Consider the following 144,179-nt stretch of genomic DNA (forward strand, 5'->3'; position numbering starts at 1 on the left):
GACCTACCACGCAAGACCTGGACTACTCTCAACAGAATCCGTACCGGCCATGGCCGATGCAGGGATGCTCTCTTTAAGTGGAAGAAGCTGCCTGATCCAGGCTGTGCCTGCGGGGCTCCATACCATACTGTTCACCACACTGCCGGTGAATGCAGGATTCGAGCCTATCACAGCGCCAAAGAGGACTTCCTGCTAGCAACTCCAGATGCAGTGCGCTGGATTGAAGGACTGGATATTTAGTTGTAAAGACAAACTTAAGTTTCTTGTGTGTCAATATGTACATATGTATATGTAATTTAATTTCATGATATGTCTGTATTAGCCATACGCTAAATAAATAAGTGAAGCAGCAACACAAGTTGCGGAATAAACCTCGTAAACTGTGAGCTGCTCTCAGCAAAGGCAGCACTAACGGCAAAAGTGACACTTCCTCAAGACTGAGCAATGTATGCCGGCTGGCGACCGATATGACTTCATGATCATGTATATGCACGCAGTCTCCCCATCTTCTCTATGTCCCTCTCCGTCCCAAAAAACCAACGATTTAGAGGAGAGAATTCGCAACTTTAGGCACAGTGATGAGCAAGAATTTCCCTAAATACACCAAAAGGCAGGAGAACCCTACTAAAATTTCTTCACCATCGATTACTATATGTCAATCAACTAACTACAAGATGGTACATTGTATTTGGTTCAGTCATTGGCATCACAGCACCTATGCTGCTGATCAATATGATTTGCTGGTAAGATCCAGAATGTAAAACCCAGAAATTTTCCCCACATTGGAGACGGCAAAATGGTAGTTTAGCTTGTTTGCAACAGCCTACAGGATGGACAGATTCGTCACGCCAGTAATATTCTGGGGACTTGCGGTAGCTTGGCTCTAATTTCAAAGGCCCATTCCAATACTTGGGCAATGGAACCAAGCCAGCTTTCCACTGTGCAGTTCTACAAATCTACAGCTCAACAGGGGGCTGTAAATATCCCATATTCAAGATTGCGCAGGCTTCTCACAACATATCCACCCTGGCCTGCCTCAGGAAAGAGTAATTTATGAATCTTACTCCAGAAGCCACTAGCTATGTATCTTTTCAAGCATAGTTGATAAAACACAGTTGCTAAATGATACGTGACTTCACTATCACAATGTTTTCTATAAGAAAGCAGGTCTTCATACAGTGGCGCTTCATGTCCCTCTGTCTTCTGTTGCTCTCTTTATTTCCACATATCTTACAGACACTTTAATCTTATCCATCACCTTTCATCTTCTCTTTTATTTCATTCTTAAGCAACTGCCTTGCCGCGGTGGATACACCGGTTCCCGTCTGATCACCGAAGTTAAGTGCTGTCGGGCGTCGCCAGCACTTGGATGGGTGACCATCCAGCCCGCCATGTGCTGTTACCATCTTTCAGGATGCTCTCAGCCTCGTGATGCCAACGGAGGAGCTACTTGACCGAATAGTAGCGGCTCTGGTCAAAGAAAACCATCATAACGACCGGGAGAGCGGTGTGCTGACCACACGCCCTTCCTATCCACATCCTCAGTGAGGATGATACGGCGGTCGGATGGCCCCGATGGGCCACTTGTGGCCTGAAGAAAGAGTGCTGTTTTTTCTTTCATTCTTGTCCCACTCGCTAATCCTTGCAGTGCATTCAACGTCAAACATTCCTATTGCCTTGTGTAACACAACCAATTTCTCTTTCTTTTTCTTATACCTTGGAATAGTCTTCTATTCTCCTCCATTCTTTTCAGCATATCTTAATTAGTCACTCTCTGTACCCAACTAAGGCTTTCCATCCTCCTCCACACCCACATGTCTAATGTTCCCAACCTGCTTTCGTCCTCTCTTTTTAAGATCTGTGCTTCATCATAGAGTGCCACACTCTTGGCAAAACACCTGGCTACGCTTATCCTGAGCTGTTTATCTAGCTTTCCACATAGTAAGTCCTGCTTCTATTGAAAGCTTCCTTAGCTACTATAATCTGTCGTATCCTTGTGGTGTGTTAGACATTCTGTCATCATGTTTCCTAGGTACTTGAAGCTAGCGCTTGGCTAATTTTAATTTGTCTTACCTTAATATTAGTTATTTTGCCTCCTTCGGTGCTCATCATGCACATTCTTTTTCTCTTACTGCTCTTCATTCCATAATCTTCATGAATCTCACTCTGATCTTTTAACATTTTGTTTGCATTGCTTCCAATTCCTGCTAATAACCCATGATCTGCAATGTATCTCCACTTTCAAGTTATACGAGACATGTTTTTAAGTGAAAACCATTCTGAAATTAAAAAAAAAACAAGCAGACTTTTCTTGGCAATTTTATTTCTACATGAAAGCTCGTACACTAATCTATGTCTCCAAATAATTCCCACCAATGTTAAGGCTCTTTTCATATCACACAACCAGCTTTGTATACAACCCTCACAGAAAACTGCCACCTGAGCATAACTTGCGATAATTTAGACGTTCTGTAACATTTGCATGAAGCACACTTCTTGACATTTGCCGAAACTCATCATATGATGTTAAAAGTCGTAACGCATCAGTTCTCTCTCACTTTCTCATCAACTTTCTGCACCAGATCGTCGGTAATGACTGAAAGTCGCCTCCTCATTAACCTCTGCGTAACCATCTTTAAAAGCTTTCACCTACTGCCATACCGCCCCGTCGCTCATAATGTTTTCCCCAAATACTTCATTGAGCTGAAAATCAATTTCAGACGCTTTCACGCTTTTAGTACTAAGAAAACGAATCAAAGCGTGTATTTCACGGTCGACAGGATTCTCAGTCGAAGGAGGCAGTTGAAATACTCACAGTCAAACGTAAACACGCCGAATGACTCTGTAATGGCGTCTGTGGCCTGAAAACAGAGAGCGGTATACAGCACACATGCGCCAAATGCCGACCGCGGTGCTGCAGCGGTGGAATTTCAAAACGGTACATACTTTAAAAACACGCCTCGTAGATGCGACGACTGTCTGAGGAAGAATTGGCGGAGGTTGGCGCCTTTCAATCTGCCTACTACGTTGCCATCAAACCAGTAGTTAGAAGGATCTCCCTGTTTTTGCAAATTTCACACGAGCTTGAAGCTTGGTTACGAATGCATATTAACTGTTCTTTAACTTCCTCCCAACCATTTCGTACAGACATTAAGGATAATTCTTTTTGCGGCTTTCAGAAGAAATAAGAAGGAGATGTCAACCAGTTGTTTACCTGCAGTTTCTTGGAAGTACTGCAAAACAAAACATCTTAAAACTGAACGTGCTCCTTCTAACAAATGCTCTTGTTTTATGGAGTCATGAAGGTTCTCAAATGTTCAAAGCCATTTTTTGTTCTTTTATAGGACTGTAACATGTGTATGTGTGATTTGGTGTTCTGTCTGTGGTTCCATGAAGACGCTAATCTCCAGGTGTGTGCTTCCAGTTTCTGTTGAGTTCTCTTTCCTTTATTCTGTTTTGTCTATAGTTGGTATGTCAAGATTTCTTAGCTGCATTTAACATATGTGGAAACTGCAAAAAATTTAAAACCATTTTCCAAACTATTTATATTGTGATTTCTCTGTAAATATGACTTTCTATTTGTACCTAGGTGGTATGGTACAAGATGTCTAGGGCGCTCTCCGTAATGTATCCTTTGTCTAGCAGTAAAGAGTAAAGTCAAATGGTAGAGGTAATTAAATTTACTCAGCAGTATGCAGTGCGTAAGTAAAGGTTTGCCGTCAAAAGGACACACTTCAAAAGGACTGGTTGAGCTTAAATCCTATCATTTAATTAATAAATGACCTGTTTGGAGCTGAATTCACTTCTGAAGGATAAAATTGATATCGCCTAGGTTTATTCGACGATTGTATCAGCAGTGGGTGTTGCAGAACATGCCATTGTTCGATAAGAAGGTTATCCATAAAAAGTGTCAACTTATTTTCCACTCAATTAGTAGTACTAAGACAAATTCGGACTTCGTGATAAGACGTGTGGGTTCTAATTGAAATGAAATGCTTAAACAGCAAGACACAATACGCAATCAGTATGTTAGCTTTCGAAAATGTACTACATTATCCTTCCTGAGACGTCTTTCCTAGAACAGAAATACCCAATGTAAGAAAAGCATATGCGGTAAATCTATAAGATACTGTAGTAACTGTAGATGTGTTTCTAATATAGTAGTTGATTATTCAGTGAAAATGAAATTACAAAAGAGCCACATGTATACCTCCTATATAACAAGCAAGAGTGAATAAAATGTGAAGGAGCTTCTTCTCCAAAAAATTTCTATCCTATTTTTTGCAATTGATTGTGGCTTGTTGGATATCGATACAGTCATCAAGGATCACTTAATTACATAAATTATAACTCATTTACACGAATACATTTTGTCATGGTAGTAGGGCTACAATTTAGAAAATAAGGAACCATTACATCATTTTACTTTATTTGCTTTATCTCCTTCTCTAGCAAAGGCAGGAAAATGGAATAATTATCTGCTGGGATCCAGGGTGCATAGGGATCTTGGTGAATGAACTCAGATGCCAGAGAGTCTTGCGCCCTTCTACATACCACTCGCTGTTCACGCCCCCTAAAGTTTGCTACCATACAACTGGCTCGGAAGACCAAGTGTTGGTAGGAGGCTTGGTGGCTCCCAATGCAGAGAAAAAGCAGCAGTCAGTGAAATCGTCATGCTGGCCCGTGTGGCCAAGCGGTTCAAGGCACTTCAGTCTGGAACCACGCGATCGCTACGGTCACAGGCTCGAATCCTGCCTCGGGCATGGATGTGTGTGATGTCCTTAGGTTAGTTAGGTTTAAGTAGTTCTAAGTTCTAGGGGACTGATGACCTCAGATGGTAAGTCCCATAGTGCTCAGAGCCATTTGAAATCGTCATTGTGACCGTAGCTAACCTCCTTCTAACCACGAAGAGCTGGAGAACCAACACTTACAAAGCTGATAGTGGAACATTGCCCACTGATGCATGGTTGTCTCTTGTGTTGCGAGGAACCACCAGAGGGTCAAAGACTGAAACACAGCTGCCAATTGAACATTTTATAATTTACTGTGTTTTATATATTGATCTGAGTGCACACCTCAGTCTCCTGCAGCATCTGAGTAGTAGGGCAACAGGGCTACCAGCGCGATTTGTTAGTGCGGGTTGCCTACATCAGCGGCACATATGCATTCAGGGGCAAACATATTGTTCTCCTTTGATTGACAGATCATTAACCTATTGTTCTCCTTCAATCGACAGGTCCTTAACCTATTTTTCTGCTAAAAGAATCCTTCCTTTTGATGGACAAATCCTTAACTTAATGTTCTCCACCCCCTGCCACTGCCCTCACCCCTCAGGAAACCTCCAACTCGCCCCATCCCCCTCACTGCTACAGGTCCACTTTCAGGTCTGAGTTATTGGATAGCCCCTCTCGCTCTTATCAATTTGATTGACTACTTACTTAAATTGATCAATTAATTAACCACTCCCCCTCCAGTAAACCCACTCCTCTTCCACCCTCCTGCCTAGAAGTCGGTGGGAGAAGACTCAGTTGATCGGTCATTTGGAGGGGGTCGATTGTAGTGTGTGGAATATTGTTTAAACAATTTAGACAATGTATAGAATATTGTTTAGTTATTTATGACAGTGTATGGAATATAGTTTATTTATTTAGTTAAAGAATTTGTCTGGAAATCGATTGCTGTGTATGGAATATTGTTTAAACAATTCAGGCAATGTTTGGAATAATGTTGATTTAAACAATTTAGGGGATTTAAACAATGTATCGAATATAGTTAATTTATTAATTTAAAGAATTTTTCAGGAAATTGATCACCACCTGCACCACCACATCCCCACCCCTCCCCTCCTCTGCCTGGAAACTGGCAGCAATGCAGTGGAGAGGGAGGATCACACGAAGGGAAATTCGGTATATTGTTTTTTTTATAAGAATATTGGTTTGCGGGACATGGATTTCTCTTGCTCATCATTTTCTGCTGTTTGGAAAGATGCCAGTCACATGAGAAGTAATTACATTGATCGCATTACTTTTTTTATTTAGAGTGCGCAAGGAATACCGCCATGAAAAACACATCACACCTGATTACAGAGTTAAAAATCCTTCGATCATGAAGCACACACCGCCCACCGTCCCCTGTCCACTGGACCATGCAGGACACTATCACAAACGCTCCCAGGAGTCAGAATGCACCAGCAGACCCCTTGAAGTGATGATACGGCCATCAGCTACCGAACCACGTGCAGGTGTCAGTTCAGGTCCCACAATTATGAGGCAGCAGCATCCCTTTCATACATGACACCTGAGAAATACCTGTTGAAATATGTGCTCACCTATGCACCATTGCTGGCATGATGACGCAGAGCTGCGGGTCCACACTGAGAGAGATGTTTGCATAGTGTATCACCCTCAGTGAGATGTTTGCATAGCGGCTCACCCTCGCAGGTGATATACTGATGTCACATCTCTATGTAAATAAGAGCCAAGTCTGCCTCTCAGAAATAGTAAAGTGCTGCAGGAATAGTTAACAGTTGCTTTTGTAGGAGCTTTCGTGGTGCCTCAACTTGTCTGCATGGAAATTCTGGTCCTAATAGGACCTGTCCACGAAAATAGCCCAGAATAACACCGATTGCATTCTTCCTCGCGATCCTAACGGGAGAGCCCATCCATCACTTATCAGCCCCTTCCTGGAATTCGTAAAGTGCTGCAGAAATAGTAAACTGTCGCTTTTGTAGGTGCTTTTGTGATGTCTCAGCTTGCCTGCTTGGAAATTCTTGTTCTAACAGGACCTGTTTACGAAAATATCCAGAATAACACCAAATGCATTCTTCCTGATGATCCTAATGGGACAGCCCACCTCTTACTGAATTTACCCCTCAAACTGCTGCTCCTGCCATTGTGGGAGTACTGTCGGCCTTTTTTTCCTTTAGATAAGACTTTCAGCGGCAAAAAATTATTTTGTACAGATCATCATATTGCACTGACAATTAAACCCTGAAAAAGTGGTCTACAGAACGTCAAATACATCCCATGCGTGATTTCCCTAAATCGCTCCAGGCAAATGCCGGGATGGTTCCTTTCAAAGGGCACGGCCGACTTCCTTCCCCGCCCTTCCCTAATCTGATGAGACCGATGACCTCGCTGTCTGGTCTCCTTCCCCAAACCAACCAACCAACCAACCAACATCCCATGTACTCGCTGTGCCGCAGTGCAGTGCCGACAGAGGAAACTGCCACCATAAACATGGCCCATAACCACAGCTGCAGAAGCATGTGTCAGCCAGAGAGAGGCCAACTGGCGTGGATGAGCGCCCACCCCAGGAGGACCTGAGTGCTAGAAGTTCAAACACTATCAATGCTTTCAGTGCAAACAATCATCATATTGCATCTTCTCAAATTTCCGCAGAGTATAAATGAGGCACTCACAGTACCGAAGGCAACTCAATGCAAAACTGGATATTAGTTCACTATTCACCCACCCAGAGGGAGCTGCCAACCAAATTATCATAAATGGGAAGCTTTCTCAGACTCTCTGAACTGGTGTACAAAGGTTGGGCAAGTTCCAGCGCTGAACAAAGGCGTCCACTGAGATGCTGTTTCCGGGCCCAACCTCCTTGCTTGCTGCTGCACTTTCTACTGCCATTTCCAGACTCACAAGAATATTGGGAACCAGGCACATATTTATCAGTGTAACTACAATTAAATATTAGGATTGCTGCCACAGTCTGACGCTGAGCAATGTACAGGATATGTATCCTCTTTACAGTCTTGGTTCTGGAACCAATTTCAGTATCTATAGCACACATAATTTTCCAACTACTAAAAAAAAAAATCTTTCATTCCCTTACACCTACCGATGTCCTTAATCTATAACTCCCTCACGATAGGACATGCAGTAGCGACCACCAGACACTCGATCACATACAGCAAAGACTGTTGTACAAAGGCTGGGTCGGTTACCCTCAGCACAAAGGTGTTACTATTTTGTGGCCCCGAGCTGCATGCTTGCTTGCTTTCTACACGCATCTCCAGACTCTGGGATTACAAAAACGTATGTAATTTCACATGGTTTGCCAGAATATGATACCATTTACATGATACTTTTTGATATCAAGCACATAGCAATATCCCTTTCATAGCAGTATTGCTTGTGTAACATAAATCAGAAGATATAGACTAAAAATTATTTCTCGAGAAACTCAAAACTTTAGCGAGATGGAGCGTGCTGTAAACCACCGAGTAACTATAAACTTATCCTGTATGTGAAGACCTTTACTTGAAAACTCGAAAAAAATAGAGGAAAACGATATTTCCACTCTCGAATACCGATGTCAGTGATGTAACAGATTCCAAATCAGCGAAGGTGTTTCTCATCTCTAGAGAACCAGCAAATGTATCTTTCACCCATCTTCACTTGCTACATGTGCACACCACAATCGATGTTCTCTCAATTAAATAAAGGCGCGAAATATGCAGAAGCAGTCAATAGGACAATTTACATTGGAGGGAATAATGGTCAAGTGCAAACATACATCAATATTGAATCTTCTCAAATTTCCAAGCAATCACGACAGATGACCGATCAACCAAGTCTTTTTCCACCAATTTCTGGGAGGGAGGGTGGGAGAGCAGGTGGTTTACCAGAGGTTAATTATTTGATTGATTTAATTAAGTAGTCAATCAAATTGATAATAGTGAGAGGGACTATCCAATAACTCAGACCTGAAAGTGTACCTGTAGCAGTGACAGGGAGGGGGTGGGGGATATGGGTTGGAGGTTTCCTGAGGGGGGAGTAGTGGGAGGGGAGGAACAATAGGTTAAGGACCTGTCAATCAACAAGGAGGATCTTGTTATCAATACAATAGGTTAAGAACCTGTCACTCAAAGAAAAACAAAAGGTAAATGTCATGTCAGTCAAAGGAGAACAATAGGTTTGTCCCTGAGTGTATACGTGCCCCTGATAAAGGCAACCCGCACTAAGAATATGCGCTGGAGACCCTGTTGCCCTACTACTCATCTGCCTTCTATTTTATCTGATAGTAAGGCAAGTGTGGTTTGGGTCTTAGTTTTTTGTGTGATGTCAGGGCTCCTTCAAAAAGTATTAAGTGACGAAATTAGTGTATCGCAGAGTGGCTTGGTCAACGGTCATCCATTATTTCTAAGTAGTCAGCCAGGAACAGTTATCTTGTCGCCTTTTGAAAGCGTCTGTACTGGAATTTTTTACTTGACTTTATTTAATTTTCTGCTGTGTTCTATCTCAAAAATGGTTCAAATGGCTCTGAGCGCTATGCGACTTAACTTCTGAGGTCATCAGTCGCCTAGAACTTAGAACTAATTAAACCTAACTAACCTAAGGACATCACACACATCCATGCCCGAGGCAGGATTCGAACCTGCGACCGTAGCGGTCGCTCGGTTCTATCTCAATTTTATGAATGGTCTTGCATAAATCTCCTGATTTCAGTTTGTTTTCTCATCTACATCTACGTGACTACTTTGCAATTCACACTTAAATGCCCGGCACATGGTTCTTCGAACTACCTTCATACCACTTCTCTATCACTTCTGAACAGTGCGAGGGAATAACGAACATTTAAATATTTCTGTGCAGTCTCCGATCTCCCTTATTTTATTACACGATCTTTTCTCCCTGTGTAGCTGGACGTCAACAAAATATTTGTGCATTCGAAGAGGAAATTCGGTGACTGAAATTTCGTGAAAAACCTCTTCGCAACGATGAACGCCTTTGTTTTAATGATTGGGACCCCAGCTCGTGTATCCTATCCGCCATACTCTCTCCGCTATTTAGCGATAGTACAAAACTAGCTGCCCCTCTTTGAACGTGTTCGATGTCCTCCATCAATAAAATCTGGTAAGGAAGCCACACCTCGTGGTAGTATAGGGAATCTCTTTAGTAGTTCTTGCTGCTTGTATTCTGCCAATAAAACGCTGTCGTTGGTTCGCCTTCCCCATAACAAAAAGTGGTTCAAATGGCTCTGAGCACTATGGGACTTAACTTCTAAGGTCATCAGTCCCCTAAACTTAGAACTATTTAAACCTAACTAACCTAAGGACATCACACACATCCATGCCCGAGGCAGGATTCGAACCTACGACCGTAGCGGTCGTGCGGTTCCAGACTGTAGCACCTAGAACCGCTCGGCCACTCCGGCCGGCTCTTCCCCACAACATTTTATGCATGATCTTTCCAGTTTAAGGTTCGTAATTGTAGCCCCCAGGTATTTAGATGAATAGTTTATAACTTTTAGATTTGTGTGATTTGTCATTTAACCGAAATCTAACGGATTCCCTATAGTATTCATGTGGATGATTTGACTGTTTTCATTATGTAGAGTCAATTGCCATTTTTCGTGACATGCTTATAACTTGTCTAAATTGTCTTACAAATGGTTTTGACCTTCTGATGACTTTTCTAGACGTTAAATGACAGCATCATCTACAAACAATCTGAGACGACTGCTCAGATTGTGCGCTGAATCGTTTATATAGATTACGAATATTTCTTCGGCAATGATAAATATCACTTGTGTTGTAGTCGATAACTTTCTATCGTTCTGTGACCTCTCTGACACCGAGCGAGGTGATGCAGTGGTCAGCACACTGGACTCGCATTCGGGAGGACGATGGGGGGGGGGGGGGGGGGCGGAAGTCCGGCCATCCTGATTTACGTTTTCCGTGATTTCCCTAAATCGCTGAAGACCAATGACGGGATGGTTCTTTGGGAAGGGTACGGGCGACTTCCTTCCCCATCCTTCCCTAATATGATGAGACCGATCACCTTGCTGCTTGGTTCCCTCCCCCAAATAAACCAACCAGTCAACCTCCCTGACAGGAAGTAACGAATCTAGTACCACAACTGAAACGATGCTCCATATGGACGCAGTCTGATTAAAAGCCACTTGTGAAGAACGGTGTCATAATCATTCTGGAAATGTAGAAATATGGAATCAGTTTGAGGCCCCTGTCGAAGCACTCATTCCATCGCGTGAATAAAGAGTTAATTGTGCTTCACAAGAACGAAATTTTTGAATCCGTATTGACTACGTGTGTTAAATCTTTGCTTGGTGGCACAGCTTCGTTTTAAAGTTTACTGTTACTATTGTCACCACCCTCGTCTGTATTAGTTTCATGTAGGGGCGATAATTACCTTAAACTACCTATCACATCATATCACACCAATCTGCAGGCAGTATGTTTCAATAAACCCAAGCCAAATCAAAAAATTTTTAAAATTCCTGAATGATACTTGTAATACAAGGATAACTGCAGAATGTGGTGCCACACAACGTGGCACTGCACAAAACTGGCGCTAATAGCGTAGGCACATAGGGAAATCAAACGACACAGGTCTCTAAGTCCACGGTATTGGTGGTAAGTTGAGAAAACTGTCCCGAAACACACGTGCTGCGGAATGCCACTGTTTTCTGCACATGCACCCTGACATCAATATGAGATATGATCACCAAGCACGTGTACACATGCCGCACAATGGGTTGGCATAATCTGGACCAAGTGGTCGAGCAGCTGCTGGGGTATTGACTCCCATTCTTCCACCAGTGCCTGTCGGAGCTCCTGAAGTGTTGTAGGGGTTTGAAGACGTGCAGTGATATGTCGACCGAGAGCATCCCAGACATGCTTGATGGGGTTTAGGTCTGGAGAACAGGCAGGCCACTCCATTCGCCTGATATCTTCTCCTTCAGGGTACTCCTCCATGATGGCAGCTCAGTGGGACCGTGTGTTATTATCCATCAGTAGGGAGGTGGGGCCCACTGTACCCTTGAAAAGGCTGACATAATGGTGCAAAATGATGTCCTGATACACCTGACCTGTTATAGTTCCTCTGTCAAAGACATGCAGGGGTATACGTGCACCAATCATAGTCCCACCTCACACCATCAAACCAAGACTTCCATACAGGTCCCTTTCAAGGACTTTAAGGGGTTGATATCTTGTTACTGGTTCACGCCAGATGAAAATCCGACGAGAATCGCTGTTCAGACTATACCTGGATTCGTCCGTGAACATATCCCGGAACCAATGTTCCAAAGACCATGTAATGTGTTCTTGACACCAGGCTTTACGGGCTCTCCTGTGACCAGGGGTCAGTGGAATGCACCTTGCAGGTCATCGGGCGAATAACCCATGTCTGTTCAGTCATCTGTAGACAGTGTGTCTGGAGACAACTGTTCCAGTGGCTGCGGTAAGATCCAGAACAAGGCTACCTGCAGTACTCCGTGGCCGTCTGCGGGCACTGATGGTGAGACATCAGTCTTCTTGTGGTGTTGTACACTGTGGACATCCTGTACTGTAGCGCCTGGACACGTTTCCTGTCTGCTAGAATCGTTGCCATAATCTTGAGATCACACTTTGTAGCACATGGATGGCCTGTGCTACGACCATCTGTGTTTGACAAGCCTCCAGTCGCCCTAGTATTCTACCCCTCATAGCATCATCAACATGTGTTCTTTGAGCCATTTTCAACACACAGTCACCATTAGCACATCTGGGAACGTCTGCACACTTAGTAGCTGTACCGTACTCTGACATGCACCAACACACCTCTACGTATGTGGACTGCTGCCAGCGCCACCATGCAACGACTGCAGGTCAAATGCACCGCATGGTCATTCCCCGTCGTGATTTAAACCCACAAACCGCCCACCACAGCGTTGTTTCACCATGTATAAGCATTATCCTTAATTTATGAGCATGAGTGTATATAATTTGTAAAAGTGGTTCTGTCTTGAGCAGAAACATTTTTTCTTGTTTTAGTACTCAAACCTGTTTTGGACAAGTTTCTCCATCTTCAGTGGTCTCACTTATTCTCTGTTAAATAAAATTTAAAGAATTTTTGCATCATAACACATGACAGGTTTTGAGATTATGGTATAAATTAATAACTGTATTAACAGAAATATTAGCAGGAAAAATATATACCTTTTTTATTATGTACTGGTGTTCACTTGGATGTCTGACATTCTCAGTACCGCTATAATTCCTACCTTCCAGTATGACATCAGCAATTAATAAGGGTTTTTCCAAGTTTATGTTACGTAATTTGCAAATTTTTAGGTCTAACATGAAATTATCGCTTTACTGTCAGTATTTCACTCTCTGTTGGCAACAGACAGACGTTGTTATTAATTTTGATAATTTTTTTGAGGTTACAACACTAGTTTTCGAAAATGTGTTGGAAAATATGCTGATAGTTGAAAGATGGTAAGAACTATGCCCCTCACATGAAGTCATTAAAGATCACCTAACTCACATTGAGCGAAAAAGTAGGGCTGAACAAAAATGACTGACAAGGCACAATGCATCTTGTAGAGGGTATAGTATAGACGTATTGGAATAATTAATGTCGGGTGATGGTTTTAAAGTGATTCACACGACATGAAAACTTTGTGGAAACGCGTCGATTTACTGGAGGCTAGTTTACCCCAGGGAAATATTTGAGTTGACCATGGCGTGCGGCTGGGCAGTGGTGAAGGGAAGTGACAATAGGCAGCTTAGGGCGGCTCAAACTCTTGAGAAAGCGGTAACAGGGCGCGGCCTCCAGCTGCCTTAAGATGATGGACAGTGAGGGGGGGTGGTTGACCCCGTGCTGGTGTACCACAAAGCAGACGGAGAACTTGTATGCCTGTTTATAAATGTCCATCGTCCCGTTTTCAGTGAAACATGCGAGAAAGCTGCGCAAAGCTACAGTGGAGCGGTCAACAGAGGTCAATATATGCATGTTCGTGACTATAGCAACTTCACGCTGAATTCACGGTCCGCAGAGTCTGAAGTAAATCAGGTGAAGAGCGACAGAATGAAATACGCCGGACTCCGATGGGAACATAGGACCAAGGAATTTGAAGTACTCTCCTGGGAGTCAGAATTACGGAAAAATTGGTGTTTGTGCAGACCCTAACGTTGATGGGTGGCCTGGGAGGAGCTAAATAGCAGAAGTTGAGAGGAAAGGAAATTTTGTGGGAATTTGTTCACTTCCCAGGGCAGGCATTGGTCAGCACTGGGAAACGATGCATAATTAACGCGACTTGTGCTGCAATTGGCATAAGTGATTTTGCTTGAGGGGAAACCGAAGCGAAGAGTGGACTGTGAGAAGTCTCAGTAGTGGTCTTCCGTTCCCAGCTTGCCTAGAGTGCGGATGTGGCGTTCTTTACTCAGCTTGCCTGAGAAAGAGTGAGCATCTCTGGAGTTTAGGACTTAGCAAACGGAACAATTGAGCTTGGAGATAGAAAGTTTTCCTTCAGCTATGTACTGAGCAAGATAGCTAGAAGTGAATGGATGAGCGCAGCCTTGCAGCACCACGAGGTCGGCCGATGTCAGCCTAACGACGTCGCCCCGCCACACTGAATTCGGTGATATTGCGCCCGCTCCGGCCACTGATTAATTTGTTGGATCACGTCGGCAAAGTTTCCACGGGGTTTCATGGGCCGTGTATTGTAGAATTCTTCTCACACTTCACATTACGCCTGGGTCAGTCGATAGGAATTACTTTCGATTTATCGAGCTTTACTCCACACAAACGCAATTTATTACCACTGCGTGGTAGGAGAGTCATGTAATGTGATGATTGAAGGTCGTGAGTTAAAATAAATCTGTGCTAATCGACTGCATCTGTTTTCAATCAAGTAGTTGAAATCCCAAGTCACTTTCTTAATTAATTTTATGTTTTTACATTTGCATCAGGTGTTCAATAGCTGAATATAACATCAATGTGCACCCATTTTTAGTTAAAAGGGATCAATTCTGAATCAATTAATGTCAACACTGCCACCGCAGTTCAATCAGGAGTCACAGGGCCTTATTACTTCCTTTGCGTTATCCGACATTGCGGCAGTTTTTCACTCTCTGTTGATCTGTTAGTCAATTACCTGGGGTGAACACACACCAAAACCAGATAAGTGACGGGTGGGGTATTACATAGTCTTTGTGAAATGTTAGGTTTGGAGGGAAGAGTGGGGAATGTATGAAAATTGTCTGTACTTACTTTTTGTAGATTTTACGTTCTCATGCTTCTGCAGGGATGTTAAGTTGTGCTTCCAAACGCACACTGTTTCACTGTTTACGTCATGTTCACTTGATCCGCATCTTCTTCTGTATGTCCTGTGCGGCAATTTCGAATTTTTCAGTGACACTGGGTTTTGGGGTTGTATGACTGTTTTTGTGCTGAGAAGGGGGTACTGCTGTGTATTCATTCATTACTTCTTTTCCTTCCACTGTGGTTATTTGTATATAGAAAGTTTTTCTGTTATGAGGGTCTGAGGAAGGCTGTTGCTGCATTTAAGTATTTTTTGAGTCTGTGTTTAAGGGTGTTGATCTGCGTTTCATGTCCGTGAGATGATCAGCAGATGTTGAATTTCTGCTGTTACTCTTAAGTGCCCTTCTGTGTTTAGTGTATCTGATGTTCAAATTTCTACTTATCTGTTCAATGTAAACTGAGCTGAAGACTTGACTTGTGATTTGGTAGCTTCCAGGTGTGTTCTGTTTGCCTATGTTAATGTTGGTTGTGCGCAGTTTCTTTGGTATAGAGTTCTCCATTCTGTGGGCTATTTTCAGCCCTTTGCTTTTTGAATATGTTGCGAATCCTGTGAGCTGCTGTGTTGTTGTAGGTGAGTGTGTGCCATTTGTTTCTTGTTGTGGATGTTCCTTTTTCAGATGTGTGTGTGTGTGTGTGTGTGTGTGTGTGTGTGTGTGTGTGTGTGTGTGTGTGTGTTCGCGTTTCGTGGTTTTATGCACAGGGTACCTGTGGTTGGTCGTTGGTGTTGATCTGTTGGCAACTGTGTTGGTTTGTCCTTAACTTTAATTTTGTGGTTTAGTCTGTCTATCATATTTGTTTTGTTTTGTAGCCATTTTCAATGATCAAATGAAAACGATATGGTTCCAGAGACATTTTCAAGTCTCAGACACCTACGATGTATGTAGGCAGACTGAAGTGACGAATGAGAATATGTATCAAGGCCAGGGTTGGAACGCAGGCCTTCTGCTCACTAGGTAGACGCGCCAACCACTACACTCGCCTGGCACAATGCCTTTATACAACTGTATGGACTACCCTGGCATGCCGCCTTCTTCAATCCAGATTCCCACTCATGCGCCACACAAATTTTCATTAGTCGCTTCAGCCTGCATACGTATATACTACACCACTACACCACGAAGATGTCGTGCTACAGACGCGAAATTTAACCGACAGGAAGAAGATTCTCTGATGTGCAAATGATTAGCTTTTTAGAACATTCACACAAGGTTGGCGCCGGTGGCGACACCTACAACGTGCTGACACGAGGAAAGTTTCCAACCGATTTCTCATACACAAACAGCAGTTGACGGTTTTCCCTGGTGAAACGTTGTTGTGATGCCTTGTGTAAGGAGGAGAAATGCGTACCATCACGTTTCCGACTTTGATAAAGGTCGGATTGTAGCCTATCGCGATTGCGGAAATCGTATCGCGACATTGCTGCTCGCGTTGGTCGAGATCCAATGACTGTTAGCATAATATGGAATAGGAGGGTTCAGGAGGGTAATACGAAACGCCATGCTGGATCCCAACGGCCTCGTATCTCTAGCAATCGAGATGACAGGCATCTTATCCGCATCGCTCTAACGGATCGTGCAGCCACGTCTCGATCCCTGAGGCAGCAGATGGGGACGTTTACAAGACAACAACCATGTGCACGAACAGCTGGACGACGTTTGAGAAAGCGTGGACTTTCAGCTCGGAGACCATGGCTGCGGTTACCCTTGACGCTGCATCACAGACAGGATCGCCTACGATGATGTACTCAGCCGCGAACCTGTGTGCACGAATGGCAAAACGTCATTTTTTCGGATGAATCATGGTTCTGTTTACAGCATCATGATGGTTGCATCCGAGTTTGGCGACATCGCGATGAACGCACATTGGAAGCGTGTATGCGTCATCGCCATACTGGCGTATCACCCGGTGTGATGGTATGGGGTGCCACTGGTTACACGTCTCGGTCACCTCTTGCTCGCATTGACGGCACTTTGAACAGTCGACGTTACATTTCAGATGTGTTACGACCCGTGGCTCTACCCTTCATTCGATCCCTGCGAAACCCTACATTTCAGCAGGATAATGCACGACCGCATGTTGCATGTTCTGTACGGGCCTTTCTGGATACAGAAAATGTTCGACTGCTGCCCTGGCCAGCATATTCTCCAAATCTCTCACCAATTGAAGACGCCTGGTCAATGGTGGCCGAGCAACTGGCTCGTCACAATACGCCAGTCACTACTCTTGATGAACTGTGGTATCGTGTTGAAGGTGCATGGGTAGCTGTACCTTTACACGCCATCCAAGCTGTGTTTGACTCAATGCCCAGGCGTATCAAGGCCGTCATTACGGCCAGAGGTGGTTGTTCTGGGTACTGATGTCTCTGGGTCTATGCACCCAAATTGCGTGAAAATGTAATCACATGTCAGTTCTAGTATAATATATTTGTCCAATGAATACCCGTTTATCATCTGCATTTCTTCTTGGTGTAGCAATATTAATGGCCAGTAGTGTATTAGGTTGTAGTGTATGGGTTTCACTGTAGCTGTGTTTTCCAATATTTTGTTCTCAGTGTGTAGCTGTCAATAACCAAATAGGTTGTGCTTTATTATAGACGAAAAGTCAATGAAAGAAGTAGTGATGCCGCTGTAACTTTAGAGCCTTTGTTACCTGTACGTTAGTGTTCTGGTAGTGTGAGGTGTGAGGTGATCCACATGAGTCTCAAAAGAAATCCGTTGGAATTCGATTACTCGATAAATATTACAATTCTCAAGGCTGTCAATCAACTAAGTACCTGGGTGTTAAAATTACGCACAACTTCAGTTGGAAAGACCACATAGATAATATTGTGGGGAAGGCGAGCCAAAGGTTACCTTTCATTGGCAGGACACTTAGAAGATGCAATAAGTCCACTAAAGAGACAGCTTACACTACACTCGTTCGTCCTCTGTTAGAATATTGCTGCGCGGTGTGGGATCCTTACCAGGTGGGATTGACGGAGGACATCGAAAGGGTGCAGAAAAGGACAGCTCGTTTTGTATTATCACGTAATAGGGGAGAGAGTGTGGCAGATATGATACGCGAGTTGGGATGGAAGTCATTAAAGCAAAGACGTTTTTCGTCGCGGCGAGATCTATTTACGAAATTTCAGTCACCAACTTTCTCTTCCGAATGCGAAAATATTTTGTTGAGCCCAACTTACATAGGTAGGAATGCTCATCAAAATAAAATAAGAGAACAGAGTTCGAACAGAAAGGTTTAGGTGTTCGATTTTCCCGCGCGCTGGTAGAGAGATAGTATGATTGTGCCTCGATGAACCCTTTGCCAAGCACTTAAATGTGAATTGCAGAGTAATCATGTAGATGTAGATGTAGATGTAGTGAACATTTGGAGTGGATGGCCGAGTAAAGAGACTTTTTTGAGCGTAACCCATAGCAAGTTTATTTACAAAGAGGCTTACAAGAATAAATAGGAGTGCGTTGGCGGCGCGGCGCGTCGGCGGCTGGGCTGGCGGCTAGTGGTGAGTGGTGGAGGGTGGTGTGTCGGGGGCGGCTACCCGCGGCCCACGAGCGGCGAGGCGACGGCGGGCGCCTGGAAGGCGTGCAGCTTGAGGCCCGGTCCCTGCGGCTGCGCCACGGCGGCTCGCCCGCCCTCTACGGCGCCCTCGCGGTGCACCACGGCGTTGAAGCCGTTCACGGGGTCCGCCGTGTACTCGACAGTGCGGCGAGAGCCGTCGGCCTCCACCAGGCTGTAGCTGCCCTGGACGTTGTCGCCGTCCCGGCTTTCCTGCGGGAACACGCTCCAGCTTTACCCGTCTGCTCCTAGCTATTCAAAAATGGCTCTGAGCACTATGGGACTCAACTTCTGAGGTCATCAGTCCCCTAGAACTTAGAACTACTTAAACCTAACTAACCTACGGACATCACACACATCCATGCCCGAGGCAGGATTCGAACCTGCGACCTTAGTGGTCGCGCGGTTCCAGGCTGTAGCGCCTAGAACCGCTCGGCCACCCCGGCCGGCTGCTCCTAGCTCCCGCTACACTCTGAAACTGAAGGTCTGCCGAAGCCTGTACCGTACCGCCGCTGTTCACACTTCACGCCTAAATCCTCTAATCGCGACAGTTATTCTGAGCTGTGCTGCGAATTCAGTACTCTCATTTCGTGAATACCGAAGGAGCGATCTGTTTTATTTCTCAAAAACATTCAACAGCCTATATCGCATAAATATATCTGTATTTAAGACAACTGTTTTCGACGAAGTTTGCTGTCATCTTCAGTTCTTCAAAATCTCATTGTTGTAAAACGAGTTCACTTTGCGAAGGACCTCACGCCAGCTCATTGTTCCTTTTGAAGTCGATTTTCATTGTTTTGAATATATCCAGCTTATGTAAACCGATGTCCTGCGTTTTTGTACTATAACAAGCATCTGTCAACGATATGCATGTATGGACATGGCCGTTTAGACAAGCTACTTTACTTTCTTAAATATTTTAGTTATGACAGACCGTTTATAATGTTCTGATTTTCATCCACGTGACAACTTGGCGTGAAGTTCGACGTAAAAAGAACACTTTCCACAGCAAAAAAGTGCTTAAGACCTGAAGATGACAGTAAAGTCTGTCAAAGCCGGTTGTCTTAAATAAATATTTATGTGATCTAGGCTGTTGAATATTTATAGCTCTTCTGCGAAGCTTTAAGTTCCTAACAAATAACGACCCAATTCAGCAAACTAAGTACAGATTACAAGAAGCATACGAGAGAACGTATTGAAGAAGTACGATGAAAAGTTATATGAAGGTTGGATCGTAGATTGGAATGTCATGAAATGGTCCTCGTTCTGAAGACATTGATATGCAGAGGAAGCTGTTCAGGTTCCCAGACAGAGGAAACTAATAAGCTTTGGTAAGGTATCAGCTAAATCATAAAGCCTTTGAAATGTGGAGCAATATATAGACCTGACCGATGATATCAGTACAGTATATAAAGAGAGGTATTGGACCGAACATTTAGTCGAATTTTTTTTAATTCCTTATTCTTTTAGTCTACACCAAGATCTTTGATAGTCTTCAGGAGAATATTCCAATCACTTACGTCAAATACATCTTCGCTGTTAATTTCTAACAGTCTTTCTGCTGTCATCTTAAAGCATTCAGCAGCATATCGTTTTACCTTCATACTACAGAATATCCTTTGTTTTCCTTAATTTTGCTTTCACATGTCCCGGCTAGAAGTCTATAATGTATTTTTGTAATCTGGCACATAAAAGTAATTGCCCTATAATCTTCACATTATTCGGCTGCCAAAATAATTAGACAGTCAAAAAGAAAGAGGGGAAATGCTTCGATAGTTCCAAAATGCTGCCAAGGAGCAAATGGTTAAAATGAAAAGAAACGAAAGATGCAAGCGGAAACGGAGTGGTGGGTGTAAAACAAATGTTGTCGTCTTCAGTCCGAAGACTGGTTTCATGCAAATGTCCACGTTATCCTGTGCTAGCTTCTTCATCTCCGAATAACTACTGCAACCTGCACTTATTTGAACCTACTTGGCCTCCCTCTACCAAATTGAGAATTCCTTGACGCCTCAGTATTTGACCTATCAATTTATCCCGTATTTCAGTCAAGTTGTGCCATATTTTTTTTCTCCCAGTTCGGTTTACTACCTCCTTATTAGTTAATTGATCTACCCATGCAAGTTTCTGCATTGTTCTGTTTCAAAACCTTCCATTCCCTTCTTGTCTGAGCTACTCCTCTTCCACATTTCGATTCTGTACAAGGCTACAATCCAGGCTAATACCCCAAAAAAGACTTCCTAACACTTTGTTTCGTGTTTGACTAGTATCCCGTTCCTGCTTGGCGGGTGACATGCTTATAGTACATAGTGATAAACAAAAGTCGTCTAGTCAAAATTGTTTCAAAATGAGTACAGTAGTTCCTGAGATTAGTATTCACATAGATAGAAAAACACGGGGGGAGATTTCACCTCGTAACGTGTACAGGTGTTAACAAGAAGTAAAATGAAGTATTACTAAAAACAGGATAGAAAAGAAAACTGGTAGGAGCTATAAGAATTAGGGTTGGGTTGTTTGGGGGAAGAGACCAGACAGCAAGGTCATCGGTCTCATCGGATTAGGGAAGGACGGGGAAGGAAGTCGGCCCTGCCCTTTCAAAGGAACCATCCCGGCATTTGCTTGGAGCGATTTAGGTAAATCACGCAAAACCTAAATCAGGATGGCCAGCCGCGGGATTGAACCGTCGTCCTCCCGAATGCGAGTAAGAATTAGGAAAACATGTGTTAGTAGAAGATGAGTGGCTGTGGTACCTGTTGTGCCTTGTTGTCACCGGTGAGTGTGTCCTGCACGTCGTAGGCGTAGCTGTACTGGGGGTGCGGGTCGAAGTCGACGTCCTGCCCGGGCACGGCGCCGGGGACGACGTACTGGGGGCCGCCGCCTCCCTGCCGCCCTTGGCCCTGCCCCTGCCCCTGTCCCTGCTGGCCCCCGCTGCCCCCCTGCTGCCCCCCGCTGCCCCCCTGTTGGCCACCGGCACCCTGCCCCCCGGCGGAGGGCGCGCTGGCGTACAGCGTCTTGCCGCTGCCCAGCGTGAAGGCGGGCGCCACCTTGAAGGCGGGGTGCGGGTGGGGGATGAAGGCGAGCGGCGGCCCCGGCGAGGCGACCGCGGGGGCCAGGAAGCCGGCCGCCGCCTCCGCCGCCCCCACCGCCACCAGCAGCGCCGCCAGAGCCGCCGCCGCCGCTGCCCTCGCCGTCCTACCCGTTGCCGTCATGTCTGCTGCTGCTGCTGCTGCTGCTGAGACCGGGGTGAGTGGTGCGATGCCTCCGGGGTGGCTGCCGCCGGCTTTTATACCGCCGCTCACGGGGTCACGCCCTGCACCACGCCCCGCTCTGGCCCAGTTGTCGCCTCGTTAAAACTAACAGCCGCCGCTTGCGAGACGGCACCCGGCCGTTTTCGGCGTCTCTCCCGCCAGGCGCATCGCCAACTCTGGTGAGGCTGCCCTCAGCTCGGAGGAGCCGAGTCTGCTACTCGGAGGAACTAACACCGCTACGTTCCTAGACGTCACATCTATATCTGTAGCTATAGCTATACTGTTACTTCGGACTGTAAAATATTGCATCTATTTTTGAAATTAGCATTTATTTCTGAACAGATTAGCATCTGTTTGAAATGACTAGGCGCACCTACAGAGTGGTTCAAAATTCATATACCATAGGACAAAGTCTGCATTCGATATTGCAGTGCCTGTGTGTTTCATAAATACGATCCAATGTTCCTTTGGACGGCTAAATACGATACTACGTTGTTCAGAGATACGAATTATGTCCGAATGAAAATTGCGTCGAATTTCTGGCACTGCAGTATCACATTTATCCGCCGATAGCGGGCAAACCACTATCAATTAAAATGTCTCTCCTCTACGGGAATATACATAATGGATCCACAGTGAGATTTTTCACTCTGCAGCGGAGTGTGTGCTGATATGAAACTTCCTGGCAGATTAAAACTGTGTGCCGGACCGAGACTCGAACTCGCAACCTTTGCCTTTCGCGGGCAACTGCTCTATTACTGCGGGCAATGGTAGAGCAGTTGCCCGCGAAAGGCAAAGGTCCCGAGTTCGAGTATCGGTCCGGCACACAGTTTTAATCTGCCACATAATGGATGTGCGAGTGCAGGTGTTGTACACACATGGTTGACCACATGTGGAAGTTTGGGTCTGCCCGTGAGTTGTGCTCGAATAGCCGGCTCGGTAGCTCAGCATGTTCGGTCAGAGGGCTGACTAGCCTGTGTTGAAAAAAAAAAAAATCTGAGTGAAGGAATCAACGATGAACTTGAACGGGTGTCACGTAACGTCCACCTAGACCAATTGAAACGACCAATAACGAACGAAATTAACAGAGTGAGAGAGAAAAATGTTATGGCGACTGGTCACAATAAGCGGGATATACGGGTTCGAGTCCCGGTGCGGCACAAATTTTCATTGTCATCACTCCATTATACACCTGACGGTTGTCCATATTCGCAACTGCGATTACATTTCATGTAAACTCTACGTTGGTGATAGACATATGCTACACTTAGACTACACAGAAACAGGCATACAAATATACATAGCAAGACGAAGAAAAATGAGCACAACCAAATGCATTAACAAAAAGTATTTCAGAAACAGCAGACACGACAGAACAGACATGTCTATATGCAACGTAACAACAATCTCCAGAGGGTGGACAGCGGCGCCCACAGTGACAGCGAAAATAGTGACACTGGAGAGGAATAGGAGGTGGAAGACGTCGAGACGTAACAGCAAATAAGACACCTAGTATTATGAATCGACATGACATATTAAAGTACATTGACAAATTGTACAGATCAGTCGGATAAGGATAGCGAATACTAGAGTAAGTGTAGTGTAAGGTGCTGGCGATCTATCCAAGAAAACAACCAATGTTGTACACGGATGAGTACCTAATGTTAAAGCATAGGATTAGGAAAACCATTTCTCTACTACTAACTAAACATTTTTGTTCAGACTGGAGGTCAACAGCTCAAAGAAACCATTCCGAGGTATTCACCGCCAACCACAATCGGTGATGGCACTAACGAATCTCTCTTCTATCCTATCAAATTTTTACATTCTTCTTAAAACAACAAAATTTTATGTATATTTCCACTTCAAACTGCTGTTTTCTTTAAAAAAAAAAGATATTATTCTTTGTCAAAAGTTGCAGATAAAAACAAAACAAAGGAAAAAAGCTAGAAAAAATGTGACAAAAGAAAACTGCAAGGTGTACGACCTGTTTTAAAACATAAAGACTGGAGAATCACCATTTATTTCTTGCAATTTTAAAGACCTCTTTAAAATTTCAAGAAATAAATGGTGATTCTCTAGGACAAATTCGAAACTAGTGGAGATATAGAAAATACAAAGAGACGAACGATGCTATTCATGTATTAACGAGAGGTTGCAGGCAAACAAAAAAAATTTTTTTAATATTTTCCAAAACAAATCTTAGAATATTTGTCACTCTCTCATGCACAGAATGGTTTATTACTTATCTTTTATGTGACGTTTAGATGTATCAAGTTTTTAATTTCATTATATTATTTGCATATCTCTGAAACTAAGGTACCTAAATTCGGACATGCATCTCTTCATATGCGATTCTAAAGCCTAGGATAGTGTATCTGAAGCAGATCCATATGAAAATTTGAGAATAAAGAAACTGTAATGCTGAATAACTTCTCATGGTCGGGTTTTGCAGTCACGTAGACTTTCTTAGAGGACAGCATATTCGCCATCGATTGTAGAAATTATTTATTTCACAATTGAAATTTCGGACTTTCGGCCGTTTTCAAGTGGTACGCAGTAGCTAAAATAGTACAATAACGGAACACAGAGTGTGTGTACAGAATTACACAAACATGCCATGTAGACAGTAGTACATTACAAAAATGGTGGTGAAAATAACGCATCATTTAAATTTTGCTTCAGAACGTATTAGACTTTAAAACCCTCCGACATATATATATATATATATATATATATATATATATATATATATATATATATATATATATATATATATTCCGTTGGACCTTACAACTATATCATCACTTACAAAGCTGTATGTAGTCAACAGATGAAAAAAGATATTTATGATATGACACAACTGTTATCGCTGTAATGCACTGTTTCTGATTAGAGCACAGACAGTTTGACTTGTCAATGTATTTTCGCGCCAACGGCCTTAGTTCACACGTAAACATGTGTTAGAAGATTTATCTGCAGCGATTTATGTGAAAGATGTTAACACTGGTAATATTTCACGTAATTTACGCCATCTCACGATGTGCAGAGCTTCGCACTCGTCTGATGTTACTCTGTTCCTACAGTGAAAAGGCTTATTTTGGCAATCATATGTATTCATGTTGGAAGATTTTAAAATCTGACATGTGCTGAAGCAAAATACAAATGATGTATAATTTTCATCATTTTTGTAATTTATTACTGTCAACATGTCATGTTTGTGCAATTCTTAAGATACACTCGGTTCTTCATTTTCGTATTCTTTTAGCTTTTGCAGTACTGCTTGAGAATGACCCAAAGACCGAAATTGCATCTACAGCCAGCAGCAAATGTCCTTTAAAAAGCTGTAATGCGGTGGACTTGTGCAAGCAGGGTGGGCACACTCCTCAGAAAATTAAAACTAACTCTTCGCACCAACACAATGTCAGGTGGCAATTCACTGAGGAGGTCAACCGAACGATAAAACAGTAAATCGTCTTCAGTAGCATTTTGGAATGGCCATCAGGCATATCGGAAATGATTTAGAACGTGTGAAGAAAGCATTCTCCGACTCATACTTTCACAAACTCTCAACTGACAGGAAACAGATACATTCACTTTGCTTATATGAACGTGAATCGTGGTATGAATTTCGGATGGCTTTAGTTTCAGGGGTGTGCTGTTATGGAATCTATCAAGCGAATTTGTAGGAACGTGACTCACCCAGACCTGCTCCGAAAGTATCTACATGAGCGGACTTCGAATCCCAAAGAGTCTTTCAATAATGTTATCTGGACAAGAGTGCCCAAAAATGTTTGTAGATTTAACTAAACTGAAACGGGGAATTAATGATGCTGAATTAACATTTAATGATGGAAACATGGGGATCTTAATATGACATCAGGCATTTCGCTCTAGAGAGGTTGAAATTATTAGACAACTCGAGACTTGCCAAGGCACAGCGTACAGCCGGATTTACTACCAAAGAAGCAACATCAACTAGAAGGAAGAAGTTTTTAGAGACGTAGCGTGGCAAAGAAGATGAAAATGGGTACTTTTGAGCCTTAATTTAAAAATATGAGTGAATTTTTATCATTTAAACTTTAAATACGGTTTACTCAAAATGGCTTTTTTATACTTTATGTGCCTATATATCAAAAACTGGTTGTGACTGCTACATGAAACTTTGATACCTGGCCCGTTATAACATACTGCACCCAGTCAAACACAATCGTGATAGTTATTTGAATAGGTGTGAATCTAGGAGCTTACATGTGCAAATATTCGTGATAAAACTGCCATATTTAAAAAAAATTGTATCTCTGCTTCTTTTGTATCTTATATCTTAATTATGCTTCAGCAGACACAAATAACACGGATAAGTTATCTGTAAAAATTTTAGATTGTTATTTTGAGCGGTTCCAGAGATAAAGGTACATAAACTTGGCATGTTTAACATTTAGGTTGAACATGGACTCCCCTTCATCATTGGGCAATGACGGCCTGAAATTTAACAGTACAGTGCAATTTCTATCCCCGATCGGTTGCACAAAGTGGGTTCGATAGGAATGGAAATGTTTAGAGAACATTATCCAGAGTATAGAGGCTTGGCCGATGCCGTATTCCTGTGCTGCCTTCCTCGTTGGCCGAGCTGGACTCACTGCCTGATTGCGTATCACCTGTTGCTGTGCGTGATCGTCTGGAACGTCTTTTGTCGCGAACACTGTCTATAGACCTGAACAGTTCCATTGAGGGGTAGACGAGGGTACTAACATTTAGCCTAGTTTTTATTAGCTTAAAATGTTCTTTATTGGCTTAAAATGTTCTTTAGGGAGTCTACTTTTATGATTCATTCATATAAAGTGTGCCATAAATGTTGCAATATGTTAAAAGCCCGATTTACTGCATGGGGGTGTGCGGCATCCGAGCGCTCGATTTCAGCCGGTGTACTAATACGACAGTTACCCAAGGAATAGCGGTCCTGTTAGCTACGGATAGTATCAGAGAGGGCATTAGTATTGTGGCAACGCTTTGACATTCTTTGCCACGTGAGTTTAGCGCGATCGTATCGCTGACGTATCAGAGCATAAACTTTGCCGCTGTTGGCATAGTGACATAGAGTTGTTTATGTTATTGTTGTGTTTTCGAGTGTGAAAGTAATAAAAGTTATTCTGAACAACTGCGTATTATTCTATGGTTCGGGCATACTAGGAAGTCGGCACAGTATCAACTAAAACTAAAACTAAAAAGAGATTTCTCTTCGTACAGTCTGAAAGCATGTGCTTGTCTCGCGTCTGCTTAATTTGTCATTTTTTTCTGGAAGTAAAACATGAGTACTTGAAAGTGACAAATAAACGTATTTTTAAGGATAGAAAAGGTTCGAAAAGTAATCCAAATCGTGCAAGAAAGGCTTTGGCTGATAAGCGGGAGCTAGTTAACCGACATAATTTCGTCAAAATGGTAGTGCTTCGACATTGGTGAAAAAACAAGGCTAGCTGTACGGTACTGGCATTGCCGATTAAAGGTTTGTTCAATTTCAGTATTAAAAGAACACGTAAGTTGAAACTTTAAATGCTTGTTTCTTCAAAACAACATTTTTTCAGTTTGGCGGGCGTATAACTCAAGAAACATATATGCAGTTACATATACCTTTTTGTAACTTGTGAGTCGGCTGTTCTTCATTTAGTATGTAATATTTTTGCGAAAAATTGACTTTTTTTCAGAGTCCCGCCAGTCCGTTAAAAACCATTATCTTAAATATCCCTAGGTACTACGTTAGACAATATCATTATTTTCAAAACAGTTTCTGAAATTTTGTTCTAGGTTGAAAATTGTGACTTTCGGGCCTCACACCAACCGGCCTCGCAATTCGCGAAAGTCTTTCGTCGATATCACGTGGTATTATCTTGGTGCAAGTATTTTGCTTTAAAAAATAGATAATACAATCTTAAGGGTGTACAATAATGGTCTAAAATCAGTTTTGTATTTTGTTTGTTATTTTATTGAAAAAATGAGATCATGAATATCCGTTCCAACAGAGAGTGTCACCGTGGTCCACTCCCTTAAGCGGCCAATCACTCTGTGATTAGGCTTACGTTGGTCGGATGTCGCCTGTGGTATTTTTCTGCTGCTTCCCATTGACTCATGCCTGCCGCGTGGATGAGAATCACTTCCACCACCTACTGGTTTGTCTATATTGCTGTGCGAGTCATTACAGTGCAGAACAGTACCCTTTAATACCCTTCCGTCGCACTTCGTTGATCAGTTACCTCACAAACGGCCGTCAATTTTCTACTACGTACTGCATACGATTAACAATTTTGGTGGGCTGGTGGTGATGGGTCGTTCCTCTCATTGTAGTTTTCTCCACTAATACCGACTTTGCCCCATCTGACATGACTTTTGAATCATCCTGTACTTATAATAATCCATCCTGTTACTGTTTAGTTGAGTTGTAACCGTTCCATACATACTGATGACCTAAATATACTTGCGAATGTAAAAGATTTCAATTACTACGTTATGTGGCAGAAGATGAATCAACAATGTTTTGAAATTGATCGGCAATACTAAAAAAATTAAATTTTGAAAAAGGCATATCTGTGCCATCAGCTGCACTATAATATGTTTATTCTCAACAGATTTCGATTATTAGAGCCATCTTCCCAGAAGAAAAGCTGAGTACATCAATGGATCAAAAATACATCTTCTTCAAATACGATACAACCAAGTGTAGAACATACGTATGTGTAACAGCAGACCGCCTGAAAACATTCCATATAAATCTGCTGTATGTTGGCACAGTTACTGTAATTGTGCCAAGATAAAGCACGTTTACACGGACGGTGTTCAGACAGACTTTATGACATATATGTATGTTCTACATCTGGCTGGGTCGTCTTCGACGAATTGTACCTTTGATCACTGCTTTTCTTCTGGGAACATGAGGGTATTAGGCTTTCAACGGGGGCTTATCGCACGAGTCCAGTTGCTAGTCTGTGTGTCGAGGCGGGAGAGCCTCCGCTGTCCATTCGGCGTCTTCTCCTCGTGGTACGGCACGCGTACAGGGCCAAGTCCACTCCTCTTTCATTGGCGTCCAACACTTTTTCCCAGCCGGCACTGGCACGTCTCTTCCGCCACCGTCCGGCGGCAACAAAGCCGTTTGGCATCCGTGCAAAGGAGAGTCTCGAGTCAGTACACCTGGAGGGCATTAAGGTACTCCACCAGGGATGGAGTAGGGGATCACCCTGGCGACTACAAAGGCCAAGATTACTTCTTGATCTGGCTGCTTACAGGAAGTATTGTACCCCGGACCACCTTTTTAAAATTAAACTTACTGAGATTTTAGAACGTCATTCCGATTTTATTACTGTTTACACGGATGGGTCTAAACAGGGGGATTTTATGGGCTGCTCTGCTGTGTTTCCCGATACTGTCCATCGGATAGGGCTCCCAGAGCAGTTCTCAGTTTACTATGCAGAACTGTTTGCCATTCTACAAGCATTAGAGCATATGCGCCGACATCGTGGCACGAAATTCATCATCTGCTCCGATTCCCAAAGTGCTCTACACGCTCTTGAACAGATGTACCCAGCAGATCGGATGGTGCAAGAGGTGCAGGACGCACTCCTGCTCTTGCAACAGCAGGGTAAGGATGTAATTTTCTGCTGGGTTCCAGGGCACATAGGGATTCCTGGAAATGAACTTGCAGATGCGGCTGCCAAGGAGGCTTGCTCCATCCCACCTCCTGCTCGCTGTTCCGTCCCCCTGCAAGCCATTACGTCTTTCGTGACTCGGAAGGTCATGCGTTGATGGGAGGCTCAGTGGCTGGACGTGAGGGATAATAAGTTGCGAGCGGTGAAGGATTCTGTCCGACCGTGGCTCACCTCCTTCCGACAACGACGCGCTGAGGCTGTAGCCCTTACACGGCTTAGAATAGGACATTGTCCTTTGACACATGGTTTTCTGTTACGTCGTGAGGAACCACCAACATGTCAGACATGTGGGACACAGCTGTCGATACGACATATTTTAACTGAGTGTGTTTCATATGCGGGTTTGAGGGAAGATTTCAGTTTCCCACCAGACCTACCCTCTCTTTTAACTAATAATGAGGCGAGTGTCGCTAGAGTTTTACGTTTTTGTGTGATGTCTGGCCTTCTTCCCAAAATATTGGGTTTGAAGTCTTAATGTGCTGTCCAGTGGTTTGGTCACCCATTATTTGTAAGTGGTCACTCAGCCACCGTTAATTATTTTTACCTGTTTGTACTGCTGCCGGCCGCGGTGGTCTCGCGGTTCTAGGCGCGCAGTCCGGAACCGTGCGACTGCTACGGTCGCAGGTTCGAATCCTGCCTGGGGCATGGATGTGTGTGATGTCCTTAGGTTAGTTAGGTTTAAGTAGTTCTAAGTTCTAGGGGACTTATGACCACAGCAGTTGAGTCCCATAGTGCTCAGAGCCATTTTTTGTTTGTACTGCTATTTTATTTTTAGTTTTATCTCCCTGTTTTGATGTGCTGTGTCCAATCTTGCAATTTGAACAATACCCATTCACTCACAATTCGGCTCTGAATTGAACTTTTGGGAACGGGCGCTGATAACCTCGCTGTTGTGCGCCCTAAAACACTAATAATCATCATCATCTTCTGGGAACATGGTTGTAATAACCGAAACACACAAATATGCTTTTTCGAAATATTTAACGACCGTAGATACCAACGAAAAGTCTTAATTTTCAAAAAATTACATGTGCTTATAGACAATTAATAATAGAGAATAAATACTTTTTATTTTCTATAATAAAAGCTTTCCGGCTGAAATGTTTGATTTTGTAAGAACTTCAACAGGTATTTTTTCAAAACAGTCTTTGCTTGTTTTCTTCAACAAATAACTCGTCAGAGAACAGAGCGCTTCTCTGACCTAACGTGCTTCTTGAGATTAACCAATTTCCCCACCAATTTCATAGTTACAAAATCTGTTGAACACTGGTTTTGAAGCATTATCATGTAATCCCCTATCAGAAAGTTGCAGCGCTCTAGCGTATGCATTCATAGCCGTGAGACCCGTATTTGGCGACACTACAGACAAACAGACAAAAAAATATGGGAGTTGAAATAGAACCGAAATTAACCATATACATGCGCTCCAGGAACAGACCCCGCGTTGTGGCTGATAGGAGTAGCTAAATCGAGAGAAACCAACGAGTCCCCGGTATTGATTGCTTTTAAGTCGCTGAAAACGTTAGCTAGCAGATCGCAATATGTTTCAGGCGACAAAGCCTAAACGATTGCTGAAACGTTGCGCGTGATTAAGTTTACAATCGTGTTATTTTTTTTCAAATATTGGACGCCGTGCGCCGTCTGCTACCTTAAGTTGTTATTGACCGGAAAGCAAAACCAGTGAACGCATTTCGATTTCTATCGATTCAGCTTCTCCCGTCAACGACCTCGGCGAAGGTCGCGTGCAAGTGTTCATTCTAAGACGCCAGGTCTCGCGGCTGGTTTCTACGTTGCCACAAGCGGCGTGTATCTTGTAAGGACATTACACCAGCGCGGCAATAGGATAGGCACCAGAATATGCTTACGAAGGGACTAATAAGCAAATTCGTTCACATGTGTGCTCTTTACCTTTTAAACGCGTAAGACGGACATTCTCTTTCCAAGATGGGCTTCTGCGTTGTTTTTATGATACCAGTAATCGAAAATTTGTTTGACGACGTCTATTTACGGAAAATTTCAAATATTTCAAGCTACCTATGATAAATAGTTCATCAGACAAAATTCGCTAAGAAATAGCATTTATTACATGATTTTGCGTTTTCGTTTCTTGAGACAGAAGTGACGTCTGTATTAGCAGTTAACGTAAAAGCGAATCTTTCAGGTATCTGATAATTATTATTCAATTCACACTTAATTTAAAAGATAGTTTCATTTTACACCTTTGTTTGCATTATGATCACAGATTGTGGAAATAAATGACTGATCATAAACAGACAAGATGGCGAATGGTTATATCTTTTACTAAATTTCTGGCTATGAGAAAACTTATCCACATTTAAGTGATTTACAGAATGTTCGTAGAACCATTTTAGACTATTTATCTACCGTTCCAATCTCGAACTCCATGTGGGAAATATAAATACTCGTTATACACTGTTCAGTGCCTCCTCACACACCTAAGTGGAATGCTACATCACAGCTATTCAAGCTCCATTTGGTTCACGGCTTTAAAAGTGAAGTCCTGGGAAACCCACGTGTTTTTTTCTGTTGTGTGATTTGATGACTGTTTGTACTCTTAACACAACAACGCCCGTTTAGATGGATTATACTATTCAAACATTCGAAAATGGCATCACAATTGAAAATGCAAACGGTATAAACGGGTATTTTGATCAATCCAATGACAGCTTTGTATCCTTCAGATACTTATCAGATACCTTGAAAACAACCATCGGAACTGTCAGTGCGGACCTGTGCGTGTCTAATTTATTTATAATGGCAACGTAAAGGCCTTTTACTACATTCAACAAGGAATTTTAATATTCTGTCAAGAAATCTGTTATGAGACTAGTGTTACAGAAGTTCTTACATTTATTATGATATGTAAGACAGAAATATTTATGACGGAAACAGTAAAAACTAAAATAATAGACCGACACAGAAACAGACAGTGTTGCAAGACTCACGTTTCATTTAATTGATCGCTAGTTTCGTGTTAACTGAACCCATTTTCAAATCATCCTGCGAGACGGAAAGTTAAAATTACAATTTATCCGACAAACTGCTACAGAAATTATTGAGTGCATATAACAAGGTACAGAACTATCGTACCAGGATATGTGTAGCAGACATACAAAACGATAGTTTGTGAAATAGCATACAAACCATGTCAGGATTATTCATACACGTATAACGAAGCCAAATTTAACGATGAACAGCGACAGAAGAAACACATAACTGATATTTTACTTTCTCCGCTGCCACAAGGAAATAGACAGGGGGCACCCTATCAGGACGTAGGGTATATCTTCCTTACTACTTCCAATCATCAGGGATAATAAATTAATACAATAAAGATACAAGTCAACTACCACAATTAAGTCATTTTAATTTTTTTGTTCTTTTCAAAAACAGCAGGGCATTTAAAATCAGCGAACAGCAAAGAGCAGCAGCGCCACATAAGTCGCATACAAGGAAAAGTCGTATGCTACACCGACACGTAACATCATTCATTGTAAACCATAAAGTAATGTGGAGAGAGACCGAAAAAGTATAACGCTGAAAAATCATCATCACCTTTCGAAATGTGTCATACTCGTAAAATACTTAATCAGAAGCGAACGGAACAGAACACACTACTATAGAAACCCTTTTAAATGACAGTTCATGGGGCGTCCCATACCTGATTTTTTTGTGGCAGCGGAGGTAGAACACTATCAGTTATATGTTTGTTCTGTCACTGTTCATGGTTAAACTTGACTTCGTTACACGTGTTTGTTTAATCTTGATATGGTTTATATGCTATTTCGGAGAATACTGTTTTGCCAGTCTGGAACGTATATCCTGGTACGATACGTTCTGTATCCTCTCACATGCCTCAATAATATTTGTAACAGTTTATCGGATAAATTATATTTTAACTTTCCGTCTCGTAGGATAATTTGGAAATGCCAGTCATCAATTAAATAAAAAGTTAATCTTGCAACTTTGGCTATATCGAACTGGTTAACACAAGTTGCTGTCATGCAATTGATATAGCATGCTGGAAATCCATGAATTAATAGGAAAGTACATAATACATAATGTTTTGTGAGGAGCAGAATAAGATAGGTAGAATTAGACTGTAAACCTTGATAGCATTGAATGTGAGAGGAAAGATAGATGGAGAGGAAGACTGGGGCAAGTAACAAAAAATATGTAATGAAGAGAAGAGGGAAAAACAGTACAATGATACCGACTGAAAAATTGATAGAGAAACAAGCCTAATTGGACGAGGCAGTGAGCATTTCCTTCACTGTTTGACAGAGAAAAATGCCGACGTATGTTAGTTCAAATGGCTCTGAGCACTATGGGACGTAACATCTGAGGTCATCAGTCCCCTAGAACTCAGAATTACTTAAACCTAACCAACCAAACGGTATCATACACATCCTTGCCCGAGGCAGGATTCGAACCTGCGACTGTAGTGGTCGTGCGGTTCCAGACTGAAGAGCCTAGAACCGCTCGGCCACACTGTCCGGCTGACGTATGTTAGTTTTTGAGAAAAAATTTAAGAAGATGAGAAAAGGCAGTGCTTCAGCTCTTTCTTGAATGGAACATGATGACATGGTACTGAGTTGTTCGCGGAGTCCAGGGAAGTTTGCAGAGATGGGCAGTGGTAGTTGAGCGGTTTGAGAATGTTCACAGTGCGGATAGAAGTAAACCCAGTCGCTGTTTGTCGATCAATAAAGTCTCAAATGGTTCAAATGGCTCTGAGCACTATGGGACTTAACTTCTGATAAGGTCATCAGTCCCCTAGAACTTAGAACTACTTAAACCTAACTAACCTAAGGACATCACCCACATCCATGCCCAGGGCAGGATTCGAAACTGCGACCGTTGCGGTCGCGCGGTTACAGACTGTAGCGCCTAGAACCGCTCGGTCACTCCAATAAAGTCTTATCTCCAGCCCTCCGCCCCTTCTACTCCTCTCCCTAATTAGTGTTAAAAAGGCCAGATATGAATTTCTCTTCTTCAGCAAAGAGTCTTAGGGTAAAATTAGAGGGAACTCTAAGCTGGGATGAACATACAGTTAAAGCGTGCAAACTATAAATACGTAACAGACTTTTGGCTTCAGGCTACAGTAAGGATCTCAAACCCCCAGCCCCCGCCCCCCCCCCCAAAAAAAATAAATAAAAATAAAAAAAGCTCGTATCAGTTGGAGTAGATAATGAACGCCTGTTAGGTATATACACTCCTGGAAATGGAAAAAAGAATACATTGACACCGGTGTGTCAGACCCACCATACTTGCTCTGGACACTGCGAGAGGGCTGTACAAGCAATGATCACACGCACGGCACAGCGGACACACCAGGAACCGCGGTGTTGGCCGTCGAATGGCGCTAGCTGCGCAGCATTTGTGCACCGCCGCCGTCAGTGTCAGCCAGTTTGCCGTGGCATACGGAGCTCCATCGCAGTCTTTAACACTGGTAGCATGCCGCGACAGCGTGGACGTGAACCGTATGTGCAGTTGACGGACTTTGAGCGAGGGCGTATAGTGGGCATGCGGGAGGCCGGGTGGACGTACCGCCGAATTGCTCAACACGTGGGGCGTGAGGTCTCCACAGTACATCGATGTTGTCGCCAGTGGTCGGCGGAAGGTGCACGTGCCCGTCGACCTGGGACCGGACCGCAGCGACGCACGGATGCACGCCAAGACCGTAGGATCCTACGCAGTGCCGTAGGGGACCGCACCGCCACTTCCCAGCAAATTAGGGACACTGTTGCTCCTGGGGTATCGGCGAGGACCATTCGCAACCGTCTCCATGAAGCTGGGCTACGGTCCCGCACACCGTTAGGCCGTCTTCCGCTCACGCCCCAACATCGTGCAGCCCGCCTCCAGTGGTGTCGCGACATGCGTGAATGGAGGGACGAATGGAGACGTGTCGTCTTCAGCGATGAGAGTCACTTCTGCCTTGGTGCCAATGATGGTCGTATGCGTGTTTGGCGCCGTGCAGGTGAGCGCCACAATCAGGACTGCATACGACCGAGGCACACAGGGCCAACACCCGGCATCATGGTGTGGGGAGTGATCTCCTACACTGGCCGTACACCACTGGTGATCGTCGAGGGGACACTGAATAGTGCACGGTACATCCAAACCGTCATCGAACCCATCGTTCTACCATTCCTAGACCGCCAAGGGAACTTGCTGTTCCAACAGGACAATGCACGTCCGCATGTATCCCGTGCCACCCAACGTGCTCTAGAAGGTGTAAGTCAACTACCCTGGCCAGCAAGATCTCCGGATCTGTCCCCCATTGAGCATGTTTGGGACTGGATGAAGCGTCGTCTCACGCGGTCTGCACGTCCAGCACGAACGCTGGTCCAATTGAGGCGCCAGGTGGAAATGGCATGGCAAGCCTTTCCACAGGACTACATCCAGCATCTCTACGATCGTCTCCATGGGAGAATAGCAGCCTGCATTGCTGCGAAAGGTGGATATACACTGTACTAGTGCCGACATTGTGCATGCTCTGTTGCCTGTGTCTATGTGCCTGTGGTTCTGTCAGTGTGATCATGTGATGTATCTGACCCCAGGAATGTGTCAATAAAGTTTCCCCTTCCTGGGACAATGAATTCACGGTGTTCTTATTTCAATTTCCAGGAGTGTATATGGAACGTTCGTCAATATTATGCCAATTCACTGTCCTATGCATAGATACGTGCAGACAAGCGCACACATTTCCATGCAGTCTATCTAATTTACCACCCAATCAATTCATACTATTTTGCCTCAATCTCAACAACATTGTCTGAATAGCATGGCAGGAACATTCACCAACAACAGAGCAAAGCCTATTCCATTATATTCCACCACAATGCCTGCTTTCTAAATCTTAACCTGTGGCAGCGATTAGACTCTGGAAGGATCTCTCTAACAACATGCTGGCTCATATCGCCAACTGTGAAAGACAGCTAATGCCCTATCTACTAAAATAACAACAATATTTTGTCGTTATACCTTCCTATCTGGCAAAGACTCTAGGTGAACAGTCTGTCTGCACTGCTGTTTCGTAAAACTCATTATTCTTTATCCACCTGTGTACGTTAGCTTTTTCAGTAGCTACTCATCATTGTTATTGCATCTGATATCATTTTTATTTATTCGTTTGTTCTCTGTCCGTCATCAATCGTACGAAACCCATCTTACTCTTTTCTCACGTGATATACCTCAAACTATGGGTGAAGGTCAACAGGCCGATTCCATATTTCTAGATTTCTGAAAAGCATTCGACACGGTACCCAAAATGGTTCAAATGGCTCTGAGCACTATGGGACTTAACATCTGTGGTCATCAGTCCCCTAGAACGTAGAACTACTTAAACCTAACTAACCTAAGGACATCACACACATCCATGCCCGAGGCAGGATTCGAACCTGCGACCGACACGGTACCCCACTGCAGACTGTTAACGAAGGTATGTGAATACGGAATAGGCTCCCAGGTATGTGACTGGCTCAAAGACCTCTTAACCAATAGTACCCAGTATGTTGTCCTCGACGGCGAGTGTTCATCGGAGGCAGGGATAACATAAGGAATGCCCCAGGGAAATGTGACAGGACCGTTGCTATTTTCTATGTGCGTCAATGATCTGGCAGACAGGGTGGGCAGCAATCTGCGGTTTTTTGCTGATGATGCTGTGGTGTACAGGAAGGTGTCGAAGATAAGTGACTGTAGGTTGATACAAGATGACCTAGACAAAATTTCTAGTTGATGAGATGAATGGCAGCTGGCTCTTAATGTAGAAAAATGTAAGTTAACACGGATGAGTAGGAAAAACAAACCCGTAATGTTCGGCTACAGCATTAGTAGTGTCCTGCTTGACCCAGTCACCTCGTATAAATATCTTGGTGCAACGTTTCGAAGCGATATGAAATGGAACGAGCATGTGACCGTTGTGGTAGCTAAGGCTAACGGTCGACTTCGATTTATTGGGAGAATTTTAGGAAAGAGCGGTTCACCCGTAAAGGAGGTCGCATATAGGACGCTGGTGCAACCTATTCTGCTCGACTGTTTGGGATCCGTACCACGTCGGACAGAAAGAAGACATCGCAGCAATTCAGGAGCGAGCTGCTAGGTTTGTTACCGGAAGGTCCGATCAGCATGCAAGTGTTACGGATATGCTTTGGGGATTCAAGTGGGGATCCCTGAGGGAAGAAAACATTCATTTTGAAGAACACTACTGAGAAAGTTTAGAGAACTGGCATCTGAAGCCGACTGCAGAACGATCCTACTGACGCCAACATACATTTAGAGTAGGGGCCACGAAGATAAGATGCGAGAAATTAGGGCTCATACGGAGGCATTAGACAGTTGCAAGTGGAACAGGAAAGGAATCGAATAGTTGTGGTACAGGGTACCATCCGCCACGCACCGTACAGTGGTCTGGGGATTTGTTTCCACCGTGTACAACGTCTAGGGACTGATCAATCAGAGTATACGGAACATAGAATGTCTAATGAACTTACATCGGGAAATGCACAGTTTCCATACTAGAGACCCTTTATTTAATCATACATTCTTACTTATACTGCGGTCTAATACGCGGTGCACCATGTAGCCACAGACACAGTATGTATTGAGAATGGTTTCCGCGTGCCTCAACGCATGCGTGTACACGCCTTAGCAAGTTCTGCCTCGCGCGTTCACATCGGCCAGGCTGCACCCGAACAGTCTCAAAGGCAGCATGAATACGCTGCTCCAGTATCACCACATCTGGAACGGGCTCTGCATACACGGCACTTTTGAGATGACCCCATAACAAGAAACCGCAAGGGTTGAGATCCGGTGGACGAGCTGGCCATGCAACTGGGCCCCCTCTTCCGATCCATCGACCAGGGAAGACATGATTGAGATACGTCCGGACGTTGACGGCGAAGTGGTCTGGAGCACCATCATGTATCAGCCACATAACCCTGCAAATTATCAGTGGGACGTCTTCAAGCAGGGGAGGCAAAGTCACTCGCAAGAAACGCCGATAGTTCCGGCCTGTTAGGTAATGTGGAAGGAAGATTCGTCCCAAAATACGGTCGGCAATTATCCCAGTCCACACATTCTGCTGCACCGATGCTGATGATTCGCTGTCACCATACGACGGAGAGTCTACATGCTATCCCACAGATGACTGTTGTCAAAGATAAAATACCACTCCGCGTAATGGTGGCCTCATCAGTGAATAGGATGGATAACAGAAATCCCGGAATCGTGGTTGTCCTGTGAAGAAACCAATGACATAAATGCTTCCGATGTGGGAAGTCTGTCGCTAGTAAGCCCTGCACACGCTGTAAGTGATAAGGGTAGTACCAAATGTCATGGAGAATGTTCCATACGTTCGTCTGGCTTAACTTGTATCGGCGGGACAACTGCCTTGTACTGACACGGTGGTCGCCTTTCAAACTGTTAATCATATTTTCCTCCAATTCTGGTGTCCGAACATTTAGAGTACGTCCACCATGATTTCCTGCTTCCTGAAACGACCCTATCTCAGATAAATGGCGAAACACCGTTGCAAACATTGAATACTGCGGTTGTTGTTGGTGAGGATAGATCGCCTGATACAACCATGTTACCTTCCGCCCGTTGCGATTTGTCTTTCCGTAAGTAAACATCATGTCGGAAAGCTCTTCATTCGAATACGGAACCATTTTGTACAACGCTGTATCACATCCACTACCAGCTGAGTTAGCAAGAGGAGTGAATCAGACGCATTTCCAATTACTATGCAAGAGAGAGCGCTAGGGCATGTATGAGGAACAGTACCATACTCTGGGAGGAAACCATGCATATCGTAACTGTGGCTGCATGGTACAGCGCATATTGCACCGCAGTCTCTGTAACGAAGTATGATTGAATAAATGGTCTCTAGCATGAAAACCATGCATTTCCGGACGTAAATTCATTAGACCTATTTTGTTCCGTACCCTCTCATCGATCGATCCCTACAATTAGTACACGATGGAAAAAATCAACTAGTAGATGTAGATGTCATTCTCAGATCAAAAAGCTCCCTGCAAAAAAACAGTTCGTTCCAGTGCTCAAGTGACAATACTGACGTGAATATACACTTGCGTCCAAAATTAAAGCGACAAACGGAAATTTTGCAAAGTTGCGTTTATTTTGCACACAAATCTATATAAACAGATTATAGTAAAGTAGAAACAATCTAAAAAATACAGAATGTAAACAACTGCTGCATGCTAAACGATAGACAAAAATGTGATTAGTTTTTTCCAACTTAACGGATTTGCACACACTTTCCGACAGTTGGTTACTGTACCCAGTATGGTAGCGTCACAGGCCTGACAACAACGAGGCGTGCTGTACATAATGTCATCAGTCTCATGTTGAGGCAATTACGCCCATTCTCCCTGCCGAGCTCCTCGCAGCCTTGGAGGGCGGCTGGTGGATGCTGACGTGATGCAAGCCGTCTCCCTAGTGCATCCCAGACTTGTTCTGAGGGATTCAAATCGAGCAGATCATGCCGTGCGTGCAGTATCTTCCATTTCCAAGGAAACATCAATCACTCGTGCTCTATGAAGTTGGGCACTGTCGTCCATCAGCACGAAGTCTGGGCCCACAGCACATCGCAACAACCGCAAATGAGGTCTCAAGATCTCGTCACGATACCTGATAGCAGTTAAACCTTGCCTAATCACCTGCACAATTCCATGAAGAGGAGTTCAAGTGGTAAACAATCCCTGCCAACAATATTAGGGCTCTTCACGACATTGATCTCTTTCCGCCATGTTTTGGTCCTGAAATCGTGTTCCACGTTTCCTCGAGATTCGAATTCATCGAGAACCACTCTCCAGACTAAATCGGGAGTCACCTAAATCAAATGGCTCTAAGCACTATGGGACTTAACATCTGAGGTCATCGGTCCCCTAGACTTAGAACTACTGAAACCTAACTAGCCTAGTGGCTTTACACACATCCAGGCCGGAGGCAGGATTCGAACCTGCGACCGTAGCAGCAGCGCGGTTCTGGACTGAAGCAACTAGAACCGCTCGGCCACATCGACCGGCGGGAGTCATCTGTGAAAACAACATTGGCCCACTATTCGACCATCCAGGTGATATGTTGATGACTCCATTTTAACCAGACGTTCTCCTCTGTGAAGACACGTCAGAGGTAATCATACTGCAGGTCTCCGACAATAAAGGCCATTCTGCCGAAGACTTCTGATACACAGGAACGCTGCGCCGCCAGCGACGGCGGTAACCACGTCGCAGAGGCATTGCTGTGGCACGTTAACAAATATGAACGTAGCAAGCCAACGCCCAGCGACACCCAGAGCTATGCGTCCGCGCTCCTCGACGTTCGCAGAGCGAATGACGCTCCGTGCTGCGGCGCAGCTGCAGCCGGCGCCCCTTACCGTGACGTGTCCAGTGGATGCTGCGTACTCACAAGCCAGTTTCCGTGCAGTACCAAAGCATACTATCCAGCCCTTATAGGCAAATAACGGTCCTCTCTCCTGAAGTCACATGTGGACGGCCCTGCCTTTGTATTCAGGACACGGTTTCGGACTCTATAAAGTGTCACCACATCCGAGAAACAACAGAATTATTCACATTAAGCCGTCGGACCACATCAGTTTGCAACTCTCCCACTTCCTTCCTTTCTATGGCCCTGTGCCGCAAAGAGTTTAGTAGGCATCTTCTCTGTGCCATACGTCTGTGACTGTGTACACAGCGATTGTGGATGCGGAGCTACCCGGCAAACACTTCCTCGCTCCATAGGTGCCCTGACGCCATCGTTGGCATGGTTGTCTGTTGACCAGAAAGCCATCTTCTGTGCAGAACACGATCGTATGGATATTTGGTTGATAGTCTATATGTTAACATCATGAATTAGACACAGGACGGGGGAAACAGCAACTTGTTGCTTTAATTTTGTTCACCAGTGTAGCTCACTCTGAGATTCGAAACTGATAATAATCGATAAAGCTGTTCAGTGATCAAGAAAGACTATTCCGTTATAATAAAATGCTGTAATTTTTTCTGTCTTCGACGTATCACCAACTGGCCTGTGGTCAGAGGAAGAGAACCGATTATGCGACTAACCCTATTCCATGGGGTCTCCCAGTCAATAGCGCCATAAGACTATTCCTTTCTTTCCATAGTTCAGTGGTAATTTCGTCCATTTTGAATGTCATCCAATATTTCGCGACGTCTTTCTCTCCTTCTCTTCTCCGAGATACGTAAGTCCCCGTCAAGATCTTTTTCCTCATTTTTATCATTGCCAATAGTTTTCACTACTCTGCTCTTCTTCATTGCCCATTCTGTCAGTCCTTTTTGCTTCACAGTCACTTTTCAAACCTAGCGAGTATTTTTCTTCCTTCGACTGACAATGGTTCGCTACTAAGTAAGTTGTGACGCCAGACCAAACACTTGGCGGACCTCTTTCTTCGACCAATTGGAATAATTTCTACTGACAACAAACTTTCCACCTTTTTAAAAAGTCCTTTATCCACAGATATTTTCCTCTGGTTAATTATCTAACACATTTTCCGTAACTCGAAGTGTCTCATTCCAATGATACTTTGACAGAATCTTTGCGTTTCCTGAATTTCACCACTTTGGTCCTTCCTACTTTCATCCTCTAAAATGGCTCTGAGCACTATGGGACTTAACTTCTGAGGTATCAGTCCCCTAGAACTTAGAACTAATTAAACCTAACTAACCTAAGGACAGCACACACATCTATGCCCGAGACAGGATTCGAACTTGCGACCGTATCAGGCGCGCGGTTCCGGACTGAAGCGCCTAGAACCGCTCGGCTACAGCGGCCGGCGGCGCTTAATACATTTCGAAAAAGTTATTCTGTAATTTTGTTGCGCAGTGTAGATAGATGATACAGATACGAATGGGGAATCATTCTAGTGACAATACGGACCGCAAATGGGGAAATCCCTTGACGCAAACGACTTTGACAAAGAGTAAATTGTTATGGGCCGGTGCCTGGAAACGTATATCTCCATGCTGGTCGGCTGTTCACGTGCGACGCTGTGAACATCTATGGTTGAAGGCTGACGAATCTACGAGGAGGCGACAAGTTGTTGGTCGGCTACACGTCGTCTCAGAACGTGGTGGTCGGAGGCTGTTCCAAGCATGATAGGCTCCGATCTATGGGGGATCTAGGTAGAGAGTACAATGCTGGTTCAATAACAACAATTTAGGAGCACCCGTTCAAAACGGATGGTCTACCACCAGCCACAATGGTAGCAACTAGGCGTGCCCTGCCTACAGGCTCCTAGGACTCTCGTCACGGATTCTATCAGCACAGGTACATCTTGAAGGAGCTCAACAAATGATGGCAGGTGGCAGCGAGGGTGCTGCGAAGCTGAATGGTCCTAGAGGGAGCCTTTGCCGTTTTATTCACGCATGTGTCAGTGTCCCGCCTGCACAGAAAGGCACGAAAAAGGAACACTGAAAAAGAAAGTCGTCCGGTCGCTTATCACACTGTGAACTGTCGTTTTCGACCGCGAAATGTATGAGAATCAACATCCAAAGAGTGTTGACGTCCTTTACGATACACACTAAGGTCTTTTCGTGTCGATTCTGGTACAAATGGCTCTAAGCACTATGAGACTTAACAGCTGAGGACATCAGTCCCCTTAGACTTAGAAATACTTAAACCTAACTAACCTAGGGACATCACACGCATCCACGCCCGAGGCAGGATTCGAACCTACGACCGCAGCAGCCGCGTGGTTCCAGACTATAGCGCCTAGAACCACTCGGCCAGAGCGGCCGGCCGTGTCGATTCTGAAATGAAATGGAAATGAGCGTTTGGCGTCGTTGGCCGGGAGGCCCCTTGCAGGGCAGGTCCGACCGCCTTGGTGCAGGTCTTATTACGTTCGACGCCACATTGGGCGATGGGGATGAAATGATGATGGAGACAGCACAACACCCAGTCCCTGAGCGGAGAAAATGCCCAACATAGCCGGGAATCGAACCCGGGCCCGTAGGATGGTAATCCGTCACGCTGACCACTCAGCTATCGGGGCGGACAGTGTCGATTCTGAGCGACGGTTTGTCTGAAATGTTTTCTTCGGCCGCTCGTAAGAAAACCGTGATAGGGCGGCAGGGGCTGATATTCCAACAGTTACTTCCATGTTCCTGTAACGTTGCGAGTGATACGCACTATTTGCACACACACGGACTATATGATAGTTTGCACTGTCAGCGACCTTGCATTTTAAACACGAGTGTGACAATATGAGCACTGGAGACATACAGGATGTTTCCGTAAGTGCGTGCAAAAATGGAACAGGACATTGAGAATGCCGCCGGTCTCTGTGACCGAGCGGTTCTAGGCGCTTCAGTCAGGAACCGCGCTGCTGCAACGGTCGCAGGTTCGAATCCTGCCTCGGGCACAGATATGTGTGATGCCCTTACGTTAGCTAGGTTTAAGTAGTTCTACGTTCTAGGAGACTGATGACCTCAGATGCTAAGTCCCATAGTGCTCAGAGCCATTTGAACCATTGAGAATGCCCCACTGAAGGATCTGAGGTGGGGAACCTGGTGTCGGAGAAGTCAGCTTACGGAGATATGGAAGTAAACTTGTCTACCGCTTTGTCTAGCATTACTGTTTTGCTTATTTACAACTAAGTGCGTACAAGTTTACACATACTGTGGTGTTGATTTATACACTCCTGGAAATTGAAATAAGAACACCGTGAATTCATTGTCCCAGGAAGGGGAAACTTTATTGACACATTCCTGGGGTCAGATACATCACATGATCACACTGACAGAACCACAGGCACATAGACACAGGCAACAGAGCATGCACAATGTCGGCACTAGTACAGTGTATATCCACCTTTCGCACCAATGCAGGCTGCTATTCTCCCATGGAGACGATCGTAGAGATGCTGGATGTAGTCCTGTGGAACGGCTTGCCATGCCATTTCCACCTGGCGCCTCAGTTGGACCAGCGTTCGTGCTGGACGTGCAGACCGCGTGAGACGACGCTTCATCCAGTCCCAAACATGCTCAATGGGGGACAGATCCGGAGATCTTGCTGGCCAGGGTAGTTGACTTACACCTTCTAGAGCACGTTGGGTGGCACGGGAGACATGCGGACGTGCATTGTCCTGTTGGAACAGCAAGTTCCCTTGCCGGTCTAGGAATGGTAGAACGATGGGTTCGATGACGGTTTGGATGTACCGTGCACTATTCAGTGTCCCCTCGACGATCACCAGTGGTGTACGGCCAGTGTAGGAGATCGCTCCCCACACCATGATGCCGGGTGTTGGCCCTGTGTGCCTCGGTCGTATGCAGTCCTGATTGTGGCGCTCACCTGCACGGCGCCAAACACGCATACGACCATCATTGGCACCAAGGCAGAAGCGTCTCCATTCGTCCCTCCATTCACGCGTGTCGCGACACCACTGGAGGCGGGCTGCACGATGTTGGGGCGTGAGCGGAAGACGGCCTAACGGTGTGCGGGACCGTAGCCCAGCTTCATGGAGACGGTTGCGAATGGTCCTCGCCGATACCCCAGGAGCAACAGTGTCCCTAATTTGCTGGGAAGTGGCGGTGCGGTCCCCTACGGCACTGCGTAGGATTCTACGGTCTTGGCGTGCATCCGTGCGTCGCTGCGGTCCGGTCCCAGGTCGACGGGCACGTGCACCTTCCGCCGACCGCTGGCGACAACATCGATGTACTGTGGAGACCTCACGCCCCACGTGTTGAGCAATTCGGCGGTACGTCCACCCGGCCTCCCGCATGCCCACTATACGCCCTCGCTCAAAGTCCGTCAACTGCACATACGGTTCACGTCCACGCTGTCGCGTCATGCTACCAGTGTTAAAGACTGCGATGGAGCTCCGTATGCCACGGCAAACTGGCTGACACTGACGGCGGCGGTGCACAAATGCTGCGCAGCTAGCGCCATTCGACGGCCAACACCGCGGTTCCTGGTGTGTCCGCTGTGCCGTGCGTGTGATCATTGCTTGTACAGCCCTCTCGCAGTGTCCGGAGCAAGTATGGTGGGTCTGACACACCGGTGTCAATGTGTTCTTTTTTCCATTTCCAGGAGTGTATGTACATTCTTTACAAGAAGGACGAGCCTGATTACTAGGAAGTTATGACGCAGGTTTTGTTTACTTTACTTGTCGATATGATAGCTCTGTGGTATTGTATTTGCATTGTCTTATGACAGAACATGCTATGAATCAGTGACAGACCCATTCATTACTCACTGCTATTCAGAAACGTACAGCACAATACGATGGAGCAGTACCGGTACAGTTTCGCAGAGCTCACTGACATGCGCCTTGTGTATGGGGAAGTACGTTGCAATGCTCTCGCTGCTGAAAAGCTGTACAGGGAACTGTTTCGTAACAGACATCATCCGTCACGACGAATATTTACTTCTCTCGATCGACGAATGCGGGAAACTAGGTCACTGGAAAGAAGGAACGAGGGATCTGGCAACATGAGGAGACTCGTACACTCGATTTTGAAGAGGTAATGGACGTGTTGTGTTGCAGCGGACCCCACCACAACTCGTATTGCACGTGAAAGGGGCCTACAGATACTAGCGTGTAGCGAGTACTCTAGGAACAGTAATTACACCCATATCACCCACAACGTCCGCCCCTGGTAACTGAGTGGTCAACGCGACGGAATCTTATACCTAACGGGCCGGGTTCGATTTTCGATTGGGTCGGAGATTTTCTCCGCTCAGGGACTAGGTGTTGTGTTGCCCTTATCATCATCCTTTCATCCTCATAGCAAGTCGCCGAAGTGGCGTCAACTCGAAGGACTTGCACCAGGCGAACGATCTATCCGAAGGAAGGCCCTAGCCACAAGGCATTTCCACTACCCACAACGATTCCATGAAATGATTGTGACTGACTTTGCACCAACAGTCGCATTGTGTCACTGCTTACTCCAACAATGGAATGATCCACCAGGTTTCCTTCAAATCGTGCTGTTTATTCACAAGGCGTTATTTGATCGTAATGGTATTTCGAATAGCAGTAATAGCCATGTGTGGGATGAGGAAAGCCCTCATGCTGTAGTAGAGTCACATCATCAAGTAAGTTTTGCTGTGAACATCTGGGCCGGCATTGTAGACGGCAATCTCAAGGGCCATATCTTCTACCTGGCTGTCTGAATGAACACCTGTAGTAGGGGTTCGTGCAAAGAGTTCTGCATGAGCTGCTGGAAAACATACCTTTGGATAATCGTGAGAGGATATGGATACAACATGACGGAGCATCGCCTCACTTCAGCGTGATTGTCTGCAACCATCTGAGTGCTGTATTTCCTGGTTGCTGGATTGGACGGGGAGGTCCTATTCCATGGTCTGCGAGGTCACCTGACCGGAATCCCCTTGATTATTTCCTGTAGGGATATCTAAAGTCATTTGTATATTAGACACCAATGGATACAGAGATGGACTTACAAGGGGAGGCCGCCAATTGTAAAATTCAGATTCGATTCATATTGCGCATAATAAAAGCTTATAATCAGAGGTGTAATGTGGCAAAGCACCAAGATGCACTTCTCAGCCGTTGTCGAGAAAATCGACAGTTAAAAGAAACCGTTGAGGTGAAATACTCTCTCCGATTTGTAACTTCCCACAGCGTCGTGGCGCAGCGGTAAGCGCTCGGCTTCGTAATACGAAGGTCGCCGGATCGAATCTCCCACCATGCAACTTTTTTTTTTAGTATTTGTTATATATATATATATATATATATATATATATATATATATATATATATAATTCCCGGCAATCAGTTGCAACAATTATGCATATAATAAGTTGTTGAAAGTCGTTTGTCGTGGAAAACTGGCGATTTCGAACATGATTATGTTTTCTGCAAACAAAGTTGTATTTCACAAATGTTATTAATTGTCTTCATAATGTTTACACGTGTAGTTAACGGAAGATATATATATATATATATATATATATATATATATATATATATATATATATTTGAATTACAAAAAACAAATACTAAAAAAAGAATTGCATGGCGCGAAATTCGATCCGGCGACCTTTGACTTACAAACCCAAGCACTTACCGCTGCGCCACGACGCTATAGGAAGTTACACATCGTAGAGAGTATTTCACCGCAACGGTTTCTATTAACTGTCGATTTTCTCGACAACGGCTGAGAAGTGCATCTTGGTGCTTTGCCACATTACACCTATGGCCATGAGCTTTTATTATGCGCAGTATGAATCGAATCTGAATTTCAGAATTGGCGGCCTCCCCTTGTTAGTTGCCAGAATTGTAGCTGCCTATGATGTGATTCGAACACACACCAGAGATATTCGTCATGGTGTCAGAATCTTGTTCGCCGATGTCATACTTGCATTGAGGTTGATGGCCGTCAGTTTCAGCACATTTTGTAAGATGCGGTACAAATGGTACATTCATTGTGTCAGTTGCGGTATTTGCATTTAAGTGAAGCTAAAGTAAACAAAAAAGTACACAGTAACGTAATTTTATCCCTATTTTCTCTTTGAGCTGGCATCTCCGACCCCAGGTTCCCTACCTCAAAGCATCACTGGCAACATGACCACAGTATCTCAGAGATAAGTAGGATGTCTTTCATTTTATAGCAGTTACAGAATAGCTGTTCGCTTTTATTTCACCGAGGGGATTAGATTAGGAAATGAGACACTTAAAGTAGTAAAGGAGTTTTGCTATTTAGGGAGTAAAATAACTGATGATGGTCGAAGTAGAGAGGATATAAAATGTAGACTGGCAATGGCAAGGAAATCGTTTCTGAAGAAGAGAAATTTGTTAACATCGAGTATAGATTTAAGTGTCAGGAAGTCGTTTCTGAAAGTATTTGTATGGAGTGTAGCCATGTATGGAAGTGAAACATGGACGATAACCAGTTTGGACAAGAAGAGAATAGAAGCTTTCGAAATGTGGTGCTACAGAAGAATGCTGAAGATAAGGTGGATAGATCACGTAACTAATGAGGAGGTATTGAATAGGATTGGGGAGAAGAGAAGTTTGTGGCACAACTTGACTAGAAGAAGGGATCGGTTGGTAGGACATGTTTTGAGGCATCAAGGGATCACAAATTTAGCATTGGAGGGCAGCGTGGAGGGTAAAAATCGTAGAGGGAGACCAAGAGATGAATACACTAAGCAGATTCAGAAGGATGTAGGTTGCAGTAGGTACTGGGAGATGAAGAAGCTTGCACAGGATAGAGTAGCATGGAGAGCTGCATCAAACCAGTCTCAGGACTGAAGACCACAACAACAACAACAGTTCAGTCATAGTTTGAACGTTCAGTGGTGCCACATTCCGCTGAAAATAAGGAGCAGCTTCTGAGATTGTTGTTTGATTTTTGACCTTTTAGTTGCTTACATGTCGTTTGGGAAAGTATTTCTTAACGTCTCTGTGCAAATAAAGTTTTTTAATATTTTTCATAGTGAAATATGTTAACAAGTATTTGGAGTTAAATTGCTTCCACCCATTTTGGGGGACCCCTTTTTTCTTAAATGTGTCATAGCTTGTATAATATGTCCTGCATCGTGAATATGTCATAACTGGAAGGACGGTAACTGTTTCCATTACTGTTAGAGTCTATTCTTTTCTTTTCTTTCTTTTGCGTGTGCCTTTTTCCCGCAATGACGCAGGGTCGGCATGGTTAATCGGATTTGGCAAGGTTAATTTAAGGGGTGACCGGATGCCCGTCCTGCGGCCACCCCGTACCCCCTGGGATGGAAATAGTGTACCCAACTGTCTGCGTCTAGTGGAATCCATGGAATAGTGCGAATGTGTTCAGATGTCTGCGAGCCGTGTAACTGAGGCGGGACGTGGGGACCAGCCCGGTATTCACCTAGGGGGATGTGGGAAAACCGCCTAAAAACCACATCCAGGCTGGTCGGCACACCGGCCTCCGTCGTTAAGCCGCCGAGCGGATTCGACCTGGGGCCGGCGCGCCTACCCGAGTCCAGGAAGCAGCGCATTAGCGCTCTCGGCTAACCTGGCAGGTATTAGCGTTACAGTCAATCTCGTGTTATTAATACAAGGCGGGCCGCGGCCTGTGTGTCGAGTGTAACATAGCGGGCGCCTCATTGCTTGCGTCACCAGATTGACGTCTTCGTCTTGTAACGTAGCGTGCCAGCAAAAATTTACACACAGCTGCGAGGAATACCTCTCACCGCAGCTATTATTGTAGTTTTTGTCATTGACATCACTGCTGCTTGTCATGAGGATGGTCTTTCGACGCTGTTTGTTTATGAAGAGACTTTGGTCTAATAAAATAGAAAGATTGAGCTCTGCCCCCAATCTCCTACTTATATGGTTTTGTGGGAACTGATTACTACAGTGCATTTCATCAGCATAAATATTTTCATTGGCTACTGGACTATGAAAAAACACTCTGATCTCCCTCTGATGTGCCATTCACAACCTGTTTCTTTACCGCGTTTCATTCTTTCTCTACGTTTGCTATCTGATCATTAAGATGAGTCTGAATATAGGCAAATCATGTGTCGAATTTTTTTTTATAAGTTCTAATTCATCTTTAACCTCCTGTGGAGAAGTGATCTGTTGGAGCTCACTTTGGTAATAGTTCGTTGTACGGCTTTCTGTATTTCTGTTTTTAATCTTTCTGTAATTTGTTTGTCCTTTTCCTTTAAAATTCATCTTTCATGATTAGTGGAGAGATGCTCTACATGCATTACTACCTGTTGGAGGATGGATTTCTTGCTCTAGTTGCAAAATACTAAGGTTTCCAGCAAGTTACTCAACAGATTCAGCAGAACCTCTAATGGAGGTTCTCATTACGGTTTCTAGATCAGCGCACAGCTCGTTGGTTGTGTGAGTAGCAACCTCGGCTTTTAACTACTTAGTCTAATTTTAGACCTCGTCAGTAATATTCGTAACCTGATACTGCAGTGACTGTGTTACTGAAAGAAGTGTGCAAAGTTCCTTCGGATATACATGCATGTCCAAAGGAACTGGCACTTCCGCAACTACAGCCGTTATGAAATACATGAAATGTATACGCAATTGTGAATACGAACAACCATCAGCTAAATAGGGGAATGACGACAGTGAAAATTTTTGACGGATCAGGAGTCGAAGCCGGTTTTCCCGCATTATGCGAGTAGTCGCCTTAACTTCTTTGGCTATCCATGCATGAGTCAGGGTCCGACCCAGAATTCCATATGTCGTCGTTCCTGCGTCACAACCTCTACTTGCACACACATTATGTAATTCCCGTACAGGAAAGAACAATTTTAACTGAAAGTCGCTGTCTTGTATCGGCTGATAAATACGATATTGCACTGCGTGTGTTGTGAAGAAAAACGATGCAATGTTCCTTCGAATATGCATGCAAGCCATAAGACAGATTACGTATCGCGTCTTGCTGTTTAAGCATTTCGTTTCAAGGAGAACCTGCATCTTTTCAGTACAAAGTATGAATTAGTATTGGAAACTAAATTCACACTTTTCACTGTTATTTCGCTAATCAAACAATGGTACGTGCAGATAAACCCACGGCCTGATACACTCATAAATCAGACATGTAATGGCTATTTTAGTTTCACGTAACAAGCAAGCAATTAACAACGTAATTAATAATTTGATGTGTGGATTTAAATTCAAGACATCATGCCATCGTTTCTGTGATGAATCCTTTAGACGGCAAACTACTTATGAACTGTATGCTGTTGAGCGGATTCAATTATCTTTATCATTTTCATTTCCTCTCTACTGCCTGATTAAGGATACATTATAAAATAAAAGCAAAATTAGCTATGTCGACGACGCCTAGCTGATTTTGTTTACATCTCTTGACGGTGCCACTTTGGCTTTTTTATTTTATGACATATCCTAAACTTTCGCCTCAGACAAGACTTATTAATGTGAAAAATCTCAAGCTGTACTGCGTTTCGGTGCCGACGTTTAACTGTTAAGTCCATCCATAACGGTCCGGGTGAGTTAGATCGTGCGGGAAGGTCGGAGAAATCCAACGCCATATCACCTTCAATAGGACCGTTCCTAGTAAAGCACTGTGACATTCAAACCAACCAATTTCGAGGTGGTGACAGCTTCATCTTTTATATATTTAAACAAGTCTGAAGGTGGTCTGACGACTACGTTTGTGATCATAGACTGGAATTCAAGAAATAAATTCAGTACAGAAATTGGTGCGAATTACGCTCCTCTACAAACTTCATAGCACTTTCAAGATTGGATATGTAAATGTAGACTGTTTCTAGTTCCCGTAAATTTAGAAGAAATTAAAAAAAAAAAGACAGCAAATCCTTCGTTTTAGCACCCTGCTCTCTATCAGGTTTCTTATCCGCGTGTCTCATCTCCGCTAAAAGAGAGCTCGCACCGGAGTGGGAAAGGGGACCAACGCTAACATGGTACAGGAGCGGGCGGTTCTGCCTGCCCCTCCCGCTTTTCCCCGCGCATACTAACTAACTCGAAAGCTTATAGCGCGCGATGGAAATTTCTTTCGACGTCAGGAGCGTGACAGACATACGCGATGGGAGAATTTAATTATGTATGCTCCCCACGAAAGAGAGAGATGTCATGTTTCCCATCTTCCAAAGTGGATGAGAGCACAACGGCTATAGCTGGAAAAAGTGCAGTAAGCGGTGACAAATAATTTAGTGTGTAGGCAAGGAGAAGTCCCGCAGACATTAATCAAACACAATACCTTCTTAAAAGCCTTTCATTTGTTTCCCCTATACATCACAATCCATAATTTTCTCTTAAGAGAAAAACGAATAACGTGAAAGCTGTGACAGCTAGCAAAGTAATTTTAAGTGTAAAGAAGCACAGTTTCTTCACGAATATTCCTGCTCAGGAGACAGGAGCGAATTCATCCCGTGATTGCGAGGGAGAGATGCCTGACTGGTTATGATTTAAGTTGTTTGCAGAATACAAATTATCATCGGAGTCATTGTTTGGGGCAGAGGTGGGGATGGGGGGTTGCGATGAAAGAGGCGAAGATCACTCCTGCGCCAACCCCTGACCCCTTCTAGTCGTTATCATATTTTAATCGTATAAGATTTTTATCATAATAATATGCTGCCTGACAGGAACAGTAAAGCACTCACATGACAAGGCTAGATGTCAATGTAACTTCGTATACGTATACAGCATCAGCGATTATCTAAATTGATTAGAGTTCCAGTTCCCTGCGGTAGATAAAATGGCCACTAGAGTGTATTAGTGTTGTTCGTGTTTAGTGTTGTTGCCAAGCCTAATAGTGTATATGAAGCGCGTGATGAGCGCTATATGTTGAGCAACCACTGTGAACGACACGGCGATGACGCGTACTTCTCAGAAATAAGTGCTTGCATAAGGACCACAGGTGGACCAATGCGTTGTTAACTTTTGCAATTTGTGAAGCTCTTTCTCTTGAATAAATCATCAAATTTTTCTGAAATTGTAGTAATTTGTTTCCTGTACATGTACATCACATCTACCGATTTCCGACCCGTTCGAATAATTTTTTCGTAGTTCTTTTTTCTCATATTGTCTTAGAGTGTAATTGCATCTTGATATATTATTAGTACTACAGTTTCCCTTTTCTATTATCGTCAGTCTTCTGACAGGATTAACATGGCACGTTACGATTCCTCTCCTCTGCCAACCTCTTCTTCTCAGAGCACCAATTGCTGCAAACGTCCTTGATTATTTGTTGTTTGTTTTCGAGTCTCTGTCTTCCCCTGTAGTTTTTACCACCTATGGCTCCTATCATTCTGTCTTTTATTCTTATCAATATTTTCCACATTTTTCTCGTTACTTCTATTACTAAACTGTCTGACAAAAGAGTGAAGCATCTAGAAAGGAAACGAAATTAAACTTCACAGGTTGAGAGAGTATGTAATATTATTTCAATGATTACAAAACCGAGTCCCATTCTTGTCGTTCCTCTCGTGGATCAGGCCAACATAGATCTGTCATCATGTAAATCTGTAGGTAGGCCTGATCCATCGCGTGAGGTGGCGCAGTGGTTTGCCCACTGGACTCGCATCCGGGACGATGACAGTTCAAACACATGTCCGGTCGTCTAGATTTAGGTTTTCCGTGACTTCCCTAAATCGCTTCAAGCAAATAATGGGATGGTTCCTTTGAAAGGGCACGGCTGACTTCCTTCCCTAATCCAATGGGACCGATGACCTCGCTATTTGGTCCCTCTGCAAATCAACCACCCAATCTTATCCTATTTTGTATTAACTGGAGAACGCTGCATGCCTCAAGAAGAATACCGCGCAATATTTTCGACTATTTGACTATGGAAATTATTTGCTGGGGACAGGTGAAAATGTGTGCCCCGACCGGGACTCGAGCTCGGGAGCTCCTGCTTACATGGCAGACGCTCTATCCATCTGAGCCACCGAGGGCAGAGAGGATAGTGCGACTGCAGGGGCTATCTCGCGCACGCCTCCGCGAGACTCACATTCTCACCGTTGATATATATCAACACCCGTCAACAGCTGAAGGTGTTAATATAATCCTAATTTCCTTCTATTTGGCTGCAGGTGATCAATGGTGTCTATTCTTTTGGACATGACCGAAAAACAGGCACCATATGCATATAAGTATATAGTAAGAATGTCTTCCAAGAGTAATGAGTGTGTTGGGTATGGACACTGCGAATGTAGTGTGTGGACGTATAAGCTAAGAATGTGGGTCTCGCGGGAGGCGTGAACGAGTTAGTCCCTGCAGTCGCAATATCCTCTGTGCCCTCGGTGGCTCAGATGTATGCCGGCACGGTAGCTCAGCGTGTTCGATCAGAGAGCTGGTTGGCCTCTGTAATAAAAAAACTGAGTGAAAGGATCAACATACGAACTTGATTGGATGTCATGTGACGTTCACAACGACCAAACACAATGATCAAAAACGAACAAAATGCAAAAAAAAAAAAAAGGATAGAGCGTCTGCCACGTAAGCAGGAGATCCCAGGTTCGAGTCCCGGTTGGGGCACACATTTTCACCTGTCCCCAATGATATACAGGGTGTTACAAAAAGATACGGCCAAACTTTCAGGAAACATTCCTCACACACAAAGAAAGAAAATATGTTATGTGGACATGTGTCCGGAAACGTTTACTTTCCATGTTAGAGCTCATTTTATTACTTCTCTTCAAATCACATTAATCATGGAATGGAAACACACAGCAACAAAACTTACCAGCGTGACTTCAAACACTTTGTTACAGGAAATGTTCAAAATGTCCTCCGTTAGCGAGGATACATGCATCCACCCTCCGTCGCATGGAATCGCTGATGCGCTGATGCAGCCCTGGAGAATGGCGTATTGTATCACAGCCGTCCACAATACGAGCCTCTACCAATCCATCGGGCACCGAATCTGTTGTTGAGAAGCGTACGAACACTTCGACTGAAATGTGCAGGAGCTCCATCGTGCATGAACCACATGTTGTGTCGTACTTGTAAAGGCACATGTTCTAGCAGCACAGGTAGAGTATCCCGTATGAAATCATGATAACGTGCTCCATTGAGCGTAGATGGAAGAACATGGGGCCCAATCAAGACATCACCAACAATGCCTGCCCAAACGTTCACAGAAAATTTGTGTTGATGACGTGATTGCACAATTGCGTGCGGATTCTCGTCAGCCCACACATGTTGATTGTGAAAATTTACAATTTGATCACGTTGGAATGAAGCCTCGTCCGTAAAGAGAACATTTGCACTGAAATGAGGATTGACAGGTTGTTGGATGAACCATTCGCAGAAGTGTACCCGTGGAGGCCAATCAGCTGCCGATAGTGCCTGCACACGCTGTACATGGTACGGAAACAACTGGTTCTCCCGCAGCACTCTCCATACAGTGACGTGGTCAACGTTACCTTTTACAGCAGCAACTTCTCTGACGCTGACATTAGGGTTATCGTCAACTGCACGAAGAATTGCCTCGTACATTGCAGGTTTCCTCGTCGTTCTAGGTCTTCCCCAGTCGCGAGTCATAGGCTGGAATGTTCTGTGCTCCCTAAGACGCCCATCAATTGTTCGAACGTTTTCCTGTCGGGACACCTTCGTTCTGGAAATCTGTCTCGATACAAACGTACCGCGCCACAGCTATTGCCCCGTGCTAATCCATACATCAAATGGGCATCTGCCAACTCCTCATTTGTAAACATTGCACTGACTGCAAAACCACGTTCGTGATGAACACTAACCTGTTGATGCTACGTACTGATGTGCTTGATGCTAATACTGTAGAGCAATGAGTCGCATGTCAACACAAGCGCCGAAGTCAACATTACCTTCCTTCAATTGTGCCAACTGGCGGTGAATCGAGGAAGTACAGTACATACTGACGAAACTAAAATGAGCTCTAACATGGGAATTAAGCGTTGCCGGACACATGTCCACATAACATCTTTTCTTTATTTGTGTGTGAGGAATGTTTCCTGAAAGTTTGGCAGTACCTTTTTGTAACACCCTGTATATCAACACCTGTCATCAGCTGAAGGTATTAATATAATTCTAATTTCGCTGTTAATCAGGCTGTCAAAATTTTGGTGCTCAAAATATTTTGGCTCATTAACATACGTTACACTACTTGCACAGATATGAAGATACTTGCATAGGGTAGACCAGCTTGGAGAGTGGCATCAAACCAGACTGAAGGCTGCAACAAACTTAGCAAAAAAGTAGTACCATCCATGGGGGTACTTGTCGAACATTTGCAATGTTTTGTTTTTCCCTCAAACCTATTATGCATAACTGTAGGATAATAGGGTACGTGATTTCGTTGGCGCGGGAGTTCTGTCAGGCGAGAACGTTAGCGGACGGGCCACGACAGCAAGTCCTCAGAGCTCCCTACGCAGCCCCACCTGACGGCCTGTGTCAACATCGATCTCACGTTGCCCACATCGCAGCGGTACCCTGTCCGTGCCTTGACAACCAGCACTCTTCCCACTGTCTCCCAAGTCTTTCGACGGCCAGAGGCTCAGCCGCTGCGGTGGAAGAGTGCTCCCCTGTGTTTGCATTGGATAGGTTTCAACGTACACACACCGCAGACAAAAAAGGTAGGTAGATCCCTGCCCGTGGTTGACTTCGCTGGCTTCCTACAGATGCCAACATACTCTGACATAGAGGTACCTTCAGCTGTTTTTCATTGATTTATTTTATATGACGTCTAGATGGCCGGATCTTTGGCCACCTCCATTGTTATTTATTATATTCTCAAACTACGTAGTTATTGGATACGTTTAGAGTTAGTCTCCCTGTTAACAGCTTCAAGGTGGTTCGATGAAGCTTCTGCCAGGCAGTTAATTGCAAATTGCAGAGTAACCATGTAGATGTAGATGCAGAAGTAGATGGAGATGTAATTCAAATGTTCAAATGTTCATATGGCTCTAAGCGCTGTAGGACTTAACATCTGAGGTCATCAGTCCCCTAGACTTAGAACTATGTAAACCTAACTAACCTAAGGACATCACACATATCATTGCCCGAGGCAGGATTCGAACCTGCGACTGTAGCAGCCGCGTGGTCCCGGACTGAAGCGCCTAGAACCGCTCGGCCACCGCGGCCGGCTGTAATTAAATGTTGCCATTCCGAATGAGAAAAAAACATATAAATTTAGGTATTTCCTTTGTCAGAAGCGAAAATAAGTCTTCGGTTGAGAATGTTCATAACTGATAATCGTGTGTCACTCACAGTAGGGAGTACTGTTGTACTTTGCTTTTTGAATTGTATTTTAAATGATAGCATTCTCTTTGTATGCGCTGCAGTCTTTTTCAGAAATTACAAAAATTACTCCGGAAAATGAAGGTTTCTTTCCAAGTGTGAAAACTAGTCCAAGGTATAACTTGGTCATATACCCAGGAACAAATACTTGATTGAAATTTAAAAGCGGTACAATCGAATAAAATCTTCTCAATATTGTATTTTAGTATATATGTTACAAAATCAAATGGCTCTGATCACTATGGGACTTGACATCTGAGGTCATCAGTCCCCTAGAGTTGGGTTGGGTTGTTTGCGGGAAGAGACCAAACAGCGAAGTCATCGGTCTCATCTGAGTACGGAAGAATAGGAAAGGAAGTCGGCCGTGCCCTTTCAAAGGAACCATCCCGGCATTTGCCTGGAGGGATTTAGGAAAATCACGGAAAACCTAAATCAGGATGGCCGGACGTGGGATTGAACCGTCGTCCTCCCGAATGCGAGTCCAGTGTGCTAACCACTGCGCCACCTCGCTCGGTAGTCCCCTAGAACTTAGAACTACTTAAACCTAACCAACTTAAGGACATCACACACATCCATGCCCGAGGCGGGATTCGAACCTGCGACCGTAGCAGCAGCGCGGTTCCGAACTGAAGCGCCTAGAACCGCTCGGCCACAACGGCCGGCTATATGTTACATTACTACTCTACTACACACCAGTAATCACTAAGTGAAATCAATTAAAACCGAGTGTACTCAAAAACCAGCGGCAACTTAAATATATTTTGAAACACAAGCTATTGGAAACCAACACAAATTTACACTTTGTAGGTAAAATTGATAAGACATTAAATAAATTTAGTTAGTTTGCAAATATCAGCTGTTTCTATGGTAAAAGACCTTCTGTTTCAGGGTAGTAGATGATGCACGATCGCCGAACAGTCCACATGTTATAAGAGTCTTCAAAAAATATATAGTATTTTACTCACCATAGAATTCTGTACCTGAAGATTTAACAACATATTTCTAATAGCTTTAATATACTGCACTGCACTTAAATGTATTTACAAATGCTGCGCAAGACACAAACCTCATGTCCAACAACAGCTAGAAAACGGCGGGTGCTGCTAAAGGGGCGGTCTCTGGTGCGCATTCCTTCGTGTAATTCTAAAATCAGTGACTAAACTGAAGTAAAAACCTAAACTAAGCTTTGTCCGAACAAGGCCATGAAGGCCCAACCGTACCAACCGGCCGCCGTGTCATCCTCAGCCCTCAGGCGTCACTGGATGCGGATATGGAGGGGAATGTGGCCAGCATACCGCCCTCCCGGCCGTATGTCAGTTTACACTTAACTGAAGCACCGGTCAAAAAACATCGTTGTTCCTAGGTACACTATCCACTAGGTACAGTATTTTCTCCTAGTTTTCGAGGGATTGGTCATTAGCGATAAACAACCACTATCAACCAAGTTTTAACTCTTTGAATAATAGAATAAATCTTTTACTTTGCAGCTGAGTGCACGCTGTTATGAAATTTCATGGCTCATTAAAACCATGTCTCAGAATCAGAACACAAACCTGGAACCACGCCTTCCGCAGGCAATGTAAAATCGACTGACATATCCTGGCGTGAATCACGACCCGCCCACAGAGCTTCAATTTTTTTAGTACTTTGTTCTTACGTACCTTGCGATACTGGAGGCCTTGGAAGATACTTGTATTTATAAATTGGAGATATGTGTTAGCGGATGTAGTGCTGCGAAAGGAGGGGGGAGAATTCGTGAATCGTGCCTCGAAAGTTGAATAGCATTGCTCGCGAAAAATAAAGTTCCGGATTCGGGTCCCAGTCCAGTACACAGTAGTTTAATCTGCCGGGAAATTCACCGTGTATGCAGATAATCAGCTAGCAAGTAAATTACTATAGACTGTTTTTCTTCGCTGTTCCCTTTTAAAGACGCTACCACCTGTTATAATTTAATCTCACTGCATAGCAGGTTACGACTCCGATGCTAATGCTCTGAAATCATTCCCCTTTGTAGAGAGTGTGAGCCACGAACGAACAACAACGCAATCTGACTGCAGTTAATGGAATGTGAGGTAGTAAGCAAACTTTCATAATACAACAGAACGTCCCTTCTTTTGGCAGGAGGTCTTGTTCCTCTTTGTCACCCGTGCATTTCGGAGGATTGGATTCAATTTTTATCCTGCCTAGTGAACACACACTATTTATTGTGCCACAAATTTCGTTTTTCAGTTTTCTTTCCTACATCAACTTTTTCAAAAGGTCAGAGACTGCAACCAAATAAAGTAAACTGACTGACCTTTTTAACGGATTTATTACTAATAACCAACTTGCAGCAGATTTGAGACAGACTTCAAAATGCCTTGGACTCTGTTTTATGTAACGAAATTTCAAAAATGGATTGTTCCATTACTTCAAAAGCAGCCCACTACAGTATACCTTCCGAATTTAAAACTGCCACCTGATCGTTGGGAAACGAGACCGCAGAGACAAAATTGTCGCTATTTATGTCATGGTCAGAATCTATTTATAGTAATGCCTTTTCCGTTCTCGAACGACGTCGTTAATGCATAAATTAAATATAATCGGCAGCAAAGAGCAGCTTTGTCGTACTCCCGTGATAGTATATGAATGAATTCGTCTGGCTTTTTCTTTACTACTCGTCGAGGTTTTCCCGCACTTCCATAAGATGCTTAGGTATTCTCCCTACGTCTGAAGATGTTCCATAGCCCATTTCTTAATGAGGAACTATACTTAAAAATCCTTTTAAATTACAACGTTTTCTCTCCTGCAAGGTGGATTAAGCATTAGATTTTGCATTGATATTACAGAGCCATGACGTAATATCAACTAAATCTGTTCAGAAATGCTTAACTTGGAATGGGGTGAATTTCTCATGGCAAATGAAAATGTTTGCTAGTTCAGAATTGAAACAAACCAGCTATTCTATGATTGTCCCACACTTTCAATTTCTCTTATGTTTTCCTCGAATTTTTCTGAGCAACCAGTGCTACAATACTTTTATTTAAACCTCCCTGGAGCTAAACTGATAACAAATTAAGATATTAAAATTAATTTGTGGAAATTTTCCAGATTTCCTTCCACAATTTACTGTGCCAGGGATATTGGCACCTATACGATTTAAATTTTTGTTTGTTTGCAGCCGCCATCGCTTTACACGCTTAAGGCCAAACCAAACAGCACAGCCCAATGATAAAGTGACGGAGGTCAGCATCAGGCAATATGCCCAGTGTAGAATGGCACCTATTTTAAGTTTAAATAGGGAAAAAATTTAATAGCCCTGGATAAATAACATATAGTTAACGTTCAAACAAATAGAAGTGATGTGTTTTCAAATTTTTAAAATAAAGCAAGAAATAATGAGTTAGTTTTTAAAAAGTATAGGGACGTGTACCGCAGAAAACTGCAGTCTGTGAAAAGGTCTAAAGCAGGCCTTTATCTATCAATGAATTTCAGATGGATCATGATAACCATAACGACGACGATGATGATGACCATGCTGATGGACTCAAAAAAGCGTCTGACTATGTTGTTTGTCATTGTAGTCTTCAGTAGTTCGAACACGCGTTTTAAGCAGTTCTTCACACGAATCTAGAATGTACAAGGCCCTTCATCTCTACAGAACTACTGCAACCTTCGTCCTGTTGAATCTGATCCATCAATTTGTTCAAAAGCAGTTGTTGCTGCGAGCTCCCTGTTGTGGTAGACTTTTTGGTAGATGATGCGGAACACTGAACCATTTACATAATCCTACGCAAAAAATCATAAGGGGCAGGGCGGGGAGAACATGGAGGTTATGACACGAACTGATGACCATCAACCGCACCATGACCGATCCATCGGTTTCTCAATGTCACGTTTAACAAATCATGAACATCATGATGAAAGAGTGGTGGATACAATCCTGTTAATAGATGACGCCCATACTGTCCGTCTACAGTTGTGGCATGAGCCAATATTCCAGCATGTCAGATACATGTGTCCCGTAACGGTCTTATCGCAGAAGAAAAACACCTGTAAACTTTAATCAGAGAGAATGAGATTTCCACTCTGCAGCGGAGTGTGCGCTGATATGAAACTTTCCCGGCAGATTAAAACTGTGAGACGGACCGGGACCTTTGCCTTTCGCGGGCAAGTGCTCTACCATCTGAGCTACCCAAGCACGACTCACGCCCCGTCCTCACAGCTTGGAAGGTAGGAGACGAGGTACTGGCGGAAGTAAAGCTGTGAGAATGGGGCGTGAGTCGTGCTTGGGTAGCTCAGATGGTCACGGTAGCTCAGCGTGTACGGTCAGAGAGCTCGTCGGGCTCTGTAATAAAAAATACTGAGTGGAAGGATTAACAAAACGAACTTTACCAGATGTCACGTGACGTCCGCAACGACCGAACCCAACGATCAACAAAAAAAAAAAAAAAAAAAAAAAAAAGAGAGAGATGGTAGAGCACCTGCCCGCGAAAGGCAAAGGTCCCGAGTTCGAGTCTCGGTCCAGCACACAGTTTTAATCTGCCAGAAAAGTTTAATCAGGGAGACTGGACACAACACATCAACTTTTTATATATATGAAGATGCTATCTGTTCTTTCGGACATGTCCGAAAGAATATTTACCATCGGTGACCATGCAGCTCATTAGAGTGAAATTATTATTAAGTGAATACCCTTACTGCATACAGGCGTTGATATAAGTCAACGGGGACAGTAGAAAAATGTGTGTCCAGACCAGGACTCGAGCCCGGAATCTCCTGCTTACATCGCAGACGCTCTATCCATCTGAGCCAACGAGGACATACAGGATAGTGCGACTGCAGGGATTGTAAGATGACAAGAATTATGCCCCTTACATGAAGTCATTAAAGATCACCTAACACACGTTGAGCGAACAGTAGGGCTGGACAAAAAATGACTGACAAGGCACAATGCATCTTGTAGAGGGTACATCTACATCTACGTTTATACTCCGCAAGCCACCCAACGGTGTGTGGCGGAGGGCACATTACGTGCCACTGTCATTACCTCCCTTTCCTGTTCCAGTCGCGTATGGTTCGCGGGAAGAACGACTGTCTGAAAGCCTCCGTGCGCGCTCTAATCTCTCTAATTTTACATTCGTGATCTCCTCGGGAGGTATAATTAGGGGGAAGCAATATATTCGATACCTCATCCAGAAACGCACCCTCTCGAAACCTGGACAGCAAGCTACACCGCGATGCAGAGCGCCCCTCTTGCAGAGTCTGCCACTTGAGTTTATTAAACATCTCCGTAACGCTATCACGGTTACCAAATAACCCTGTGACGAAACGCGCCGCTCTCCTTTTGATCTTCTCTATCTCCTCCGTCAACCCGATCTGGTACGGATCCCACACTGATGAGCAATACTCAAGTATAGGTCGAACGAGTGTTTTGTAAGCCACCTCCTTTGTTGATGGACTACATTTTCTAAGCACTCTCCCAATGAATCTCAACCTGGTACCCGCCTTACCAACGATTAATTTTATATGATCATTCCACTTCAAATCGTTCCGCACGCATACTCCCAGATATTTTACAGAAGTAACTGCTACCAATGTTTGTTCCGCTATCATATAATCATACAATAACGGATCCTTCTTTCTATGTATTCGCAATACATTACATTTGTCTATGTTAAGGGACAGTTGCCACTCCCTGCACCAAGTGCCTATCCGCTGCAGATCTTCCTGCATTTCGCTACAATTTTCTAACGCTGCAACTTCTCTGTATACTACAGCATCATCCGCGAAAAGCCGCATGGAACTTCCGACACTATCTACTAGGTCAAATAAATATATTGTGAAAAGCAATGGTCCCATAACACTCCCCTGTGGCACGCCAGAGGTTACTTTAACGTCTGTATACGTCTCTCCATTGATAACAACATGCTGTGTTCTGTTTGCTAAAAACTCTTCAATCCAGCCACACAGCTGGTCTGATATTCCGTAGGCTCTTACTTTGTTTATCAGGCGACAGTGCGGAACTGCATCGAACGCCTTCCAGAAGTCTAGAAAAATAGCATTTACCTGGGAGCCTGTATCTAATATTTTCTGGGTCTCATGTTGGATGTACTGGAATAATTAATGTCGGGTGATGGTTTTAAAGTAATTCACACAACATGAAAACTTTGTGGAAACGAGTCGATTTACTGGACGCTAGTTTACCCCAGGGAAACATTTAGAGTTGACTCTTGCCGGCTGCAGAACGGCGAAGGGAAGCGACAATAGGCAGCTTAGGGCGGCTCAAGCTCTGAGAAAGTGGTAACGCGGCACGGCCTCCAGCCGCCTTAAAATGAGTGACAGTGAGTGGGTGGTTGACCCCGACTCCATGCTGGTGTACCGGGAAACAGACAGAGAACTTGTACGCCTGTTGATAAATGTCTGTCATCCCGTTTTCTGTGAAACATGCGACAAAGCCGCGCAAAGCTACGGTGGAGCGGTCAACAGAGATCAAAATATGAGTGTTCGTGACTATAGCAACTTCACGCTGAATTCATGGTCCGCAGAGCCTGAAGTAAATCAGGTGAAGAGCGACAGAATGAAATATGCCGACCACCGATGGGAACGTCGGACCAAGGAATTTGAAGTACTCTCCTGGGAGTAAGAATTCTGGAAAACTTGGCGTTTGTGCAGACACTAACCTTGATGGGTGGCCTGGGGGGAGCTAAAGAGAAGAAGTTGAGAGGAAGGGAAATTTTATGGGAATTTGTTCACTTCCCAGAGCAGGCATTGGTCAGCACTGGGAAGCGACGCATAATTAACGCGACTTGCGCTGCAATTGGCGTAAGTGCTTTTGCTGGAGGGGAAACCGAGGTGAAGAGCGGGCTTTCAGAAGTCTCAGTAGAGGTCTTCCGTTCCCAGCTTGCCTCGAGTGCGGACGTGGCGTTCTCTACTCAGCTTGCCTGAGAAAGAGTGAGCATCTCTGCAGTTTAGGACTTAGAAAATGGAACGATTGAGCTTGGAGATAGAAAGTTTTGGTTCAGCTATGTACTGAGCAAGATAGCTTGGAGTGAATAGACGAGCACAGCCTTGCAGCACCACAAGGTCGGCCGACGTCCACACAACGACGACGCTCCGCCACACTGTATTCGGTGATATTGCGCCCGCTCTGGCCACTGATTAATTTGTTGGATCACATGGGCAAAGTTTCCACTAGGGTTTCATGGGCCGTGTACTGTAGAATTCTTCTCACACTTCGCATTATGCCTGGGTCAGTCGATAGGAATTACTTTTGAGTTATCGAGCTTTACTCCACGCAAACGCAATTTATTACCACTGCCTGGTAGGAGAGTCATGTAATATGATGATTGAAGGTCGTGAGTTCAAATAAATTTGTGATAATCGACTGCATCTGTTTTCAATCAAGTAGTTGAAATCCCAAGTCACTTTCTTAATTAATTTTATGTTTAACATCTGCATCTGGTGTTCAATAGCTGCATATAACATCAATGTGCACTCCTTTTTAATTAAAAGTGATCAATTGTGAATCAATTAATGTCAACACTGCCACCGCAGTTCAATCAGGAGTCACAGGGCCTTATTACTTTCTTTGCGTTATCCGATATTGCGGTAGTTTTGCACTCTCTGTTGATCTGTTAGTCAATTAGCTGGGGTGAACACACGCCAAACCCAGATAAGTGACAGGTGGGGTGGTACATATGGCTGACCCATGCCAGGATACGATACTTCGGGATTTGCTAGGAAGTAGTCTTAAAAAAGGGAATTTTTCCACATGATCCATTGCTTAGCCATTTTTAATTGAAAAACGGGTAGCATTAGTTACAATAAGTTACATTGCCTTCTTCATGTGCTGTCCTTTCAAATTGACATTTATAGGTGCCTCTGCATTGTATTTGTGAGTTGTTGGAGTACTTATGGTGTGCAGTGCCGTAATCAGCCGATGCTGAGCACACAGAACACAATCATTGGCACTAGCTACTAGCCTTTTTGCCTTTTTGGGGGAATGCTTCATGATCTGTTTGTCGGGTCACTGCTCACACCCAGTGTATCAATTTGTGTCCTGATATATGTTTTGCGTTATCTAATTATTGAGCGTAAGGGGTACCTGGGTTTTGAGTTTTCGTGTAACATAAAAGTGCAAATGATAACGAGGGGAAAAGCCAAGACAACGGCAGAATTTAATCAGACTGTTACTCGGGAGAACATGGGTGATAGTAGGGAAAGCTCTACCGACGAGCGTGACGGACGCGAGTTGCAACTTGCTGAAACTGCGTCTCATGACTGGTTCAGTCCGCTGAATAGCAAGGACGTTGATTCAGGCAGTGATACTGAGGGCTCGGGGGACGCAGGGAGTACAGGATTAATCCATAAGTATGGAAGATCCAGCCTAAGAAGCCAGAGTGTGTTGGAACAAAACGGTGTCCGACGATTATCAAACGATTCACTCACAAGTGATCCGACGGGGGCGCGGAGACGGTACTTGTCTAGATATCGAAGGGTTCCTCAGAACAGAGGAGAAGAGTCGCATTTTCAACCACAAAAGGACGAGGATCAAAATGCGGCTACTCTCAAAAACATTACGGACCTGTTGCAACAGATGCAAACGGTGAACTTAGAGTAGAGCGCCAACCTTAATGCCGAAATTCAAAAGGCGAATTCGGAGCTGAAAGACAACCTTAACGCCGAAATTAAAAAGGCAAATTCGGAGCTGAAAGAGAACCTTAATGCCGAAATTAAAAAGGCGAATTCGGAGCTGAAAGAGCAGAGCGCCAACCTTAATTCAGAAATTAAAAAGGCGAATTCGGAGTTGAAAGAGCAAGTAAAAGAGGAGGTAAAGAATCTCGGCGTCAAAATAGAGAAAGAGATTTCCATCATCAAACGAACGGCAATTGAAGCCAAATTAATTGCGAAAGGTGCAAGGAAAATAGCGAGAGAAACTCGGGACTCCAAGCAAAGCACGGCAAAAGTAGGAAAGGTCATGTTATCAAGGCTACAAAGCCGGATAAAACGTGTTGAAGAAAAGCAACAAGAGCAACCGGACATAGGGCCTAACGAGATGTTGAAAGAGGAGGTGGCGATATTAAAAAGAAATACTGATCTTAGTGGTAGAATGTCTCGTTTATATGTGCCTATATTTTGTGTTTTATTATTAATAATGATATCTCGCCCCTCAATGCTGTGACATTAGGAAAGGAGAAGGGTGTAATTACTGCGTCGACTGAACCGTCACTTGGCGGAACACAGATAACCGCTTCACGGTGTGATAAAGTTGACACTACAAGCAATGGGAGACACGCCTTCATTCACAGCTCTGAGGCAACGACCGAGGTAAACACGAACAGCGCGCAGCAGTCCAGTGAGCACAATTGCTGTCAGCTGATTAGATGTACCGAACAACTGTCGAACATACAGAGGGGGAGAGATGACGATAGCGTGTCGGAACGAATTAGTCCACGTCCCGAAGTTCAGACGAATCGTAAGAACGGTCGAAATGATAACTGAAATAATGACAGGTTTGACTACAAGCATTTTGTATCAGTCCGAAAGTTCCATCACTACAAGGACGAAGGTAATAGCTTACATCCAAAAACTTTTATGGGACAATTCGAGTTATCTTTGCCACCAAACTGGCCATTGATGTACCAGCTGGATTTTGTGTGCTCCCATATGGAGAGCGCGATCGCTGAGTACATCAGAAATGTAGCGAAGACGAGCGTCTCGTTCGAAGAATTCAAAAATGCCTTCTTGGGCAAGTATTGGTCTAACGAAACCCAAGAAAGGATCAAACAAGAAATTATGATGTCCAGAGATATGGAAGGGGCAGGGTACCGGAGTCCGGTCAAATTTTTTGAAAATATGACAAAAAGGAACCAGTACGTAGACAACTTATGTAGCGGTGCGGAAATCATCAGATTATGCTACATGAAACTTCCCATCTCGTATCAACAATCACTTGCCGGTCGTTGTGGTAGTGATACTGAGGTATTTAAGGGCATTTTGCGCGAACTGGAATTCGCATTTCAAGAGGAACAGGCGCGGGAGAAACGCCGACAGCATGAACAAAATACCGACCGTCGCAATAATGGACCTCAGTGGGATAGTACGCCAGTGCCGAACTACAACGGCCACAATCAAAATAAGAGTAATGGCAACTCGAAAAGAAGGTACACGGAAGAAGAGCGACACACTCCGGTGCAACATAATAAATTACAAAGGACTTGGGGCGGTAATCAGCAATCGGGAAGGAATAGGAGTAATGGTTACCAAAATAACAACCAGGAAGAGGTCGAAGTCCGCCCTCCGAAGCCTGGTCCATCCCACCTTAACGGGCAGGATTACGAATGACTAGACCAGAGCGCGGACGTAGTAAATGTAGGCTTAGAATAAGGATTTTGTTAAAGTGTCTTGTTTGTTTGTGTATATACTGATCTTAGTGGTAAAATGTCTCGTTTATATGTGCCTATATTTTGTGTTTTATTATTAATAATGATATCTCGCCTCTCGATGCTGTGAAAGTGAAGCACTAGATTATTTTGTAAAAACACATGATTAAAGAATGGAATACAAGCATTTCTGGGCGTACTCCCAGAAAAGGATTGATTAGGAACTCTGTAAATTACAGAGAAGTTCCCCGTAATTGTATCTCCGTCATTGGAGAACAGTCCCGTAGGTCGTTACGAGGACGCACCGACGCATCTCGTATGCCCCTGAATACGTAAGAGGTGGACAGCTTTGCGCAGTTGCGTCCGTCATTGGAGAACAGTCCCGTAGGTCGTTACGAGGACGCACCGACGCATCTCGTATGCCCCTGAATACGTAAGAGGTGGACAGCTTTGCGCAGTTGCGTGAATTAGCGCACCTACTGTATGTTAAAATGAACCGGATGTAATCATCTAGAGCAAACAGCAGCATTGATACGCCAGAAATACTTGTTGATACCAAGATAGTGTAACAACTGCGAGTGTGAGCAGTGAGCTATATTTGTGTTGTGCGATTATGACATTGCTAATCCGAAACATGTTCACAGGCATTATAAAACCATTCGTGACAAAAGGAAAACGGGAAGAAAATAGAGGAGAGAAGTGTCGCAATAGAACACGATAAAGGATGCTATCCAAATTTCCAACAAAAAATCTTGGTAAGACTGACACATGTCTAAGTTTGTTGTGTTTTATACATGTTCGCAGGCACAATAAGAGGGACGTCTGCCACATAAGGAATTCAGAAGAAAAAACAAGATTAGAGATACAAAGTAGTAAATAGTAGATATGTAGTCGGGTTGGCCAATACCGTGTTAGTCGTAGGAATTGATAGTTAGAAATGGTGATGGGATCCTGTCCAGATAATCTTGATTCCCTATCCCTTGATTGTATGTGTGTAAATGACTGTGAAGCAAGTTGTCTTGTACATTTTTTATGTTTTATGTTTAAATAAAAATGTATGGTACTGATGGTTAAACATCAGCCCTTTCCATGTACTAAAATTAGTTATCTTAGTTTGTTAGGGTGGCGTCACTGAGCCAGAGGGAGTTGATGCTAGGCCACCTGGCACACCACACACAAGCTAACAAGGAACGAGGACGACAGCAATGAGGGGAGCACACAGCTGACGATGGTGATGGCACGCAGACCACGCCCTGAATCGACGGGGACGGTGGTCAACTCAGCAGCCAAGGAGAGGTGACATCCAGCACCTTTGTGTACGACAAAGAGGTCAGTCCTGGTCTCTGTACACAGTGCGGATCGGGGGCAGCAATGAAGAGGTACAAGAAGGTTTCTCTATTTGTTGCTCGCCACGTCAGGTGGAGCGACAGCCCAGCTGACCTTTTGTGCCTAATGACACCAACTTTGAGGACCTGAGCAAAAAATAGTCTCTCGTCTGATCACGGTCCCTCCCTTGCCCTAAAGCGTCTATAGAAGGAGCAATGACTTGTGGCTGAGCTGCGAGGGGTCACCGATCATAGATGCACCGATGGGATCGTGGACCTGTCGGGCAAGATGTCAACAACGAGCGCTTAGGTGAGAGCCATCCTGCCTCAAGAAGATGCGGGTGCCTGTGGCGCCATCTCCGTAATCGACTTTGCTCTCTTCTCAGCCGTTAGCCATCCCTCAACTTGCAGTCAGAACTATTGTCACTTCCGTTCCTGCAAGAAACTTGTGCCGTGTGTGAGAGTGTGTCAGTGTGGATTCAAACGAATAACGTGCTCTTCAACGAACGTACTCATTTGTTCTGTTTATGACTTATGTCATAAGAAGGTTATGATTTCATAAATGTGCCATTTGTTAAAACGTCATATATTTGTCATGCCACGTCTGTTTGTGTTAGAATAAGATTTCATACTTATACCTTGTTACAAATACACAACAGTGTATTGTGCAACCACTGTTGTGTATTTGTAACAAGGTATAAGTATAAGTTCATGTGTGTAAACAATCCAGACACTGGACTGGGCCAAACCTTGTTGAATTGTGTACAGATGACACACCATGCACAATGTAAACGTCCAGAGACAGACAAAAAAAACCTTTATTTATAAAATGTCAAAGGGTGATTCACATATAATGTCATGAGAGCAACTACTATCAACTTCACAAAATGTTACACGAATATTGTTCATGTATGTTTTTAGTAATTTAAGTCGAGTAGGGACGGATAACTGAGAGTGAATGGACCTTAAGTTATAATTGTGGGTCTTGCCATTCAAATGACAAGCACAGAGGTGCTTAAAAATGTGCATTTGCTCTTTGCGACGTATGTCCTTGTAATATAATTGTAGTTTCTTTTGAGTACTCTGACCAATAATTGTCTCAGGAATCGGCAGAGTTTAAAGTAAAATTAGACTAAATAATGACCACGTCTTTAACAATAAATCCATTCACTGAAGGCAGGTACCCTACGAATGAGTGTGAGTTTGCATCAGAGAGGAGGCAGTGGTAATCAATCGCCCGTAACTAACCATGCGAACGGATTACAATAACAGTTATGGAGATATTAACTTTGTACCACAGGTGGTAACACCATAGGAGTCATCACCTGTACTACAAAATTGATTTGAAGAGAGAGGCTATGTAAGATGGCAAGAACTATGCCCCTTACATGAAGTCATTAAAGATCACCTAACTCACGTTGAGCGAACGGTAGGGCTGAACAAAGAATGACTGACAAGGCACAATGCATCTTGTAGAGGGTATAGTATGGACGTACTGGAATAATTAATGTCGGGTGATGGTTTTAAAGTAATTCACATGACATGAAAACTTTGTGGAAACGAGTCGATTTACTGGATGCTAGTTTACCCCGGGGAAACATTTAGAGTTGACCGTGGCCGGCTGGGGAACACCGAAGAGAAGTGACAATAGGCAGCTTAGGGCGGCTCAAGCTCTGAGAAAGCGGTAACACAGCATGGCCTCCAGCCGCCTTAAGATGAGTGACAGATTTGTGACAGTGAGTGGGTGGTTGACCCCGACTCCATGCTGGTGTACCAGGAAACAGACGGAGAACTTGTACGCCCATTGATAAATGTCCGTTGTCCCGTTTTCTGTGAAACATGCGACAAAGCCGTGCAAAGCTACGGTGGAGCGGTCAACAGAGGTCAAAATATGAGTGTTCGTGACTATAGCAACTTCACGCTGAATTCACGGTCCGCAGAGCCTGAAGTACATCAGGTGAAGAGCGACAAAATGAAATACGCTGGCCTCTGATGGGAACATAGGACCAAGGAATTTGAAGTACTCTTCTGGGAGTCAGAATTATGGAAAACTTGGTGTTTGTGCAGACGCTAACCTTGATGGGTGGCCTGGAGGGAGCTAAATAGAAGAAGTTGAGAGGAAGGGAAATTTTGTGGGAATTTGTTCACTTCCAAGAGCAGGCATTGGTCGGCACTGGGAAGCGACGCATAGTTAACGCGACTTGCGCTGCAATTGGCGTAAGTGCTTTTGATGGAGGGGAAACCGAGGTGAAGAGCAGACTGGTAGAAGTCCCCGTAGTGGTCTTCCATTCCCAGCTTGCCTAGAGTGCGGATGTGGCGTTCTTTACTCAGCTTGCCTGAGAGAGAGTGAGCATCTCTGCAGTTTAGGACTTAGCAAACGGAACGATTGAGCTTGGAGGTAGAAAGATTTCGTTCAGCTATGTACTGAGCAAGATAGCTAGGAGTGAATAGACGAGTGCAGCCTTGCAGCACCACGAGGCCGGCCGACATCCGCACAATGACGACGCCCTGCCATGCTGAATTCGGTGATATTGCGCCCACTCTGGCTTTAGTTAGGCCACTGATTAATATGTTGGATCACGTCGGCAAAGTTTCCACGTTGGTTTCATGGGCCGTGTATTGTATAATTCTTCTCGCACTTCACATTACGCCTGGGTCAATCAATAGGAATTAATTTTGATTTATCACGCTTTACTCCGTGTAAACTGCCTGTTAGGAGGATCATGTAATGTGATGATTGAAGGTCATGAGTTAAAATAAATTTGTGCTAACCGACTGCATCTGTTTTCAAGCAAGTAGTTGAAATCCCAAGTCACTTTCTTAATTAATTTTATGTTCAACATTTGCATCTGGTGTTCAATAGCTGCATATAACATCAATGTGCACCCCTTTTTAATTAAAAGTCATCAATTCTGAATCAACACTGCCACCGCAGTTCAATCAGGAGTCACAGGGCCTTATTACTCTCTTTACATTACCCGATATTGTGGCAGTTTTGCACTCTCTGTTGATTTATTAGTCAATTAGCTGGGATGAACACATGTCAAAACCAGATAAGTGACGGGTGGGGTGTTACAATATATATATATATATATATATATATATATATATATATATATATATATATATATATATATATATGTATACACTCCTGGAAATGGAAAAAGAACACATTGACACCGGTGTGTCAGACCCACCATACTTGCTCCGGACACTGCGAGAGGGCTGTACAAGCAATGATCACACGCACGGCACAGCGGACACACCAGGACCCGCGGTGTTGGCCGTCGAATGGCGCTAGCTGCGCAGCATTTGTGCACCGCCGCCATCAGTGTCAGCCAGTTTGCCGTGGCATACGGAGCTCCATCGCAGTCTTTAACACTGGTAGCATGCTGCGACAGCGTGGACGTGAACCGTATGTGCAGTTGACGGACTTTGAGCGAGGGCGTATAGTGGGCATGCGGGAGGCCGGGTGGACGTACCGCCGAATTGCTCAACACGTGGGGCGTGAGGTCTCCACAGTACATCGATGTTGTCGCCAGTGGTCGGCGGAAGGTGCACGTGCCCGTCGACCTGGGACCGGACCGCAGCGACGCACAGATGCACGCCAAGACCGTAGGATCCTACGCAGTGCCGTAGGGGACCGCACCGCCACTTCCCAGCAAATTTGGGACACTGTTGCTCCTGGGGTATCAGCGAGGACCATTCGCAACCGTCTCCATGAAGCTGGGCTACAGTCCCGCACACCGTTAGGCCGTCTTCCGCTCACGCCCCAACATCGTGCAGCCCGCCTCCAGTGGTGTTGCGACAGGCGTGAATGGAGGGACGAATGGAGACGTGTCGTCTTCAGCGATGAGAGTCGCTTCTGCCTTGGTGCCAATGATGGTCGTATGCGTGTTTGGCGCCGTGCAGGTGAGCGCCACAATCAGGACTGCATACGACCGAGGCACACAGGGCCAACACCCGGCATCATGGTGTGGGGAGCGATCTCCTACACTGACCGTACACCACTGGTGATCGTCGAGGGGACACTGAATAGTGCACGGTACATCCAAACCGTCATCGAACCCATCGTTCTACCATTCCTAGACCGGCAAGGGAACTTGCTGTTCCAACAGGACAATGCACGTCCGCATGTATCCCATGCCACCCAACGTGCTCTAGAAGGTGTAAGTCAACTACCCTGGCCAGCAAGATCTCCTGATCTGTCCCCCATTGAGCATGTTTGGGATTGGATGAAGCGTCGTCTCACGCGGTCTGCACGTCCAGCACGAACGCTGGTCCAACTGAGGCGCCAGGTGGAAATGGCATGGCAAGCCGTTCCACAGGACTACATCCAGCATCTCTACGATCGTCTCCATGGGAGAATAGCAGCCTGCATTGCTGCGAAAGGTGGATATACACTGTACTAGTGCCGACATTGTGCATGCTCTGTTGCCTGTGTCTATGTGCCTGTGGTTCTGTCAGTGTGATCATGTGATGTATCTGACCCCAGGAATGTGTCAATAAAGTTTCCCCTTCCTGGGACAATGAATTCACGGTGTTCTTATTTCAATTTCCAGGAGTATATATATATATATATATATATATATATATATATATATATATATATATATATATATAGTTAAGGCTCAACGGCCATTTGACCATCTTCTTCTGTGCAGGGGGCTGCTCGCCCTCTGTAATAAAAAAACTGAGTAAAGGAATCAACGATCAACTTGAACGGATGTTTTGTGACGTCCGCCCAGACCAAACGCAACGAACAATACCGAACAAAATGGGAAAAAAAGATGGATAGAGTGTCTGTCATGAAAGCAGGAGATCCTGGGTTCGAGTCCCGGTCGGGGCACAAATTTTGAACTGTCCCCGTTGACTTATATCAACGCCTGTATGCAGCTAAAGGTATTCATTTCATTGTAATTATATCAACTTTTGGTGAATCTCGAACGTGCTGCATGACAGCGTTGGGATTCTCTTTCCCCCAGACTTACACTGCGTGACTATTCACTTTGCCATTCACAAAAAATGTTGTCTCAACACTAAAGATGGGTGTCTCACAAAGTAGTGCCGAAAATTCAAAGCGTCTAACTTCCTCATCGGGAGCCAAGCATTGTAGCAATTGCAAGCGGTAAGGCTTCAGCTCCAGTCATTTCCTTAAGATCTTCCAAATGGTCGGTTATGGTATGCTCAGCTCTCTAGTGCTTTGTTCGTCGACTTGTGTGGGCTACATGCGAGACTCGCCCGTTTCTTCACGTAACGCGGCGGACCTGTTCGTTCCGAAGTGTCGTTGCACTGTTTGACAGACTGATGTGAATGCATTTCAAGCACAGCATACGCCTTCTCGACACCTGTCGCTATCTTGCCTAACCGCCCACTGCTGCGCTCTCGTGGTAGAAATCTGAAGTGCGGCTGCAACAATAAAAAACTTCTCCGTTTTTCTATACAAGTGTTGAGTTTTGTGGCAATATACTGAGGTGACAGTCATGGGATGACGATGTGCACGCGTACAGATGACGGTAGTATCGCACACACAAGGTGTAAGGCAAATACATTGTCAGAGCTGTCGTTTTTACCCAGGTGATTCCTGTGAAAAGGTTTCCGACATGTTTATGGCCGCACGATGAGCATTCACAGACTTTGAACGCGAAATGGTCTTTGGAGCTACGCGTGTGGGACATTCCATTTCGGAAATCGTTAAAGAATTTAGTATTACGAGATCCACAGTGTCAAGAGCAAAGTCCTTGTAAAAAATAACTAGACTCACTGATGGCGCTGCAGTCGCAGGATAATTTGAACCTTCGGCTGGACGCCATTATAGTGGTGGTAGTCTGATGTGTTGTGTAGTACTGTTGTTTATGAAGACCCTGATTCAACATTGCATATTTGTTGGGGTGTACATACAGTATTTGTTAGTCGTAATTCTACTGTCTGTACGTTCCAATCAAAAGAAGTACAATGGTGAAGAGTTGTGCAGCGATTAATTGTACAAATAAATTCGAGAAAGGAACGAATATTACATTTCACAGGTATGTGGATATTTTAAGTTGTTTTGTATGTCAGTGCACTTGCTTAGTAAATGTTTTTGTAACACGGTATTAGCATAATGTCTGTGCATATATTTGCAGGTTTCCTTTCTCAAAACCACAGCTGTTACAAAAATGGTTACACGCTGTCAGGAGGCAAGATTTCCGACCGACAGAATACCATTTTATATGTTCCGATAATTTTGAAGAAAGTTGTTTCCTTGAAAATTACGTAAACTGCAGAAAGCTGAAAGATGATGCTGTTCCATCCATCTTTCGTTTTCCAGACCCTATACAGCAGAAGATAAATTTTTCTTTGTGAACCACATTTTATTTTAACTATAAAAGTTGAGTTGCAAGCAACACGAAATTTGAGTTAGCAGGCTTTTTATCGTTATAAAATGCAACTGAGTGTGTGTAACTGTAATCTGATTTTACAACTTCTCTCGATGGAACAGTTGTTGGGTTTTATTTATTATATGAAAAAACCACACATATAAACTGAAGTGTACATCTTCGAAAGTAAATATTGTGACTAATGCGATACTGGATGCCTGCCTGACGTCTTGTTTGTTGTAGCTGGCTGATAAGTAGTGTTTTCATGGTCTAGGTTAGGTTGAAACTTGATAATTTGGTCGTGAGTTGCCAAAGCACTACGCCATATATAACGCACTTTTCGTTATAAAATCTAAAGCAAGGTAGAGTCAGAAAATATCTATTAACATAGTGGGCAAATCTTCGAGTATTTTGATACATTTTGCATACATCTATCGTAAATGAACTACGAAAAATGCTAAGGGGTCCAGTGCATAACTTTTAGCTACGGCAGATTCCATGTACTACGTAACATAAATTCATAAACAGTGACTAATTGCTGTTTGTTCATAAATTAAAAACTATATTGTAGTAACGTATTTAAATGAGGCATTATGTTTGTGACCTAACTCTAGGGAAGGCATTTTATAACCAAAAGCGATGTATAAACATTAGAAATCCGCGCGTCAGTTTACCACTCTAATGGCCGCCGGCCAGCTATTCAATTTGTCCGCTCTTCACAGTCGACCACTCGTGCGGTTGTGGGGGCCTGGTCAAGAGTGAGACGACAATACCAAATTTCAGGCATTACCTCCTAACACAGCGACCCATGACCTTCACTTAACGACCGACAGCAGTGACGTGTGCGTAGAGTTGTCAGTGCTAACAGACAAGCAACGCTGCGTGAAACAAGCGCAGAAATCATTGTGGGACGTACAACGAACGTATCCGTTAGGACAGTTCGGCGAAATTTAGCGTTAATGTGCTATGGCAGCAGACGCCCGACGCGAGTGCCTTTGCTGACAGCACGACATCATCTGCAGCGCCTCTCCTGGGCTCCTGACCATATCGGATGGTCCCTAGGCGACTGGAAAACCGTGACCTAGTCAGATGCGTTCCGATTTAGTTGGTAAGAACTAACGGTAGGTTTCGCGCGTGACACAAACCCCACAAAGGCACGGACCCAAGTTGCCAACAAGCTGCTGGTGGCTCCGTTATGGTATGGATTGTATTAACATGGAATGGGCTGGGTCCTCTGAACAACCGTTGACTGGAAATGATAATAGATGACAGTGTGCCATCTCACAGAGCCACAGCTGTTCACGATTAGTTTGAAGAACATTCTGGACAGTTCGAGGGAACGATTTGACCACCAGATTCCCTGACATGAGCCCCATCGAACATTTATGGGACATAATCGAGATATCAGTTCGTGCACAAAGTCCTGGAGGGCAACACCTCCGGAATTATGGCAGTTATAGAGGCAGTATGACTCAATATTTCTGGAGAGGATGAAAGTTAACACGTTTTGGGCTATATAAAAAATAATGATAGAGAATGTACACAAAATCTAGTTTACTGACAACATTTATTTTCTCACAAACAAAGAGAGACATAAATTTATGCTAAACACGTTATGATAGAATATCGTAAACAACTAACAGGTGAAACTTCCTGGCAGATTAAAACTGTGTGCCGGACCGAGACTCGAACTCGGGACCTTTGCCTTTCGCGGACAAGTGCTCTACCAACTGAGCTACCCAAGCACGACTCACGCCCTGTCCTCACAGCTTTACTTCTGCCAGTACCTCGTCTCCTACCTTCCAAACTTTACAGAAGCTCTTCTGCGAACCTTGTAGAACTAGCACTCCTGAAAGAAAGGATGTTGCGGAGACATGGCTTAGCCACAGCCTAGGGGATGTTTCCAGAATGAGATTTTCACTCTGCAGCGGAGTGTGCGGTGATATGAAACTTCCTGGCAGATTAAAACTGTGTTCCGGGCCGAGACTCGAACTCGGGACCTTTGCCTTCCGCGGGCAAGTGCTCTACCAACTGAGCTACCCAAGCATGACTCACGCCCCCTCCTCACAGCTTTACTTCTGCCAGTACCTCATCTCCTACCTTCTAAACTTTACAGAAGCTCTTCTGCGATCCTTGCAGAACTAGCACTCCTGAAAGAAAGGATATTGCGGAGACATGGCTTAGCCACAGCCTAGGGGATGTTTCCAGAATGAGGAAGGTCCCGAGTTCGAGTCGCGGTCCGGCACACAGTTTTGATCTGCCAGGAAGTTTCTTATCAGCGCACACTCCGCTGCAGAGTGGAAATCTCATTCTGGGAACTAACAGGTGGTTTAAGACCTCAATGGACAAGGATCCTGGGTGGCTGAAGTGGGTCAAGTATTCTGGCCATAAAAAATGTGGATAACGCAATATGAATTGATCTGACGTTGAGCAGACTTCGATCGTTCATCTACAGAAGGCTATATAGGTGCAGCTGAGAGCAAGTGGCGATTGAGGTTTGTACGCCCTGACAAGGCTGGAGCAGCAGTACGTTACCCTGTTTGCTTCGTGCAGCGATGTAACTTGCAGCTGGCGAGATGTGTGCGGCGGAGGCGTAAGGCGGCCTGTTCGGCAAAATGTATTGAGGGAGGGGCTCGCAGCCACTTGCTTTCAGCTTCCAACATGCCGTTTCCATGAACTAAGAACCATAAAAATAGCTCATGCTTTTAGCACCCTATCAGGCTCCTTCAACGCCTGCTCAGAACGTTAACTTTCTAGAGTCTCGCTCAAGCTGCGTAACGTTGTAACAAAATCTTTATGAAAAATAGGTGAGAGAGTAACTTGTCCTCTCTCAAGGACTTCCAACGACTTAGTCCATGCACCATCGAGCTGCTGCACTACGCGGGCCAAAAGGAGATATGACAGGATATTAGGACTTATTCCATGACTTTCGTCACCTCAGTTGTATGCCGATTAATGTAGCTACAGTGAATTTATGAAACCGCTACAATCAGTTGTAAGAAACTCTTTTCAGCTGTTTGTGGGAAGCCTTCCCACGTGGACAGGCTTGTAGCGTAAAGGAACAGTTCAGACAGGAAAACACGCGAATTCACAGGCTGATCGTAGCTGCTACCAACCACATGGTTGTTGAGTCCACAGGTAGATCCGGCAAACCATAGGAAGTTGGGAAGGCAATACGGAAAGGGAAAAACCATCTACTTCCTCTTTTCTTATTTGTATCAGAAGTACTGAACAAAACAGATCTTTGTATGTAAAGAATATGAAACGTATATGGACAAATTCAGAAATTGACAGTTATAAGCAATGGAATTCAGACAGAAGGATTTAAACTACAACACAGAACATAAAAGCACATAATGAAACATTTACACTATATACGATATTTATACAAGTTGTGACCAGTGTTTGGCTTTATTGATGACATTGCTTTTAGCAGTGCCATTTTCAGCCCTGTGCACGAAAACTGACATTTGCGGCGTTTTTTGCGAAGACTAAAATTTGTTCCTCGCCACATTCGTGCAGTGAGATTCCATCTCGCATAGCGCCTCATTTCTTGAAGTTGTCCTCGGATGTTGCAACGCTGTGCACAATCTTTTTAAGGACTTACACATACACCATCGTTCCTGTTAACAAGGCAGCAGTTATACTGCAGTTTTCAAATGGCGCTAAGGACCATGGGTCTTAACATCTGAAGTCATAAGCCCCTAGACTTAGAACCACTTAAAACTAACTAACCTAAGGACATCGCACACATCCATGCCCGAAACAGGACTCGAACCTGCGATCACATCAGCAGCGCGGTTCCGGGCTGAAGCGCCTAGAACCGCTCGGTCACAGCAGCCGGCCTTCTGCAGTTCTGATACGTTCCGGATGATCGGGATAGCTCTGTTAACATAGGTCAAACCCAGCTTTCCTTGGCTCTGGCTGAAGTGGAGTAGAAGACTTCAGACGAGCTGATGATGGCTGCTGTTCATGAAGGGGATGGACTGAAATGTTACAAACGTTTTGCCTCTCTACACTGGCAGCCACTTCAGGACTGATTTCGTCCGGGGCTAGGCCTGAAAGTGAATACAATTGTTGCATAGATGTTAATTTCAAACAGAATAAGTAGGTTCTCAAATCTAGGCGGAAACGAATGTAAGGGACACCGTTCCCTTATTTACAGGCTCACAGGCTACAGTCTGCAAAAAATCGTTCAAATGGCTCTAAGCACTATGAGACTTAACATCTGAGGTCATCAGTCCCCTAGACTTAGAACTACTTAAACCTAACTAACGTAAGGACATCACACACATCCATGCCCGAGGCAGGATTCGAACCTGCGACCGTAGCGGTCGCGCGGTTCCAGACTGTAGCGCCTAGAACCGCTCGGTCACAGCGGCCGGTTACTGTCTGCCGACCTGTGTGTTAAATAGAATACTGATTATTGCAAGTGCACATTTCAAGTTCATATACTGTAAATTACTACGTAGTCAATGTTATGAGTGTTTGTTGCTGTTACACTTCTTAAATCAGCTGCAAGACACCCATACGTCTCAAATTTTCAGACGAATGCTTTTCAAATGCTTTATATCTCTGAAATGGAAGTTTCAGAAGTTAAATGATAATTAAATGGACACCCTAGCTGCAAACAGGCGTTGATGTACTTCATTAGGGAGATGTTGAAAATGTGTGCCCCGACTGGGACTCGAATCCGGGATCTCCTGCTTACATGGCAGACGCTCTATCCATCTGAGCCACCGTGGGCACAGAGGATAGTGCGTCTGCAGGGACTTATCCTTTGCACGTTCCCCGTGAGATCCATATTCCCACATTAGGCGCACTACGAATGTAGTGGTGTGGACATGTTGGGAATGTGGATCTCACGGGGAACGTGGAAGGGATAAGTCCCTGCAGACGCACTATCCTCTGTGCCCGCGGTGGCTCAGATGGATAGAGCGTCTGCCATGTAAGCAGGAGATCCCGGGTTCGAGTCCCGGTCGGGGCACACATTTTCAACATGTCCGCAATGAAGTACATCAACGCCTGTTTGCAGCTAGGGTGTCCATTTAATTATCATTTCATTTCTGGCAAAGCTGCATGGTCATCCACGGTAACTGTTCTTTCGGGAACAGATACTACCGTGATATATAGTTTCAGAAGTTACCTTCAAGTGAAGTGGTAAGGACTAATGTACACCTATTATTAATATCATAATCGTGAGGTATATGATATAGCTAAATAATTTATTATCACTGTATTAAAATATTTTATGTATTTTGTTGCTATTATTACTAAAATAGTAGGCATCTGTGGAGTATTAAAAGTGGCGGAAAGCAAGTTATACAGGGTGGTTATACTTAAACTTCCTCTACTTGAGAGAGTCTCCCCAGAAAAACGAGTGACAGTTGAACAATGAAACTTGGTGGAAATATTTGCCTGGGCATGTGGAAGAGAAATAACGAATAAACCATTGAAAGGAACATATTTTAATTTCTACATGAGAGGATAACATTTGTCATTTGCGTACCATGTTTACAATCGCGGTTACAAACGTTGGTCAGTGTGACGGCCAGCAGCTTCCTCGACAACCTTGAACCGCACACCGAAGTGCTCTGATGCTGCCCGAAACCCCCAGTTGAGATGCTGGCTACTTCCCTCGCTATGCTCATCTTCAGCCTCCAACGTGTCTTACTGTCCCGTTGATAATCCCTGCCCTTCAGGTAACTCCACTGCAAAAAATCACATGGGTTCATATCTGGTGATCTTAGTGGCTACACAGTTTTGAACGATCGGTCAGTGACTCGTTTTCTCCAAATCTGTTACTGAGTAGCCGAGTGATTTAATGAGCAGTTTGAGCTGGAGCTCCGTCGTACTTCAAAACAGTTGAGTGCAAAGCACCTCTCTATCGTAAAGCAGGAATCACATGTTAGCGAAGCAGATTACAGTAACGCGTAGTCCCTGGCGTCCTAGTTCTGCATCACTAGCGGCGCCTAACGGCAAGTCGTGACACCAATACTACTAACAACGCAAATGCTGCAGCTCATCACTCCTATGAAGTCGGGTCCCCCAACGGTAAACACTTTTCCGTTTTCGCCGACTCCAGTAGCGGAAGTCTGTACTTCGTGGGGATGGGAGGAGAGAGAAAAACTGTGAGGCTGTTCCCAGAACCGCACCCTGATCCCAGAATCTTATCGTCTGCATTTCACTTCCACAGAAAAAAAGTGGTTCAAACTGCTCTAAGCACTATGGACTTAAAATCTGAGGTCATCAGTCCCCTAGACTTAGAACTACGTAAACCTAACTAACCTAAGCACATCACACACATCATGCCCTTGACAGGATTCGAACCTGCGACCGTAGCAGCCGCACCTTCGTAGAAGGCAATGCTCCAGACAATTACCTTCAGAAAAGACTTCATAACACTTAAATTTATGTTCTATAACAACCAATTTCTGTTTCCAGAACAAATTTTCAATCGGCAGTGGAATGTGCTCCGATATGAGACTTCCTGGCAGATTAAAACAGTTTGCTCGTTTTCGTTGGCAAATACTCCAGGGATATTTTACGTGTTCTCTCTTTCAGAATTTTTCTTCATCATTTTTAAATAGCTAGTTCAAATGGCTCTGAGCACTATGGGACTCAACATCTTAGGTCATAAGTCCCCTAGAACTTAGAACTACTTAAACCTAACTAACCTAACGACATCACACACACCCATGCCCGAGGCAGGATTCGAACCTGCGACCGTAGCAGTCCCGCGGTTCCGGACTGCAGCGCCAGAACCGCTAGACCACCGCGGCCGGCCATCATTTTTAGTCAGTGGTTCTGTGCCGATGTCACATGATATCTTTCACATACCATCGATGAAAACTTTGAAAGACATATACACAGGGTAAAATTTTGTAAGAAAATTTTATATTCAACCAAAGATGGTCAAATGTAGTATCGATTGTGTAGTAGCGCTGTTCCTCAACATCCATCGCTGGTTCAAGGTGTTATTGGTAACGTGTTAGAGTAACTTCAGACAGAGCGATGTATGGCGGACTCTCAAGTCTAAAGACGTGTTGTATCTGATGTGTGCTGGATATATACTTACTTGCTACTGGCACTAATGATTTTTTGATTTGCACGATACCATACTGGAAATAATTAATGTAAACAAAGTTGTTTTGTTATCAATGCAATGCGCGTATTCGTAAGTGATGATTGAAACAATGTATAGCGCTCACATCCAATAATTTTGTAACGCTAATTGTTAATGCATAATCAGCCTATTGTGTGTTCATTGTGAGTATTATTAATTTTCAAAGAGTCAAACCACAAGTTTTAACTTTACTGCCATATTGTTACTTACCACAAGTCAATACCAGTTCCCAGATCCATGTCATTTTCGATTAACTATTTTGTTCAAGATGTTATTGTCTCAGTCATATTAGATTTAATTAAAGTGTATGCTAAGCAAAAGCCTTCCACAATAGCTGTATTCTAACTGTACAAATTAAGGTAAGCTACTAACTGAAACCAGTGCGAAGAATGTTACCATTGTGCGGAAAGGTAAGAAATTTTATTATTTCAGGGATAGCATTCATCAAGCAAAGGGACCGTTATTTTCAAACTGATCAAGTTTTGTTTTATTATCAGGGGCCAATTTCAAATCAATAGTGTTGCATCAGATTCAGTTTTTGTGTTACATAAATTCATGCAGTTTTGATTTGGTTTAAACCTATTGCCAGTTTACATTCTTGCATTCAGAAAAGTTCAGTACAGAGCAAAGCGCATAAGCGACGAGACAAAATACTCATTCACATGCCATTCACATTCTATCATACACTACTGGCCATTAAAATTGCTACACCAAAAAGATGACGTGTTACAGACGCGAAATTTAACCGACAGAAAGATGCTGTGATATGCAAATGGTTAGCTTTTCAGAGAATTCACACAAGGTTGGCGCCGGTGGCGACACCTACAACGTGCTGACATGAGGAAAGTTTCCAACCGATTTATCATACACAAACAGTAGTTGACCGGCGTTGCCTGGTGAAACGTTGTTGTGATGCCTCGTGTAAGGAGGAGAAATACGTACCATCACCTTTCCGACTTTGACAAAGGTCGGATTGTAGCCTATCGCAAATGCGGTTTATCGTATCGTGACACTTCTGCTCGCGTTGGTCTAGATCCATTAACTGTTAGAAGAATATAGAATCGGTGGGTTCAGGAGGGTAATATGGAACGCCGTGCTGGATCCCATCAGCCTCGTATCACTAGCAGTCGAGATGACAGGCATCTTAACCGCATGGCTGAAACGGATCGTGCAGCCACGTCTCGATCCCTGAGTCAACAGATGGGGCGTTTGCAAGACAAGAACTACCTGCACGAACAGTTCAACGACGTTTGCAGCAGCATGGACTATCAGCTCGGAGACCACGGCTGCGGTTACCCTTGACGCTCCATCACAGACAGGAGTGCCTGCGATGGTGTACTAAACGACGAACCTGGGTGCACGAATGCAAAATGTCATTTTTTCGGATGAATCCAGCTTCTGTTTACAGCACCATGATGGTCACATCCGTGTTTGGCGACATCGCGGTGAACGCACATTGGAAGCGTGTATTCGTCATCGCCATACTGGCGTATCACCCGGCGTGATGGTATCGGGTGCCATTGGTTATACGTCTCGGTCACCTCTTGTTCGCATTGACGGCACTTTGAACAGTCGACGTTACATTTCAGATGTGTTACGACCCATGGCTCTACCCTTCATTCGATCCCTGCCAAACCCTACATTTCAGCAGGATAATGCACGACCGCATGTTGCAGGTCCTGTACGGGCCTTTCTGGATACAGAAACTGTGCGACTGCTGCCCTGGCCAGCACATTCTCCAGATCTCTCACCAATTGAAAACGTCTGGTCAATGGTGGCCGAGCAACTGGCTCGTCACAATACGCCAGTCATTATTCTTGATGATCTGTGGTATCGTGTTGAAGCTGCATGGGCAGCTGTACCTGTACACGCCATCCAAACTGTTTGACTCAAGGCCCAGGCGTATCAGGGCCGATATTACGGCCAGAGGTGGTTGTTCTGGGTACTTATTTCTCAGGATGTATGCACCCAAATTGCGTGAAAATGTAATCACATGTCAGTTCTAGTATAATATATTTGTCCAATGAATACCCGTTTATCATCTGCATTTCTTCTTGGTGTAGAAATTTTGATGGCCAGTAGTGTATGTGTCGCACACTACCATCAGTTACTTAATTTCAATCACATTTGAGACGTACCGGTACGTGTTTCAACTTCACACATTTTTTTTTGAATTTAAGACGATGGTCACTCCCTAGACTGAACACGCTGAGCTACCTTGACGGCACCTACTGAGCTATCCAGCTGAACCCTTAGCTTCCCAGGTCTTTTTTTTTTTTTTTCACGGTCTGTCCCTGGTGCGGCCTGACAGACCACTATGTTTAAATGACCATAAAAATTGCATTCGGCAGTTTCGGTGAAACAGTTCAGTTTCCTATGTGAAAGATTACATTGATACTACACAAAAACTGTACTCAATAAATTTTAAAGTTATTTTTATAAAAAAACGCATTTAAACAAAAAACTACACAAAATTTCGACAAGATAATGTTAATGCTATGAAAACTCAAATATCGTGATGATTATTGTTTTTGTAGGAATTGTGAGGGACAAACACATTCACCCCGCTTATGTACAACACGCAGAAAAATATTGCCATTGTCCATCGTTGCAAGAGTTTTCGGCGACCAGTGGTATTTGTTTCAACTAAATATATTTCTAGCAGAACCTTTAGCTAAAGATTCAATCTCTACAAGTCTTCATCACTTTGATCACTTGTTTCATTCAAGGATTTCATAGATGGCAAAACAAATTCGTCTTCACTTTCTCACTGTTTCTATTCTATTTCACTTATAATTTTGCTGTCACTATATAATCCAACATCACTTCTTAAACTGTCCTCAAACCATTTTAAAACAGTGTCCTCAAAATCAGGGTCCGTAACATGAACAGCAGATGAAGACTTGGCTACCGAATCCATAACACAAAGTTCCAGGTGCCGTCTCAGAGACCGCTAGCACGAAAGGAGCAGTAACGCACTGAAGAGTCGAGGAAACTGGTACACCTGTCTAAGCCGGCCGTGGTGGCCGAACGGTTCTAGGCGCTGCAGTCTTCGAATCCTGCCTCAGGCATGGATGTATGTGATGTCCTTAGGTTAGTTAGGTTTAAGTAGTTCTAAGTTTTAGGGGACTGATGACCTCAGATGTTAAGTCCCATGGTGTTCAGAGCCATTTGAACCATTTGATGAATTTTTCTCGGGTTATCAGTCGAGTGGTGGCGTCGTCTTGTCGCAACGTTGTGACAAAACGACGCCACCACACGGCTGATAACACGTGAAGAATTCATCAGCACGTTGCAAGTTATAGCAGATGTGCTCAATTATGTTCATGTCAGGGGAGTTTGGTGGACAGCGGAAATGTTTATTCTTAGAAGAATGTTCCTGGAGCCACTCTGTAGCAATCCTGGACGTGTGGGGTGTCGCATTGTCCTCCTGCAACTGCCCAAGTCCGTCAGAATGCACAATAGATAAGAATGGATGCACGTGATCAGACAGAATGCTTACGTACGTGTCATCCGTCAGAATAATATCTACACATATCAGGGGTCCCATATCACTGCTACTGCAGCAGCCCCACACCATTTCTGAGCCCCCATCAGCTTGAACAGTCCCCTGCTGACATGCAGGGTCCATGATTTCTGAGGTTGTCTCCATAGCCGTACACGTACATCCGTTCGATACAATTTGAACCGACCAGGCAGCATTTTTCCAGTCATCAACAGTCCAATGTCAGAGTTGACGGGCCCAGGCGAGGCGTAACGCTTTGTGTCGTGCAGTTATTAAGGGTACACCCGAAAGCCCATATGGACGATGTTTCGTTGAATGGTTCGCACGCTGACACTTGTTGATAGCCCATCATTGAAATCTGCAGCAATTTGCAGAAGCGTTGCACTTCCGTGACGTTGAACGATTCTCCTCAATCGTCATTGGTCTCGTTCTTGCAGGGTCTTTTTCTGGCCGCAACGATGTCGGCGATTTGATGTTTTACCAGATTTCTGATATTCACGGTTGTTGTTGTTATTGTTGTGGTCTTCAGTCCCGAGACTGGTTTGATGCAGCTCTCCATGCTACTCTATCCTGTGCAAGCTTCTTCATCTCCCAGTACCTACTGCAACCTACATCCTTCTGAATCTGCTTAGTGTATTCACCTCTTGGTCTCCCTCTACGATTTTTACCCTCCACGCTGCCCTCCAATGCTAAATTTGTGATGCCTTGATGCCTCAAAACATGTCCTGCCAACCGATCCCTTCTTCTAGTCAAGTTGTGCCACAAATTTCTCTTCTCCCCAATCCTATTCAATACCTCCTCATTAGTTACGTGATCTACCCACCTTATCTTCAACATTCTTCTGTAGCACCACATTTCGAAAGCTTCTATTCTCTTCTTGTCCAAACTGGTTATCGTCAATGTTTCACTTCCATACATGGCTACACTCCATACAAATACTTTCAGAAACGACTTCCTGACACTTAAATCTATACTCGAGTTAACAAATTTCTCTTCTTCAGGAACGATTTCCTTGCCATTGCCAGTCTACATTTTATATCCTCTCTACTTCGACCATCATCAGTTATTTTACTCCCTAAATAGCAAAACTCCTTTACTACTTTAAGTGTCTCATTTCCTAATCTAATCCCCTCAGCATCACCCGATTTAATTTGACTACATTCCATTATCCTCGTTTTGCTTTTGTTGATGTTCATCTTATATCCTCCTTTCAAGACACTATCCATTCCGTTCAACTGCTGTTCCAAGTCCTTTACTGTCTCTGACAGAATTACAATGTCATCGGCGAACCTCAAAGTTTTTACTTCTTCTCCATGAATTTTAATACCTACTCCGAATTTTTCTTTTGTTTCCTTTAGTGCTTGCTCAATATACAGATTGAATAACATCGGGGAGAGGCTACAACCCTGTCTCACTCCTTTCCCAACCACTGCTTCCCTTTCATGTCCCTCGATTCTTATAACTGCCATCTGGTTTCTGTACAAATTGTAAATAGCCTTTCTCTCCTTGTATTTTACCCCTGCCACCTTCAGAATTTGAAAGAGAGTATTCCAGTTAACGTTGTCAAAAGCTTTCTCTAAGTCTACAAATGCTAGAAACGTAGGTTTGCCTTTCCTTAATCTTTCTTCTAAGATAAGTCGTAAGGTTAGTATTGCCTCACGTGTTCCAACATTTCTACGGAATCCAAACTGATCTTCCGCGAGGTCCGCTTCTACCAGCTTTTCCATTCGTCTGTAAAGAATTCGCGTTAGTATTTTGCAGCTGTGACTTATTAAACTGATAGTTCGGTAATTTTCACATCTGTCAACACCTGCTTTCTTTGGGATTGGAATTATTATATTCTTCTTGTAGTCTGTGGGTATTTCGCCTGTCTCATACATCTTGCTCACCAGATGGTAGAGTTTTGTCATGACTGGCTCTCCCAAGGCCATCAGCAGTTCGTACACTCGTGAAATGGTCCTACGGGAAAATCCCCACTTCATCGCTCGTAGATGCTGTGTCCCCTCGCTCGTGCGCCGACTATAACACCGCGTTCAAACTCACTTAAATGTTGATAACGTGCCACTGTAGCAGCAGTAACCGATCTAACAACTACTACAGACACTTATCGTCTTATATGGACGTTGCCGACTTCAGCGCCGTATTCTGCCTGTTCACATATCTCTGTATTTGAATACGCATGCCTATACCAGTTTCTTTGGCTCTTCGGTGTAGTACCGGCTCACGTCACAGTCAAGTGGCTACTGACAAAGGAAATCACCGCAGTTTCAGGAAAGGACAAGTAGAATAACTCTGTAATCTCATACCCCGTCCCTATGCGTTAGCAGGAGAGTAACAATAAACGCTAGCGGTCTGTGAGAGCTCACCTGGGACGTTAAGGGTTAAGGCTACGACGATGGGTCGTAAGCTGTGCCCAGCTAGCGCAGTACATAGCGCATTTGCCTGAAAAGTTAAACGTTGCGTGTTCGAGTCCCAGTTCAGCGCACAGATGTAATCGGCCAGATGTTTCAAATTTCACTTTCACATAAATGATTTTAATGGAATTGTCAGTTCGCATGTTAGATCCTCTCTGCTTCGTCAGCATCTTATTAGTGTCGAGTCCCGGCACAGCCTCACTATACCAGAATGAAGTAAGTGCGAACTGCGTAGCGCAATCGGGACGTTAACGACAATGGGTTGGTTATAAATTGCTGTCAACCTTTATATCGGAGATGAGAGGGAGAGAATCTCCTTTGTTTGAAGCAAATAAGTTTCCTGAAAATAGATTACAAAATTGCAACAGGCAGAAAAGATTGGTTAGTTTCTATCAAGTTTATTCTCACGTATACTTATGTGAGGTGTTGGACCATAAACCCCTTAGTAAGATTCGGTCTATTTATTCGGACTTGCTACTTCAAAGCTAATTGCCAGTACGGATAAGAAACAACTACAAACAATTACTTGTTCTTGGTTAGCACTGAAATCTCTCTAAGTGATTGAGACAAAGACTGACAACCTCTGTTCAATACTATTTGTGGTGTCACTGCCAGACACCACACTTGCTAGGTGGTAGCTTAAATCGGCCGCGGTCCATTAGTACATGTCGGATCCGCGTGTCGCCACTGTCAGGATCGCAGACCGAGCGCCACCACAAGGCAGGTCTCGAGAGACGGACTAGTACTCGCCCCAGTTGTACGACGACGTTGCTAGCGACTGCACTGACGAAGCCTTTCTCTCATTTGCCGAGAGACAGTTAGAATAGCCTTCAGCTAAGTTAATGGCTACGACCTAGCAAGGCGCCATTTGTACCATTGCATGTATCTCAAGATAGTCTCACTTGTATCATCAAGAATGCTGTATACCAAAGGACGATATAAAAGTTAAGTGTTCTAGTAGCTACGTTCTTTTCTTTATCACATTCATTACGAATCCTGTTCCAGACTTAACGCCAGACGGCGTGAGTTGACGCGTGCCCTTTCGGCTACTTCACTGTGGACTGGCTGCCTTAACAGTCCACTACACTATTCCAATGAAACTCTAAAAATCCTGAGTGTCCACCAGAGTCTATCACCGTCTTCTCGAAGTTGAAGTCTTTTTCAGCTGTATAGGCTGCTCTGGGCCTACTGGGCCCCGCTGGCGCCTCGCTGCGGAATCTCCAAACTGCCGGCACTGGTTCTGAATCTGCATCTGAATCTCTGCTTCTAGCTATTCCGCTGCCTGGCCTTTTATTTCGTTTCTCATGTACTTGGGTGCACACGATTTAATTTGTTTCACAAGACCCTTTCATTTCTAAGTGATCGGATTGCACAAGAATGCCTATGGTTCCACATGACACTCTCGTTTCTAATTGGTCGGCTTGCGCAAGACTGCCTTGGGTTCCACACGACACTTTCGTTTCTAGCTGCACACAATTTGGTTCCACACGAGTCTTTTCTGCACGTGACTGATAATCTCTCTTGCTGTATTATCGCCCTGCTGTTTGCGTCTTCCATTGCACAAGTTTGATTCATGCTGCTTCCTCTGGCAGGAAGTCAAACACTAAGTTATTTGATCAACAAGCCATACTTGGTAGCCCCCGCCGCTCAGCTTGTCCCTACATCCTGATGGAATGTTTCTTAACGTCGGCTGGCTGTTTGCCTATGGAGCCTGGACTCTTATTAAGGTCACAAAAGCAAGAATAAAAATTAAAATTTTCTTCGGTCACAACATTAGGTAATCTGATTCCCTGAGTCCCGCCCGATTTAATTCTATTGCATTCGATTACTGTTGTCTTACTTACGTTAGTACTGAACTTATACGCTTTTTCGAGACACAATTCCACAAGAACTACAGGGTGGCGCACGGAAACGGGAAATTTCGAAATAACGTCATTTCCATGAATAAATTCATAAAACTAGTAATTTATTAACGAAAGTGAATGTATTCAGTATGCCATCATTCAATATGTCTTTACAATCAAAATGTCCAAAAGTGTCTCTTTACTTTTTAAAGGTGACATTGGAAAGATGTGCTCCCATTCGGCGTTCACACTCTAACAGCCTGTTATGAAAACTCTGGAATGCGCGGTGTAGCAAATCTTGGGGAATGGCAGTGATTTCGTTTTCAATGTTCTCCTTCAGTTCATGGATTGTTGCAGGACGTGTACGGTACACCTTGCCTTTAAGATATCCCCACAGGAAGAAGTCGCACACACTAAGATCAGGGGATCTCGCAGGCCATGCAATGTCACCGTTACGTGAAATAATGCGTCTTCCAAACAATTGACGAACTGCTGTCATCGATTGTCGAGCAGTGTGTGACGTGGCTCCGTCCTGCTGAAACCACATGTTTTCGACGTTAAGATTAAGCTCGTACAGCCTCGGTGTAAAGAATGTTTGAAGCATTTCAACATATCGAGCGGATGTTACTGTCACTGCACTACCACCCTCACGTTCAAAAAAATAAGGGCCGATAACACCATGACATGATACAGCACACCATATTGTGACCTTGGCGCTATGTAGTGGTCGCTGGTGAAACTCACAAGGATTGTCCTGTGCCCAATAACGAAAATTCTGTTTGTTCACGAATCCGTTCAGGTGGAAATGGGCTTCGTCTGATATCCATAAGTTACTAAGGAAATTCGCGTCCTCGTTGATTTTAGCCAATATCTGGCTACTAAACTCCATACGTGACGCTGGATCTCTTTCATGTAAGTGTTGCACAATCTGCAACTTATAGGGATGGAAGTCTAATTCGTGCAGTATTCTTTGTAAGCTTCGTCGCTTAATCCCTAGCGAAGATGCATGCTGTCGAACGGAGCGGCGAGGACTTGTCTCGATTGCAGCTCTAGCAGCTGCAATGTTCTCTGGGGTGCGTACCGTTGGAATGCCACCTGGAGGTTTCTTATTCAAGGCAGATCCTGTTTCTTCAAAATTACGCAAACACGTTGTAATCGCATGCGCAGATGGGACACTTCCATGACGTCCAAGCTGGTAATGCTGTCGAAATGTTCTCTGCGCGGCAGTCGCACTATCACCATTTTTTTAAAACGCTCTCACAGCTACTGCACGTTCCGCACCAGTCCAATTCTCCATGATTACTAAATGGCAATGCGTTCACATCAATTGTGCCAAGTTTCGAACATCTGCCGGCGCTACAATGCTGCCAACTGCAACGTTCAAAATTTCCCGTTCCCCTGCGCCACCCTGTATAAAGGCTATATTTAACAACAGTTCTGCGTCGCTGCTAAACCAGAATCGAACCATTTCTTGTTTTTACGCCGCAGAAGTAATTGTTCCCAGGTCGGAATCACCGTCCTGTGTGGCCGCGATTAGTAACGCAACTACACGTCGCTAGTTGATTTGGAAGCGAGAGCCCTGCTGAGTGCGGGAGGATCTGGTTGTGGCGGGACAGGCTGGCCCCTCTCCTAATGAATATGACGGCGTGGAGCCGTGCTTTACGGCCGGCAAAATGGCGAAAAACGAACAAGACAGCCGGCGGGGGGGTCGGCTCACTCACAAAGAGCCCCCTGCGAGTGCGAAAGATGCGCGGCAACATCGCCTGCGAAATCTTCCCTCGGACGTGGCAAAGTTCCTCGGTTTCCAAAGGTCTCATTGCAGACTCATTTTTTTCCTTTATTGGATTTCGGTTCCCCCCCCCCCCCCCCCCCGAAGGGGGCGAGCTGGCAGCAGCTTAGTACGCCACACTTCTGCCTACAGAATTTTTTGAACATAGGAAGATAAGAAAACAATAAAAACGGTGATGTAAAATGTAAATCGGCGGAAAATTGTGGAAAGTTAAAACATAAAACTGATGGTGGGCGAAGATAATAAAATGCAAAGGAAGAAGACAGGTAAAAAGTAGACAGACAATTAAAAAACACGGCGGCAGTCTGGATTCTGTTCGCAAGAGACATATGAAAAAAAATCACACCCTGCGACAGCATGATGTCTGTTCGCAACATTTCGGAAAGACGCACAACACTTAACAATCACTAGAAACACTGCACTAAAAGGTCGGCACGAAGATGACACTCCAGAGGCAAGGGCAGATGGGAGGGGGACTTGGACAGAGAAGGGGGAAGAAAAAAGAGGGGAGGAGAGGAAAGAACGAAAGGCGGGGGGGGGGGGAGGGGGAACGACGAAGGGAGAGGAGTCAGAAGGGAGGAGTAGGGTAGACGCGAGAGGGAATGGGGAAAGGCAGAGGAAGGAAAATGCAAACGGGCTCGGGGGAGAGAAGGGAGGCAGAGAGAGGGAAGGCGGGAAAAAACAGGATTGAGGGGGGGAGGGGGAGGGGAAGAGGGAGCCCGGTAAAAGGACAAGGGAAGGAGGGGGGGTGAGGATCAGAGATGATAGGAGGTTCAAATGGCTCTGAGCACTATGGGACTCAACATCTGAGGTCATCAGTCCCCTAGAACTTAGAACTACTTAAACCTAACTAACCTAAGGACAGCACACAACACCCAGCCATCACGAGGCAGAGAAAATCCCTGATCCCGCCGGGAATCGAACCCGGGAACCCGGGCGTGGGAAGCGAGAACGCTACCGCACGACCACGAGATGCGGGCACGCAATCACATGTTTATCACACAGTCATACCCGGTTTCGGCCATACAATGACCATCGGGCGTCAGAAATGCACTCTACATTTTTCTCTTCTTCAAAATATTTTCATCTATAGCAATGTTTCCTCCTTTTCTGAAATGTTATTTTACTGATTTAACGATCTGTTCTGTAATATTAAATTTTATGTATATTTGACCCAAATATTAATCGTAAATTTATATATTTTAGGTTTTTGAAAAACTAAGACTTTCTTTAAGAAGACGCGCGCGTCTAGCGCAAAGAGGGAGAACAAAACCTAACAAAATTTTTATATCTATATAAGACCGGCGGTCTTAGACCGGTGTTTTACATTTTATAGCTAGTTTGACAACGCATGAACCTGTGTTCAGTGTATGCCGCCTTTGGATATGAACTATATGTATTTCGCATAAATTCAGTTAGATTACTAATAAGCGTGGTTAAATATTGCACTTATTTTTAGGTTTTAATATAAATTTTCTTTTGTATTGTTTTAGAATATGAAGATGGGCATTGTATGGCCGAAACCGGTTATGACTGTGTCATAAACATGTGATTGCGTCTATAAATAAAGAAAAAATTTACTAAAGAATCAATCACGCATTCCATAGACAAAATGTCGTTTTTTTCCAAAATGCCGGTTATGTCGTCAATGCGTTGATCGTTCTTGTGAATTTCTTCATTTTGTCGCTTTGCAGTACGTTCCTACTGAACATCGAGTCTCGTCATCTTGGATCACTTCTTCCGGAAAAGAATGGTCCACGTTTTGCATTTGAATCAAGTGACAACAGGCGTTCATGCGTCGTTGTTTTTCTTCGGAAGTAAATGTTTGCGGGACAAGCTTTGTAAACATTTTTCTCTTCTTCAAAATATTTTGGATAATGTCTTGAACACTTGATTAAGAGATGTTGCACCATTGCGATTTCTGAAACAGCAACGTTGATACATAACGGTCGCACATCCACTACCTAATACTGTCAGCTCACAACTGACTCGTCGAATGCACATCTATTGTTTACAGTCTATAGTCACTACGCTGTTGCCGCTTGTACAGCTGGAATAAAATCAATCTCAGTATCTTTTGGACGCACAGTGTAGCCTTGATTTAATAATCCTCTGGTTGTAATCATCAGACGTTGACCACTGAATCAATACCTCTGTCAGACTTTTCTATGCATACAATCTTCAGTCATACGCTTATTGCTCGCTTCTGAGTATTCTCTAACGAGATTCACGCAGTTTCGAAAGAAAAATGGCTCTAAGGAATATGGGACTTAACATCTGAGGTCATCAGTCCCCTAGACTTAGAACTACTTAAACCTAACTAACCTAAGGACATCACACACATTCATGCCCGAGGCAGGATTCGAATCTGCGACCGTATCAGCAGCGCGGTTCCGGCCGGCTATTAACAACATTTAATAATAATTAAATGATCATGAATGATTGAGTTTTGTATATAGAGAAAAGGAGGCTTGATCCTATAATTGTCTCAGCTATTACGGCAAATAAAATGTGTTGTGTCTAGACAAGACAGCCTAGACACAATGAGAGGAAGCCGAAAGGCACGCGCTTAAACTCACGCAGCCTGGCGTGAGGTCTGAAACAGGATACGTAATGAATGCTATAAAGAAAAGTACGTAGCTTCTGGAATACTTAACTTTAATCCACATTTTAGAACATCGCTCTTGATGATACATTAATAGAATCTCAATATCAATTGAATACGGCGCCTTGCTAGGTCGTAGCAAATGTAGCTGAAGGCTATGCTAACTATCGTCTCGGCAAATGAGAGCGTGATTGTCAGTGAACCATTCCTATGAACGTCGGCTGTACAACTGGGGCGAGTGCCAGGACGTCTCTCTAGACCTGCCGTGTGGTGGCGCTCGGTCTGCAATTACTGACAGTGGCGACACGCGGGTCCGACGTATACTAATGGACCGAGGCCGATTTAAAAGGCTACGACCTAGCAAGTGTGGTGTCTGGCGGTGACACCACATTCCTCCCCCGCAAATCGGCGAACGGTGGTGTTATAAGGCTTCCGCCCGCCGTGGGGAGGACCCCATGCTGACGTATGCGACGAGGTGGGGAGCCTAACAACAGGCGAGGCTGTGCCACCCGCACCCTGCCATTCGGTCCGAGGGGAGCTAGGAAACGCCTGAAAACCTAGTCCAGGGTGCACGCCAACATGCAGTGTATGCGCCCATAGAGAGACATGAGGGGCCGATGGGTCGACCTCCATCGCGTCGGGGTACCCGACGGGCGAAGACGACATCTGGTCCGGAGCTGGCAAGAGGTCCATGTCGGAGGATAGCTGGTCACGGAAAGCGATCGGCGGCGCGTGACCCAGGGAGGCGCTTGGTGGCTGCAGCGAAGCGTCCACTGCGGGCGGCGCCGGCGGGAGAACAGGCGGCGGCGGCGGCGCGTCGCCATGGGGCAAAATGGAAGGCAGCGTCGGTAACACCTGGGGATGAGGCGAGCCAGTAGATGGGTCCCCAGGGCGCTGACCGGACGGCACCGTCGCTGAAAGCAGACGGGGAGCGGCAGAACCCGTGCGACGACAGAGGCGCAGCTGATTGAGATGCCGACGCACCTCACCAGAGGCCCCCAAAACCAGATACATTGCGCGGCCGAGGCAACGAAGAATGCGCCCTGCGAGCCAACGCCGTGAACCTCGATAGTTGCGATAATATACAACGTCGCCTGGAGCAAAAGCAGGTGGCTGCCGCTGCACAGGAACCCAATGCGGCGGAAGCAGCAAAGACATCAAGGTTCGATGAGGACGACCGTGGAGCAACTCAGCCGGCGAGCGACCATCTCAGGGCTGAGAGCGATACAAAGACAAGAAGAGCAGTAACGCGTCCTCCCGAGAATGTGACTCTTTCAACTTCAACATCTGTGACTTGAAAGTCCGGACCAATCGTTCAGCGGCACCGTTTGACTGAGGCGAAAACGTCGCGGATGTCAGATGTTGAATACCATTGGCCTTGCAGAATGACTGAAATTCTGCGGACATGAATTGTGGGCCATTGTCGGAAACAATAGTCTGTGGAAGACCTTCAATGCAAAAGATAGCGGATAACGCTTGGATGGTGGCAGATGATGTCGTGGAAGACATCCGTACAACAAAAGGAAAATTACTGAAGGAATCGACCACAACCAACCATCGAGCAATCCAGAATGGACCAGCAAAATCGATGTGTAAGCGTTGACAAGGGGAAGTGGCTTTCGGCCATGCAAAGAATTTCCGCGGCGGTGCGGATTGTTGTTCGGTACACGCCATGCAAGAAGAGCACATATTTGCAATGGCAGCATCGATTCCGAACCAAGTACAGTGCTGACGAGCAAGTTGTTTCGTTCGCACTATACCCCAATGTCCTTGGTGGAGAAGCCGTAAGACAGAGGACTGTAACGAACGTGGGACCACGACTCTGGATTGATCATTATCAGAACGCAACAGCAAAACACCACGTCGAACAAAAAGTCTCTCCTTGTGAGCAAAAAATCGGCGAACCAACGGATCCTCGATCCGTGATTTCGACAAGGGCCATTGCGTAGCAACAAAACGCAAAACGGTAGCAAGGACAGGGTCTGCAGCTGTGGCTGTAGCTACACGACGAAAATCAATCGGAAACGATTCGACCACGTCATCGGTTTCCGAATCAATGAACATGCAAGCAAGTTCGGAGGAATCGAATGCTCTATCCTCAGCAACAGGCAAACGGGACAACGCATCAGCGTTTCCGTGCTTAGCAGTGGACCGATACAAGATATCGTAGCGGAACTGCGAGAGGAAAATAGACCAGCGAATGAATTTCTGCGCTGTACGTGGAGGTACAGGCTTGTTCGGATGAAAAAGTGACGTCAAAGGTTTGTGGTCTGTGATGATGGTAAAGTGACGACCATACAAGAAATCGTGAAACTTAGTAACACCAAATACGAGAGCCAAGGCTTCTTTCTCTATCTGTGAATAATTTCTTTGCGCATACGAGAGCAATTTGGACGCAAAGGCAATAGTGCGATCATACGAACCATCTTTGTGCGCAAGCACAGCACCGATCCCGAAATCCGATGCATCGACCATCAACAAAAGGGGTTTCTGGGGATCGAATGGCATAAGGCAAGCATGTGAAAGCAAAGCCGATTTCAACTGGCGAAAGGCGCGTTGGCATTCCGTCGTCCAGACGAACGGAACACCTTTACGGCGTAAGCGATGAAGCGGAGCTGAAATGGAAGAGGCATGCGGGATATATCGGTGATAATAGTTAATTTTTCCCAACACACTCTGTAGCTGCTTTAAATTCTGCGGCGAAGGCAAGTCCTGTATGGCACGGAGGTGCTCTGGGCTCGGATGTATGCCTAGTGCATTGATTACATGTCCCAAATATGGTAAGTCACGAGCAAAAAACACACATTTGTCCTTCCGCAAGCGAAGACCATTTTGTCGCAGAACCTGAAATAATGTTCGGAGATTGGCTAAATGTTCTTCTTCTGACTTTCCGGAGATCACAATAACGTCCAGATAGTTTGCTGCAGTAGGGACCGATGCACAAACAGTTTGCAGATATTGCTGAAACAATGCAGGGGCGGATGCACACCCGAATGGCAGTCTTTTGAATCAGTACAAACCAAGATGCGTGGTAACCACCAAAACGCGCTGGGATTCTTCGTCCAATGGTATTTGCAAGTACGCATCTGCTAGGTCCAACTTCGAAAAATATTTACCCGAGCACAGTTTGTCAAAAAGATCTTCCGGGCGGGGTAAAGGATAAGGTGCAATCACTAGTTGTGGATTCACCGTTGCCTTGAAGTCCACACGAAGTCTCAATTTACCAGAAGGTTTTGGCAAAATTACTAAGGGTGATGCCCAGAGAGAAGCCTGCACACGTTCAATCACACCTTGTGATTCCAATTCGTGTAATGTTTGTGCGTCCTTATCACGCAATGCGTGGGGAACATTGCGCGCTCTGAAAAATTTCGGTTGCGCGCCGACTTGCAGTTCCAAATGTGCGTTATAGTTCTTAGCGCAAACAAGGCCCGGTGCAAAAATGTCTGCAAATTCTTCACATAGACTAGAAACACTGGCTGAAGGCACAGTCTGGTTCACTGAGAGGACCTGATTTACTGTAGACAAGTTAAACAACTGAAATAAATCTAAACCAAACAAGTTCACAGCAGAAGAAGAAGGAAGGATGTAAAAAGACACAAGTTTTGTTTGTCCCTTGTATGATGCAAGAAGGCTGCACAGTCCTAACACTGGGATATACTGTCCTGAATAACTAGTTAGCTTAACATTTGCGGCACACAACGGAGGTGTGCCCAGTTGTTCGTACGTGTCTTTATTGATCAATGAAACTGCAGCTCCGGTATCGAGCTGGAATGGGATCACGTTGCCATGAATGTCCAAGTCTACAAAAAGTTTATTGTCCTGTTGACGACAAGAGCAACTGTCTCGTGCAACGTGAACAGACACTGGTACAGAATCACTTGCTAATTGACGTGATTTCCGGCGACGTCGACGCACACTTTTTGTGGGACGCACACAGTCACTTTTAGAGAGAGTGGCACTGGGCGGAGTGGAATTAACTACAAGAATTTCCATGGGCGAAGGTTCACGAGTCTGAGTATTCGTGGTTCGATTCTGATTCCGGCGCGAAGCAAAGGGCCTGGAATGGTTGTGAGTGTCCGATCTGAGCTTTTTCTTGCAAACACTCTGAACATGTCCTTTTCTATTACAGAAAAAGCAAATGGCTTGGCGTGACGGGCAATTCTCACGCGAATGTCTAGTAGCACAGCGCGGGCATGATTTCACTGCATTTGCTTGCTGCCACGGGACACGTGGTTGAGATCGTGGCGGCAGCTGCGCGGACGGGCGCGAGGGCTGTTTACAGTTCAGTGCAGCTCGCCCGGCGGGCCGGTTAATGTGACACACGGCTGGCGAAGTTGCAAATGAGTCCTGAGCAAAGTCAAGTGTGTCTTGCCTATCCAATATGTCGATCACTTTTTGAAGGGGGGGATTGACTAGTTTCAAAATTTGCTCCCATATACGAACATCAGAAACGTTGTGTGCAATTGCATCATGTACCATAGTATCGGAATAAGGGAGTCCACATTCACACTCAAAAGCACAATCCCTTGTAAGGCCTTGCAAAGTTGCAACCCACTCCCGATTAGTTTGACCGGCCGTACGTTTTGTACGAAAGAACGTATACCTTTTTGCAACAACATTGACTGATTCCTTGAAATATGCATCTAATGCCGACAATATTTCTTCGTAGGGCAGAGTTGCTACGTCGCGGCGGGGAAATAATTTCACTATCACACGGTACGTCTGCACCCCTACACACGCCAATAAGTGAGGCTGCCGCTCGTTACCTTGAATTCTGTAGGCGGCGAGATGGAATCCAAATTGGCGTGACCACTCCGTCCAGCTTTCCATGGCCGCATCAAAATGCCGAAACGGTGGTGCAACTGCGTGTTGTGGCTGCAGTAGCGGCGGAGCGGCGGCTTCCGCATCGTTTTGGATTGCACGTTGACCCTGGACGAGCTGTCCAAGGGCATCCAATAAGGCCTGCGTCTGCTGATTCTGCAAGCGATAAAATTCGGACAGTGCATCTGGAGATTGTGGTGAAGCCATGACACAAGTAAATTAGGGCAATACGAACGCGAAATCCTCTTTTGAGACTCGTCGCCAAATATGTTGCGTCTAGACAAGACAGCCTAGACACAATGAGAGGAAGCCGAAAGGCACGCGCTTAAACTCACGCAGCCTGGCGTGAGGTCTGAAACAGGATACGTAATGAATGCTATAAAGAAAAATACGTAGCTTCTGGAATACTTAACTTTAATCCACATTTTAGAACATCGCTCTTGATGATACATTAATAGAATCTCAATATCAATTGAATACGGCGCCTTGCTAGGTCGTAGCAAATGTAGCTGAAGGCTATGCTAACTATCGTCTCGGCAAATGAGAGCGTGATTGTCAGTGAACCATTCCTATGAACGTCGGCTGTACAACTGGGGCGAGTGCCAGGACGTCTCTCTAGACCTGCCGTGTGGTGGCGCTCGGTCTGCAATTACTGACAGTGGCGACACGCGGGTCCGACGTATACTAATGGACCGAGGCCGATTTAAAAGGCTACCACCTAGCAAGTGTGGCGTCTGGCGGTGACTCCACAAAATGTCCGTGATTTTTATAGTTCGTTACTCGAGAAATTATATCTGTGATTATGGTCCATTACCATACTTTCACTACATTACTATACTTTCATTACATTACTTTCACACAGCTAAGCGTCCAATTCCATTCAGTTTAACGTCCCTTCGTATAGTCGACAGATCCTGTAATAGAGTTTAATACTGAGCGCTACTTTCTCTCGCGCCCACAATTCCTCAGGTATTCTTAATGCGTGACCTTACGACAAAATTCTGTCCCGTATAAATTAACTGTAGTCACTTTTCTTGCAGTTTAACAGAAATTCCCTGATCCCTTCCGTAGCACATCACTTGGAAATGCCAGCTATCGCACACCGCACCTATATAGACTTATTCAAAGCGCAGTAAACAAGACAAGAGAGCTAACAATACCATCGCATGGTTTATATAGTAGAATTTAGAAACAAAAGTAGCCGCGCTGTATCCTCTTTGATTTCCCTTCGGCGCAACTTTGCTGCGGGCGTTATTCTGATGAGAGATTATATATCGTTAATTTTAATTAAAACTTTTTCAGTGCTACTAATTATTTCCGATATTATGGATCACCTCTCCCCTATATGAGAATAAACTTAAGAATATTGTTCTCAATTAAAAGAACGGTTATACAGGGGAACATTCACACATGTGCTGATCTGAAGCGCAGCATATCAAGAGAGACAGCTGACAAGCTTCGTTCTCCTGTGCAGAATGCAATCCTGCGCTTTCAGACTCTTCTGAACGCTGATGGGTGCTATGTTGAGCCCCTTTTGGTAGCAGTATTGGTACCGGTATGTAATGGTATGATGTACCATAGCGGCACATTAAAAGTGTTTCAAATGAATTGATTCTGCATTATTTCTCTTCCCCATAACCTTGACATTAACGCTACCAAGTTTGACACTCGCACGGTAATTAGTTTCCGTGTTGTAACGTGTTAAATAGGGACAGTTTATTATAACCACACGGTACATCATGAAATATGTGTTGAACTTGCAACGTCTAGGAGGAGTGCGAAACACTCTTGACTCATCTGTGTGCTCTCAGTTTTCTGGGGTCCTAGAAACTCGGGTCAATGAATGAGCAACGTCTTATGACGTGCATGCTGAAATATTCCTTTCGTCCATGCCTAGGAGCTTCAGTGGCGCCACGGCCCGAATCCACATATTCTTGGCAATTGGAGCACGCGAGACAAGTCACGGGAAGTGCTCGACCCAGATTACTTCTCTGCACTGCCACGCTATTCACTCACTTTAAATAAGAGTCGTCATCCTCACTCTGACCCGCGAGACGGGGCTACATTTACCACGACTCCAAATAATGAAAAGTTCTATAGCAGTCTTACTACATTCCGGAAAGATTCCGAGGTCCGACCAGGGGACTGGAATACGTACACCGCTATCATTTCAGTACAGCGCCTCCAACAGGTTACTAGCAACGGCCAGATATAATCACAACAACAAAACAGGAATGTGGATCAAAGGCAATAGGGAAAAAGCGACACAAAAATTTCACACTCAAAATTGCACAGAAACATACGAATCTTATTGGCACGAATTAATCATAATCAGGTCCGTCATTTGTAAGCAACACCCCTTACAGCAAGCTAAGGGCTCCAAGCTGTGCCCAGAGGCCTATTTTTACCCAACACATCCCAGATCGCGAATCTGTAATAGTCGCTGCGGAATAGGACAGGGAAATACCTGAACAGAATTCGATTCCAGTGCATGGGAACACACTTCTAAATGTTTTGTAGGCTGTACTATCTGGAAAAGTAGCATCGTTCATCACAAAGGATAACAAGTGCCACACCTACGATATGTAAACCAATTTGCAGCAGAAGCTTTGCCCTAAAGTGCCCACGACGTGCCACATCCATACCTCGACTACTGCTAAGCGATTTCTCAACTGCGAGATCTTCCAACACACACCGCAAATCCACATTACCAGAACAATGAATCAACCAGAAGGACATGGTCAGTTAATCGCTATAACGAATTTGCTGACGTAGTCATTTTGCCTTATATAAAATGTACAAGCGCGAGAAACGACTGGGAGAGAGAAAAATGATAAACACACAACGGATACTTTCATTTCTATGTAGCCACAGGTTCACGCCTTAGCGCATTGAGAAGCATAGCTCTCACCAAGAATTGCCTTCATCGGCGAGCTTCTAGAGCTATAACCCGCGGTGTTGGCCTCGTCCTTTGCAACAGAAAAAAGTAAGGCAAAGAAGCTGGCTTCGTGCCAATGAGAATATTATCAGAGTATATCCTCATCCCCAGGAACAAAAAGACGTTGACCACGGTAGAAGACCAAACTAAAGTTCTTCTGCAGAAAACTAGGCGAGGAAGAATGAAAAGAAACAAAATGCTTCAAATGGCTCTAAGCACTATGGGACTTAACATCTGAAGACATCAGTCCCTTAGACTTAGAACTACTTAAACCTAACTAACCTAAGGACATCACAGACATCCATGCCCGAGGCAGGATTCGAACCTGCGACCGTAGCAGCAGCGCGGTTCCGGACTGAAGCGCCTAGAACCGCAATGAAAAGGAAAGAAAAATGTTCCTTCATCTTGGCAAAATTGGAACTCCCATTCGGCAAACAAAACCACTGAACTGAAAACATTTCTCGTCGGCGAGAATTACGTTCACAAACGAAACTGATAACTTCGAAACGTTGAAAACCAATGTGCTGCGCAAAATAAGACTACAGATATAGTCATTCCGTAATTTCCAGATCCGTTGTGTTCTGATATTTAGTTCAGCGTCGTCGTCGTCGTCATATCCTCCATGCAGGAGCCACAAATGTAGAGAAAATGTATGAAGAGCTATTTTAATAAAGTTCTGGAACGTCTCCCTATAACGTGCATGTTTCTGTAAAACTCCGCAATTTTTTTACGGTTACCTTTTACTTATTTTGCAGGGTCTCCTTCTAAATATTGTCCTCCACAATTGATACAATACCCCCAACGCCGTTTCCACTTCCGGAAGCAGCCATGATGCGCCTCTTGCCGGATTGCGCGAAGCGCCCTCTGCGAATTTTCTTTTAATCTCGTCTATCGTTGCAAATCTTCTTCCTTTCGACGCCTCAACATCATAACCGTAGACCCACGTCACATCACTAGTTACAATTCTATTAAGGGAATGTAGTTTTCGTTTGCGCGATCCAAAAGCTCTTCACAGACCGCGAGGCGATGGTTTTTCTGATCTTGACTTAGGAGCCGTGGGACCAACTTGCAACACGATACATTCCAAGATGCTGTGTCAGGATTTCATCACATAATCCCACTGAAATGTTACATTCTTCTGCAACGTCTCGGACACTTAGTCTTCGGTTGGCACGCACTATTTCGTGGACGCTCCTGACACGAGTGTCATCGGCAGACGTCGAAGGGTGTCATGAAGGAGGGTCATCTTTCACTTCCGTCAGGCCATTTTTAAATCGTGTGAACCATTCGTAAGACTGAGTACGGCTTAACCACTCATCACCGTTGGCTTCCTGTATCATTTGATATATCTCTCCAAAGGTTTACCTGAGTTTCACACAAAATTTAATGCAGATGCGTTGGTTCTAAATCTCTGCAATCTCGAAATTCGCAAATTGTGTGACACAACGTTCTACTCAATACAGCACTGAACAATAAATAACTAACAGGAAATCCAACCGCATTTCGCTCCATCACACCTGTAGCGTGGTTACGTATTCTATGGTTAAGAACAACTGTGTTAGGTGAAATTACATGTTTAACGTCGCAATTTTTAGCACAAAAATACACGCTTTTACGCAGTTTTCAATTTGACAACATAATAACAGTTGTCAGGATAACGCACCTCGCCAACATCAAAAACTGAAATAATCCTATACACAACAACATTGAATATTAACTCTCAGAAAGAATATTAATCCTAAACGCAACAAGATTAGAGTTTAATTAGAAGTTTCTTTACAAAATTGTTCCTACATATACGTTATGATGTTGGTCAGTACTACGAAAATCCTCCGATTCCGGTTCAAAGTTCGGTACTATTTAGGATGTCAACCAAGACTACAGTGGATGGTTAGTTATGTGGCAAACTGAGCGAAAGATTACCCAAGGCTCCTCGAGTTTAGAATGGACGCAAGCTGGTGAACCATTAAGTTTAGGCCTCTGCACGTGGTATTTACCGTAAGCTGCGACGAGGTGCCGTCTGCTACGCCGCTCTCTTCCCGCTGAAATTCCTACAAAACCTCTGCTGAATTTTCCAGCAGCAACTTTCCCTGTGTTTCTCGTTATGCGAGAAAACATTTGCTCAGCCCTAGTCTTAGTACGTGGCGATATACGAGGGCTATCCACAAAGTACATTACGTTTTAGTTTGTTTCCGTTAGGGGCGGGGCTAGCGCGGCCATCTTGGTGTCATGGCATTCCGCCGCTCAGTCGGCATCCTGCCGTGCTAGTGAGTGGTACGTGATGTACTCCGTTGAGTTACTGTGACAGTTTGAAATGTCAGCGTTAGTTGAAAATGCCACGAAGTGTGAAGTGCGTGCTGTAATAAGGTTTCTGACTGCAAAAAACTGTACACCGATAGAAATCTATCGGCAGCTTTGTGAAGTGTATGGGGACAACTTAATCACTGAAGGTGGAGTGCGTCAATGGGTCATAAAATTTAAAAATGGCCGAACTAACGTTCACGACGAAGAGCGAAGTGGAAGACCCAGCATAGTGACTGCCGAACTTGTCGAAAAAGTTGATGCCGCAGTCTGTGAAAACCGTAATTTCACAATAACGGAACTCTCTATGATTTTTCCATAAATTTCACGAAGTTTGTTGCACGAAATCATTACCGAAAAGCTTGGTTACCACAAGTTTTGTGCAAGATGGATACCAAAAATCTTGACAGAGATTCACAAAAATCAGCGAATGGCTGCAGCGTTAACGTTTTTGGACGCTTACGAGAAAGATGGCGACTCATTACTCGATCGCATCGTTACTGGTGATGAAACATGGGTTAAGCATGTGAACTGCGAGACAAAATTGCAGTCAATGCAGTGGGGGCACATAAATTCCCCCCAAAAACCCAACAAATGCATGCAGACAATGTCGGCAAGGCAGGTGATGGCGACTGTCTTTTGGGACAGAAAAGGTGTGATTTTTGTGGATTTCCTGGAAAGAGGCACTACAATAAACTCTCAAAGGTATTGCCAAACTCTGCACAACCTCAGAAGAGCTATACAAAACATTCGCAGGGGAAAGTTGGCCTCAAAGATCTTGCTGATTCACGACAACGCCCGGGCCCACACGGCAAACGCCACTCGTGAAGTTCTCGAATCTTTTAAGTGGGAGTTGTTTCCTCATCCGCCGTACAGTCCCGACCTGGCACCGAGCGACTTCCACTTATTCCCAGCAATGAAGAAGCGGTTGGCTATGCAGCGTTTTGATGACGACGCACAGCTTCAAGAAGAGGTAACCACGTGGTTGAAGGCGCAGGCGGCCGAATTTTACGACGAAGGAATTTCCAAGCCCGTCCATCGCTACGATAAGTGCCATCATTTAAATGGCAACTATGTAGAAAAGTAGTATTTAAGTGGGGCTTTCATCTGTATATAATAAAAAAATGTCCCAATACTTTATTTATTTTTAATTCCAAAACGTAATGTACTTTGTGGATAGCCCTCGTACAAGGGCATGGTTGGAGCAGCGTGCATATTATAGTGCCCTCTCGGTTCTCGCAAGAACAACTAACTAACTGGCTGGTTCGCTTCTCCACAGTTAGAGGTAAACTTTGCTACAGCTAATTTCTAGCTGGATTTCATCCGCTCTGAACGCAGTGTTCACACAAATTTCTTCTCTGCGTCGTACAGAGCATTAAGCGCTCCGTTCTGCACTTTACGCCAGTTCAGATGGTAGTCCCTCAAAATTTCTCTCTTGTCTTACTCATGGCTGAACTGCCTCCCCCACCTGGGTTCATTCGTTCTTCACGTCACGGCCTTTTTCGACCAATAGGAGGTTTCTCTTATTTTGTGGAAACTCTCTCTACCAGTCGCAATGTCCCTTCTATTAAACCGAGTCGAAACTTCAGTATTTTTCTCCTTCCTAGTGCGTTTCCGCCAATCGGACGTTTTGTGCCCGTTCTAGACATCTATAGTACATTGACCTTCATGTGTGTTACACTCGCTGGGCACGTGATCGAAATGCGTCACTGGTTTTGTTCGTATCACTTTGGAATTCCGAAACACAGCTTTCTAAAGCTTATTCTCTGTCCCTCTGCAGATGTACCGCTACATGCGTTTCTCCCACGTGAGTCACCTGGTCGGGTCGTTGACTTACCGCCTGCCACCCTTGTAAGTGGTTTCTGTGGTAACCCCTGCGGCGTGCCTCCGCTTCTGGCCTTGCCCCTCTGGCTTTCAAACTCAAACGACTCACGCTGCTTGTTCCATCCTCGGCTCAAAGACATGCATTATATAGGAACGGTGTGTTAATTACTGTCAATTGACTGTCATCCCTTTTCGCATTACATACTGATGGGCAAATTTGCTCATAACTGCTGAATTACGTTAGGTGTCATATTCACCTTCTCATTGCAATGTATAAAGTTCTCATGTAAGGTGCGGATCTGACTTCATTTAATCTGCCACCTTACACACCTTTCAAGCGAAATATCGAATGTTCCGGAATTTTTTTGAACAGACCTCGTACATGAGGAGGTGGGTTGGTTCCTTGAGCCCTAGCTTAAAGATAGAGTGCGTTGCACGTGTAACGATTCAAGTAGTCGTCGCTCTTTTGCTGGCGGGAAATGGCGCAAAATCTGGAGTTGTTATCGTGGTGGCATAGAAGCATGTGATCATCGCACACTTATTAAGTCTTAGCGTCTTCCTAGCAACATCCCACAACGTCTTGAAGACGGCACACATAACACGATGTTCCAGGGTGATGACCTCACTGCAGGTGACACACAAATTTGACGGAATTAGTTGTATCCCATGTAGTTGTTCCTTAGTTTGAATGGTTCTTTTGGCTACCTTATACCAAGTGGCTTTTACTTGTGGAGAGAGGTAGCAAGCTTGGATACTCTGCCACACTTTCTTCCACTGACGAAGTCGGTAGTGAATTTCATTTTTGTGCTTCGGTGGCCTTCCTCGAACGGCTGCATGTAACTGCTACGCCGTCCTTACACACTGGTCGAAACTGTAGCGGCACCACAATTTAAGATGGAGAAAGATTAGCTTCGGTGCAGTTTTTCGGAGCACACAAGGTACAGCCAGGTGTGGGCCTGTTGACAGTAAGTTACCCTACCAACGGTTGCGAAGTAGAATGGAGGCCACAGGGCCGTAGACCCGCTGAAAAGGGTAAACGCAGCGGTGCACATGGCGCAAGTTACAGGCAGAAGGGGCTCACTGGCCCAACCCAGGTGTCATGAGCACACGACTTGGAGTGGCACGTAGCAAAATAGAGGTGCACAGCCGCGTATAAATGGGCGCCAGTTCACTAACAAGGCATTCAAATGTGACAGCTCCCCTGGATGGTGGGACGTGTCACACCACCGGTTACGTGCAGCAGCAGATGGGGCACCAGCATTCCAGTCCATGGCAGATCGCTGGTTCGACCCTCTAAGGCCAACAAAGGGTCCGCAGCCAGCCAGCAGTGGGCCACACCACGGCTCGTTGCTGCAGGCAGTCTTGTTGGCTCCAAACACACGCCGGAGGCATCCCGAAGTGAGGGCCACAGATTCGGACGCCAGTCTGCGGGCATTTGTTGTCGCCATGATCTTAGCCATGTCGACGAGGAAGCATGCCGTGGGTTGCCTTAGAGCTCCCAGCAGGCAGCGCTGAGGTGGCAGAGACAGCAAAATGGCGTCCTCAGCATTGTGGGACCCAGTGACGCAGACCGAGAGGAATGGGGGACTGTACCTAGAGATAATAAATGACTTGGGAAACTCGGCCGAGATTTAATACAGCGCATCCTGACAGTTTCCATCGATGTCCAACATTCCTCTATAGTTGGTGTCAGGAGTTCCTCTACAAAACATTCCAGCAAAACATAGCTTTTTTGCATAAAAAAATATCACATAGAAACTATGTGGGAGGGGATCACCGACAGACCGAGCTGGGTGACTTGCGAGTCCAGTTGGTGAAGTCAGATGAGCGCAGCCATGGGGCAGTCGGGATGGCGTTCATAGGTGGTCAACGTCCTATGTACCAACAGTATGCTATATTTAGACGGGAGATTAATGAATCCAAGTCCTCCTTCATCCGGTGGGAGCATGCAGATTGTGCTGTGTTGGCAGAAGAGCCAACACCGTATTGCTAGAGGAGGCCGAAATGCACGCGTTTAATTACACGCAGACCGGCGTGAGGTCTGGAACAGGTCAGTGAAATGAGAACTTAGAAAACGGACGCAGTTGCTGTAATACTTAACTTTAATCCATAATTGGAGTACATCGCTCTTGATGGTACATTAATATGCTCAATATAAACTGGTAATGGCGCCTTGCTAGGTCGTAGCAAATGACGTAGCTGAAGGCTATGCTAACTATCGTCTCGGCAAATGAGAGCGTATTTGTCAGTGTAGCATCGCTAGCAAAGTCGGCTGTACAACTGGGGCGAGTGCCAGGACGCCTCTCTAGACCTGCCGTGTGATGGCGCTCGGTCTGCAATCACTGACAGTGGCGACACAAGGGTCCAACGTATACTAATGGACCGCGGCCGATTTAAAGGCTACCACCTAGCAAGTGTGGTGTCTGGCGGTGGCACCACAGATTGCATAAGACACTTTAAAGAGATTTGATAAGTGAGGTGACATGTAGTTCATCACTGTAGGAGTTTATGATTACAACATCAGACTAAGTGAAACACACAAGTTGCATTAAATGGTGCCCAAACAGTTGCCCAGTGGCTCAATGCAGGCATGTATTCGTGCATGCAATCGATCTTAAAGGTGCCCAGTGGCATCCTGTGATAGACTGTCCCTACTATAGTGTCGCTACCTAGTTTTAAGTGAAACTTGTATGAATATGTAAGAAAGCTGCCATGGCGTGTTGTGTTATCCACTGCAGGCTGGTAAGTGCAATGTGGCGACATATAGGTCATAATAACACGTACACAAAAGGATTCTGAGACAGGTTAGCTGTAATCGGCAAAACCTGTGCTGTGCAGTGGTAATAGCCTCAGCATGCAGGACTGTGTCACCACACCGGGGCAATGAGCTACGTACATGGGGGCCGGGTAATAATGCAACAAATGTACCTCAGACCCTTATAAATTACTGTGATTTTTTAGTTGGATTCTTTCTGAGTCCTGCAAAACCACCATGACAACAGGGCCACGCTAGACTATGGGACGAGTGGGCACCACAACCTTCAGCCATGGCTTTGACATGAGGTCAGACCAGCCACATTCTGCACTGAGGCTCCTTGAAGGACTTGGTGTCACAGCACTGCTGACCTGTCGTCAGCGCCTGTCATCGCTAGCCTCCTACCAGGAGGCAGTGGGTCGTGTCCCACACAGGGCAGCCTTCACTCGCCTCAGAGGTGGACGCGAGTCGAGCTGAGTCGCCAGGTGTGGCTATTCTGCAGTGGAATGCAGTTGTGGCAGAAGCAGCAGACCGCTGCTGATGTCCAATTGCTCAGCCTCACGTCAGCATCTCTTCACCAGGGTGGAAGACAACTGCTGGTCATCACCAGCCTGCCTCGTCACAGTGGGGCATGACTGCCTCACATTGTCAATGAAGGGATGTGTAATTGAAAAAAATTGGAAATTTGTGGTAAGTTCCTATGGGACCAAACTGCTCAGGTCATCGGTCCCTAGGCTTACACACTACTTAATCTAACTGAAACTAATTTACGCTAAGGACAACAGACACACCCATGCCCGAGGGAGGACTCGAAACTCCGACGGGGCGAACCGCGCGAGTGTAATTGAAGTCTAATAAATATTTTTCTCAACCACCACTCTGTCACTGGGCCCCACTGGCTCATCTCTCTGCACACTCAGCCCTGGACTATTCACCAGCGTCTTGCCCTTTTTATTGGAATTCAGAAATGGTTGTCGCAGGCCCTAGAGAAAGAGCATGTTCCCACTGCACCATATTTGTGGATGCGCACTGTCCTGCTGAAAAACCTATTCCCCTTCCTTTCAAAGAAATGGTAGTAACGTGCGATAACAGCTTGTGCAATGTAGTGGCCACTACTGACTTTACCCTGCAGAAACACCAAATGTGACCATTAGTTTCAACTGATTGCCCCACACACCATGAAGCCTGGAATGGGACCTGTGTGCTGTTGACAAAAGCAGTCTGGAATTGTCATCTCCACGGCTGTGCCGTACACATGGACTTCCGTCTCTCGCCTACAGACGGAACCTATTTTCATTAATGAGGACGACAGAACGCCATTCCATCTTCCAGTCAACTCTTTGACACCATCTGAATATTGAAGCCTGGTGGTGCCTTGGTATCAGTGATAGCCTAGCCGGAGGCACTCGTGATCTTAATCCTGCAGCAAGCAGACGGCTCCCCATGGTCTGTGATGACACAGCATGCACACATGTGCCCGGATTTTGTCCCTGGATAATGTTCGGTTGGCTACCGCTGCTCGTATAACGCTTTGATCTTGAAGCGTACCTGTACTACACGGAGGTCCAGAACGTGGTCTAACAGCGTGAGAGTGTTCCACACACCACTGTTGAAAGCAGGGACACACAACTCATGCACTGTGGCCAACACCTGTAGCAATTCGTCGAGACGTCCAGCCAACTTCCTGCAGGCCCATAATGTGATCCCATTCAAACGGAGAAACCTGTTCGAAAGGGGTACGTACTCGCTCATGTATCCTCGAATGAATTCTGCAGCACTGCTTGCCCGCAGAGTCATGACACAGGGAAAGTAGATAGATCTAGTGAGCGCGTTCTGATTGCCTAAGACCGTGAAAAATGAATTACTAACACTATAAACCCTCAGTATACAAGTATTATACCCTGGTGCCACTGACCACAGTCCTTGAGGTTGTTGCTTTTCTACAACACTGCATTAAATCCTTAGGCATTCCAGCCAATCAGAATCAGATGCAGAATCTAGGCATTTTCATTAACGGTTTCCTGCTCGCGTTAATACACTCCTGGAAATTGAAATAAGAACACCGTGAATTCATTGTCCCAGGAAGGGGAAACTTTATTGACACATTCCTGGGGTCAGATACATCTCATGATCACACTGACAGAACCACAGGCACATAGACACAGGCAACAGAGCATGCACAATGTCGGCACTAGTACAGTGTATATCCACCTTTCGCAGCAATGCAGGCTGCTATTCTCCCATGGAGACGATCGTAGAGATGCTGGATGTAGTCCTGTGGAACGGCTTGCCATGCCATTTCCACCTGGCGCCTCAGTTGGACCAGCGTTCGTGCTGGACGTGCAGACCGCGTGAGACGACGCTTCATCCAGTCCCAAACATGCTCAATGGGGGACAGATCCGGAGATCTTGCTGGCCAGGGTAGTTGACTTACACCTTCTAGAGCACGTTGGGTGGCACGGGATACATGCGGACGTGCATTGTCCTGTTGGAACAGCAAGTGCCCTTGCCGGTCTAGGAATGATAGAACGATGGGTTCGACGACGGTTTGGATGTACCGTGCACTATTCAGTGTCCCCTCGACGATCACCAGTGGTGTACGGCCAGTGTAGGAGATCGCTCCCAACACCATGATGCCGGGTGTTGGCCCTGTGTGCCTCGGTCGTATGCAGTCCTGATTGTGGCGCTCACCTGCACGGCGCCAAACACGCATACGACCATCATTGGCACCAAGGCAGAAGCGACTCTCATCGCTGAAGACGACACGTCTCCATTCGTCCCTCCATTCACGCCTGTCGCGACACCACTGGAGACGGGCTGCACGATGTTGGGGCGTGAGCGGAAGACGGCCTAACGGTGTGCGGGACCGTAGCCCAGCTTCATGGAGACGGTTGCGAATGGTCCTCGCCGATACCCCAGGAGCAACAGTGTCCCTAATTTGCTGGGAAGTGGCGGTGCGGTCCCCTACGGCACTGCGTAGGATCCTACGGTCTTGGCGTGCATCCGTGCGTCGCTGCGGTCCGGTCCCAGGTCGACGGGCACGTGCACCTTCCGCCGACCACTGGCGACAACATCGATGTACTGTGGAGACCTCACGCCCCTCGTGTTGAGCAATTCGGCGGTACGTCCACCCGGCCTCCCGCACGCCCACTATACGCCCTCGCTCAAAGTCCGTCAACTGCACATACGGTTCACGTCCACGCTGTCGTGGCATGCTACCAGTGTTACAGACTGCGATGGAGCTCCGTATGCCACGGCAAACTGGCTGACACTGACGGCGGCGGTGCACAAATGCTGCGCAGCTAGCGCCATTCGACGGCCAACACCGCGGGTCCTGGTGTGTCCGCTGTGCCGTGCGTGTGATCATTGCTTGTACAGCCCTCTCGCAGTGTCCGGAGCAAGTATGGTGGGTCTGACACACCGGTGTCAATGTGTTCTTTTTTCCATTTCCAGTAGTGTAGATCATCTGATTGTGCTGCTCCCTGGGAAGATTTTAGAACTTTCACTCCGAGTGTTGGTAAACCCAGCTCATATGGGAAAATTCTACATCAGCCTAGTCGGCTCCGTCCCTCATCTACGAAGAAAGATTAGGAACGAGCAGCAGATCACCTTCAGGCTGAACAAAATCTCGCTTATATGAATATGGTGTTTGTTCTCTAGGACATGTTCGAAAGAACAGACACCATGTCCATGTAAGTATACAGGGTGTTACAAAAAAGGTACGGCCAAACTTTCAGGAAACATTCCTCACATACAAAGAAAGAAAATATGTTATGTGGACATGTGTCCGGAAACGCTTACTTTCCGTGTTAGAGCTCATTTTATTACTTCTCTTCAAATCACATTAATCATGGAATGGAAACACACAGCAACAGAACATTTGCACTGAAATGAGGATTGACACATTGTTGGATGAACCATTCGCAGAAGTGTACCCGTGGAGGCCAATCAGCTGCTGATAGTGACTGCACACGCTGTACATGGTACGGAAACAACTGGATCCCCGTAGCACTCTCCATACAGTGACGTAGTCAACGTTACCTTGTACAGCAGCAACTTCTCTGACGCTGACATTAGGGTTATCGTCAACTGCACGAAGAATTGCGTCGTCCATTGCAGGTGTCCTCGTCGTTCTAGGTCTTCCCCAGTTGCAAGTCATAGGCTGGAATGTTCCGTTCTCCCTAAGACGCCGATCAATTGCTTCGAACGTCTTCGTATCGGGACACCTTCGTTCTGGAAATCTGTCTCGATACAAACGTACCGCGCCACGGCTATTGCCCCGTGCTAATCCATACATCAAATGGGCATCTGACAAATCCGCATTTGTAAACATTGCACTGACTGCAAAACCACGTTCGTGATGAACACTAACCTGTCGATGCTACGTACTGATGTGCTTGATGCTAGTACCGTAGAGCAATGAGTCGCATGTCAACACAAGCACCGAAGTCAACATTACCTTCATTCAATTGGGCCAACTGGCGGTGAATCGAGGAAGTACAGTACATACTGACGAAACTAAAATGAGCTCTAACATGGAAAGTAAGCGTTTCCGGACACATGTCCACATAACATCTTTTCTTTATTTGTGTGTGAGGATTGTTTCCTGAAAGTTTGGCCGTACCTTTTTGTAACACCCTGTATAGTTCTGGCAATACCGGTCATAACCTTCTTCTTCTGTACCGATGCACACATATTCCCCGAACTCTTACGGGACTTGGTAAGAATGTCTTCCACGAGTAATGAGTGTGTTGGGGTGGGACACTACGAATGTAGTGAGATAGTCCCTGCAGTCGCGCTATCTCGGTGGCTCAAATGGATAGAGCGTCTGCCATTTAAGCAGAAGATCCCGGGTTCGAGTCCCGGTCGGGGCACACATTTTCACCTGTCTCCGTTGATATATATCAACGCCTGTTGGCAGCTGACAGTATTAATATAATTCTAATTTCGTTCTAAAATCTCGCTTCTCCCTACAGGCGCAAATCCCTCGATCGACTGCATAACGAACAGCGTTAATACACGCGGGCGTTCAGGACATGTTATGATAGACTATGGTCAGTACGATGAGAGTGAACAGTAAAAAGCGACGGTATAATGAATCTTATTGTTGTCTCCTTGTATTAAAATGTTTAACGCTCTTAGTTGTGTGTCGCACTGTATTTAAGTGACCGATTTTCAAAAAATGGTTCAAATGGCTCTGAGCACTATGGGACTTAACATCTGAGGTCATCAGTCCCTAGAACTTAGAACTACTTAAACCTAACTAACCTAAGGACATCACACACATCCATGCCCCAGGCAGGATTCGAACCTGCGACCGTAGAGGTCGTGCGCTTCCAGACTGAAGCGCCTAGAACCGCGCCGACCGCGGTGGCCACGCGGTTTGGGCGCTGCAGTCCGGAACCGCGCGACTGCTACGGTCGCAGGTTCGAATCCTGCATCGGGCATGGATGTGTGTGATGTCCTTAGGTTAGTTAGGTTTAAGTAGTTCTAAGTTCTAGGGGACTGATGACCTCAGATGTTAAGTCCCATAGTGCTCAGAGCCATTTGAACCATTTGAGCGTAGAACCGCTCGGCCATCCCGGCCGGCTAACCGATTTTCCTAAAGCCCTTAACAATGAAACAAAAGAAAGCATGCGACTTTAGAGCGCCATTGAGAAGGAAGGACAGTAATGTTTACGGCTTTTAAAGAAGCGGGAGTCGCCGCGCCCATAAAGACTATTTTCAAATTACTGCTCCATGCATAAGACACACGTGAACAGACGGACAATGGATCAAATGGTTCAAATGGCTCTGAGCACTATGGGACTCAACTGCTGAGGTCATTAGTCCCCTAGAACTTAGAACTAGTTAAACCTAACTAACCTAAGGACATCACAAACATCCATGCCCGAGGCAGGATTCGAACCTGCGACCGTAGCGGTCTTGCGGTTCCAGACTGCAGCGCCTTTAACCGCACGGCCACTTCGGCCGGCGGACAATGGATCATGCTCGATGCAGGGACAAAAGGTTACTTCATCATGTACAACTTTTCTGTTCAACTGGACACAGGCGTCTTCCTAATCCATGACAGAATATCCCGTAACTTGTAAAGGTACTGTAAATGGTAGCGTGAGCAGCCTATGAAAGGCAGCTATGAGTATTTAGCAGACGAAAAACCAAATAGTCAAATAGACAGCTAAGGCCTCTTCATAAACGTGTCTCGTTAAAGGCGAACGCGCTTGTGCTAGGGGTGCAGAAGGCGACCGAATTATCAGTTCTTCATTTGTGTAGACGTTCTTTTACGCAACTATATGACAAGCCATAAAATTTTACTGTGAGCTGTAAAGCCCATTGTGATTACATCGACATGGCATCGTTGCCAAAACATGGTAATAAATTAAACCTGAGTTCTGTATACGATTTTGTCTTGCCCCGCATTCGTCTACCGCTATGTCTTTTATGCCTGCCATAATTTAAAGCCACCATGACAATGGCATTCAACACGAATAAGATATCCCGACGATAATGTGGAAGTGATTTACACAAGGCGAATGCAGTAAGACGTGAGATCTGTTTTATTTCGTGAATAGTACAAGGTATCTTCAAGACGTTTTCGCCAAATGACACTGAAACGTCTCAATGTGAGTCGTTCCATTGGCTCTATCGAGCTGCCTTCAGCCTTTCTGTACTTCGTAGCACCGTTGGTTTGTCGGTGCATCTTTTCTTTAGATTCTGGAGGTAAGAATGATCAGTATAGAGTTTTGTTAGATAATCACAACAGCACTATAATATGCATATATAGTATTTTCTTAGTTAACATTTTACGATTCACGCTTCTATAGGCATATTAAGTATACACATTCTAAGATTGAAGAAAAAACGACGTACCATGAATGAATTATCCAAATGGGATGCAAATTGGAAGCTGTGATGTATTGTGCAGACAAGCAAATGATTGTAGTTTCACAAAAATTGGATGATTTATTCAACGGAAAGAGCTCCGCAAACTGAGCAAGTCAGTAATGCGTTGATCTATCTCTGGCGCTTCTGCAAACAGTAATGCGGCTTGTCATTGATTGACAGGATTGTTGAACGTCCTTTTGAGGGATACCGTGGCGAATTCTGTCCAGTTGGCGCGTTAGATCCTCCACATCCCGAGATGGATGGAGGACCCTGCTCATAATTCTCCAATCGTTCTCAACTGGAGACAGTTCCGGCGAGCTTGATGATCAAAGTAAGGTTCGGCCAGCACGAAGACAAGCAGTAGAAACCCCCGCCGTGTGCGGGCGAGCGCTATCTTGCTGAAATATAAGCCCAGAGTGGCTTGTCATGAAGGGCAACTAAACAGGGCGTAGATTACACAGGTCTGCAAAAACAATTTTTTGTCAGCTGCTTGAGATAGTTTTACTGAATTATATGTTTTAGAATGCGCTGATTTCAGAAGTGACGTCCATTTTTTTCTATCACGTAACGGTTTTTTTTTTTTGCAAATTCAAACACAAAAAATTGGTAAAAGCATTCGTTTATTCAAAATTATCAAACATAATATTTTTTTACAACAAATGAAACATTATTTTGAGACATATAGTAACAATACTATACTTATTCATGTTTTTTATGAAACCTTTTGTTCTTTTCCTTTATCTTCACCGAGTCCTTTTCGGATTTCCATCTTTAGTGTCCCGCTTAAGCATCCAGCAGTGGTCAGCAAGCATAGTGACATCCCACCTTCCGTCTCTCGATATCACGGACATCCTGTTGAAAGCGCTCCCCCTGTTCTTCACTGTAAGCTCCCAGGTTTTCAGGAAAACTGTCTATGTGGGAGTGTAAAAAATGGACCTTCAAGCTCATCTTGCAGCCTTGAGCTTCGTATGCTGCTAGCATCCGTTGAACAATGGTTTTGTAGTGAGGATCCTTAGTATTTCCCAAGAACTTTAGCACTACATCCTTGAACGATACCCAAGCTTCTTTTTCCTTTTCATTCATACTTTCCACAAAGAGGGTGCCGGTTAAAAGTTTCCTTATGTCGAGGTCAGAGAAAACTCCCTCTTTCAACTTAGCCTCTGACAGCTTCGAGAATTCTGTACACAGATATTTGAAACAGTCCCTATCCTTTTGCAGCGATCTTACAAATTGTTTCATCAACCCCAATTTGATATGGAGAGGAGGCAACAAACCGTTTCTTGTGGTACCAAAGTAATATTGATAACATTTTTCTCTCCAGGTTTTAAAGTTTCTCGGGTTGGCCATTCACTTTTATTCCAGTGCTGTTCTCTGGCTCTACTATCCCACAAGCATAAGAAGCACGGGTATTTAGTATAGCCTCCCTGCTGACCCAAAAGCATCGTGAGTATTTTGAGGTCCCCACAAACCGTTCATTGATGGTCCTGATATTTGATTTTTTCCACGATAATGGCCAAATCGTTATAGTTTTCGTCCATAGGCACAGAATGTCCCATCGGAAGCGATGCAAATTTATTTCCATTGTCCAATAATACTACTTTAAGACTAGTTTTGGATGAATCAATGAATAGGCGCTATTCAGATGAGTCATACTGCATATTAATGCATGAGTCCTTCCACGTCATTGCAAAAAACTAAATTTCGTTCTTTTGAGAAAAACTGGGAAAATTCATTTTCTCAGTGTCTGTACCACGAAAATGAGATGCCAGATGATAAAAGGTTTTTATTTTTTAATCTGGGACCTAACAGTTCGGCTGTTTTTTTTTTTTTTTTGAAAGACCTACATCTCTTACTAGATCACTGAGCTCACTTTGAGAAAACAGTTGAGGCCTTTCATCTTCGTCTGAAGAAAAATCTCAGCTTGATTCACCCTGAGGAGGTTATGTAACTTCGTCCTCCAACTCACTCGGGTATTCATCCAAACTGGAAGGTGGCTGTGGGTTAGGTATTTCAGAGATATGGGGCACTGGACTTGTAGCTGAATCAAGGTTAGGATAACTTATGCTTCTTTTGTATTTTGAATTGAATCCCTTTACGTCAACTGAACAGAAGTAGCAACCAGTGGTATGGTTTTTCTGCTCACGCCATATCATAGGCATTCCAAATCGAAATGCATTTTTCTCGCCCTTAAACCACAAACGAAGATCTTCTTCGCATCTTCTACACACCTTCTGCGGGGCCCATGGTTTATCTTGATCACCAAGTTTCATTTTAAAGTAAGCAAAATAAACTTTCCTCACAAAATCACTTATGTTTCTCTGTTGACTTTTAATAGTGTATTCACCACAGATATAACAAAAACTGTTTGGAGAAATAACACAACCTCTTGTAGCCGTGACTAGACAGAAACAACAGCACTGTTCACTTGAATAGCAATATGTCTTCTGACAGTTTCTCTTCATTTCATGCGAGATATAAATCGTCATTTGACTTGACAGCTCGATAAAACTGAACACTAAGATTGTTTGCATTTGCTTCTGGCTCCCAGGAGTTCACGGTAAAACCTGCAAGTGGTAACAAAGAACAGTTAACTTTGTAAATTTTTTAATTTTAAGTTTATTTTATCAATTATAATTGATGTAATTGATATAATTTTTAATAATTATTACATTAAAAAAACAAATAGTTTTATTACTAATGAACATAAATACTGCAATATACCGGGTGATCAAAAAGTCAGTATAAATTTGAAAACTGAATAAATCACGGAATAATGTAGATAGAGAGGTACAAATTGACACACATGCTTGGAATGACATGGGGTTTTATTAGAACCAAAAAAATACAAAAGTTCAAAACATGTCCGACAGATGGCGCTGCATCTGATCAGAATAGCAATAAGAAACTTCCTGGCAGATTAAAAGTGCGTGCCGGACCGAGACTCGAACTCGGGACCTTTGAGTTTCGCGGGCAAGTGCTCTACCGCCTGAGCTACCCAAGCAAGACTCACTCCCCGTCCTCACAGCTTTAATTCCGCCAGTACCTCGTCTCCTACCTTCCAAATTTCACAGAAGCTCTCCTGCGAACCTTGCAGAACTAGCACTCCTGGGGGATGTTTCTACGAGTCTCGGTCCGGCACACAGTTTTAATCTACCAGGAAGTTTCGTATCAGCGCACACTCCCCTGTAGACTGAAAATTTCATTCTAGAATAGCAATAATTAGCATAAGAAAGTAAGACAAAGCAAAGATGATGTTCTTTACAGGAAATGCTCAATATGTCCACCATCATTCCTCAACAACAGCTGTAGTCGAGGAATAATGTTGTGAACAGCACTGTAAAGCATGTCCGGAGTTATGGTGAGACACTGGCGTCGGATGTTGTCTTTCAGCATCCCTAGAGATGTCGGTCTATCACGATACACTTGCGACTTCAGGTAACCCCAAAGCCAATAATCGCACGGTCTGAGGTCTGGGGACCTAGGAGGCCAAGTGTGACGAAAGTGGCGGTTGAGCACACGATCATCACCAAACGACGCGCGCAAGAGATCTTTCACGCGTCTAGCAATATGGGGTGGAGCGCCATCCTGCATAAACATCGCACGCTCCAGCAGGTGTTTATCAGCCAGGCTGGGGATGATGCGATTCTGTAACATATCGGCGTGCCTCTCACCCGTCACGGTAGCAGTTACAAAACCAGAATCACCCATTTCCTTGAAGAAAAAAGGCCCGATAACGGTAGATGTGGTAAATCCAACCCATACCGTAACTTTCTCGTCGTCCAATGGAGTTTCCACGACAGTTCTAGGATTTTCGGTAGCCCAAATTCTGCAGTTGTGGGCGTTGACAGACCCTCGGAGCGTGAAATGAGCTTCGTCGGTCCACAACACGTTACTCAACCAATCGTCATCTTCCGCCATCTTTTGAAACGCCCACACCGCAAATGCCTTCCGCTTCACTAAATCTCCAGGTAACAGTTCATGTTGCCGATGGATTTTGTACAGAAAGCATCGGGGGGTACGCCTAAGTGCCAACCAAACAGTAGTGTTCGGAATGGCGGTGCGACGTGCGACTGCACGAGCGCTAACTTCCCCGTGCATAGACGAACCCGCTACAGTCTCCATTTCTTCCTGAACTGTCTCGGTCGGCCACTACGGGGTCTATCGTCTAAACAACCCGTGGGTTCTAACTTCGAAATCATTCTCGCCACAGCTGCATTTGTCAACGACCTTTACCCGTTCGAATCGCCTTCCTATGGCTATAGGATCGTAACGCTGAACTAGCACATTCCCCATTCTGATAATACAGCTTCACTAAAAGCGCCTTTTCAGGTAACGTCAACATGCTGCGACTGCTGGCGCATCTGATTCTCTCTCTCATTACAGCTCCTTTTATACACGATTGTGATGCGCAGTCACTGACATGTTGCTGTCCATCTGTCGGACATTTTGTGAACTTTGCTTTTTTTTTTGTTCTAATAAAACCCCATTCATTCCAAGCACGTGTGTCAATTTTTACCTCTCTATCTACATTATTCCGTGGTTTATTAAGTTTTCAAATTTATATTGACTTTTTGATCACCCGATGCATAAAAACCAATGTGATTGAATTGTTGAATATTTTTCATGTTTTTGGGAGGTCAAAATCTATAAGAAAATGTTAAAAAATCGTATGCAGTTTTTTAGTAGCAGACCTGTTAACGTCTACGGATCCCTGTGCTGCGAGGGTATCGCGGATGACAAGCAAATGGTCCTGCTATGAAATGAAATGGCATCCCAGACCATCACTCCTGGTTGTCGAACGAATGGCGGGCGACACTCAGGTTGGTGTAACACTACTCCAGACAAGTCTTCGCTGATCATCAGAGCTCAGTCCGAGGCGGGACTCATCTCTGAATACAATTTTATTCTACTCCGGTAAATGAGATTCCAGGCCAAAGACGTGTACTGGAGACTCCCCAGACAGCGGTGGGATACTGAACTGACTGTCGCCCGCCATATGGCCCGACAACCAGAAGTGATGGTTGGGGTGCCATTTCTTTTTATAGCAGGACCCTCTTGGTCGTCATCCGCGGCACCCTTTTACTACAGCGGGACGTCGACGGTATTCTAAGCCTCTTTTTGTTGCCCTTATGGCAAGCCTTCATGGGCTTACATTTCAGCAAGATAATGCCTGCCCGCACACGGCGAGAATTTTTACCACTTGTCTTGATGCTTGGCAAACACTGACTTGACCAGCAAGGTCGCCGGAACTCTCCCAAATTGACGACGGTTACAGTATCATGGAAGAGGGTCCTCCAACCAGCTCGGGATTTTCACGACCTAACGCGACAATTGGACAGAATTTGGCTCAATATCACTCAGGATGACATCCAACAACTCTATCAATCAATGCCAAGCCGAATACCTCCTTGCAAAAGGGGCAGAAACGGATCAACGCTTTATTGACTTTCTCAGTCTGTGAAGTTTTTTCTCTTGAATAAATCATATAATTTCTTTGAAATTGTAATCATTTATTTGTCTGTGCATGCACACCACATCTGTCGATGTCCGTCCCGTGTGCATGATATGTCGTAGGTTTTTTCCCCCTTAGAGTGTGTGTGTTTCTATAACCATATTTATTTCGTATGCATACTATGTTCTCGTATCCCATCTTACATTTCTGTTCTTGTTTCTCTTCTTTATCTCGCATGCTAGAGCTTAAGTAATGTTCTGCTGCGCCAAAGAGACATTAGGGCACTCTGGTCAGCAGCTATTGTATAGTTGGTACAGGCAGGCGGAACGTATTTTCTCTGACCGTTTCCGCTACTACAAAAAAACGGTTCAGATGGCTCTGAGCACTATGCGACTTAACTTCTGAGGTCATCAGTCGCCTAGAACTTAGAACTAATTAAACCTAACTAACCTAAGGACATCACACACATCCATGCCCGAGGCAGGATTCGAACCTGCGACCGTAACGGTCGATCGGCTACAGACTGTAGCGCCTAGAACCGCACGGCCACTCCGGCCGGCTCCGCTACTACATAGGGACCTCTGTCTGGTAGCGTGGAACGATACTGTTCTCTGGGTCTTCGGAAGTTGAGGGGTTGAGGGTGTTTGTCCTGGTCATCTTTAGTAATATAAGTTAGGTACTTGGAGTGTGTAAGGACTTATTAGTGTCTGACATGCTAATACGTTCCACAGTCACACAATGGAAAATCCAGGTGGAATGTAACAATAGCAGAGAAGGAAAGTTGCTGCTACTCACCATATAGCGGAGATGCACACACATGCACACACACACACACACACACACACACTCACGCAAACGCAACTTGCACACACGTCTGCAATCTCAGAGAACTGAAACCACAGTGGCACACACACGTCTGCAATCTCACAGAACTAAAACCATAGGCCTTTCCCACGTATTAAGATACAGTTTTTTTTTTAAATAGCTACTGTGTTATACAAAGAGTATCAATTTCTTTAGCAGTCATTATGTTCGTAATTGAAGTTATTATGTGATTTTATTCGTGAACAAATATTACATGATTTCTGAATTGTTGTTTCAGTTTTCTGAGACTGCAGACGTGTGTGCAAGTTCCGTTTGGGTGAGTGTGTGTGTGTGTCTACTGCTGACAAAGGCATTAATGGCTGAAAGCTATAACTGTGTGAATCTTTTTGTTGTGCCTATCGCGACTCAGCATCTCCGCTATATGGTGAGTAGCAACTTTCCTTCTCTGATACCTTTCACAGAATTATAACCATGATAAACCATACCGGAATATCTCAGTTGCAGAGAGCGAACTTTCTCTTTAATATTTCAGTTAACGTGATTGTTTGTCCCACCGCCACATAGCGACGGGACAGAGGTTGGTCCAACCTATGTCTCGTTTCCGTTAGTGTCAGTCTTTTTGGCATGAATGTGTCGTACTTGTTTCTGTTTGTCGTGTTTTTCCATGTTGCTATTTTAAATTCATTTCGCGAGTTTTGGATTTCTTGTAGCGTGTGAATACTTACCAAGTGCTTCTCATACGGTACATTGGAGCCTTCAGTTCTGTAAATCTGATCTTCTCTTTCTGCGACTTCTTTTTGTAACCTTCTGCGTGTACAAATTTACTTTATTCGAATAAGTTTCGTGAGTTCGGTGTTAAGTAGTGTTGGTCATGTAAATTAGACCAAGTGCCTTTTCGACACGTGGAGTGCTCTCAGCTCAACGTTATTAATAATTTAACCTCGTTATTAAACTTGAATTTCGAATCATATGAAAATTTTCTTTCATCCTAAATATTTCATTTTCTTCCTACTTGTGAGATGGTGAACTTCTACACTAGTTACCCACCAAGCGGTTGATCAGTAAAGCTAACGTTTACTTGGCCCATCATGTTTTTTAATCTGTTGTATAAATTTTTCCTTCTGTTCTCTCATTTCTGTGTATGTACTGTTAGGATGAACGTGCGTATGCGTGTAGGTGAGATGAATCTTTCCTTTTACCAAACCGAGGCTCTTCCCACGTGTTAAATGGTTCAAATGGCTCTGAGCACTATGGGACTTAACTGCTGTGGTCATCAGTCCCCTAGAACTTAAAACTACTTAAACCTAACTAACCTAAGGACATCACACACATCCATGCCCGAGGCAGGATTCGAACCTGCGACCGTAGCGCCACGTGTTAAGACAGTTTTTTAAAATAGCTACTGTGTTATACAAAGAGTATCAATTTCTTTAGGAGTCATTATGTTCGTAATTGAAGCTGTTCTATCACTTTATTTGTGATCAAATATTAAATGATTTCTAAATTGTGTTCCTGAACTTACTTGTGTAACCTGTCGATCCCATTAGTCTGGCTCCCTCAGAGCCATATCACCTGACTACTACGCTCTTAATATTTTATTTGGTGTTAATACGAAAGTTTTCTTTGAAATTCATCAAATGCTAGTAAGGGAAATACACTGAAGCGCAAACGAAGTGGTACAGGCATGCGTATTCAAATAGAGAGACATGTAAACAGGAGGAATACGGCGATGCGGCCGGCAACGCCTATATAAGAGAACATGTGTCTGGCGCAGTTCCGGTTCAGAGGGTTGGATTCCCTCATTCGAAGGCGCCGGATTCCAAAGCCTGGGCTACTCTCTGGTTGGAATCTTCGCTTTCGAAGATTGTGTCTGTCTGTCTGTCTGTCTGCCCGCCGCTTACTGTTGTAGCTGTTCGTTCGTTCGTTCGTCCGTCCGCCTGCCTGCCTGCTCGCTGTCCGTCTCGCCTGCTGTCCGTCCGTCCGTCCGTCTGTTCGCCGCCTGCTGTCCGTCCGTCCGTCCGTCCGTCTGTTCGCCGCCGCCGCCGCCGCCGCCGCCAGCCGGTGCTCGCCGCCGCTGCCGCCGCCAGCCGGTGCTCGCCGCCGCCGTCGCCGCCGCCGTCCGCCCTGGTCTGCGTCCGTCTGCGTCTTCGCCGGTCTTCGTCCGTCTGCGTATTCGCCGTTTCCCAGTTTGTGTCCTTTCCTTTTCGTGCTGTGCGTTTTTTCTTCCTGTCGTCATGTCCGCCCCCACCACCACCGTCACTACTACCACCACCGCCATCGTCTATACATCCCCTTCCGCCGCTTCCACCACTATAACTTGGTGTGCCCAGTCCCACCCCCCTCCTTCCATCCCGCCTCTCCTCACTCTCCCTTCACCCTCTATCTTTGTCGCCCCCTCTCCCGCTTCTTCCTCTCGCTCCTCTCGTTCTGATCCCTTCCCCCCACTCCCCCAGCCTGTCACTGCAGCTCCGGCTCGGGTGGTGGCCCGCCGGGCCACTGTCCACGCCCAGCTCTCCCCGTAACCTTCGCCATCACCGCCGCCACTGCCACCGTCATCGTCATCGTCGCCGTCGCCTTCACCGTCACCGTCACCATCTCCGGCGCCGACTCTGGCCCCGGGACCTGCCCCTCCCCGCCACATTCCCGTTGTTCCCGTCCCCCACACCTCCTCCACCGCCGTCAAGCGCCCCAGTGGCACTCCTGCTTCCTCTGCTTCCAAAAAGGCTCCGCCTCGTCCTCCTTCCCCCACCCATGATGCCATGGATGTCTACCCGCCTGTCCCTGCCCCCTCCTCCTCCTCCTCTACCCCCTCCTCCTACCGCTACCTCCTCTCCCGTCCTGATCCCTCTCTCCTTGAAGCCCGGAACCTCACCCTCTTCCTTCGCCAGCATTGTCCTGGTGCCCCCATCTCCCTCCTCACTCCTCGCCGTGATTCAGTCCTCATCTCCTCCCCCAGCCCAACCCTCCACACATACCTCCTTTCCCGCATCCCTGTCACCCGCTTTGGCCCTCATGCCTCTCTCGCTCCTGCTCCTTCCCCACCTCCCTCCCGCCAACCCCAACCTCCGCGTCGCCCGCCAACTCTCACCGCCGTGATCACTCGGCTTAGTCCAGTGATCACGGAGGAGGAGGTGTTGGCGGAGCTCAAGGCGCATCCCCATTTGGAGGTGCGTGCGGTTCGCCGCATACATAACGCTGCCGGCCCCACCCGCCTTATGCGGGTTTTTTCTGAGCACGCCCCCTCCATTGACCGTCTCCTGAAGGAGGGTGCCCTCCTTTTTAACCAGCGGTACAAGGTCGACCCCTCCCGTTCCCCTCCTCAATCCCTGCGCTGCCAGAGGTGTCTGCGCTATAACGCGCACCCCACGGCTGAGTGCCGCGAGGCCCCCACCTGCCCGCATTGTCGGCAAGCGCACATCCTCCGGCAGTGCCCTAACCTCCAATCCCCTCCTTCCTGCAATACCTGCAATCTCCCCCATCCCACCTACTCCCAAAAGTGTAAAGCCCGACCCCCTCCGACCACTCCTGAACTCACCGTCCCTGTCCGTCCCCTGGACGCCCCCACCCCTCCTGGCAATTCCCTTCGTCCCCCCCCCCCCCACCGCTGAGGACATCATCAGGTTCCTAACCATCGTCCTCCAGAATGTTCATCCCTTCCAGCGCCCCCACACCCTCCAGCAGATCTCCCTTGCCGCCCGTTCCGTATTCCACCTCAAGATGTACGCCACCTACTCCAACAACCAGGCCCATTTCACCTTCTCCCGCCTTGACACCCTCGTCTAAATCCCGATCATGGCGCGACAGCAACGTATCCTTTTCAACAACATCCGCTCCCTACCCGCCAACAGGAACCTCTTCCTGCACACCCTTGCCACCCACCGCGTGGATGCCTTCCTCCTTAATGAAACCTTCCTCCAACCCCACCACAGCATTCACACTTCGCCCTACCTCCTCCACCGCTCCGATAATACCCTCCCAATTGCGCGTGGCGGAGTTGCCATTGGTCACCACCGCCAGATCCCCGTTCGGCTCCAACCTCTCCTTCCCGACCGAACACCTGATCCTTAGTCTCTTCTTCCCCGGCCTTACCGTTACCTGCGCCACCATCTATGTCCGCCCCAATGCTCCTATTCCCTTCGACTTCCTCTCCCACGTCGATCGTACCTTTTCCTCCTACGTGATCGCCGCCGACCTCAACATCCATAGTCGTACCGCCGCCCAGTTACGGTGGTGGCATCGGTTCCTCTCCTCCCTTCAAGGCGACCTCATTCCCATCCCCCAGCACACCCGTCCCGAATCCAACTCCACTCCTGATGTTATCCTCTCCTCCCCCAACCTCCTTGGCCGCATAACGGTGGATGTCCTGGAGCCTATTGGCAGCGACCATCTCCCTGTCCTCCTCACCATTTCAGACGGTCGTCGCCCCCGCCCCGACCCTCGTAACGACCTTCCCCCTAAGTATGTCCATGACTACTCCCGTGCCGACTGGAATGCCTACCGGGATACCCTTTCCACCCAGGTCGATAGCCACCCCTTCACCTACCACCACCCTGACGATGTTACCCATGCCGCTTCCTTTCTCCAGCAGACCTTGTCTGAGGCCGTGGAGGCCCATGTCCCTACTGTCGCCATCCACCCCCACCGTCCTACCTTACCCCCACAGGCCGTCCTCCTCCTCCGTGAATCCCGTCGTCTCTACCGTGCCTTCCGCCGCACACGTGACCCGGACACACTACGACGCCACCGGCAACTCCAGCGACACATTCGTAATTTGCTCGCGGCTAAGAAACGCCGGGACTGGCGACAGACATGCACCCGTTTAAATGCTACCCTACCAATAAACTCGTCCAAGTTCTGGTCGGCCTTCCGTCGCCTTACTGGAACTAAGCCCTCCCCTTATTATCCTCTTCTCCATGATGATCACACTTTCCCTGACTCCCTTAGTAAGGCCAACCACTTTGCCTCCTACCACTCCGATGTATTTTCCATTCCCGATGATCCGCAGTTCGATTACTCCCTCTTCCCGGATATCCGCGATCGAACTGACACATCTGTCCCTCCCCTCGCTCCTGGTTTCCAGTACTTGGACAACATTGCACACACGGAACTCAATGCCCCTATCACTACACAGGATCTCATTGCTACACTCCGCACGAAACGCAACACCGCTCCTGGCCACGATCGTGTCACCTACCGTCACCTTCGTGAAGCTCCTGTCTCTTTCCTCTCCACCCTGGCCCGGCTCTACAATGTAGTCCCGTCCACCGGTTACTACCCCGACCTGTGGAAAACCTCCCGTATCCTCATGTTCCTTGAACCTGGCAAACCGCCGTCAGCCGTCTCCTCCTACCGCCCCATCTGCCTTACCTCGGTCTTCAGCAAGGTCCTGGAATCTATCCTCACCCGCCGCATGCACCAGCATCTCCGCCAGCACCGCCTCCTTCCCGTTACCCAGTGTGGCTTTCGGCCGTCCTTCTCTTCCGACGACCTTCTGCTTCACCTCACTCATCTCCTTTCCGAACAGCTTAATTCCCGTCACTCCGCAATCTTCCTCTCCCTGGACCTCGAACGTGCCTATGACCGCGTATGGCATTCCGGTCTCCTCTTCAAGCTCCAAACCTTCGCCCTTCCCATTAACTACGTCCGTCTGATCAGCTCCTTTCTCTCCCGCCGTCCTTCCTATGTCACCATCCATAACGCAGATTCCTACACCTTTGTTATGCCCATCCGGCTTGGATCTCCACCCCCCCTCCCTTTTATACATCCCTCCAAATCCTTGAACGCCATGCTCTCCGCCTCGCCTATCGCATCCGTCTCCCCTCCCCCACGCGGATCCTGTATGATCTCATCCCCTTCCCCCACCTCCTCCTTTTCCTTGAAAGGATACGTATCCTGTACACCTCCCGTAAACTTGATCCTCCTCACCCGCTCGTCTCCCCGATCCTCTCCCACCCCCGCCCGCTGCCGCGCCTGTATTCCCACGTCCCGCCCGGTCTCCATCTGTCCACCCTCCTTACCCTCTCCCAAGGTGGCTTCCGCCAGCTCCCTCTCCCTGATGATGTCCTCGTCCCCTCCATCTACCCCTCCTATCAACTTTGACCCTGCCCCGCCCCCCACTTCCCGTGTCCTTTCCTTTCGGCACCCTCCCTCCCTTCTCTTCTCTTCCCTTCTTTTTCCATCTCCCCGTCCCCTCCCTTCCCCCTCTTCCCCCGGGCTTCCTCTCCCCCTTCCTCCCTCCCCCCTATCTCCCCTGCCCGTGGCATCTCTGCTCTCCCCTCTCGCTCTCCCACTCCCCTTCCTCCTCCTCCTCTCTTGGCAGGTCCCCGGACTCGCACACGCATAGTGAACATTTGCGCGCCGGAGATCGTCGCCTTCCGTGTCTCGTGTGTGTGACGTCATATAGTGTTTTTGGTGTCCGCCGTCCCACTACTACGTTCACTTGTGCCGTCGGATTCATCAGTGTTTTGTGCGCCGTGCCAACGTGTTTTCAGTGTTGTTATCGTCACATGTGAACGACTCCGTGTTTTTTGTGTCTCTGTGACCTCTCTCTTTTGCCCATCATTTTGTTCATTGTCATTCACCATTTTTTATACTCTTGTAAAACGCTATGGCTGAAGAGCGGCGTAGTGTGCCGCTGCCAGCCTACCTGATTTGTACAGGTTTTAAAATAACAATAAAGTAAAAAAAAAAAAAATGGCGCAGTTCGTGTCACCTACCGCCACCTTCGTGAAGCTCCTGTCTCTTTCCTCTCCACCCTGGCCAGGCTCTACAATGTAGTCCTGTCCACCGGTTACTACCCCGATCTGTGGAAAAGCTCCCGTATCCTCATGTTCCTTAAACCTGGCAAACCGCCGTCCGCCGTCTCCTCCTACCGTCCCATCAGCCTTACCTCGGTCTTCAGCAAGGTCCTGGAATCTATCCTCACCCGACGCATCCTCCAGCATCTCCGCCAGCACCGCCTCCTTCCCGTTACCCAGTGTGGCTTTCGGCCGTCCTTCTCTTCTGACGACCTTCTCCTTCACCTCACTCATCTCCTTTCCGAACAGCTTAATTCCCGTCGCTCCGCAATCTTCCTCTCCCTGGACCTCGAACGTGCATATGACCGCGTATGGCATTCCGGTCTCCTCTTCAAGCTCCAAACCTTCGCCCTTCCCATTAACTACGTCCGTCTGATCGGCTCCTTTCTCTCCCGCCGTCCTTCCTATGTCACCATCCATAACACCGATTCCTACACCTTTTTCCCCTCTGCCGGTGTGCCCCAAGGCTCCGTCCTCTCCCCCCTTCTGTACCTTTTGTACACGGCGGACATGCCGCCGCCGTCACCCCCCGACCACCTTCTCCAGTTTGCCGATGACACCGCCTTCCTTGCCCTTGCCCCCACCCTGCAGCGCTCCCAACACCTTCTCCAATCCCATCTTGACCGGTTCACCGCTTGGTGCAACCAGTGGTTGTTCAAGGTCAATCCTTCCAAAACCCAGGCGATCATTGTAGGCAAAACCACTCCTTCCTTCCGCCTCCTTGATTTCTACATCACCATCTATGGCCGTCCTATCGCCCTCCCTCCCACCCTTAAGTACCTCGGCGTCACCCTCGACCGTCGCCTCTCCTGGACTCCCCACCTCCGGACAATCCAAGCCAAGGCACGCTCCCGACTCAGTCTCCTCAAGCTCCTCTCCGGCCGTACGTGGGGTCTGGACCCCTCCACCATCCTCCACATCTATAAATCCCTCATCCGCCCTATCCTTTGTTATGCCCATCCGGCTTGGATCTCCGCCTCCCCTACCTTTTATAAATCCCTCCAAATCCTTGAACGCCATGCTCTCCGCCTCACCTATAGCATCCGTCTCCCCTCCCCTACGTGGATCCTGTATGATCTCATCCCCTTCCCCCACCTCCTCCTGTTCCTTGAAAGGATACGGATCCTGTACACCTCCCGTAAACTCGATCCTCCTCACCCGCTCGTCTCCCCGATCCTCTCCCACCCCCGCCCGCTGCCGCGCCTGTATTCCCACGTCCCACCCGGTCTCCATCTCTCCACCCTCCTTACCCTCTCCCAAAGTGGCTTCCGCCAGCTCCCCCTCCCTGATGATGTCCTCCTCCCCTCCATCTACCCCTCCTATCAACTTTGACCCTGCCCCCACACTTCCGATGTCCTTTCCTTTAGGCACCCTCCCTCCCTTCTCTTTCCTTTTCCTCCGTCCCCTCCCTCCACCCCTCTTCCTCCGGGCTTCCCCTCCCCCTTCCCCCCTCCCACTCTCTCCCGTGCCCCTAGCATCTCTGCTCTGCTCTGCTCTCCCCTCTCCCTCTCCCCCTCCCCTTCCTCCTCCTCCTCCCTTGGCAGGTCCCCGGACTCGCACACGCTCAGTGAACATTCGCGCGCCGGAGATCATCGCCATCAGTGTCTCGTGTGTGTGCCTTCGTCTGTTTTAGTGTTCTTTCGTCGTCACGCCTCATCTGTTCACGTGTGCCGTCGCCGTCGTCCGTCTTCTGTGCGCCGTGTCAACGAGTGTTAGTGTATTTTCGTCCAGCGTGAACGGCTTCGTGTTTATTGTTTTTGTATCTACATTCTTTGCCCGCCATTTTTTTGTATTGTCTGTCACCTATATATCGTATTATTGTACCCCTTAAGGCTAAAGAGCAGCGTATTATGCTGCTGCCAGCCCGCCTTGTATGAGGTGCTTAAAATTACAATAAAGGAAAAAAAATGGCGCAGTTGTTGGATGGGTTACTGCTGCTACAACGGCTGGTTATCAAGATTTAAGTAAGTTTCAACGTGGTATTACAGTCGGCGCACGAACGATGGGACACAGTGTCTCAGAGGTAGCGATAAAGTGGGGATTTTCCCGTACAACCATTTCACGAGTGTACCGTGAATACCAGGAATCCGGTAAACATCAAATCTCCGACATGGCTGCGGCCGGAAAAATATCCTGCAAGAACGGCACCAACGACGACTGAATGGAATCGTTCAACGTGACAGAAGTGCAACTCTTCCGCAAATTGCTGCAGACTTCAACGCTGGCCCTCAACAAGTGTCAGGGTACGAACCATTCAACGAAACATCATCGATATGGGCTTTCGGAGCCAAAGGTCCACTCGTGTACCCTTAATAACTGCACGACACGAAGTTTTACGCCTCGCCTGGGCTTGTCAACACCGATATTGGACTGTTGATGACTGAAAACATGTTGGCTAGTCGCACGAGTCTCGTTTCAATTTGTATCGAGTGGATGGACGTATACAGGTATGGAGACAACCACATGAATACTTGACCCTGCATGTCAGCAGGGGACTGTTCAGGCTGATGGAGACTCTGTAATGGTGTGGGTGTGCAGTTGGAGTGATATGGGACCCCTGACACGGCTAGATACGATTCTGATAGGTGACACGTACGTAGGCAGCCTGTCTGATCACCTGCATCCATTCATGTCCATTATGCACTCCGACTGATTTGGGCTATTCTATCAGGACAATATGACACCCCACGCGTCCAGAATTATTACAGAGTAGCTGCAGGAACACTCTTCTCATTTTAAACACTTCCGCTGGCCACCAAACTCCCCAGACATGAACATTATTGAGCATATCTGGGATGCCTTGCAACGTGCTGTTCAGAAGAGATCTCCACCACCTCGTACTCTTACGGATTTATGGACAGCCCTGCAGGATTCATGGTGTCAGTACTACTTCAGACATTGGTCGAGTCCATGCCACGTCGTGTTGCGGCACTTGTGCGTGCTCGCGGGGACCCTACAAGGTATTAGGCAAGTGTACCAGTTTCTTTGGCTCTTCGGTGTAAATTCCAGAGATGCAATGTAATCTTAACTGATTTAATTGCTCATAATTCATAAAGATCATTGACTGTGTCTTACTCCGTGCTAACGAGCACTAGGCTTTCTTTTAACGCTGACCGCCGAGTAGAAGGGGTTGTGGAAAACGGATAGTAATCATTTAGTTGCATGGTTAATATCGTCAGCTCCTCATATCAGTGAAGATATTTTGGCAAGTATAATGTTTAGCAAGTTTAGGGACATTTGAAGCCTCTTGAAAAGAGGAATACAGTGAGATAACGTTTTTTCTCATTGATATTAAAACTTGTCGCAAAAATGTGTGCTAGCATCGAGATGTTAGGCAGCTGGGCTCCGCTATTGCTGTGTAATTGCTACCAAGCTGGGATCTCATGGGGGGGGGGGGGGGGTCCGTAGTTAATGTAAAACCACGCCTCGCGGGATTAGCCGAGCGGTCTCAGGCGCTGCAGTCATGGACTGTATGGCTGGTCCGGCGGAGGTTCGAGTCCTCCCTCGGGCATGGGTGTGTGTGTGTGCTTGTCCTTAGGATAATTTAGGTTAAGTAGTGTGTAAGCTTAGGGACTGATCACCTTAGCAGTTAAGTCCCATAAGATTTCACACACATTTGAACATTTTTGTAAAACCACGTGGCGAAAATGCGGCCGTTTTATCAACGTGAACTGTTCAAACTGTCCACAACCAATGATGTGCCGCAGTCAGCCATGACACACGGCGAAAGGATATTGGCAGTTAGAAGCTCCTATTTGAAAGAGGCCTCGCCAAAACAATTGTTTTCAAACCCGACCAGAATTGCTGCTGTCAGAGAGTGCAGGTCCATGACAACCAGTTGCCGAGCTAACACTGCAAAAAGAACTGTTTGCACTGAAGATTTGATTTCGGGTACCTCGTACTGCACACAGCAGTACACAAAACTGTAGCCTTCAATGGGCCAGCAGCACAGAAACCGTGCAGTGGCTGACTGGATAGGCGCGGATCGAGGGAAGGTGGGAAGGGAATCCTAAAGAAATATAAGCTTCCGTCATCGCTGGATAATACTCAGTTTTATTTCTGAACATTAGCCCATGTGGAATGGTTTGCGGCCTGACTGCTGGAGAAAACAATACTAACAGGAGTAGGTGCCACAGTTTGACCATACCTCCAACTGACAAAAACTCTGACATGGTTCGTGACCGCACAGGTGTTACCGGCAAACAACTGGAAGCTGCGCGAAGGCAAGACAGAAGAGGGAAGATGCTCCGTCTTGGAAAAAAAGACTGCTTTTGAACATGGCTGTGCCCTAGCAACTGTGCATGCAAGAGCTTGAATGGATTAGAAAAAACCGCCAACCAGTTGCAAAATACAGGTTCATTAAATCTTGACCATGATTTCGACGGTTTTAAAATCGCCTTCTTCAGAATATGCTGTATATAAAATGACATTATCTATAGTCAATGTGGGAGACGTTGACTCTGTCTAGTACATGTCATTCACTTAATCACCATTTAAAATACATTATATAAAAGGACAGCCTTATATTGTAGTGCTTTGTCTTAAACCTTGTAATTTTTTAAAAAATATCAGATATTTTAAAAAGTTTTAAGATAAAGCCCTACAGCTGATGGCTGCTACTTTTATATAACGTATTTTAAATGGTGATTAAGTGGAGGGGTAGAAGAAAAGGTTACAGGAGAATATGGACTTGGGACAAGGAATGAGAGAGGAGAAAGACTGAGTTCTGTAATAAATTTCAGCTAGTAATAGAGAATACTCTGTTCAAGAATCACAAGAGAAGGAGATACACTTGGTAAAGGCTGGGTGATACGGGAAGATTTCAGTTAGATTACATCATGGTCAGACAGATTCCGAAATCAGATACCGGATTTTAAGGAGTACCCAGGAGCAGATATAGACTCACTTCATAATGTAGTAGTGATGAAGAGTAGGCTGAAGTTTAAGACATTAGTCAGGAAGAATCAATACGCAAAGAAGTGGGATAGGGAAATACTAAGGAACGACGAGATACGCTTGAAGTTCTCTGAGGCTGTAGATACAGCAATAAGGAGTAGCTCAGTAGGCAGTACAGTTGAAGAGGAATGAACATCTCTAAAAAAGGGCAATCACAGTAGTTGGAAAGAAAAACATAGAAATAAATAAGGTAACTGCGAAGAAACCATGGGTAACAGAAGAAGTACTTCAGTTGATCGATGAAAGAAGAAAATACAAAAATGTTCAGGGTAATTCAGCAATAGAGAAATACAAGTCACTGAGGAATGAAATAAATAGGAAGTGCAGGGAAGCTAAGACAAAATGGCTGGACGAAAAATGTGAAGAAATCGAAAAAGAAATGATTGTCGGAAGGACTGACTCAGCATATAGGAAAGTCAAAACAATGTTCGGTGAAATTGAAAGCAAGAGTGGTAACATTAAGAGTGCAACGGGAATTCCGCTGTTACATGCAGATGAGAGAGCGGATAGGTGTAAAGAGTACACTGAAAGCCGCTATGAGGGAGAAAATTTGTCTGATGTGATAGAAGCAGAAACAGCAGTCGACTTACAAGAGATAGGGGGTGCAATATGAGAATCAGAATTTAGGAGAGCTTTGGAGGACTTAAGATCAAATAAGGTAGGAGGAACAGACAACATTCCATACGAATTTCTAAAATCATTGACGGAAGTGGCAACAAAACAACTATACATGTTGGTGTGTAGATTGGCTCTGAGCACTACGGGACTTAACTTCTGAGGTCATCAGTCCCCTAGAACTTAGAACTACTTAAACCTAACTAACCTAAGGACATCACACACATCCATGCCCGAGGGAGGATTCGAACCTCCGACGTAGCGGTCGCGCGGTTCCAGACTGTAGCGCCTAGAACCGCTCGGCCACACCTGCCGGCGGAACGTTTTTGTGGCATTCACTGGGTGATATCGTCATTCTGGAAGACACAATGGATAAACACAGGAATGCATCTACCCTTGGGGACCATGTCCACCAATGGAGCTTGTTTCCTTTGGCAAGATGGCATCTACCAGCAGGACAATTCATCATGTCAAACAGCTCGCAGTGTACATGTGTGATTCAAAGAGAACCAGAGTTTACTATACTCCCCTGGCCACCAAACCCCCCGTATTTAAACCAAATCGAGAATCTGTGGATCCCCAACCGAGAAATTTTGATCAGCTGGCCATGACAACGGAGTCGGCATGGCTCCACGTCCCTGTCGGTACCTTCCAGAACCTTATTGACTATCCGGAAGGTTTTCGACACCGTTCCTCACAAGCGTCTTCTAACCTAACTGCGTACTTACGGAGTATCGCCTCAGTCGTGCGACTGGATTCGTGATTTCCTGTCAGAAAGGTCATAGTACGTAGTAACAGACGGAAAGTCGTCGAGTAAAACAGAAGCAATATCCGACGTTCTCCAAGGAAGTGTTATAGGCCCTCTATTGTTCCTCACCTATATTAACGACATAGGAGACAATCTGAGTAGCTGTCTTAGATTGTTTGCAGATCATGTTGTCATTTACCGACTTGTAAAGTCATCAGATGATCAAAACGACTTGCAAAATGATTTAGATAAGATATTTATATGGTGCGAAAAGTGGCAATTGACCCTGAATAAAGAAAAGTGTGAAGTCATTCACATGAGTACTAAAAGAAATCAGCTAAATTTCGATTACGCGATAAGTCACACAAATCTGAAGGCTGTAAATTCAGCTAAATACTTAGGGACTACAATAAAAAAAAATAACATAAATTGGAACGATAACATAGATAATATTGTGGGTAGAGCAAACCAAGGATTGCGATTCATTGGCAGAACACTTAGAAGGTTCAACAGGTCTACTAAAGAGACTTCTTGTACCACGCTTGTCCGCCCTATTCTGGAGTATTGCTGTGCGGTGTGGGATCCGCATCAGGTGAGACTGACGGATGACATCGAAAAAGTACAAAGAAGTGCAGCTCGTTTTGTATTATCGCGAAATAGGGGAGATAGTGTCACAGACATGATATGTGAACTGGAGTGGCAATCATTAAAACAAAGGTGTTTTTCGTTGCGACGCGATCTTCACATGAAATTTCAATCACCAGTTTTCTCCTGTGATTGCTAAAACATTCTGTTGACACCCACCTACATTGGGAAAAATGATCATCATGATAAAATAAGAGAAATCAGGGCTCGCACAGAAAAATTTAAGTGCTCGTTCGAGAATGGAACGGTAGAGACAGTTTGGAGGTGGTTCATTGAACCCTCTGACAGGCACTTTATTGCGAATAGCAGAGTAATCACGTAGATGTTAGATGTAGACGTAGAAATATAAAGCTGCTATTAAATAAAACTAATATAATGAAACTGAGGAGAAACCAACTTTTGCCGGCCAGTGTGGCCACGCGGTTAAAGGCGCTTCAGTCTGGAACCGCGCGACTGCTACGGTCGCAGGTTCGAATCCTGCCTCGGGCATGGATGTGTGAGCTGTCCTTAGGTTAGTTAGGTTTAAGTAGTTCTAAGTTCTAGGGGACTGATGACCTCAGATGTTAAGTCCCATAGCGCTCAGAGCCATTTGAACCATTTTTTTTTTTAAACCAACTTTTCTCAAATTAGCTGTTTTCTTACAAATTAACTCGATTACATTTAGATGGCATAAGCATTGACATCATTAAGGAGTCATAATGTATTGTTAAAAAGTATACAGCACATAACGGGTGGCTGTAATTAAACTTTCCCTATTTAACACGTTATAACACGGAAACTAATTACCATACGAGGACCAAACTTGGTAGCATTAATGTCAAGGACATGGGGAAGGAAAATAATGCAGAAACAATTCCACTGAAACGGTTTAATGTGCTGTTACGGTACATCAAATCATTACTGCTGCAAAAGGGGTTCAGTATGGCGCCCATCCGTTTCCAAAAGAGTCTGAAAGAGCAGGATTGCATTCTGCACAGCAGAACGAAGCATGTTCGTAGGTATGCTGGCTACATCTCTTGATAAGGTGCGCTTCAGATCAGTACATGTGTGAATGTTCCCCTGGTAAACCCTGCCCTTCAGGTACCCGCACAGTCATAAATCACAGGTAATGAGATCAGGTGACCGTGCCGGCCAAGCATGTGGAAACGATCGGCCGATAATTGGATCGTTTCCAAATGTGTTTCGGAGAAGCTGGTGAATTCACGAGTGATGTGGGGTGAGGCCCCATTTTGTATGAAAACTGTGCAGTTTAATGCGTCTCTCGCCTGTAGAGCGGGTATGATATGCTGATGAAGCATATCGCAGTAACGCTGGCCAGTCACACTGCACGTCCTTGTTCCTTGAGCGCCAAACTGCTCAAAAAATATGGGCCAATGGCGAACGAAGCCGTGAAGCAACACCATACAGCGAAACGTTCACTATACAGAGGAACTTCATGCACAGTGACTGGAGGTGAAGATCCCCACACTCAGTAATTCTGTGTTCACCTCACTCATCAGAGAAAAATGAGCTTCGTCTGTCCATTGGACAGTCCAGGGCCAGCCCTCGCCAACTTCAATCCTTGCGAGAAAGTGGAGAGCGAATTCAACACGTCGTTGTGCGTTCTGTAGCGCAAGCTGCTGTACGATATGGATCTTGTACGGATACAATTTGAGATTGATTCGAAGTAGCTTCTGTCCTATCAACCACGGGAAGTTCAACTGACGTGACACATCATGCGCACTGCCTCGCGATCGAGAAGTGCGCACAGCGTTGTTTGCCATATCAACAGCGATTTTATCAACCACCTGTGGTGCAACCCATCATCAGCCTCTTCCCGGAGAAGCGTCCAGTTCTCCAGTTGATTCGGACGTCTGTATGGTGGCTATAATTTCGCACCTTACAGGAACTCATCTACATACTTTACCGTGATTTACAACCGGAATTAGGTATCATTTGATAGGTTGTACATTTTATATATGAATATTTAAAGAAGACTGACATTGTCACATACACCTTGTAAATAGTTGTTAACGCTTTTTGCATGAACGGTGATGGAGTGTCTTTGGTTCAGATGGCTCTAAGCACTATGGAACTTAACATCTGACGTCATAAGTCCCGTAGACTTCAAGGGAACCTCCCCATCGCACCCCCCTCAGATTTAGTTATAAGTTGGCACAGTGGATAGGCCTTGAAAAACTGAACACAGATCAATCGAGAAAACAGGAAGAAGTTTTGTCGAACTATGAAAAAAAATAAGCAAAATATACAAATTGAGTAGTCGATGTGTAACATAAGCCACATCAAGGACTATGTGATCTCGCGAGCACCGTGGTCTCGTGGTTAGCGTAAGAAACTGCGGTACGAGAGGACCTCGGTCCAAGTCTTCCCTCGAGTAAAAATTTTAACTTTTTTATTTTCTAGCAATTGACGTGTGTCAATTATCAAAGTTCAGGCACTCACCCAATCAACTTCGCTCTCGAAAATTCCAGGACATGTTCAGATTTGCTTGGACATATGCAGGATTTGACACACGGAAAAAATTGGAAAACGTTAAAAACATATGTTTTGACAGAGCACAGGGAAAACTGTGTGACTGTGAAACTGTTGCATTCATTTGTTGCAGTTTATGTGATAAACTCTTATGTTTTCATCACTTTCTTGGGAGTTATTATCACATCCACAAGAAAACCTAAATCGGGCAAGGTAGAAGAATCTTTTTACCCATTCGCCAAGTGTACAAGTTAGGTGGGTTTGTAACATATTCCTGTCATGTGACGCACATGCCGTCACCAGTGTCGTATAGAATATATCAGACGTGTTTTCCTGTGGAGGAATCGGTTGACCTATGACCTTGCGATCAAATGTTTTCGGTTCCCATTGGAGAGGAACGTACTTTCGTCTACTAATCGCACGGTTTTGCGGTGCGGTCGCGAAACACAGACACTAAACTTATTACAGTGAACAGAGACGTCAATGAACGAACTGACAGATCATAACTTTGCGAAAACAAATAAAGTGAAATTTTCACCCGAGGGTAGACTTGAACGAAGGACCTCTCGTTCCGCAGTTGTTCACGCTAACCACGAGACTACGGCGCTCCTGAACTGACACTATGCTTGATGTTGCTTATCTTGAACATGGACTACTCAGTTTGTATATTTTACTTATTTTTTCCATAGTTCCACACAACTTCTTCCTGTTTTCTCGATTGATCTGTGTTCAGTTTTTCAAGGCCTGTCCACTGTGCCAACTTATAACTAAATCTGAGGGGGGTGCGATGGGGAGGTTCCCTTGTTAGAACTAGTTAAACCTAACTAAGGACATCACACACATCTATGCCCGAAGCAGGATTTTAACCTGTGACCGTAGCAGCAGCGCAGTTCCGGACTAAAGCGGCTAGAACCGCTCGGCCACAGCGGACGGTGGAGTGTCTTTGTTATCAAAACAGCGTAATGAATGATTGCCTATACTAGAAGAGGTTGGAACGACATTGGAAATGAAACGGCAGGCGTAACTCAGCACTGGGTGGAAAAGCGCGCACAGGTGTGTTGATCCTGCTTAACACAGGAGCTAGACAAGACGGACGGTCGGGGCGCCTGAGCACTAAGGCACAATACAGCGGCGTCCGGCCAGTGTTTGTAGTGGGCTCGGATAATACTTCGGAAACTCTGAAAATCTTGGACGCCACAGAGAGGAACGAGGAAGCGTTACCTCGGAAATCACGCAGGCTGGGTTATTTCCAAGAGCAATGTACCACTGTATGAATTCCTAATTAATGGGTATAGGTATTTCCTCGCAATCTTTCCGCGCTGGACGACAAAAGACTAAAATATGGTCGGTCGGCGTTCGGAAGAATCTGGAGAGAGGGATAATATTCCGCGGTTTCGAGAATATGATTCGAGATCTGCAGTTACGAGGGAGGGGAGCCGAGCTTTGCTGGGAAGCTAGCAGTGGAGAGAAATGGTCTTCCGTTTTGAGCACCCGTATTTGACGGTCCTTTAGTAACAGTTTTTGTTGGTACAGACGGACTTGCTGTCTTTGCTCCCAGGAGGTTTTATAGTTAGAACGGTTAGGCACTGAACTGTTGCGAATTTAAAAGATTCTGGACTTGGCCTCCGGGTAGGAAGTCGTCGTTCAGTACGCAACGTTCAGTGATTGAGAGGACTTCCTCTGTCGATACTCAATTACAGACGTTATCTGAGTTCTGTCCTTGTGGCTGGGAGCTCTCGTTTCTTGTCTGTAGAATGCAGAGAGGAGAAGATCGTATTAGAGCATACTAGTTAGAGGACCGCCTTCTGCCATCGTAGTGTTTGAAAGAGTTTTTTATTTGGTGGCTGGAGTTCTTCCATCGTCGCAGACATGTACAAGAATCATCACTCCGACCCACCAGACGCTATACATACGGTGATATTGCTAATTGCTTCGGCTTATTAGGGATATACAGATTAACAGCTGTGATCATGTAAATTTTATTTCCCCTGAGGTTGCACACCACTGTAGATCATCTTTGATAGTAGTGTCCTCTAGCGTTTGGTGCGTAGGTGACGTCAGTCGTTTCGCGTTATTTATATTAGATCACGTAGCCATAAAAAGGGGCAGATTTGGGCAATTGATCAATCATATCAGTTAGGAAATCCATTTGTATCTCTTTATGTCCACTGGACATTGATACATATCAACATTTGTAGTATGTAAAGGGGTTTTAATCCACAATAAATGTATAAGCAGAAACAATCATTTGTAGTTACTAGTTCCCTTAATTATTCATTTACGTTTGTGTTGTAATTTATATGTTAAAGAGCAAGAAGGAGGAGTTAATATAACTATTAAGAGATCCTAAGGTCCGCTTCAGGGGGCAGTCAGACAGGGCCAAATCTTCATTTTCGCGATCAGTATTTTCTGTTGTGCACATTCATTTTAAACCTGCCTGGAGTAGCATCTTGGACGTCTTCATCATGCTCCGCACAGCAGGTGGAGAAAGGAGACCCTTCCGTAATCCTTTCAGCTGGCAATATTCTCGAAGTCGAGCTACAGCATTACCTTTGGTTTGATAATAAAAAAATGTTCAGATGTGTGTGAAATCTTATGGGACTTAACTGCTAAGGTCATCAGTCCCTAAGCTTACACACTACTTAACCTAAATTATCCTAAGGAGAAACGCACACACCCATGCCCAAGGGAGGACTCGAACCTCCTCCGGGACCAGCAGCACAGTCAATGACTGCAGCGCCTGAGACCGCTCGGCTAATCCCGCGCGGCTTGATAATAAAGCTTCACCAATAATACCCTATTGCTTTTGTCCAAACTCACGTTGACACGTCAACAAGAACACTGCGACTGGTCAGGTGTGTGAGACTATGAATCAACACGACTGATGCCGTGATCAGGTATCATGATTTATAGGCCATAGTTGGAACTGGACGGTGACGCTGTGACGCATGAAAATCATGTAGTCCATATTCTGGACATTAATGCTACCAAGTATGGTACTCGTACCGTGATCAGTTTCCGTGTTATAACGTCTTAAATAGGGAAAGTTTAATTATAACCGCCAGGTATAGCATTAAGCAGTACAGCGATAACGTTCTGCTAGTTCAATATACAGATTACTTTTCTGTGATGTTTTTGGTTCACATAAATGTATACCTTGACTCGTTTCACATTTCTGAACTTTCTCCTTCTTAATGGCATCCATGGATATCCAAATAATGAATGAATTGAGCTCCATACCGTAGGCGAATTTTTCGATACAAATAAATAGTCATTTACACAGAGGAACCTGTAAGTGGCCAGTATGTCCCATCTTATTTTAAATAAGTGCTCTATATCTGTTCGGCTGAGACGTTCCCGATCATAACGTTTATCGTGAATATGAAGGATGGAACACGATACTAACCCAACTCCTCGTAGGAAAGCGATAAATCGACAGAATTAATAGACTGCTCATGCTGATGCAAAGTTGGGCAAGCAGGGAGGGGCGTGTCGCGAGCCGGAGGTGTCGGCAGTGACGGGGAACACGCCCAGGGGAGAGCTCAGAAAGCCGCGAGGGTGCGGAGGCGGTGGCACACTTCGTGCGTCGTTAAGCTCGATGGCAGACCGCGCCGTGACGTCACGTGACGTCGCGTGGCGTAACGCACCTCGTTACGCACCGCCAGGGCCCGATCAGCGACGCGGGACATCCTGTCTGCGGCGACAACCCTAGTCACATGACTTTATACCTGGAGAACGGTCGCACGTTATTGGTGACAACGACGAAGACTCCGGACCGCTGGTAGAGGGCAGCATGGATGTTTGCACCCGTGGACACCCATAGTATTTATTTATTTATCAGATAACGTGACACCAGGCGAGCCAAAGCTACTTGGCTGTGGAACGAGTGATTATGCAGTTCACAGAAAGTTTCATAAAAAATTTATAAACAAAAGAATTACAGAATTAATATGATACGAAAAACATTGTGACGGAACATACATATAAATAATAAAATGCTGTCAGAACTTCTCAGTTACTGCGAGGAGCGCCTTTACAGAATACGTCTGTGCCACAGGGAAACGCTTCAACCTGGATTTGAAAGCTTGAGAATTATCACCCTTTTTTCAGTCCTGCTGAGAATCCACTGTATATCGTGTATGGCCCCGGAGAGCACGCGCAAGTGCGGCTACACAACGTGGCATGGACTCGACTAATGTCTGAAGTAGTGCTGGAGGGAACTGACACCATGAGTCCTACAGGGCTGTCCGTAAATCTGTAAAAGAACGAGGAGTGAAGATCTCTTCTGAACAGGGTCCGCAGCTCCTGGTCTCGCGGTCGCGTTCTCGCTTCCCGAGCACGGGGTCCCGGGTTTGATTCCTGGCGGGGTCTGGGATTTTCACCTGCCTCGAGATAACTGGGTGTTTGTATTGTCCTCATTATTTCCTCGTCATTCATTAAAGTGGCGAGATTGGACTGAGCAAAAGTTGGGAACTTGTACGGACGCTGATAAACGCTCAGTTGAGCGCCCCACTAACCAAACATCATCATCATCTTCTGAACAGGATGTTGCAAGGCATCCCAGACATGCTCAATAATATTTATGTCTGGAGAGTTTTGTGACCAGCGGGAGTGTTTAAACTCAGAAGAGTGTTCCTGGAGGCACTCTGTAGCAGTTCTGGACGTATGAGACGTCGGATTGTCGTGCTGGAATTGCCCAAGTCCGCCGGAACGCACAATGGACGTGAATGGATGCAGGTGATCAGACAGGATGCTTACGTAGATGTCACCTGTCAGAGTTGCATCTAGATGTATTAGGGGGTCTCATATCACTCCGACTGCACACGCCCCACACCATTACAGAACCTCCACCATCTTGAAGAGTCCCCTTCTGACATGCAGGGTCTATATATTCATGAGATTGTCTCCATAACCTTACACGTCCATCCGCTCGATACAATTTGAAACGAGGCTCCCTCGAGCAGGCAATATGTTTCCAGTCATCAACAGTTCAATTTAGGTGTTGACGGGCCCAGGCGATGTGCAAACCGTTGTGTCGTGCAGTCCTCAAGGGTACACGATTGGGCCTTCGGTTCCAAAAGCCCGTGTCTATAATGTTCCGTTGAATGGTTCGCACGCTGACACTTTTTGATAGCCCAGTGTTGAAATCTGCAACAATTTGCGGAAGAGTTGCACTTCTGTCATGCTGAACGACTCTCTTCAGTTGTCATTGGTCCCGTTCTTGCAGGATCCTTTCCCGCCGCAGCGATGTGGGACGTCTGATGTTTTACCGAATTCCTGATATTTACAGTACACTCGTGAAACGGTCGTATGGGAAAATCCCCACTTCATCGCTACCTCGGAAATGCTGTGTCCCGTCGCGCGTGTACCGACTATAACACCGCGTTCAAACTCACTTAAATCTTGATAACCTGCCATTGTAGCAGCGATAACCGATGTAACAAGTGCGCCAAACCCTTGTTGTCTTATATAGGTGTTTCCGCGCCGTATACTGCCTGTTCATGTATCTCTGTATTTGAATACGCATG

The 144,179-nt window shown here is 45.4% G+C and overlaps 1 protein-coding gene and 3 non-coding genes across 4 annotated transcripts; 2 read left to right on the plus strand and 2 right to left on the minus strand.

The window, feature by feature from the left end:
- Window positions 1-18,593: 18,593 nt before the first annotated feature.
- On the minus strand, window positions 18,594-108,361 carry LOC126263294 (cuticle protein 21-like). Its single transcript, XM_049960380.1, has 3 exons — window positions 108,287-108,361; window positions 21,362-21,739; window positions 18,594-18,827 (listed from the first exon to the last, which is right to left on the minus strand). Exons 1-3 carry the CDS (start codon window positions 108,359-108,361, stop codon window positions 18,594-18,596), a joined length of 687 nt encoding a protein of 228 aa, XP_049816337.1.
- Trnap-cgg (transfer RNA proline (anticodon CGG)) lies at window positions 77,306-77,380 on the minus strand. The gene has a single exon. It is a non-coding gene; the product is annotated as a tRNA-Pro (tRNA).
- Window positions 80,247-80,321, plus strand: Trnat-ugu (transfer RNA threonine (anticodon UGU)). The gene has a single exon. It is a non-coding gene; the product is annotated as a tRNA-Thr (tRNA).
- Window positions 108,362-114,056: 5,695 nt separating the features above from the next.
- Trnak-uuu (transfer RNA lysine (anticodon UUU)) lies at window positions 114,057-114,130 on the plus strand. Its single transcript has one exon. It is a non-coding gene; the product is annotated as a tRNA-Lys (tRNA).
- Window positions 114,131-144,179: the final 30,049 nt, after the last annotated feature.

Source organism: Schistocerca nitens, chromosome 6, assembly GCF_023898315.1.
Source record: "Schistocerca nitens isolate TAMUIC-IGC-003100 chromosome 6, iqSchNite1.1, whole genome shotgun sequence".
NCBI classification, from domain to species: Eukaryota; Metazoa; Arthropoda; class Insecta; order Orthoptera; family Acrididae; genus Schistocerca; species Schistocerca nitens.

Coding starts and splice junctions, on each gene's coding strand:
- LOC126263294 (XM_049960380.1), bottom strand. CDS start 108,361: ATGAACGCCATCCCGACTGCCCCATGGCTGCGCTCATCTGACTTCACC. Junction 21,740..108,286: donor CTCGCAAGTCACCCAGCTCG/GTCTGTCGGTGA, acceptor GGGGCGGCGGAG/GCGGCGGCCGGCTTCCTGGC. Junction 18,828..21,361: donor GTGACAACAAGGCACAACAG/GTACCACAGCCA, acceptor GTGTTCCCGCAG/GAAAGCCGGGACGGCGACAA.